General features: G+C 43.9%; 14 protein-coding genes, 1 non-coding gene and 2 pseudogenes across 25 annotated transcripts; 9 read left to right on the top strand and 8 right to left on the bottom strand.

Annotated features, from left to right (window-relative positions):
• Positions 1 to 876: 876 nt before the first annotated feature.
• LOC127764833 (small nucleolar RNA Z247) lies at positions 877 to 1,015 on the bottom strand. Its single transcript, XR_008015976.1, has one exon. It is a non-coding gene; the product is annotated as a small nucleolar RNA Z247 (small nucleolar RNA).
• Positions 1,016 to 2,907: 1,892 nt separating this feature from the next.
• On the top strand, positions 2,908 to 11,461 carry LOC127761392 (ABC transporter A family member 7-like; annotated as a pseudogene).
• A 1,583-nt stretch (positions 11,462 to 13,044) lies between these two features.
• Positions 13,045 to 14,690, top strand: LOC127764771 (uncharacterized). The gene is made up of 3 exons (XM_052289685.1): positions 13,045 to 13,242; positions 13,628 to 13,723; positions 14,040 to 14,690. The coding sequence occupies exons 1-3, from the start codon at positions 13,065 to 13,067 to the stop codon at positions 14,300 to 14,302; spliced, it is 537 nt and encodes a 178-aa protein (XP_052145645.1). The 5' UTR covers positions 13,045 to 13,064; the 3' UTR covers positions 14,303 to 14,690.
• A 1,664-nt stretch (positions 14,691 to 16,354) lies between these two features.
• On the bottom strand, positions 16,355 to 20,412 carry LOC127761383 (probable LRR receptor-like serine/threonine-protein kinase At3g47570). Its single transcript, XM_052285671.1, has 2 exons — positions 17,412 to 20,412; positions 16,355 to 17,280 (listed from the first exon to the last, which is right to left on the bottom strand). The coding sequence occupies exons 1-2, from the start codon at positions 20,410 to 20,412 to the stop codon at positions 16,910 to 16,912; spliced, it is 3,372 nt and encodes a 1,123-aa protein (XP_052141631.1). The 3' UTR covers positions 16,355 to 16,909.
• Positions 20,413 to 26,725: 6,313 nt separating this feature from the next.
• On the top strand, positions 26,726 to 28,392 carry LOC127762811 (uncharacterized). Its single transcript, XM_052287306.1, has 2 exons — positions 26,726 to 26,927; positions 27,024 to 28,392. Exon 2 carries the CDS (start codon positions 27,029 to 27,031, stop codon positions 28,175 to 28,177), a length of 1,149 nt encoding a protein of 382 aa, XP_052143266.1. The 5' UTR covers positions 26,726 to 26,927; positions 27,024 to 27,028; the 3' UTR covers positions 28,178 to 28,392.
• Positions 28,393 to 35,473: 7,081 nt separating this feature from the next.
• Positions 35,474 to 40,493, bottom strand: LOC127762813 (diphosphomevalonate decarboxylase 2-like). 4 transcript variants are annotated; one of them, XM_052287311.1, is made up of 9 exons: positions 40,338 to 40,493; positions 40,023 to 40,258; positions 39,377 to 39,575; positions 39,133 to 39,196; positions 38,976 to 39,039; positions 38,798 to 38,878; positions 38,513 to 38,599; positions 38,198 to 38,441; positions 35,474 to 36,402 (listed from the first exon to the last, which is right to left on the bottom strand). In XM_052287311.1, exons 2-8 carry the CDS (start codon positions 40,239 to 40,241, stop codon positions 38,433 to 38,435), a joined length of 723 nt encoding a protein of 240 aa, XP_052143271.1. In that variant the 5' UTR covers positions 40,242 to 40,258; positions 40,338 to 40,493; the 3' UTR covers positions 35,474 to 36,402; positions 38,198 to 38,432. The 4 variants fall into 4 exon arrangements, with proteins under 4 accessions (XP_052143271.1, XP_052143268.1, XP_052143270.1 ...); XM_052287308.1 differs by having other exon boundaries at positions 38,198 to 38,599; XM_052287310.1 differs by lacking the exon at positions 38,198 to 38,441.
• A 497-nt stretch (positions 40,494 to 40,990) lies between these two features.
• Positions 40,991 to 44,215, bottom strand: LOC127762807 (uncharacterized). Of its 2 annotated transcripts, XM_052287302.1 has the most exons (3): positions 44,167 to 44,208; positions 42,949 to 44,094; positions 40,991 to 42,273 (listed from the first exon to the last, which is right to left on the bottom strand). In XM_052287302.1, the coding sequence occupies exons 2-3, from the start codon at positions 43,830 to 43,832 to the stop codon at positions 41,298 to 41,300; spliced, it is 1,860 nt and encodes a 619-aa protein (XP_052143262.1). In that variant the 5' UTR covers positions 43,833 to 44,094; positions 44,167 to 44,208; the 3' UTR covers positions 40,991 to 41,297. The 2 variants fall into 2 exon arrangements, with proteins under 2 accessions (XP_052143262.1, XP_052143261.1); XM_052287301.1 differs by having other exon boundaries at positions 42,949 to 44,215.
• A 506-nt stretch (positions 44,216 to 44,721) lies between these two features.
• Positions 44,722 to 52,753, bottom strand: LOC127762804 (DExH-box ATP-dependent RNA helicase DExH12). The gene is made up of 5 exons (XM_052287295.1): positions 52,611 to 52,753; positions 51,798 to 52,519; positions 49,445 to 51,697; positions 48,303 to 48,692; positions 44,722 to 48,195 (listed from the first exon to the last, which is right to left on the bottom strand). Exons 2-5 carry the CDS (start codon positions 52,515 to 52,517, stop codon positions 45,025 to 45,027), a joined length of 6,534 nt encoding a protein of 2,177 aa, XP_052143255.1. The 5' UTR covers positions 52,518 to 52,519; positions 52,611 to 52,753; the 3' UTR covers positions 44,722 to 45,024.
• Positions 52,754 to 59,990: 7,237 nt separating this feature from the next.
• Positions 59,991 to 62,707, top strand: LOC127762810 (salt tolerance receptor-like cytoplasmic kinase 1). The gene is made up of 2 exons (XM_052287305.1): positions 59,991 to 60,637; positions 61,803 to 62,707. Exons 1-2 carry the CDS (start codon positions 60,106 to 60,108, stop codon positions 62,489 to 62,491), a joined length of 1,221 nt encoding a protein of 406 aa, XP_052143265.1. The 5' UTR covers positions 59,991 to 60,105; the 3' UTR covers positions 62,492 to 62,707.
• Positions 62,708 to 63,547: 840 nt separating this feature from the next.
• LOC127762812 (uncharacterized) lies at positions 63,548 to 68,235 on the bottom strand. The gene is made up of 10 exons (XM_052287307.1): positions 67,994 to 68,235; positions 67,046 to 67,124; positions 66,865 to 66,959; positions 66,218 to 66,322; positions 66,036 to 66,115; positions 65,677 to 65,767; positions 65,471 to 65,578; positions 64,987 to 65,073; positions 64,672 to 64,740; positions 63,548 to 63,937 (listed from the first exon to the last, which is right to left on the bottom strand). Exons 1-10 carry the CDS (start codon positions 68,195 to 68,197, stop codon positions 63,791 to 63,793), a joined length of 1,065 nt encoding a protein of 354 aa, XP_052143267.1. The 5' UTR covers positions 68,198 to 68,235; the 3' UTR covers positions 63,548 to 63,790.
• A 1,357-nt stretch (positions 68,236 to 69,592) lies between these two features.
• On the bottom strand, positions 69,593 to 73,879 carry LOC127762809 (uncharacterized). 4 transcript variants are annotated; one of them, XR_008015585.1, is made up of 8 exons: positions 73,377 to 73,879; positions 73,130 to 73,229; positions 72,125 to 72,921; positions 71,891 to 72,005; positions 71,599 to 71,694; positions 71,428 to 71,518; positions 71,058 to 71,167; positions 69,597 to 70,238 (listed from the first exon to the last, which is right to left on the bottom strand). XR_008015585.1 is itself a non-coding variant. In XM_052287303.1 (7 exons), the coding sequence occupies exons 1-6, from the start codon at positions 73,430 to 73,432 to the stop codon at positions 71,435 to 71,437; spliced, it is 1,248 nt and encodes a 415-aa protein (XP_052143263.1). In that variant the 5' UTR covers positions 73,433 to 73,879; the 3' UTR covers positions 69,593 to 71,164; positions 71,428 to 71,434. The 4 variants fall into 4 exon arrangements, 1 of the variants encoding a protein (XP_052143263.1); XR_008015583.1 differs by having other exon boundaries at positions 69,598 to 70,238; positions 71,058 to 71,164; XR_008015584.1 differs by having other exon boundaries at positions 69,598 to 70,238; positions 71,058 to 71,160.
• Positions 73,880 to 78,478: 4,599 nt separating this feature from the next.
• Positions 78,479 to 79,868, top strand: LOC127762814 (RING-H2 finger protein ATL79-like). Its single transcript, XM_052287312.1, has one exon. It carries the CDS (start codon positions 78,642 to 78,644, stop codon positions 79,206 to 79,208), a length of 567 nt encoding a protein of 188 aa, XP_052143272.1. The 5' UTR covers positions 78,479 to 78,641; the 3' UTR covers positions 79,209 to 79,868.
• Positions 79,869 to 81,387: 1,519 nt separating this feature from the next.
• Positions 81,388 to 87,461, top strand: LOC127762805 (putative pentatricopeptide repeat-containing protein At1g68930). Of its 4 annotated transcripts, none has more exons than XM_052287297.1 (4): positions 81,388 to 83,846; positions 83,948 to 84,131; positions 84,538 to 84,755; positions 85,689 to 87,461. In XM_052287297.1, exon 1 carries the CDS (start codon positions 81,399 to 81,401, stop codon positions 83,652 to 83,654), a length of 2,256 nt encoding a protein of 751 aa, XP_052143257.1. In that variant the 5' UTR covers positions 81,388 to 81,398; the 3' UTR covers positions 83,655 to 83,846; positions 83,948 to 84,131; positions 84,538 to 84,755; positions 85,689 to 87,461. The 4 variants fall into 4 exon arrangements, with proteins under 4 accessions (XP_052143257.1, XP_052143258.1, XP_052143256.1 ...); XM_052287298.1 differs by having other exon boundaries at positions 85,634 to 87,461; XM_052287296.1 differs by lacking the exon at positions 85,689 to 87,461 and having other exon boundaries at positions 84,538 to 85,296.
• A 5,692-nt stretch (positions 87,462 to 93,153) lies between these two features.
• LOC127762806 (sucrose:sucrose 1-fructosyltransferase-like) lies at positions 93,154 to 96,751 on the bottom strand. The gene is made up of 3 exons (XM_052287300.1): positions 96,231 to 96,751; positions 94,974 to 95,845; positions 93,154 to 93,977 (listed from the first exon to the last, which is right to left on the bottom strand). Exons 1-3 carry the CDS (start codon positions 96,655 to 96,657, stop codon positions 93,288 to 93,290), a joined length of 1,989 nt encoding a protein of 662 aa, XP_052143260.1. The 5' UTR covers positions 96,658 to 96,751; the 3' UTR covers positions 93,154 to 93,287.
• Positions 96,752 to 109,052: 12,301 nt separating this feature from the next.
• LOC127762689 (40S ribosomal protein S4) lies at positions 109,053 to 111,474 on the top strand. The gene is made up of 5 exons (XM_052287157.1): positions 109,053 to 109,159; positions 110,001 to 110,078; positions 110,173 to 110,353; positions 110,446 to 110,543; positions 110,791 to 111,474. The coding sequence occupies exons 1-5, from the start codon at positions 109,157 to 109,159 to the stop codon at positions 111,226 to 111,228; spliced, it is 798 nt and encodes a 265-aa protein (XP_052143117.1). The 5' UTR covers positions 109,053 to 109,156; the 3' UTR covers positions 111,229 to 111,474.
• A 113-nt stretch (positions 111,475 to 111,587) lies between these two features.
• Positions 111,588 to 116,573, top strand: LOC127762686 (uncharacterized). The gene is made up of 5 exons (XM_052287155.1): positions 111,588 to 112,039; positions 113,370 to 113,473; positions 114,713 to 115,510; positions 115,596 to 115,748; positions 115,830 to 116,573. The coding sequence occupies exons 1-5, from the start codon at positions 111,892 to 111,894 to the stop codon at positions 116,052 to 116,054; spliced, it is 1,428 nt and encodes a 475-aa protein (XP_052143115.1). The 5' UTR covers positions 111,588 to 111,891; the 3' UTR covers positions 116,055 to 116,573.
• A 1,302-nt stretch (positions 116,574 to 117,875) lies between these two features.
• LOC127761366 (uncharacterized) lies at positions 117,876 to 118,601 on the top strand (annotated as a pseudogene).
• The last annotated feature ends 3,295 nt before the right edge of the window (positions 118,602 to 121,896 follow it).

Raw genomic sequence — 121,896 nt, 5'->3', positions numbered from 1 at the left:
AAAGACTTAGGATAGGGGAGTTGATGACTCTTACCCCTTTGACAAGCATCACACACCTAATTCATTAATATCTCCTAAACATGGGAGATTATTATTGTTCACAACTTTTTGAACGATAGACAAAGATGGATGACCCAAACGACTATGCCACTTCGAAATAGTGGGTTTGATGGCTCCAAAAACTTGCTTGGACGAAGATAGCGACGACTGTGGAATGGGATAGAGACCATTGCGGCAAGGCCCTCTAAGAAGAAGATTCCTCGTGACCTGATCCTTAATGGCAAAGAAACGAGAGTGAACTTCAACAAAGGCATGATTATCAAGGGCTAAACGACGTGCAGAAAGGAGATTTTTCTTGGCCTTAGGAACATGTAAAATATTCTTAAGATATAAATTGCGAGTAGGGGTATGAATAACGGAATGGCCAATATGTTTAATGTCCATACCTGCACCACTTGCCGTGTAGATTTGATCCTTCCCATTGTACTTCTCCCGGGTCGTCAATTTGTCCAACTCTCCAGTTATGTGATCCGTAGCTCCGGTGTCGAACATACCAATTTGTGTCCACACCATAGGAGGCTGCAGCTGCCATCTTATTATCAGAAACAAAGTTCTCATCATACCTATACAAACAGTCAGCGACGACGTGCCCCGTTTTTCCACAGAGCTGACAAACAGGGCACGGTTTGCCGCCACGGCCTCCATTGTTGTTGCCGCGACCACCACCACGCCCGCCATTGTTGCTGTTGCTGCGCCCACCATTGTTGCCGCTGTGTCCGCCGCGGTTGAAGGGGGTGTAGCCGCCCCTTCCACCACCACGTTTGGCGCTGTTGGCGGAGGACTGATGCGCTGCTGCATGGCGAAGTTTCTGCCTTGATTCGAAGCTCAGAAGTTGAGAGTAGAACTCGGAGAAGGAAACTGCATCTGGTCTCCCGACGAGGGAAGACACCACTGGTTCCCAATCATCATCAAGACCGGCAAGGATGTAGGACATCAATTCCTCATCATCCATTGGCTTGCCGGCGGACGTCATCTCGTCGGTGAGGATCTTCATTTTGTTGATGTAGTCTGAGACGCTGAGATCGACCTTCTGGGTCGTCGCTAGCGCCAGGCGCGTGTTCAGAGACCGCGCGCGCGACTGGGAGGACAGCATCTCGTTGATTGCCTTCCAAACTTGAGCCGCAGTTTCCATGTGGATGACTTGAGTCAAAATTTCCTTGGATAGGGTTGAGAGAAGAAACCCCAACACCTGCTGATCTGCCGCAATCCAGGTTTCAAATGCCGGATTGGATTTCTTGACAGTGGCTTCTCCTTCCTTGGCGTCAATCACAGCCGACGGGGCTTGTGTTGTACCTGTGAGGTAACCTTCCAAACGCGCACCGCGGATCACCGGGAGGATTTGCCCTTTCCATAAAAGGAAATTCGTCCTGGTTAGCTTCTTAGGGACGGCATGGCCAGAGAAGGGATTGCCGGCGCTGATGGAGGAACTCGCCATAACAGATGCGATCTGATTCTGGCGATTTCGGGCTCTGATACCATAAAAGGTTTTTAGGAAGCGTTATCACCTCTTGTCGAGGCCGCACGAATATATTGATCTCAGTTGGAAATAGCCTCCAACGTGGCTTACAATCAGGAAACAAAATCTGTTGTGATCCGGTTTTATCTCAACCAAATCAATCTCATTCATATCACATGCACCGGACTCCCTGCATATGCATGCATGCATATCTCTGAACTATCGCTACTTCTAACACCTTCTTCCTTTCAACACCTGGGTGATGAGGCACAAGGAAGAGGCAGAGCAGCGAGAAGCCACGGCGGTCTGGCACCGGGTGAGAGGAAGGGGAGGAGATCCCGTCGTGATCCAGGGTGGGATGGGGGCGATGCGGTCGGTGGGGAGGGGCGGCGTCGGTCTGGAGGCGATCAGCGGGGAGGGGCACCGGTGGCGAAGGCTGGGCGTCAGAATCGACGGCAGCAGCGGCTGCGCTACGGTTGGCGTGGGAGGGATGGAGCAAACAACGGCGGCGCTTGAGACGGCAGGGGCGAGGGGAGGCGGAATCAGCTCGTGACGTCTGACTTCAGCCCTCACGACGGCAGAGAGCAGTCGAGCAGATCCATCCGTCCGCCTAGAAAGCGCACAACCGCGTCGTGAGTCTGGGCTAAGGCCGGCCCAACAAGCCTCGTCCCCCAGCGCCGTCTGTCTCGCTCCTATCCTTTTTAGGAAAAAGTATATTTATCTCCCTTAACCATCCCTTAGGCCCTTCACAGTGCTCCTAGGTAGAGCGTTGCCTTGTTGTGCCAGCTAGGAATTTCGCCGACGTGTCGCGTAGCACCACGTCCTTGTTGAGCCGCTCGCTCCCAAGCAAGGAAACGCGATTCCTCGCTCGCGCGAGGCAGAGGGAACGCCTAGAGCTCGCGCTGTGGAGGGCGTGCCTCCAACTCGTCGTCCCCTCGCGCCCTCTCCAGCGTCGACCTCGTTGCCGTCTCCCGCTCCGCGTCGCCGACCTCGATGTCGCCGGGGAGCTCGTCGCCGCGCCGCTTCGATCCGTGCCGCCGCCACCGTCCTCGTCGGAGAAGCTCGCCGGCTCGATGGGGAAAGCGCGGAGAAGGAGAGGAGCTCGAGGTCGATGCCGCGTCCGACCTCGCCGTCGTCGCCTTGATCCAGTGGGCCTAGGCCGGATCTGGCCGCTCGGCCCAGCGTCGTCGCCGTCGCCGCTCGGGCCGCCGCTCCACCCGGCTTTGAGAGGAAGACAAGGTCGCGTGGCTCCGGTCGACGATGACCGTGCCGCCGCTCGTCGTCCGCGAGGAAGACAAGGTCGCGCGGCGACCTCCGCGAGGAAGACCCCACCGAGAGCCCGTTGCTGCAGAGCGGGGTAGGGGGAGGGAGGCGCCGCCACGCCGGCGTCCATGCCTTCTTGCCCGCCGTCCTCGCCCCGGGGCTTCCCGTCCGCCGCGTCCCCGGCATCGTTCGGCGCCACTGCCACCCTCGCCGGCTTCTTCCGCTTCGGGATTAGGGGAGTCGGCGCCGGCGGAGGGAGGAGGGGACAGCCGGCGCCACTCGGCCCCGAGGACGCCGCCGCCACAGGACCCGCTACCTCGCCATGCGCGCAGCCGTCCCACCGTCGAGGTCACTGCCGTCCGGCCCGACAAGGAGAGGAGGGGGCGGGCGGTTCGCCGTCGTGCGCCGCCGTGGAGCCGAGTGAGGGAGGGCCTCGTCGTCCACGCTCTCCGCTCCGCGTCGCCGACCTCGGTGTCGCCGGGGAGCTCGTTGCCACGCCGCTTCGGTCCGCGCCGCCGCCACTGTCCTTGTCGGAGAAGCTCACCGGCTCGATGGGGAAAGCGCGGAGAAGGAGAGGAGCTTGAGGTTGAGGCCGCGTCCGAGCTCGCCGGCGTCTGTGCCTTCTTGCCCGCCGTCCTCGCCCTTGCCGCTTGCCGTCCTGGTCAGTGGCATGCGAAAAGAATGGATAGAGATAGAGAGGGAGAGATGAATGTGAAAAGAGAGATGGTGGGACCTACTAACATGGGTGGGACCCACAAACATGTATTGTTTAAGACACATGCACTGTGAAGTGTGGTTCTTTACGGCTTTGAGCTCCTCATGTGTGTTACCCGCACTGCTACTGGCCTTAGGGGAAGATGGTGGCCTGGCCCCTGAGTCCGGGAAAAGAGATACTAATGAGGTGGGAGGCAGAGGTCAGGTTGCTCAGCAAATCAACTTGCTGGAACACTCTTCCCAACTCGGTAGTAATATGAGCCCTTTGAAAGAGCAGGAGAAAAAAAGATTGAGGAGAAGTGAAGATGGCGTGATTGCAACAAACAACTCTAATGCACAATCGGCGCTCTCCTTTGAGGAGAGTGACCGGGCACAATGAAAATACTAGCATGGAACTGCGGCGGGCTCGCTAGTGCCCGGGCAGTGCGAGCGCTTCTGGATTTACAGAGGCGTGAGAGACCCGATGTGTTGTTCCTGTCTGAAACACATTTGGGAACAGCTAAGGCAGAAATTTTGAGGAAGAAACTACAATTTGACCATCTCAGCATTTTCGAGAGTGACGGGCGAAGTGGTGGACTGCTTATGTTATGGAGGAAAGAGAGCGATCTATGTGCAAGATGTCTCTGAATATTTCATTGATGTAATTGTTGATGATGGAAGGGAATGGAGACTTACTGGAATTTATGGTGAGTCGCGTTGGGAGCACAAAGGCAAAACATGGGAGGCCTTGAGATATCTTCATGGGATGATGGATAGGCCATGGATGGAGTTAGGAGATTTCAATGAGATTCTTTTCCATCATGAGAAGGAGGGAGGGAGACCGAGAGAACAACGTCTTTTGCAAGCTTTTAGTGATTCTTTGGCTGATTGTGCTCTCTCGGATATGGGCTATAGTGGTGACATTTTTACTTGGAAAAGGGGGAGAATAAGAGAAAGGCTTGATCGAGGTGTCTCAAACGCGCAGTGGAATGCTCTTTTCCCTACTGCACGACTGGAGAATGGTGGTATGCTCAATTCGGACCATAGTCCGCTGATTGTTGAAACTGTTGTGCGGGCAGATTCTGATGCCAATACAAGGCGAGGTCCTAAATGCTTCGAAGCACGTTGGCTCAAGGAAGAGACGGTAGTGCTGCGGCCAGAGGAGATGTGCCAAATTTCTCGCAAAAAACCAAACAAGTACATGAAGAGCTCCACGTCTGGGATAAAAAGGTGTTGAAGGGACCTGTTAATCAAATAAAAAAGCTGCAAAAAAAACTTGAAGAGATTAGAAGGGGGCCCCTCACTGATGATAGCATCGCTGCCCAAAAGGAGTTGTTGATCCGCCTGGAACTCCTAATGGAGCAGGAGGAACTGATTTGGTTACAGCGCGCCCGTGCAAATTGGCTAAAGCATGGTGACCGAAATACCAAATTTTTTCAACAATTTGCCTCTAGTCGAAGGAAAAGAAACATGATTACTGGGTTGGTTGATGAACAGGGGATGAGACAAGAGAATAGCGACACTATGTGTTCTATGGTGCAAAATTATTTTTCCCATCTGTTTCAGTCTGAAATGCAGGAGCTTGATGAATCAGTTTTGGATTCAGTTAAGGTCAAGGTCACGCCTGAAATGAATCGGAGCCTTTTAGCTCCATTTACAGCTGAAGAGGTCAAAAAGGCACTTTTTGATATTGGAGATCTGAAAGCTCCCGGGCCAGACGGTTTGCACGCCATTTTCTTTAAACGGTTTTGGTCAATGCTAGGAGATGATCTGATAAAGGAAGTTTTAACAGCGGTAAATACTGCAACAATTCCTGAGGGCTGGAATGATACCACTATTATTATGATACCAAAGGTGTCTAACCCAGATATGTTGGCTCAATTCCGCCCTATCAGTCTTTGCAATGTGGTGTATAAAGTTATTTCAAAAATGCTCTCTCGCAGGATGAAGAGCATCCTTCCTGAGGTTATAAGTGATCAGTGCTTTTGTTCCAGGTAGATTAATTACGGATAATATTCTGATTGCGTATGAATGTATTCATACTATCAAGAGGAAACAAGGGAAAAGGGGGTTATGTGCGATTAAATTGGATATGCATAAGGCGTATGACAGAGTTGAATGGGTTTTCTTGGAAAAGATTATGTTAAAATTGGGTTTTGATGATAGGTGGGTGTCTCTTATTATGTCCTGTGTGACTTCTGTAAGATATACTGCTCGGTTTAATTCAATGGAAACAGAAACTTTTACACCTACAAGAGGAATCAGGCAAGGGGATCCCCTATCCCCTTACCTATTTCTCTTTGTTGCAGAAGGCCTATCAAGTATGATCCAACAAGTGGAGGAGAATGGAGGATTGGAAGGGATTAGAGTATGCAGAGATGCCCCAATGGTTTCCCATCTTTCATTTGCTGATGACTCCTTAATTCTTATGCATGCTGATAAAAAGAATGCGGACTGCCTGAGGAACTTATTAGACAGATATTGCAGAACTCAGGTCAATTCTTAAGTGCAAGCAAATCTAGTATTTTCTTCTCTAGGAATACAAAGCCGGATATGAAGTTGGAGGTATGTGAATCTTTGAATATTATGACTGAGTCTCTCAATGATAAATACTTGGGTCTGCCTTCTTTAGTGGGAGCAGATAGAAGCGATTGTTTTCGACATCTTATTGATAGAATTGTTCAGAGAGTTAGTGGATGGAAGGAGAAATTGTTAAGCATGGGTGGTAAGGAGGTTTTAATCAAATCCATTGCCCAAGCCGTGCCAACTTATGCGATGATGGTGTTTAAAATCCCGAAAAAAATCTGCAAAGGGATGACAGATGCTATATCACATTATTGGTGGGGTGACGACGATGAAAAAAGAAGGATTCATTGGCAAGCTTGGTGGAAACTCTGTGTACCGAAGGGTAAAGGTGGCATGGGTTTTAGGGACTTCCACAGTTTCAATTTGGCTTTGCTCGCAAAACAAGTTTGGAGACTCTTATGTGAGCTAAATTCTCTCTGCGCAAGGATTTTGAGAGCAAAATACTACCCTGATGGGAAATTGCTCCAGGCCAAGATGAGAAGTGGGAGCTCATTTACATGGCAAAGTGTGTTAGCCGGCTTAGATTGCTTCAAAAAGGGATTTATATGGCGAGTGGGAGATGGCACACAGATAAATATTTGGGACGATAACTGGATCCCAAGCAGCCCCAACATGAAAGTATTGACTCCGAGAGGTAATATTCTAGTTATTAATCTCCAGTTGATGGTCGATGGGATGAAGCTTTGATAAGATCACTTTTCTGGTCTGTGGATGCGAACCGAATCCTCCAAATCCCGATTGCTCCTCAGCGGGAGGATCTGATCGCTTGGCACCTCAACCGAAACGGTTTGTTCTCAGTCAAATCTGCCTATCACTGTCAATGGAGTCACAGCGTTAGGAGCTTTATCCAGCAACCCGGGGCAACTGCCCCCCCTGGCAGCATCAGTATGGAGACAGCTTTGGAGGCTATCGATACCGAGCAAAATCAAAATTTTTGGATGGCGCGTGCTTCATGGTTGCATTCCTTGCTTCGTTACGTTGGCAAACAAGCATATTATGTGCAAAACAGAAGCTGAGGACGTGAGACATGCTTTGTTTGCCTGCTCTCGTGCTAGACAGGTTTGGAGCTCTCTTGGGATTGAGCAGGAGATTGAAGCGCTTCGTGCTTCAAAAAGCCATCAGAATGGGAGGGAGAGCTATGCATTGGAACAATATTGGTCTAGCGGACATTATCTTGACAGGGTGCTGGTATATATGGTGGCAACGAAGACAGAGTGTTCATGGAGAGGAAATTCAGTCACCACCACGATCGGCGTTGTCCATCGTAGCAATCACAACAAATTATAAACTGGTGTCAAAGAAAACCACTGAGATTAACAAGAGGTGGAGGAAACCTCCTGAAGGAATACTGATGATCAATGTCGACGCGGGCTTTGATGAAACTAAAGGAGCTGGTAGCACGGGAGCGGTCATTAGAGACTCTGCGGGTGGGTTTATTGCTGCTTCACATAGTTATATTCCTCATATGGTGGATGCAACCATGGCTAAAGCAGCAGCTTTAAGAGATGGATTATTATTGGCACAACAAATCGGTTGTAGTCGTGTGGAATTCCAATCGGATTGCATGGAAGTTGTCACAACAATGCAAGAGGGAGGTTTTTCTGCCACGGCAGCAGTTGCGATTTATGATGAATGCTCCCAGTACTAGAAAGATTTTCTTTCTATCTCCATTAGTCATTGTATTAGAGATAGTAATGTTGTGGCTCATGAGCTAGCTAGGCAAGCTTTGATAGGCAAAAATTCTTTTGTTTGGATAGATGATCCCCCTGCCTTCATTCCGCAACTTCTTGTTAATGATGTAACTATATTCTCGAATGAATAAAGCTAGCTGTGAGAATTTAAAAAAAAAAAACTACAATACGAGTATGATTCATGACCTCCAACCATAAAACCGGATATATTGACTCCTCCAACTATCAAAACCGGTGCAAAATGTATCCCAGGTGGTTTTGGAAGTGGTTTTGGCTTACGTGGTGCTTACGTGGCAGTGTTGACCCGGTCTCCGTCCTACGTGTCGTTGACATGTCACTTATGTGGCATTTTAGAATAAAAAACAAAAATAAAAATACGTGGGACCAACATGTAATCCACACTAAAAAAAATAGTGGGACCCACCGACATGTGGGCCCCACATGTCATCATCTTCATCCTTTCTCCTTCCTCTCCCCTCTTCTCTCTCCTTTTCCCCTTCATCTTCCTCTTTCTGCGGCCTCCTCGCTCCCCTCGCTCTCCTTTCTCTTGGCCCAAGCGCGCCGCCGCCCACCGCCTGCGCCGCACCTTTTGTTCATCTCAAGGAAGCTGGATTACGCTTTTGGAGCTTTTCCCTGCATTTTCACTGTATCGCATTATCTATGAGTTTGCACAATCTGCATTGCTCGGGAATTATATGAACTCTTCCGGGATGAAGTGGGTTGACTTGAATGATCCCAAAAATGGAATGAGAAGTGTTTTGACCATAATGGTACTAGAATGGTTTCTGTTCCTTTTATTGGCATTCTATTTGGATCACTTCGGTTCCTTCCAAAATGGAATAAGAAAAGCAGCAGTACTATTTCACTCGCGCATTGACAAAAATCGTTTTCAAGCTACTCAGCAGACCATCCAGCTTCAAGAGTTCAAAGCTTCTGCTGACAATGAGAAGACAGATGTTATCAAAGAGGTATGCTCTTTTGCTCTATATATTCCTGTAATTTCTAAAGAAAAAGCTGGATATGAAAAGAAGGATATTCATATTGATGGTATTAAGCAGGGGTAAGTCTCGAACCAAGACCGACTAGCCCACCAACTTGTGGTGCTAGCCGGTAAGACTCCTGGTCTTTCTGACCATTTATGTTAAGCTTTCTAATCATAGGCCAGAAGCAGCTTATATGTCAGTTTATCCTTTATAGTATGGCACGTCAAAAGTTAGCTTGGATACTTGGAGTCTTACTTTATCTTATTTTTACCTTCCTTTTTTCCTTCTACCAAACTTTAATGCTGTATGGAATACAAATACATAAGATAGTTTAGACAAGCATAATATGTTGAAATTAGTCCTGCATGTATGTATTTGCACAGAGCATCATGAGTATTAATTTAGTTATATAATGATTTCTCAGAGAGAAACGGGTTAACAGATCTTACAAGAATCAAAGAATAGCTACTCGGTCATCTGTGACAACCTTAAGAAAGTGTACCATGGAAAAGATGGGAATGCAAAAAAAATTGCTGTCAGAGGGCTATCTCTTTCTATGCCACGTGGGCAATGTTTTGGTGTTCTTGGACCAAATGGCGCAGGAAAAACCACTCTCATTAACATGGTAAGTATGATTTAATTTTAGATCTTAATAATAAAAGAAATAAATAATATATTTAGATAACCATAAATCTCTAGTATGTAAACCATTTTTTGCACAATTCCTCTTCCCAAGTACAGGCCACTTTCAAGGCCAGGAACAGGCATATACATTTCTAAAAATCTGAAACATGTCTAGGTAGTAAGAAATGATCCACATTTTCTGTTTATCACAAATGATCCCTATATAGATCACTTACAAATATAACTGATGTTTCATTTGGTCACATGACATTATTGGATTTAAGGGGGTTAATTCTTATCCTGACAACAGTTGACTGGATTTACTAAACCTACGTCTGGCACGGCGTACATTGAAGGAATGGACATACAATTCGAGATGAACAAGATTTATGCAGGAATCGGTGTTTGTCCACAGCACGAGTAATCTAAGCTCACTCTGATGTTTCTGAATTACAGTTTTGTTTAGTTTAGGACAGCCTTTAAATCAATTTAGTATTGGTGAACTTTAATTAACTTTTCCCCTTCTTTTTTTTTCTTGTTGCAGCTTGCTATGGGAAACACTGACTGGTCGTGAGCATTTGTTGTTCTATGGTAGACTTAAGAATTTGCAGGGTGCACCATTATCTCAGGTAATATGTGACCATTTGATAAATAATCGTACTATCTCTGTATTTAAATATATAATTTTATTGATTTTATCCAGTCTTAGTGCACAACTTTAGCTACTATTTTTCTATTAGAATATAACGATAATATCTAACAAAATTATAATATTGTAAAAGCAATAATAAGTAAAATTCTACCCATATGATTTTTACGTTTTCAAACTAAATATCTTGAGAGCTATTGATAGTCAAAGTTTTAAAAGTTTGACCCAATAAAGTCAATAATGTCGGAGGAAGTAATATATGGTGATTTCTTTTCCATGGATGAACATGATGGATTCGACTTCAAACACTATTTACAAGTGAAAGATGAACTTATCATCTGCATATAAGATCCAAGACACATTATCCTCCAAGGCACTTTAGCACAGATTATTATAATACTAGTTCAACAAACATTTTCCCAGTAGTTATTCTGTTCTTATGTGATTATGATTTCACGAGAAATTATTATAAATACAAGTTCTGAAGCAATCATCTAAGATCTCCTATTTCTTATTTTTTTAGGCCATTGAGAAATCTTTGAAAAATGTGCGCCTGTTTGCTGGTGGCATTGCCGATAAGCTTGTAAGCAAATACAGTGGTGGCATGAAACGTCGTCTCAGCGTTGCAATCTCTCTAATTGGTGACCCTAAGGTACAATTCATATATGTCAAATTCAGGGAAATTTTGAACATTCTTGCATGTATAAATCATGCATTTTGAACATTCTGCAGGTAGTTTATATGGATGAACCAAGCTCAGGGTTGGACCCAGCATCAAGGAAAGACTTATGGAATGCTGTCAAGTCTGCCAAGCAGGACAGGGCCATAATTCTCACAAGTACTGCACTTTGCTTTCAACTCTGATACAACAGTATAACCTTAGTCCAGTTAATCACCATGGAAATCTTTTGCACCACATCATATTATCACATCATACTTTCACCTATTCCAGCGCATTCGATGGAAGAAGCTGAATTTCTATGCGATCGGATAGGAATTATCGCAAACGGTAGCTTGCAATGCATCGGGAACTCTAAAGAGGTACATCTACACATGTAAACTGATCACATTTTTCATATGTGGCCATTGATTCCAAATGCTAACTTAGTAACTTGAACCCCCATAATCTTGCCTTTTCAGCTGAAAGCAAAATATGGAGGCTCATATGTCCTCACAGTAACAACCGCGACGGGCGAGGCGGAGGAGGAGATGAGGAGACTGGTCCAGTCCATCTCCCCTACCATGAACATTGTGTACCACATCTCCGGGACGCAGAAGTTCGAGATGGCGAAGCAGGAGGTGAGGATCTCTCAAGTTTTCTGGGCCATGGAGCATGCAAAGCGCAGGATGAACGTTCTTGCCTGGGGCTTGGCTGACACAACGAACGCTGGAGGATGTCTTCATCAGAGTTGCCAGGGAGAGTGACAATACATCATCCTCGTGGCCTGATCAGTAACCATAAAGAATTGTTCATCTCTTGGTTGGGGAACTTCTTGTTTTATTAACGAACCAGACAACCAGTACTAAATGTCCCAATTTCATTGAATAAAGTAGGAGTAAAAATTTTGTATAAGTAAAAACGAGAACCGCACTAAAAGTAAAACCAAGGATGAGCTATGAGCAGGGGTGGAAAAATGTAATGGCTGGGTTCAAAAAGAGTTAGACTAAAATTTAGGACTCCCTCCGTCCCAAAATATAATAACTTTTAGGTAGATGGGACATATCGTAGTACTATAACATATCCCATCCATCTAAAAATTGCTATATTTTGGGACGGATGGAGTACATTTTTTAGCTAAAAATATTTAAAGGCTGAAGTGGGTTGTGAAAGGACCCATTAACACTACCCCTAATTCTGAGAGACGTTTTGCTCTTGCTAAAGCTCAGGCCTTGACTTCCTCCTTGATTTTTGTCACCGCCGTTATTGTGGAGAGCTTTTTATGTTGGAAGGCTCTTTGGCTCATTTTCTTTTACAAATCCCAAGCTGTGAGGAGGATGAGTTTAAGCAGATTCTTTGTTTGGTATACCTTAGAGCAAATTTAATAGTACAGCTGACTGATGGCTCTAAAAATAACACATAGAGATAGTGCTAAAAATTACTCCCTCCATTCCAAATTGATCTATATATAAATTTTTTTGAGATTATTCCTAAATGATGTACATATTTGTATTCATTTATTAAGTCTATTCGTTATTTGTGTATTGGAGTAAATGGACATTGATGCATGTATGCACATAAGTATTTATAACCCACATGCAATATCTTGATTTGCTATTGGCTAGGAAATAGTGGGATGGTGCATGCATCGAGTTTGTTGCTAGAGTAAATATAGTATAAGAGAGTTATTAGCTTTTCTTGGTCTTGGTGTACCTATGAAATATGTAGATCAATTTGGAATGGAGGAAGTAGTGTATGCAATAAGCTATCTGTACACAGTTTCCAACAACTCTTTTCTTTTCAGTTGGCGATTGAAAAGCTAGCCATCGCTCCGTCCTGCCGTTCGTGTGGACCCCATAACCACTACGTGGGCCAGGAGGAGGAGACCTGTGCCGCTTTGCTCGTCTTGGAGCTGCAGTCGGCGATTAAATAGTTGCCGGCTCACACCCTCTGTCCTCTTGTCCTCTTCAGCTCATCCGTAAATCCAACATGGCACTATTACCGCCGGCTTAAATAGCCTATTGTACCTGCTCTTAGGGAAACTTCAGTCTTCAGGCCTAATCTTTCAGTGGTCAGACGCAGAAGCAGTCCACTTGTTTGTCCTCTCAAAACAAGCATAATATTACTAGTATACATTATAATCAGAACCTGTGGCTGATTGAGCAGGATTTGACACTACAGTTCGAACTGTATACTGCTCTATTGAGTGATGGACTGCTCACTCCTAGCTGGCTAGCAAGTAGAGAAGCTGCATTGTCATAGCAAACCGCGTCGTTGCGTTTATATGTTATATATATATGGGGGCAAAGCCTTGGACGTGAAAACCACAGCCGAGTGCTATCAGCTTCAGATTTCAGAGAACGATTGATCAAGTATAGTAGAGCGAGCTCGATCTGCGGCCATGGGAGCAGCTCGTCGGCTTCGCTTCGGGCTACGAGCGGCGGCGGCGGCCATGGCGCTCCTACTACTGCTGCTGCCGTCGTCGCTTTCGCTCGCGCTCTCGCCGCCGCCGCCTCCGCCGCCCTTCTTCCCACCGCAGTGGGCGCCGCCGGTGCCCGGCGGCGGTGGCCCTTTCGCTGGTGAGGACGCACGCCGGTGGAACATTTCCTCTGATTTGCACTCTGGTTTCAGACGAAGTAATTGGTTTTTAACATTACTAATGGAAGTTTAAAATGGTATATTAGATTATTTTATTGTCTTTCATTTATATTTTACTATAGAAATATGGGAGTTACTTATGAAAGTAGTAGCATTTACGTGACAAGTATAAACTTGAAATAAAAGGTAAAATAGTGTATAGACGTTCTGAAACTACTTGCAATGCATTTCGGATAAGAGGAAATAGTCATATATGAACATATGCTACCTATTGGGTAAAGGAAAAATATAATATATTAATACTCAAAACACAAACATGTTTAAAAGTTTACTGCATAAATTTATTTAAAGTGGTTGATTTTGTAGAAGCTGGAGGTGGATATGGAAGCGGAGGTGGCGGACCTGGGGGGATTCACGAGCCTCCAATCTCTTTCGTGTACAATAACCCGTACATACCTACAGGCAAGTGCATTTCACTTGAAACTTTAGATACTCATAGAAAAAATAGTTTATCCATCAAGAAAATATATCAGAGTTTTCTGTAAAATATGAGACAATTATTTTTGAAAGTAGTAGCATTTTGGAAAGATAACAAACATGGAATGGAAATAGAAAAGGTGTATAAAAGCTGTAAAACTACTTAACTGTACTGCATATTAGAACCAGAGGAAATATCTATATATAACATCGGCTAGCTATTATATAGTTAAGGAAAAATATAACATATTCTAATACGTGAAATTCAACTTGGTTTAAAATTCACATAATTGCTTTGTAGAACATGGAGTTGGATATGGTAGTGGTCCCGACGGGTCTCACAATCCTACAGTCTCGTCCGTGCATGGCAACCAATACATGCCGACAGGTAAGTGTATTCCACCAGAAAATGTAGTTACATGTAGAAAAAAGAAGAGCCTTTTAACCATCTTTCTTTTCAAGTACAACCCTTTAACCATCTTGGGTGCACAAGATATATATAATCCTATATACATATATCTAATACTCCCTCCATTCCAAAATATAAGGCACAACCACCCTTAATCCAAAAACTAAGAAATAATTATTATCATATTGTAGTTTGGATCATCTTAATAAATACTAATGCATGCATCCAATAGGATTAGATAACATGGGAGTAGAGGATTTAAAAAGTAATAATTTAATGGAGAAGATGTCATAGTTAATGGCATGCTTGCATGTATGCCTTATATTATGGAACATCTAAGAAAACTTATATTATGGAATGGAGGGAGTAAGATGTATCAAACTTATTTGTCTAAATATTAATTATAGAACTTTTCCTATGTTATAAATAGTACCATGTCTTGATACTATTTTTAAAGTTGACAATTAAGAAACCTCGAAAAAACATGGTAGGAAAATTGTCCGTTTGTACCCACAAAAGTATCTGTAAATATTCCTTCACTCCCCCCCCCCCCTAAATTTATAGCAGCATTATTATAAACTGAATTGCTTTTGCTACCATAGGTCGACATGGAATGTATCGTTGGCCAGGCCGCAGGACATAGCAAGCCAAGCTAAGTAGGACATAGATCACGTCTATTTTAAATTCTTCTAAAACTTGTTACTGTGTGTCCGTGGGCAAAGACTGGAGATATAATTCATTTTCATTATTAAAAAAATATAGCACATAGCTAGAAATTCATGTCCAAAAGTTTGTATTCAAATCGATGTAAATTTGCTCCAAACGTATCTGAAACTGTTGAACAAAGATGAACTATTTCCTCATACGTATAAAAATATTTGAAACTAGGAAAGACCGATATGTGGTGGTTCAGCTGGTTCAAATCATGCTGCTCATAAATATCACACGACGAAAATGCCTTCAATAAAATTGTAACTATATTAAGAGTGTTTCTTATAGGATGTGTTAAAGCGCACATTCATGCGTATATGCGCATGTGTATGACTTCCTTAAATGAAAAAAAAATGTAATTTAAATAAACGAAATGAAAAAAAATGTTTGGAATTTACATGAGATTTTTTTGAGAGGGAAAAAAAACTTGCTACTCTCTCCGTCCCAAAATATAAGCATTTTTATATCTTGGCACAGTCTTCAAGATGTTACTTTTTTTTTGCGGGGATTCAAGATGTTACTTTAACCAACAATATACTCCCTCCGTTTCTAAATATTTGACACCATTAACTTTTTAGCATATGTTTGACCGTTCGTTTTATTTAAAAACTTTTGTGAAATATGTAAAACTATATGTATACATATAAGTATATTTAACAATGAATCAAATGATAGAAAAATATTAATAATTACTTAATTTTTTTAATAAGACGAACGGTCAAACATATTTAAAAAAGTCAATGGTGTTAAATATTTAGAAACGAAGAGTATATAAAAGTAAAATATTTTAAATAAAAAGAGTTGCATATTAAGATAATTTGTTTAATGATAAAACCAGCAACATCAAATTTACATGATTAATCATTTTTATTTTTTTTGCTATTAGTTGTCAAAGTAAAAAAAATTAATTTAACATTATGTTAAAAATACTTACATATTAGGAGGAGGGAGTAATAAAAAGTTATTAAGAGAGAGAATGGAATAGATCTATGAGGACGGCCTGCGCAGCATTAACAATTTGTCACCCTCCCTCTCTCTCTTTCTCCAACCCTTCGACGGCGTCGAGCCTGTCGCGCCGCCGCGGAGCGGCGGAGGAAGACGAGACGATGGACGGCGCAGGCGCGGTGGAAGATGGCAGGTTTGCCAGGCCGGCGCCGTCGTCTCCGAGGTCAGCGTGCTACTGCTTTTCTGACTTTTTTGCGTATGCCTGTGTGCTCGATTTCGTGTATGGACTTCGAACGCGCGTGGTGTGTTTGTGGAAATGCCTCTGAAAGTAGTAGCGCGCAGCACGCACTAACGCACTTGGGCAGGCGCAGCTGTGTGCCCGTTTTGCTCTATGCGCGTTATTATGCCGTTGTATGATGTGAGTTGTGCCGCTGACTAACTACCGTGGAATTGTAACCATATCTTGGGTGTGTCGACAGCCTGCTAACATTGCATTTGGTGCTGTCCTAATTCCAAAACACATAATAGATTCATGAGGTTATTTATATACAGTGGCGAACACAGAACCGTTTTTTTTTTTTTTTGCGGGGAAACACAGAACAAAATTTTTGGAGGTGTTAGTTAAAAAGACCAATACGAGATTATCATTAAAGTAAATAGTACCATTGTGTTATGAACACTATCGAAGCTTTTGTTGTTGATTTATACTGTCATGAGCTAAGCTAAGAAAAGTTAGCAAAAATGGATGTTAATGGCCAATACTAGCATCAATGGCTGTGTTGACATGTGTCTGCTTGCCTGCCATTAACGAGTGGCTGCAGCCTATACGCAATATCGCACCATGAGACCATGAGATTGGCTTGTATTAGTGTGGACTTGGTTGCTGAATAATGTATGGTTTCCAGGGGGCGTGCCGACAGTAGAGGGTGCCCAAGCCCTCTTTGCCCCCTGCTGCGTCCACCCCTGTTTATATATAGACTTAGTTATGGTAATAGAAGTAGCCTTACACAGTAGTTGCAAAGCAACATAGCTTTGCGCACCACAGGGGAGTGGGCACTCTACCAATTTGGAAAAATAAGAAGAGAGGGCATACTAGCTAGGTTTATTCACACTACTTTTCCTCCACTGGAGAGCTCAAGGAATGCTTGCTTGATGGAGTGTAGTTCAGTGGAAACTTGTGCCATCCCTAACCGGTCTTTTGGTGATGCCATGGAGCACATGAGGGCCACCTTAACCAATGGGAGGAGACAACTTTGCATCAGTTCGGAGTTTCCACCATCCAAATCATTGTGTAGCATGTTGGGGTCTAAAATCTCAGTTACTCTGTGGGGAAATGCAGCATCCACGCGATCGTGGAGGCTCAAACCATCATTGAATTTTTCATCAGTTGGACGCTTTCCAGTTAATATCTCTAACAACAGCACTCCATAGCTGTAGACATCACCCTTTGTTGATATTTGCCCACCCATTCCATACTCTGCATTTTCATTTGAAAACATAAGAAAGGTGAATGGCAGAAAACTACAATCCATGTAACATTGGATAAGTTAATAAGATGGCTGAAGCATACAGGTCAATAAATCAGTATAAGTTTCCAATTTCTCTCACCTGGTGCAATATATCCAATGGATCTTTTTAAGTCAGCCAAACTTGTAGAGTTACCAGGCGCTGCTGTTGAATTAGCACACATAAATCTTGCCAACCCAAAGTCACTGACATATGCAATCATTTCAAGATCCAAAAGAACATTGCTTGGTTTGATGTCACAATGTATTACTGGGGATACACACTGGTTGTGAAGATAATCTAAAGCGTATGCAATGTCCAAGGCTAAGCTAATCCTTTCACCCAAAGTTAGGAATCTCTTTTTACCATGCCCATGGTCCTCTGGATGTAGCCACATTTCTAGACTTCCATTTGGCATATACTGAAAGACAAGTGCTTTAAAATCATAGCCATTTGGATCAATCGTAGAGCATAAAGTAATGATTTTGACAAGATTTCGATGGCGAATATATCTTAATGCCTCACACTCCGCATTGAAGCTTGTGGGTGCTCCGTACTTGTTAAGATCGGAAACCTTAATAGCAACTGGATTGGTCTCAAACGGCAACATGCCATTGTAAACAGCCCCAAAGGATCCCAAACCAACCAAATTTGTGGGAGAGAACCCATCTGTTGCTTTGGCGATATCTTCATATGATATCTTCCTCATGTTCACACTGGATTGCTGCAAACATGGTTTTTGTTTTCTTCTTTCGATAAGAACAGCCATTAAACATAACAATGAAATTACAACAGACACTGCGATTGGAATTACTATTTTCAAAATAGTAGACTTGTGTTTACTTTGTGATCCTGATTCAGGGCAAAGGGGCAGGCTATACCCTGGATCATTCGCACACAATCTGTAGTTTCCGGCCAAGATAACCCTGCTAGCATTACCAAAGACACCATTTGATGGTATTGGCCCTTCAAAATCATTGAATGAAAGGTTGAGTTTCTGCAAAGAACTTAAGAGAGTGAGGAACTCTGGAACTTTTCCTGACAAGCTGTTACAAGAGAGATTCAGCTCCTTGATGCTTTTTAAGTTCATGAAAGATCGTGGAATGCTTCCAGTAAGAAGGTTCCCTTCCATGTGAAGGTATTCCAAAAGCACACACTTCCCTAGAGTTGACGGTATTTCGCCAGTCAAGCGATTGTTTGAAATACTGATGCTTCCAAGATTTATGAGGTTGCCAATTTCTAGTGGTATGGGCCCAGTAAACAAATTGTGGGACAAGTCCAAACTTTGTGACAGGGAAGAGATGTTGAAGACCTCACTTGGCAGGCTTCCACCAAATGAATTGTGGGAGAAATCAAGCTTCTCTAATTGTCTCCACTGCCCTAAGTTTGAAGGTATGCTCCCGTTGAAGTTGTTCCCATCTAGATGAAACTCGGTTAGTTGGGCAAGGTTGCCAATAGAATCAGGAATAAGGCCCGAGAGGTTATTTTGTGCCAAGCTTAGAACCAGTAAGTTGCTAAGATTTCCAATGGTTGGTGGGATGCTCCCACTAAATATATTCTCATCCAAATACAGAACACTGAGACTCTTAAGGTTACCAATCTCTGATGGAATTGTCCCAGAAAGTTTGTTTTGCCTGAGCCACAACCAGTTGAGCTGTGAGGGAAGATTGGCATCCAAGGCCAACTTTTTCAGTTGAGTGCAGTTTGCAAGGGATGAGAGGAAGCTCCAGTCCCCTGCTTCAAGCTGGTTGTATCCAAGATCAAGGTCATGCAAGTTTGGCAAGGATCCAAAAGATGGCACTATACCAGTGAGACCAGCAACAGCAAGATAAACCATTTCTAGCTTGGACATATTGCGAAGAGAAGCTGGGATCGGCCCATTTAACTGTGTTGTTGATAGGATTAAGGCTTCAAGGTTTGGAAGTCTGTTGCCTATATCTGGTGGTAGTTGGCCGATGAGTGAGTTATTGGCCATGCTAAGATATTTCAAAGATGATATGTTGAAAATAGCCTGTGGCATATGACCAGTCAAATTGTTGTATGTGAGAACTAGCCTCTCTAGGGTTGGGATCTTACTTAGGCTCTTAGGGATGCTCCCCACCAAGTTATTTGCTTTTAAAGAAACATGAACCAAGGAAGAAAGGTTGCCCAGTGAGGCTGGTATCCCTCCTGTGAGTTTATTCTGCTCTAAACTAAGGTATTGAATAGGTGCAGCAATTGCTGTAACAGGTGGTATGGAACCAACTAAGTTGTTACGGTCCAGGTAATTGGTTGTCAATGTGGAGCTGTTGAAGAGGGCTGGAGGGATCTCTCCTGTAAGACTATTTTGCGTGAGCCTAAGCACTTGAAGGGATGAGCTATTTACCAAGAACTCTGGGATTCCTCCTGTGAGCTGATTGCCCCCAAGATCAACATATACAAAAGACGGGCTACTGCCCAACAATGGTGGTATGTCACCTCTGAGGGCGTTGTTGGAGAGATCCAAAGTTTTCAGCTCAGGAAGCGTTCCAAATCTGGTGGGTATACTGCCTTCAAGCTTGTTGTTGTATAGTATAACTTGCTGGAGGCGAGTGCATTGGGTTAAGCTTGGTGGTATCTCACCTTCGAAGGAGTTGTTCGATAAGCCGAGTACCTGGAGATTGCTGCATGAGGACAGCTCATCTGGAATACGGCCTTCAAGAGAGTTGATGCTCAAGTTCAGGTAGCTGATTTGTCCCAAGCGTCCGAGCTCACTTGGAATTTTTCCAAGGAATGCGTTTCTTGATAAGTCGAGGCTTGCGATGGAGCTCAGATTGCCGATGCAAGGTGGTATTGAACCACTGAGGCCTTTGGAGCTGACGTTGAGCACCATGACTCGGAGTTGGGTCTGGGTGTTGTTGCATGAAACACCCTGCCAGTTGCAGAAGTTCTGGGAAGTGTTGCTCCATGAGCTTAAGGATCCGTTTGGATCAGAGATTTGAGACTTGAAGCAGAGCAGGGCTTCTCTATCAGTGTCAGTGTCATCGCTGATTGCTAATGGCAGAGAGCATGAGATGATAAAAACAGCCAAGAGTGGAATGAATTTTGGGAATGGAGCAAACAAGCGGATCATCTTGCTGTTCATGCTGTGGCTTTCTCTTGCTTATGGCATTTTAAGTGCAGGCAGGCACACACTTGTCTTATATTCGTATATTCCAATGATTGTGCCTACTGCTTTTTGCCCCAAATGAAAACTGCGTTCTAACTCTGAATCAGCTGCTGCATTGTTTCTTAGCCAGAACCTTTGAGTTGACTTCATTTTCTCAGGTCAATCACATATTATGTGCTTGGTTACTTTATTTTTTTTTAATATTGCTGGGTTACTTTATACTGTCGAGTATTGGTGGAGATGCCTAATGTGATGTCCTCCATCCATTATTGACTGAAGGATTACAATACATATAATTATATATGATTTTAGATGGGAGAGTGGTGCCTAACTTGTATTTCAAAGATAGCCGACAGTGAATATCTTATGTGTGTGATCATTTCACATATGATGGTGCCAGTTGAGTTTGGTGGTGAAAAATGACTGCAAAATTTGCATGCTGATAAATGAGTTGGATGGGTAGACGCACAACACTAAAATAAAATCTACCATTGTTGACTAGAATCCTCTTCTTTCAATATGCTTCTTTCTCACGTAACTGACTTTTCGCATGCTATCTAATATCCAGTCCACAAGGTGTATTGGTTCCATGTAATTTCTGAATATGCCCATGCAGTGATCGACCTATGCTATTTGGCTGCTTTTTTTTTGTTTACTGAATAGCAAGGTAGGGGAAGCTAGAACCATCAGCTAAAGATATGCTCCGGTGCCTTATGTGGTACTCCCTCCGTAAAATTATATGCCTACGTAAAAATATATTTAACAATGAATCAAATGATAGGAAAAGAATTAATAATTACTTAAATTTTTTAAATTTTTTGAATAAGACGAACGGTCAAACATGTGCTAAAAGTCAACGGCGCCAAACATTTCGAAACGGAGGGAGTATTTTTCTTATGCGAGTGTGACTACAACCTGGTTAGTACGGGTATTTTACTTCTGTTGAGTTGGTCATCAGGCTAATCAGAAATATCAGATGGGACCTGATGGCTTTTGAGGCTGTGAGCTCAGAGTCAAAGATAGCACACAAAATCTTCAACCCGGAGCTCAGAGCTCGGTTTCTGTTGCTGTTGGTGCTGTGGCTTGCTTTCGCTCATGGCATTTTTAGTGCTGACAGGAACACACTTGTCTTAGGCCTCCTCCAACAAGGGTGAGTCAGCTAGCTCATAAATCTCCACATCAGTTTTTGTATGACGTGGAAGAGAGAGAAGATAAGGAGAGAGAGTGCACTATCTCTTCTTCAAGAGCTAAGCTCCTAAACAAAATGTGAGAGGGGTTGTGGAAACCAAAGCATTTTGAACAATGTGCTATGAGACAACCTATTAAAAAGATAGACTTTTTGCTATCTCTTGTATGAGGTGGACAAGTATAAGCTAGTGCACTAGCTCAACCATTGAAGGAGGCCTTATACTGCTTCTTGCCCCAATACGAAAGCTGTGTTCTAACTCTGGGAAGGAAAATATGAATTATTGCTGCATTATTTCTTAGTCAGAATTTTTGAGTTGAGTTCATTTTCTCAGGTCGATCATATATTATGTGCTTGACTACTTTTATACCGTCTAATATTTGAGGAAGCGCCTAATGTGATGCCCTCTATGCAGTGCTGAGTGAATTATATGTTGTGCATCTCGCATGTCATGTGTGCAGATGGTAGACATGCGGCCAATTAAACAATAGGCTAACTTGATGTTATAAGTAAAAGTAACCAAAATTAAATATTCATATACTTACTGTAATAAAATGTGTGAAAACAATAAAAAAAGGTGCCATTGCATACGCACTGCCTTGTTTCTTTATTGAGACTTAAGGTTTCTAATAAATGAGAGAAAATTCCAAGCATCATGTTGGGTTTTAGCGAGCACAGCTGGACTTGAGTTCCATGGGTCATGCGTGTTACTACTAACACCCTGTCTCCAGCATCTGCATTAGTTGTAATAAAAAATAGTCATATGTTTCAATCTATTAACATTCTTTGTTGAGTAAATTTCACAAAACTACGTATTTAACTCAGTGTATCACAAAACTACACATTTAACACCAAATTTATCATAAAACTACACATTTAAGATGAAGTGTCACAAAATTACATGTAAATTATCATAAAACTACATGTTTAGAACCAATTTAATCACAAAGTAATAATGTTTATAGCTCCACCATAACAATGGTGCTAGGGATTTAAACTTCAAAAGTTGTAGTTTTTGTGATAAGTTCAATATTAAATATACATTTTTGTGATACTTAACCTAAAATATGCAGTTTTGTGATAAATTTGGTGCTAAATGTGTAGTTTTATGATACAACTTCTTAAATCTGTAGTTTTGTGATAATTTAGTCAAAATACATGTAGTTTTGTGAAAATTACTTTTCTTTGTTTCATACGTAATAGCGATATATTTCAATGTGTATCTTCAATATGTTTCACAAAATTTCTAAAATTAACTGCACTACTCTCTCTCTCTCCACCTCATCCATACATGCATGCATGCATGCATTTTAACAAGTTTCAAAAAAAAATTTCTCCTAAACTAATTATCCGATCTACGATCTGATCACACCGTTGTATTCTTTGTAATTAAATCTTTACAACAAGATATCACATAATTATATTTTGATGAAAGAAAAACATATGTTTCAATCCATTAACATTGGTTGTTTTATATGTAATAGCGATATGTTTCAACGTGTATCTTAATCATGTTTCATAAACTTTTTAAATGTTTCAGTTGCTGATTTTTTTTTCACACTAAATAACTTGATGTTTCACTCGTTAGTTAACTGGGACATTTGTCTGACTGATTTTTTTTGCATGCTGCATACGCAGGTGGTGTGATGACGCGCGGCATCCAATATTTGGTGGAATATCGGATGTCCGACGCGGAGTCTTCTCCCAATTTAAGGGATCATTGACAGCTGGAAAAAGCCAAACAGTTCACGTTACAGGTAGAGGATACTCAACCACGTTTTTTTTTAAGGTACACGGGGGTCGGGGGACTCCCCACCTCAACCACGTTTTACATTATACCATTTGTAACCATCAACTATATTATCGTTCTTCTTCTAACTATCATTTCTTTCTATATACTCCCTCCATTCCTAAGTATTTAAGTATTTGATGCCGTTAACTTTTTTAAATATATTTAACCGTTCGTCTTATTCAAAAAATTTAAGTAATTATTAATTCTTTTCTTATCATTTCATTCATTGTTAAATATACTTTTATGTATACATATAGTTTTACATATTTAACAAAAGTTTTTGAATGAGACTTATGGTCAAACGTGTATAAAAAAGTCAACGATGTCAAATATTTAGAAACAGAGGGAGTGGTTGGTACCCACTATAAGCATTAACTCCTATAAAACAAGCTCCACGTTAAGCCACATCATCAGCGCATTAGAGCCAACGGATCTAGCACATTGGAGCCATTAGATCAATTGCCATGTTGGTTTAACAAGCATATGCATGAATTGTCCAAGGCCTCAAGGGCCATTCATAATCTATATCTATATCTATACTAATATAAAAATGAGGAGTTTACCCCTTTAATCCTATAGGCTAAATCTCTACCGTCCATCCGTAGATCAAGTATAATCCGTACCGTCCACCAATCTCCACCGCATGATCTCATAATCTCCACGCACAAAGACTACGCCTCGCCCTCTCCAGGCGTGACTGGGGGCTCCTTCTCCTCGCTCCTCCTCACATGTACTGTTGCCACCGTCTCGCTCCTCCGCTGCCTTCTCTAGAGCCGACTTCTTCCCCAGCCGCCGTCCCCGGAGCCGAGGTCGTCCCCTTCCGCTGCTGCCACGCACTCCACCTACCCACGCCGGAGCCGCCGTCGTCCCCAGCGGCGGCCGCCGCCGAAGCCCACCGCTACCCTCGCCGGAGCCGACTTCTTCAGTCGCCGTTGGCGCCGTGGTGGTTCCTGACGGCGAGGTCTTCCCACCTCCGCCGCACTACACCGCAGCCTCCCCTCGCCGACGCTGTGGTGGTTACCGCCGGCAAAGTCCTTCCCCGCCGCCACGGCACTCCACTGCCCCCGCTGGCACCGTGGTGGTTCCTGACGGCTAGGTCCTTCCCCGCCGCCGCCGCCGCACTCCACCAGTTGGGTTGATTGCCGATACTCTCTTGCTTCTAGCTACCTCAAATCATGAGAGAGCAGGGAAATAAAGGCATTCGTCCAGCGCTAGCGCCGATAGCCCGCTTGCCTTACCTCCACCGTGTCAATCCCCTCAACGATCCCCTTCGCCCCCATCGTCTCGTCCCGCTGGTGCTCACCTCCTCCTACTCTGCCACACAACTCGGTGCTCTCTCTATTGTCGCATGTTCCCCTCTCGCCTTGCATGGTTAACGCTGAGGAGTACTAATGTTTTGGATGCTATAGATTTTATACCAGAAGTCCAGAACAACATCCATCGGCATGAATATAGTTGTTTCAGGTTGTTGAATTGCTTGTCAATCCCCTTTCGATTTTCCATATGAAATATACTCAGATCTTAGATCCATCCCCTCATGTTGGTTCATGTGTGATTGTCCGTTGCAGAGCATAGCTTCATCAAGCCAAATTTAGGGCCTATTTGGATTGTTACCCTAACAATTTTTTGGTAGTACCAAAATGTAGGCAAGTTTTGGCACTACCAAATCTTTGGTAAGGTAAGATTGCATTGATCATATTTGGTTTGCAACCAATATATAGCTAAAATGTAAAATTGTAGTGAAGAATGTTCTAGATGATACCAAATCTAAATTAGGTATTACCAATGAATAGGCTTCAATCCAAATTAAACACAACTACTATTCAAATTACCAAAATATTGGTAGAACATGTTTTTGGTAGCAATCCAAATAGGCCCTTAATGTTTGATTGGGACCAAACCAAGACCTTCTCCAAGTTCACTTCCATCTCACCACGTCACTTTTGATCCATATAAGACAAGATATAAAGTTCTACACGTTTTGGATTCGGATTCAGACCTCCTGACAGCATCAACTTCAAACGGACCTAACCGCTGATATAGAAGGAATTTCGGGGCCCATGAGTACTTGTTGGAAAGCTTATGCAGTCTACTTTCAGATGATTTTGGTTCCACGTCAAAATTCCTACCGAGCTGCCGGGAATATGCAAAACAAGCCACACACCTCATCCAGTCCGAATCTGATTTTGGTTTTGGGCCTTGTAATTGTGTCATGGGCTTAGGCCAAAGGGGTGTGCGCCCTAGGGCAACCCTAGGACGTTCCTAATCATATTTATTCAGTAGCCATCATCGTTTAGAGTGAGGGTTTTGTTTAGATTAATCTGTCAAGAACAGTTTTGCCGCTATATCGGTTTGTGGAACTCCAAATTTGTGTGCTTAATCATTCATATGCAACTGTGTTGTAATATATCTTGTTCTTGCTTGTGTTCTTCGATTCATATTCAGGGATTAGCCTTCTCGGCAAGGTCAACTGGGTTTCGGCACAGTTGATAACTAGAGGAGACGTGGTGTTGTGATTGTGGGGCTCAGTAGCACGCTCGTTCAGAAGCCGGATCGAGTTGCGTCACGACTCCGCTCAAATCAATTGTTTATCAATACCTATTGATAGATCGGGATCTAACATCCTTATCACCAAGTTCCGCTGGTGATAAATAAAAACCTCGGAGAGAATGATAGCAATGCGCCAAGAGTAATTGTATTTATCCGTGAGATAAATTATAGGGATCCTGGATATACAAATTTATACATATAGACCGATAAAAGTTCTATTTAGATACGATACAAACTTTTGTAAAGATGAAAAAAACATTCATAAATAAAAAACTTACCACCCATGTCATGGTATTATTAACTCCTCAAACTCGATCTCTGTTGTATAAGTCATGTGATACTTCGTTAATTAAATGTACTTAAAAATTCTTACCAAATTTTAGCATTAACAGTTCTAGGCCAAATTTTGTCTAAGGCCCGGTTTAGTTCCTACGTAAAAACTTTTCAAGCTGTCATATCGAATGTTTGAACATATGTATGAAGTATTAAATGTTAAGCCTAATTGCGTCATGGTTTGACAACGTTGTGCTACAGTAAATATTTACTAATGACGAATTAATTAGACTTAATAAATTCATATCGCAGTTTATAGACGAAATCTGTAATTTGTTTTATTATTAGACTATATTTAATAATATTTTTAATATATATTCATATGTACCATGTCTCATGTGACACGCATAAAACTTTTTTCGGCGGACAATGGGCCCAACACAACATCTCGATCTGGTCCGATGAGATAACTGTCCCGTATGGCCGTATATATTGCCCAACAAAAAAAAAAAAGAAAAGAAAAAAAAAGTTGCTCCCCGACCTCCCGTGCCGCCCGCTAGGCCGCTACCGAGATCTCGCCCCGCCGTCCCCGAGATCCCGCCCCGCCGTCGAGATCACGCGCCACCGAGGAGAGGAGATTCGGCGGTCCGCCTATCGCGTGAGGACGAGCGAGACTGCATACTCCAGAAGGTGCGTGATTTCTTCCGGATCGAAGATACTCTTTGTCAAAAGGAAAAAAAAAGGGTATATAGAAAAGAAAAATTTTGAGTAGAAGAATATCAACAGAGACGATGATGCGGCGGTTTGTGAATTTGGTGGTGGACACCGCCGGCGGCGGCGGCGACGCGACGGCGTACAAGCTGTACCGCGTCGCTGCATCGGCCCTCTTTTCATGTCCAGCACGTCGGCAAGCAGCCAAAGTACTAGATCCAGATGACGTGGAGGACGCCGCCGGCGGCCTGCCTCCTCCGGCCATCACCTTCCACCCTTCCTCATTGTCCGGCCCTGGAAACGTCGATTTCTTGTACCTCTACGGCAGTGGCGGCGGCAGCGACGGCGACGACAGCCTTCTCGCCCTCGACGTCGACGGCCGTGGTCTGCTCTACAGCGCCGCCTCCGCCGCCGTCCGCTACATGCCCGACCCGTGCAAGCCCAAGATCGAGCCAATCTCCTTCACCGCCGACGATGGCCGCCTCTACGTCATCGAGAGGGTGCCCTTCTCCGGTAACCCCGGCTGCTTCGAGGCTCTCACCTACGGCTTACTCCCCGACGACGACGACTCACTGTCCTCCAGGATGGGCTGGTACTGGCGGTCTCTTCCGCCGCCTCCTTTCGCCAAGGCTGGCTACGACATCACCGCCTCCGCGGTGGTGCAGTTGAACGAATCGAAGGAGCTCTGGGTGACGGCGGCGCACGGAGCCGGGACCTTCTCGTTCGACACGAATTCCAAGGTTGGGGAGTGGAGGGAGCTTGGCGAAAAGGGGATGCCGTTCATGGGGCGCGGCGAGTACGTGGAGGAGCACGGGCAATGGTTTGGGCTCTCCTCCACGCCGAGGCTGGGGCTGTACCTCTGTTCCTGCGATCTCTCCGATCTCTGCTGTTCCTACGATGCGCAGGTGATGGTCAGGTGCTGGTTGGATGGCCTAGACCGGCTGCCGGCGGCGGCGCCGCCCAAGCGATCGTTACTGATGGAGACCTATGCCGTGCACCTCGGCTCCGGTAGGTTCTGCATCGCCAGGTTCATGGAGGAGGAGGAGCAACACAACATCTCACTTCATCCATTCTTCCGCGTCGCCAGCGAAAAAAGCAAGAACGACAGGTTCTTGCTGCTCACCGGCGTTGATGTGGTGGGCAGTGACGACGCCGTCGTCGTGCACAAGTCTATACGCTACGCATTCCAAAACGGTGATTTCGTTCGTGGTTACTCTCGAGTCTTTTAATTTCATCATCCCCTAATTTACTTATTACACCTCTCTAGTCTCCGGTAAAACTAGCTATATTTTGTTTTCTGACGGAGTGAGTATATCATTTATATATATCCCTTTTCCTTTTCATTTCAAGCGAGATTGCAATAATAATAATGGTACTCCATTCGTTTATATTACCAACAGACAAGGAATTCACAGCCTTATTAAGAGGTTGTCCTCTTATTATATATGCTCCTTCTTCATTCTGGAAAATTTAGCTGCAGCTATTTTGACAATTAAGAAAGCAAAATGTTGTAAAATTTGGGCACAATAAGATGATATATCTTCCTTAGCAGTTAGCAGAGCAACAACATCCCAAAGCTGAAATGTTTTTGACCGGAGTGATGCACCTGCAACAGATATTCCAAATAGATTCGCTCTACAAAATTAAACTATTCAACTAGTTCCATCTCATTGCGCGCCTGCGCCTGCCTGATGTGTTGTTCATTGTATCTCAAAAATCATATTTGCAGCAGAGCAGAAAAAAAATCATTTGCAGCATCAGTAATCCATAGTTATTATTAATTGCTCACATCACATCCGGTGGCTCATGGACGCGAGCAAATGGGTAATAACGCAATATATATAGCTGGATGAGATGATCATGGCATGTTGGCGGCGTGATCGTGATCGATGGCGGCGACGGGGAGGTGAGTGGAGGAGGAGGGCGGCGGCTGGTCGTCGTCCTCGTGGCAGCAGAGGCAGAGCATGCCGCGGAGGAGGTTGCACTTGCCGCCCAGGAAGCCGAGCTGCTTGCAGCAGGCGTTGCACTTGCCTCTTATGAAGCCTGATACTGTGCTGCACTTGCTTTGTTTTCTGCTGGACTGCAACTGCAATCTAAACAGTTTGTTTCAGTCTCCCAGATGATCAGCTTGCAATTGACCAATCATTCAACCAACCGTGTGTGCTGATTCTGGTCATCAGAATATATACTCATATCATATTTGTGCTGCACTAAGTTTCTAATCCTGAAAGATCAACATTCTGTGATCTCTGCAAGACTGCAACCGCAAATCCAAATGGTTTTGTTTCAGTCTCTCAGATGAACAGCTTGCAATTGACCAACCATTCAACCAACCGTGTAAGCTGATGACCGAATGAAATCCAGTCGTTGAGGACACAGCAAGTTGGGGAAGAAACTTTGCAGAATTGGATAAAAGGGCATTGATACTAGTATACCTTTGCTTGATGCAATCAAAGGGTTGACTCAAATCGGGCTGCACCTAACTCTTGACAGCCAGAGGATGGTGCTGACCAAAGATTTCAATGGGCAGAGATGTGCAGGCCATCAAGGGGGCAGCAGGCAGCTGAGCTGGGGATTAGCTGTGAGACCTTCGCACTTTGTCAATTGACAATTGTCACCGCTTCACTGCACAACTGTATCAGCTGTATGTACTCCTAGTTCAACTAATTTGTCCTGGACCCCATGGATGGTAGTAAGATGATGGGCCTGTTCACTTTGATGTCAAAAAAAACCTTAATAAGGTCAAAATTTTAGCAAATTTTGGTAAATTTTGGCATGATTTCTTATATAGTTACCAAAATTTAGCAGCAAACTAAATGTAGCCACTTTTTTGGTAACTTTACCAAAATTTGGTAAGTTTGAAAATGGCATTAAAGTGAACATGCCCGATACTACTACTAGTATTATTTTATGACTAATCTTGCAGCAATCCTGAAGCTGTACTACTGTCTGTGAATATTCTAATCCATCATTATATCCTTTCTGGAAAGGAAAAAAGAATGTGTGCGCTTAGCTGCTGCTGCTCTTGTAGGAAATAGAATCTTCTTTACTTATGTTATCCTTATGATCAAAAGTTGACTCCAGTGGCCAAAGGATTTGTGGTATCAGAACACTAGTGCACGTCCACTATATATATATGTCTCAGAGGGCAATTAGTTTCTTGTTTTTGCTTCTTGACAGGATCATATCAGCAACTGTTCATTCAGCATTTAGAATTGGATTTTGATACAATTACAGCAGTGCATAGTGAATGTGCAAATCCTTGTTTTCTTCCAGCAGATGATCCTCGTGGTCCTGATCAGTAGAGTGATCTGGATGCAGCTGCCTTGAGCAGAATAGAGAAGAAGAACAACACCGCTTTACATCTGAAGACTGTAATGAGCAATGTTCAGTCTCAGCTATTTATGAGCCCTGGAGCCTTATCATCCATCTTTCCTTCCATCACTTGCTGGGGTAGCATTGACGAAGTCATGTGGTAATAACTCATTCATCAACAAAAGTACTGGTGGCCGTGCTGTTTGACCCTTGCACAGTTGCAAGGTCACACAGATACACTACACCGATGTGCCAGCCAAAAAAGCTGATGCACTCCAAATTGCATTCTGAATTAATTTTTTCTGATGGATCGTCCGGTCCAGATTGTCAAGAAATTGGATGTATATGGCTGGAAGGAATAGATTCTCCACAGTTTGTCAAGCAGTAGAAATGACCGGATCAAATCAGGGCCGAAAGCTCCAAGCTTTCCAATTTTCAAGCCAGGAAGGATGAGAAGAATCAGTCAATCCACCCCCCTGTAAATCAGCTCTCTCTCCAAAATCCAATAGGAATCCTGCATCTTCAGAGTCATCTCATCTTGTCGATGTTGATCTCAACTTGTGCATGCAGATTTCACTTGGGTAGATGCTGCAGGAAGGATCAGCAGCTTATGACAATCCATTCACAGAAGAGAGCAATATGACAACTATCTGTATCTTGCAATACTCCATGGGAATGACCCCATTCATGTTACTGGACTCATTTCTATTGTCCATATTGCTACTAGCTAGCGTTAACAAGATAAACAAAACTTATTAATCCCATCAGGGCGCAATCAGAACCCAGGACTGAGTAAATAATTTAGAAAAAAAGAAGACATAATGTCAAAAAAGAAAGAAGACACGATGTACATGTAAATTTGTTCGTGACGAGCACCCGAACGGAGCGCAGCAGAAAGTGAGCGGGTTTATACTGGTGAGATACTGATCGTCTAATGTTCCGGTGGTGCTTACAAATGAAAAGGCGGTAAGAATTGAAAGCAATTCATGCCATGTTTAAAAGCTCAATTTAAGGGATCATTGACAGCTGGAAAAAGCCAAACAGGTCACGTTACAGGTAGAGGATACTCAACCACGTTTTTTTTAAGGGAACACCGGGGGGTCCCACATGTCAGTGACTCAGTGTCACCGAGAATCTCACTGAATCTGCGTCGGGGGGGGGGGGGGGGGGGCCTCCCCACCTCAAACCACGTTCATTTGTAACCATCAGCTACGTTATCGTTCTTCTTCTTCTAACTATCATTTCTTTCTATATACTCCCTTCATTCCTAAATATTTGACGCCGCTAATTTTTTTAAATATGCTTAACCGCTCGTCTTATTCAAAAAATTTAAGTAATTATTAATTCTTTTCTTATCATTTCATTCATTGTTAAATATACTTTTATTTATACATATAGTTTTACATATTTCACAAAAGTTTTTGAATAAGACTTACGGTCAAACGTGTGTAAAAAAATCAACGACGTCAAATATTTAGAAACAGAGGGAGTAGTTGGTACCCACTGTAAGCATTAACTCCAATAAAACAAGCTCCACGTTAGGCCACATCATCTGCGCATTAGAGCCGTTGGATCTAACACATTGGAGCCATTAGATCAATTGCCATGTTGGTTTAACAAGCATATGCATGAATTGTCCAAGGCCTCAAAGGCCATTCATAAACTATATCTATATTTATACTAATATAAAAAGAATGAGTTTACCCCTCTAATCCTATAGGCTAAATCTCTACCGTCCATTCGTAGATCAAGTATAATCCGTACCGTCCACCAATCTCCACCGCATGATCTCATAATCTCCACGCGTGAAGACTACGCCTCACCCTCTCTAGGCGTGACTGGCTCCTTCTGCTCGCTCCTCCTCACATGTACTGTTGCCGCCACCTCGCTCCTCTGCTGCCTTCTCTGGAGCCGACTTCTTCCCTAGTCGCGGTCCCCGGAGCTGAGGTCGTCCTCTTCCACTGCTGCCACGCACTCCACCTGCCCACGCAGGAGCCGCTGTCGTCCCCAACGGTCGCCGCCACCGAAGCCCACTGATGCCCTCGCCGGAGCCGACTTCTTCTCTAACCGCTACTGGCGCCGTGGTGGTTCCCGACAGCGAGGTCTTCCCACCTCCGCCGCACTACACCGCAGCCTCCCCTTGCCGATGCCGTGGTGGTTCCCGCCGGCGAAGTCCTTCCCTGCCGCCGCGCACTCCACTGCCCCCGCTGGCATCGTGGTGGTTCCTGACGGCTAGGTCCTTCCCCGCCGCCGCCGCACTCCACCAGTTGGGTTGATTGCCGATACTCTCTTGCTTCTAGCTGCCTCAAATCATGAGAGAGCAGGGAACCGATAGACGCGCTAGCGCCGATAGCCTGCTTGCCTTACCTCCACCGTGTCAATCCCCTCACTGATCCCCTTCGCCCCCATCGTCTCTTTCCGCTGGCGCTCACCTCCTCCTACTCTGCCACACAACTCGGTGTTCTCTCTATTGTCGCATGTTCCCCTCTCGCCTTGGTTAACGCTGAGGAGTACTAATGTTTTGGATGCTATAGATTTTATACCAGAAGTCCAGAACAACATCCATCGGCATGAAGATGAGTTGTTTCAGGTTGTTGAATTGCTTGTCAATCCCCTTTCGATTTTCCATATGAAATATACTCAGATCTTAGATCCATCCCCTCATGTTGGTTCCTGTGTGATTGTCTGTTGCAGAGCATAGCTTCATCAAGCCAAATTTAATGTTTGATTGGGACCAAACCAAGACTTTCTCCAAGTTCACTTCCATCTCACCACGTCACTTTTGGTCCATATAAGACAAGAGATAAAGTTCTACACGTTTTGGATTCGGATTCGGGCCTCCTGACAGCATCAACTTCAAGTGGACCTAGCCACTGATCTAGAAGGAATTTCGGGGCCCATGAGTACTTGTTGGAAAGCTTATGGAGTCTACTTTCAAATGATTTTGGTTCCACGTCAAAATTCCTACCGAGCTGCCGGGAATCTGCAAAACAAACCACACACCTCATCCAGTCTGAATCTGATTTGGGTTTTGGGCCTTGTAATTGTATCGTGGGCTTAGGCCAAAGAGTGTGTGCCATAGGGCAACCCTAGGACGTTCCTAATCATATTTATTCAGTAGCCGTCATCGTTTAGAGTGTGGGTTTTGCTTAGATTAATCTGTCAAGAACAGTTTCGCCGCTAGATCGGTTTGTGGAACTCCAAATTTGTATGCTTAATCATTCATATGCAATTGTGTTGCAGTCTATCTTGTTCTTGCTTGTGTTATTCGATTTGCATGCAGGGATTAGCCTTATCGGCGAGGTCAACCGAGTTTCGGCACGGTTGATAACTAGAGGAGACGTGGTGCTGCGATTGAGGGGTTGAGTAGCATGCTCGTTCGGAAGCCGGATCGAGTTGTGTCACGACTCTGCCCAAATCGACTGTTTATCAATACCTATCGAAAAATCGGGACCTAACATCTTCATCACCAAGTTCCACCGGTGATAAATAAAAACCTCGGAATGAATGATGGCAATGCGCCAAGAGTAATTGTATTTACCTGTAAGATAAATTATAGGGATCCTGGGTATATATATTTATACACATAGACCTATAAAAGTACTATTTAAACACGATACAAACTTTTGTAAAGATAACAAAAACATTCATAAATACAAAACTTACCAGCCATGTCGTGGTATTCTTTAACTTCTTCTCAAACTCGATCTCTGTTGTATAAGTCATGTGATACTTCGTTAACTAAATGTACTTAAAAATTCTTAGCAAATTTTAGCGTTAACAGTTCTCCATGCCAAATTTTGTCTAAAGCCCTTTTCACGCTGTCACATCGAATGTTTGGTCATATGTATAAAGTATTAAATGTTAAGCTTAATTGCGTCATGATTTGACAACGTTGTATTTACTAATAACTGATTAATTATGCTTAATAAATTCATCTCGCAGTTTATAGCTGGAATCTATAATTTGTTTTATTATTAGACTATATTTAATAATACATATTTTAAATATATATCCGTATGTCGATGTCGCATGTGACACGCATAAAACTTTTTTCGGCGGACGATGGGCCCAACACAACATCTCGATCTGGTCCGATGAGATAACTGCGAGATACTCCAGAAGTACGTGGAGGAGCACGGGCAATGGTTTGGGCTCTCCTCCACTCCGAGGCTGGGGCTGTACCTCTGTTCCTGCGATCTCTCCGATCTCTGCTGTTCCTACGATGCGCAGGTGATGGTCAGGTGCTGGTTGGATGGCCTAGACCGGCTGCCGGCGGCGGCGCCGCCCAAGCGATCGTTACTGATGGAGACCTACGCCGTGCACCTCGGCTCCGGTAGGTTCTGCATCGCCAGGTTCATGGAGGAGGAGGAGCAACACAACATCTCACTTCATCCATTCTTCCGCGTCGCCGGCGAAAAAAGCAAGAACGACAGGTTCTTGCTGCTCACCGGCGTTGATGTGGTGGGCAGTGACGACGCCGTCGTCGTGCACAAGTCTATACGCTACGCATTCCAAAACGGCGATTTCGTTCGTGGTTACTCTCGAGTCTTTTAATTTACTTACACCTCTCTCCGGTAAAACTAGCTATATTTCCCTTTTTCCTTTTCATTTCGAGCGAGATTACAATAATAATCTTCTTCGTTTGTAATAGAGTAATAATCGAAATGCTGTATATGCTCCATTCGGCCATTCGTTTATATTACCAACAGACAAGGAATTCACAGCCTTATTAAGAGGCTGTCCTCTTATTATATATGCTCCTTCATTCTGGAAAATGAAAACTTTTTTTTTTTGCTAGTTCGACCGAAGGATTGACCGACCAAATTTTACTAAGAGAGAAAAGGGGTTATAATTGTTTAACATTAAGCTGTCAAGGCAAAGTGACAACCAAACCAGTCATCACCCGAAAAGAAAAAGGGGAAACAGAACAGGGGCCAACTAATCACATTGTCAAAAAAAGTTCTTGCTTCCTTCTAATAATATGATGATTTCCTCTTACAGTACTACAATTTGGCTGCAGCTATTTTAATAACAATTAAGAAGGCAAAGTGTTGTAAAATTTGGGCATAATAAGATGATATTATCTTCCTTAGCAGTTAGCACAGCAACAACATCCCAAAGATGAAGGGCCCCTTTGAATCAAATGAATTACGAAGGAATTTTATAGGATTGAAATCTTATATGAAATTTTCCTATGTAGCCCTTTGATTCAAAGGATTGAAGTTTTCCAAATCCTACAAAATTCCTATGGAATGGCTTGTTGCATATAGGTTTTGGAGGAAACTTAGCAAGAGGTCCAACCTCTTGATAAAAATCCTTTGAGTCTATCTCTCTTATTTGATTCATGTGTTTTTCCTGTGGTCCAATCAAACAATCATTCCTGTGTTTTTCCTGTGTTTTACAATCCTCTGTTTTACATTTACATTCCTGTCAGAATCCTATGTTTTTTCTATTCCTCCGTTTTTTTATTTCTACGATTCAAAGGGGCCCGAAATGTTTTTGACCGGAGTGATGCACCTGCAACAGATATTCCAAATAGATTCGCTCTACAAAATTAAATTATTCAACTAGTTCCATCTCATTGCGCGCCTGCGCCTGCCTGATGTGTTGTTCATTGTATCTCAAAAATCATATTTGCAGCAGAGCAGAAAAATTATTATTTGCAGCATCAGTAATCCATGGTTATTATTATTATTATTATTATTATTATTATTATTATTATTATTATTATTATTATTATTAATTGCTCACATCACATCCGGTGGCTCATGATCCAGCCAACATATATATGTACTCCAACTATACATGGGAGTAGGAGATGAGATTGGTATCTGCAGTGCATGCAAATAAGCAATATATAGATGGATGAATGATGATCATGGCATGTCGGCGGCGTGATCGTGATCGTGATCGATGGCGGCGACGGGGAGGTGAGTGGAGGAGGGCGGCGGCTGGTCGTCGTCCTCGTGGCAGCAGAGGCAGAGCATGCCGCGGAGGAGGTTGCACTTGCCGCCCAGGAAGCCGAGCTGCTTGCAGCAGGCGTTGCACTTGCCTCTCTTGTAGCACACCCCCTCGCACTTGTAGATTGGGTAGTTGCACGTCTCCGCCTCCGCCGCCCACTGCATCATCGCACCATCTGCATTTCCATTTCCAAATCCCATCTTATTTCTTTTCTTTTCTTTTCATTTTCTAGCTAGCTATAGCTGTTTGCATTTGCAATAATAATAACAAGGAAAAAGTACGTTTTACCCCCTAAACTATTTGGGTCGTTCGAATTACCCCCTTAGACTCTAAAACCAGTTATTTTACACCTCAAAATTTTCAAACCGGCCAAATTACCCCCCTAAGTCAATCCGGGGTGGTTTTGGTTTGACGTGGCGCGCACATGGCACTAGTTTGATTGATGTGGCAGTCCAACATGGAAATAACAATAATAAAAATGGTGGGCCCTACCTGTCAGGCACCTATTCTGATTATACGAGAGAGTGAGAGAGGGCAGAAGGGGTGTGGGCGGCGGAGCTCAAGGCTAGAGGCCATGGAGAGCGGCCGCCGGCGTGGATCTCGTCGCACCGGCCACCGAATCTCTCTCACCTCCTCTCTCTCATCTTCCTCTCTTTCTAACTCTTCCTCTCTCTCTTGCGCGTGGCAGCAGGCGGGCGGTGGGCGGCAGCAGGCGGGCGGCACGGAGGCGACGGTCTCTCCCGCGCCATCGCCACTGCCACCGCCACCGCCACCGCGGCTACGGTCGTACACCACCCGCGCGATGGCTTACTCCAGCTCGGTGCAGAGGAGGTCGCCACCCATGATGAGGCCCATGCCGAGCGCACGGAGGGCGGCTCGTCGGTCGTCGTGCAGCTGCTCCCACGCCATCTCCCTTGCCGCCTCCGGCCGCCGTCCTCGACTCCTCGCCCGCCGCCCGCAGCTGCCTCCGCCCCCTCCGGCCGCAGCTGCCTCCGCCCCCGCGCCACAGCTGCCTCCTCTGCTCACCGAGAGAGAGAGGGAGAGAGAGGCAGAGAAGCGCTACCTCTCGGCGACGCCATAGCCCGCTGCCCGCCGAGCCGTCGTCGGCTCCAGCTCCCCCTCTGCCGCCGCCAACCGCCCGGCCCCGCGCGCCGCCATCCCCCGCACACCACACACACCTGCTCCTGCATCGCCGCCGCCCTTCACCACGGCGTTGTCAGTCGCCCACTCCGCCTCCGCCTTAGCCGCCCGCCACCCGCAGCGGCGCAGCCCGAGAAGCACCGCTTCCGCCGCCAGCCACCCGCTCCGCCTCCGCCTCAGCCTCAGCGGCACGACGCCCGCCGCACAGGGACCTCCGCCTCCACCGTCGGCCGCCCGCTCTGCTTCCACCTCAGCTGCCCACCGCCCACCGCCCGGGGAGCTCCGCCTCCACCGCCCGCTGCTCGGGGAGCTCCGTCTCCGTCGCCGGTCGCCCGCTCTGCCTCAGACGCCCGGCCGCCCGGGGAGCTCCACCTCCGCCGCCGGTCACCCGCTGCCTTGCCCGAGCGCGTGCGTGAGAGAGATGGAATGGTTGAGAGATTGCCAGATTGGTTTGAGGATAGGTATGACAGGTGGGCCATGTTTTTTTTTTATTTTTTTTGCTGGTTAGATTGCCACGTTGGCGCCACGTGTGCGAGGTTAAGTCAAAACCACTCAAAACAGTGTTAAGGGGCCTTATTTGTCCGGTTTCAATAGTTGAGGGTATAGAATGTCTGGTTGTTGAGTTTAAGGGTGTAATTCGGTCGACCGTGATAGTTCAGGGGGGTAAAACGTACTTTTTCCTAATAACAATAATAGTATTTTCCATCTTCTTCTTTTATTGCTGCATGTATATCAGTATATGCATTCATGCTAACTTGATAACTGAAACTAATAGTTAAGCACAGAAACTAGCTACTAGCTAATTAGTAGTAGTAATTAAGATGACTCACGCGAGGCGATGAGGACGGTCACTAGGAACAGCGCCACCACCGGCTTCATCATCTTCACAATCATCCTACTCGTACGCCTCAATGCTCACTCGCTATCTAACTGCCTGCAGGCCTCTTATATACTACTCGTTGCAAGCCTGCAGCGAGACTAGCTTTTGACATGGCAGCCCACAAAATTATGCTCCAGAGTTAATTAATTAACATCGTCTTGCTGGGGGTAGCCAACTGCCCAACTCTACTTCCTCTATGAATCATGAGAAATTTAATCACAAAATTTTAAACAGCCAAAACAAAAGTACAAGTCAAAACAGTCACCTGGGCCCTATATTGCAAAAGGGGACTTGTTTCAACACTGTCTCGCATCCCACTAGTGCTACTTGTTTCCTTCTGCTTTGAACTGACCTATTTTACACAGGGACATTCAATTATTTTGAAGATGTCAGACATGACATAATTAGTAAATGTTGTTAAAAAGCATGATAAAATACTAAGAGTTACTATCTGATTCAAATTTACTGGTTGTGAAGCCACAACACCAGGAGTAGTAATGCTACAACAGATTATACGCAGTAAGAGGTATGTTAAATGCACATCACATACCACTGCTATGATAATAACAAGATCATTCCAGTGTGCCTCATCAGCAAGTTGTACAGCTATGCTGTCACTTCCATCATTATTCTGTAAGTATAGTATAAAATTTATCATTACTCGCTAGAAAGGATATGCGATAAATTTCACCAAGGCTGTTCCTCTGTCATAGCATCAGATAACTCACTTTTCCCATACACCATTTCACGAATCCCCCAAATATACTGCGGCATGCACTTCCAGACCCTTGCCTGCATTTGAATTTGTCAGTTATACCAGAAGGAGAAAAGAAGCAGTTCCATAGCATACTGATCAGTAAAGATGGAGTACTAGCAACAAAATACCTTGCTATGGAAGAAAGTTCACCATAATCTTCTTTCACATTCATTAGATTTCCAAGGGTGAAAACTACAAAAAGCAATCAGGTAATAAATATGTGCTTCCATTCACCTATTTAGATTTTTTTAAAAAAAAATCACCAATAAGATGATTGAACCATTGTCTGATCTTGGGTGGCATTATCAAATTTCAAAATATTTAGACAATAAGTAGGGAAATATCATTGATATCAGAAGTAATAGACTTTACCAAAACAAACCAAGCCAGCAGCCGAAGAGGCCAAACCAGCAGCAGTGGGGAAGTTGTTGTACGATGCTATGTGTACATGTAGCTTCCCCCAGTCCTCTTTCTTGATCCTGATCCCCTTCTTCTCATCCTCGACATCTTGAGCACGCTTCCGGATCTCCCTGAGGCAGCTCTGGAACCTCCCTCCTGACAAGGAGATCTCCTGCACAATTCCAAACCAAAAGCTAGCTTAAGACATAGTGATCATCCCTTAAGGTCTAGCGTGGTGGTAGATCACAGACTTTAAGTTTCACACCGTGTAAATATAGGATTTGACAGTTCGTAGTTAGATAGGATCAGTGACTGTAACAGCAACAAAGCTAGAAACACATACTAGATGCTAGTGCATATGAAATCAGAAATGTGATTCTTATTAAAATAACCAAAAAAAAAACTAGAGCTCCACTGCCTGTAGAATTTGTAGATGGGAAGAACACTGGAACCGAATCCCATTATTCATATCTAAGCAGCAGTTGTCATCAGTTTGATGAACAGAGTCCCATTATTCAGAGGGGACAACAAAGCATAAGCATCAATGCGAAGCAACAACAAAAAAAAAAAAGTAGGAAGCAGCAGAGCAAAGAGATGGAAGAGTAGAGAGGAGGAGGACCTTGCCGTTGAGCCACATCCGGTCGGAGGGGAAGGAAGGGCTGACGGCGACGGTGGTGGTGGCGGAGAGGTGGTCGGGGTCGAGGGTGACGCTGATGCTGTCGTTGACGGGGAGGATGAGCGCCTCGTCCCTCTTCCCCCAGTACTTGATGACGGCGATGTTGGTGGGAGATCGGCCGGTGGCCATGAGCACCCACTGCCCCTCCTCCGCCGCCGCCATTGAAGGAAATCGATCTGCTGCCGCCCAGAAGAGCGAGCAACGCGCGTCAGGGATTCGGACTAGCAACCTCAACTAGTACAGTCCCAGGCAGCTTACCGGAACGGAAGCAACGACGGGGAGCGGGCGCGGGAGCAGTCGCCGGCGGCGGAGGCGGGAGGCGGGAGATCGGTGACGGCGGGGCGGAGACACCGAGGGGGAGGAAGACGAGAGTGAGACCGAATCTTGATGCAAAGCATGGAGTATTGCGACCAACAGATCCTTCGTTCTGAACAAGATGCAAAGCAGTCATACAACATACTACGGGAGATTTACAATAATAACACTGCAAACATTAACCTTTGCTATAATGATACTGGGTCCATATTTTATAGACACAGATGGGCCCATTTGTCATCATACATGCTTACAAGATCGGATTTGGCATTAGAACGAAGAGGCATGTATGCAACGCAGATGTCAGTGTGGCTTCTGTTGAGCTCGCATGTGCATGCTAGGTATGAATTTAGACTGCTGAAGCTTTGTTTTTCCTTTCCCATTTCAGAAAATTACTGAATTTTTGTTATTTGCTCTCAGTATATTGCATCATGTCCTTCTGTATACATACAATATCTGAAGAAGAAAAAATGGCTGTGAATAAGAGCAGACTCTTCAAGTGATGACAAGAGTATCTGTAATTCTTCAATCACCTTGAAACATTGTAATCGAACTATTTGTTCTCTACGTACAACTGAAATTTTGGTAGCATAGGATTCAAGTGCCAAACACATGGTTCATTGGTCATGGTCACGCAACAGCACAATTTACATGGTCCAACACTCATGCAGTCCACAATTTGAATCGAGTTTTTCTTCACAAATCAGAATGAGTAATATTGTGCACCACTTACGTCAAAACAAAAGTGATAACAGAAACGAAAATGATACCAGAAGTGCAAAGCAAAAACAGTGTTAAGAGCCTAAGAAACATTTCAAACATAACCATTCCCAGTTAGCATTCTTGCTATCCTCCCTCATCGTTGCTAGGCCGATCAGGCGATCAGTGCCTATATGGACTCTTTCAGGATGTTGGGTGGGGTAGGGGAAAATCTTCTGCTCTCTTGGTGGTATAGGCAAATAATCTTGCCGGGTCCAGTAAGTGGAGAAGACCTGCCCTCATGAGCTTCAGGTGCAGATCAGGTAGAACCAAGGGATTTTTACCATGGATTAGAAGGTGCAGCTGTTCCCAAGTGTACATGCAAACACCCTTCCTGGCAAAGTCATCCGAATGACAACAAAGCACTCTGTGGGCCCTCAAGAACTCAATACCAGTGGGTACTTTGATTGTACCATCCTTATTCAGCCATTGTTTGTCGCGGAACCACTGTCGCAGGAAGTTGTTCCCGTGCAGAACTTGCGGCCACTCCGTCCTATGAGGCAATTCACAAGAAATCCAAGATGCATATTGGAGGTTCATCCTGTTTGCCAGCAAGTTAAATGCATCAAGTAGAGCCTGCTGCCTCGAGTGGAGGGGTAACAATGATGCATGATAAGGTATGTTCATGCCCTTTGGTTCATATCGGTTTTCCATAGTATTGCAAAGGTGCAGGAAGTCAGGTGGAAGATCGAAATTATGTGGATTTGCGTACGCAAGCATTTGTTTCAGGAGCTTCATAGCTTCAAACCAGGTAGAATTGATGATTGCAGCTCTGCGAGACTCAGCTATAGGCCTCATAAGAATTCCATCTCTCAAATGAACTCTGCCAAGGGCACTGACTACCATATCATCCATGCTAAGAGGTTTGTGAAAACATTTTCCTTGTAGAAGCATCACATAAATCTCCTCAAGATATGACTGCGCAAACACACTTCCCCTGCCTGTGAACATGAGTTGTTCTTTCGGTGAAATCAGCATTTGCCCCTTTGGTAGGTAAGTTTCACCCAGAAGTTGCACGTCCCCTGGAATACTAAAGAACACTGCATGACTCTGCAAATACTCTATCGGGTGCACAAATGGAATAGCAGAACGGGAGGATTGTAGAATGCTATCGTATTTTCTGCAAAATTAATTAACTATTTTCAGTTCAATATAAACAAACTTGCTTTCAAACAGAAACAATAACTTTTTCTCTCTTAATGATCGGAGATGAATACTAGCACACAGAGTAAGCATTGAACATGAAGCAAAGGCAAAGCAGGAAAGAGTCATACAGTAAACTTATACTTCGATTCATCATAAACAAGTACTGAATCTGAAATATTAAGCAAGTCACACTTCAACTATAGAATCTGAAGTATTAACCAAACAACACTTCTACTATAGATACATGTTCCCAACTAACATAAGAAATATCAGCATACATGTAAACATCGAACATGAAGCAAAGGCAAAGCAGGAAAGAGTTCTTATACTTCAGTTCCTCATAAACAAGTACTGAATCTGAAATATTAAGCAAGTAACACTTCTACTATAGATACAGATTCCTAACTATTATGAGGAATACAGTTAAGCATCAAACATGAAGCAAAGTAGGAAAGGGTCATACACTAAGTTATACTCCATTCGCACACAAGTAATGAATATGAAACATTGGCAAGCAAAGCAATACGTGTACTATTCCCAACTAATAAGAAGCATTGAACATGTTGCAGAATTACAGAATGAAGTATTTCACACTGAAAAACTGCACATAAGCAAAAGTGTTAAAGACTGTATAAACATACAAACTTACATCACATCTTCAGGAAGTTCATCCTGTGTTGGTGCATTGCTGCTGCTGCTGCAATACGCCCTGTTCTGGAGCCGCATGGAAGTCATCGATGTAGCCGAGGATCTTGTCCAAGTAGATCGCGGCGATGGTGAGAAGACAGCAAGGGCCCTGTTCGGTGGCAGTGTTAGCGGCCACGACGACGTCCAGGGCAGAGAAGATGCCGAGAGGAGTGAGGCGGGCGAGGTCGCCGCGGACGTCACCGACGAGGAGGAGCTGCCGGCAAGAGTCGCCGCTGTAGAGGGCGCGGTGGTGAAGACGGAGGCGAGGAAGGCGGGAGGAGTCGCCGCCGACGTCACCGACGAGAACGCGTTGGCGGTGAGAGTCGCCGCCGCAGAGAGCGAGTCGGTGACGATGGAGACGAGGGAGGCGCGGGAGGTCGCCGACGGGGAGGCGCGGGAGGTCGCGGAGGCGAGGGAGGTCGCCGCGGACGTCACCGACGAGGAGGAGCTGCCGGCAAGAGTCGCCGCTGTAGAGGGCGCGGTGGTGAAGACGGAGGCGAGGAAGGCGGGAGGAGTCGCCGCCGACGTCACCGACGAGAACGCGTTGGCGGTGAGAGTCGCCGCCGCAGAGAGCGAGTCGGTGACGATGGAGACGAGGGAGGCGCGGGAGGTCGCCGACGGGGAGGCGCGGGAGGTCGCGGAGGCGAGGGAGGTCGCCGCGGACGTCGCCGACGAAGAGGCGCTGGCGGTGAGCGTCGCCGCTGAAGAGGGCGAGGTGTTGACGAAGAAGACGGTGGAAGCAGGAGGAGTTGCCGCGGGCGTCGCCGACGAGGAGGCGCCGGTGAGAATCCGGGCGTGAGGGAGCGAGGAGACCACCAAACGGCGGATCATCTTGAACACCGCCATGACTGCAGCGGCAGCGAGGACGTACGCGGAGACCGGAGAGGGGGCCGATGCTTGCGACCGGTGGTCGGTGGCGTAGGATGTCGCGCTGCTTGGACCGAATGGCGCGCGGAGAAGCCCAACGGCGCGCGGCGAGGACGCGGAGAGGGTGGCGGCGTCGACGCGCCGTAGCGAGCAAGCGATCGTCGGAGAACCCCCTCACCTCTCACCGCCTCGCCCTCACGTTGGCGAGGACGACAAAGCAGCGCGGGACCCACCCACTGCCCTGGCAACCGCAACGAGAATCAAAACTAAATGAAGTACTCTGCAATGCCATGCAGGTGAGAAGATCACATACGGCAGGTGAGATGACGTCATCTGGGAATCTATCCGGGGGATCCTTTTTTTTTCTCCCTGTCAAAAGTTTGAATTCAACATTAAAAATTGATTTTCGAATTGAAAAAGGTTACATTCCGAGCCTTAAAAAAAACAATAGGCTAGATATAAATGCGATTACAAACACATAAAAGTGTGGATATTACAGACAGATAAAGGAGAGTTTTGAGTTTGTATGTATATTGTCTCTCTGACTTGTCCAAAAGCATATTTTAGCAACAGTGGATGTATGAACAAGTGGACCCGGACTCCAAAGGGAGTCATGCAGTAGTGGTTTATTATGACCACCATTATTCACGGACTATATCAAATCTTAAAATCATTTAGCATTATGCAGCACATGTACACTACATCACTACTTGTTTCCAAAACAAACCGGTTCCAAGATTGCTCAACAATAATACGCTGGAGTATCAGGCATTGCCTGGAGAGGCTGGACTGGAGCAATCTATGAGCAGAGTATCATATGAGATGTAACAATTAATACGGGCCAAACCAACGGCATGATAAAATGATATAGATAAGAATCAAAACGTTAGTGACTTGCTTTGATGAAACAGGAAGACAAAAACACAATAAGAAGGATGATCACAAGAAGCACAGCCATAGGCTAGCTAATAAAGATCCCCAAAGATGACCACAGGTAGCAGCAGAGGTGAGCATCAGTTACACTAAGAAAATGGCTAAAGATAAAAACGAGTACAAACACATACAAGTGTGGATAGGACATTAGGAATTGCCACGAGCGTACAAGCAACCACCCAGCTCCATACACACCTGGGGGCTGGGCAAAGCTTTCATCCTCTTTCTGGCCTTGGGATCAATCCCCTCCAGCATCCATGACATCGACGGTGAACTCGTACTCCTGATCGCAGCCCAGATAAGAATCGGACATCAGGTAGATCATGTACTCCTTTCTCCCAGCTTCTGAAGCAGCGGTGAACTCAAGCTTCACTCGAGCCCTCTTCTGAAGTGCAACCCTCTTGATTGCAAGCAACTGATTGGTAGAGCTATCACCAATTACCAGCCACCAGCCTTCTTCCTTGGGCTTTGGGTACCTGGGGGCATGAACTGGCCCCACCTCAGAAGGCAAGTTCGTCATGTCACGCTCCAGGGTCACCTGTACAGTTACATTGTCACCAGCCCTGATATCATCACCCTCGCGAACTTCGTAAGCCATATCGACATTGGGGAAACGCTTGAAGAATTCAATGATATCCTGCAGCTGAGGGTTTGATTGCTGCAACAGATCCCGCATCTCATCGATGCTCATCTCAGCCAGATCAAAGATGCTCTCAATGGGCCTCCCTTCATTCTCCTGACATCTCCGTGCCAACTCCTTGGTGAAATGTGGAAGTTGTAAAAGAACAGAATCACGATCCCACATGCCTTGTGTCACCATTTGACTCAGCTCCATTGCATTAAGAGCAAGCGTAAGCCATCCATTGCTGGAGATAACATCAACCATTGCCTGGAGCAATCTATGAGCAGAAAGGAGTATCTCCCGCTGGTCGGCTGCCAGGTTCCCTAAGATAGTGTGCCTTGAAAAATGAGCTTGCAGCAGTGCGTTAGCCTTGACATGTGGATCACCATACTTGGGCTTCTCGATGGAAAATCTCTGGTGGCGAACAAGCTTCTCAATGAAATCCTCCTCACCAGGGCGACTGGGAAGCTCAGCATATTCTGAAGCAGAGGCTAGAATCTCCAGGAGCCCTTTCATCTTAGTCTTTTGAGTTAGCATTGAACTGAACCTCTCAATAGTTGTGTAGCTAATGTAGTAGTACGAAGCAATCAGACCAAGGTTGAGGGGCTTCAGGTACATATCCTCCTCTATAGCCACACACTTGCTTGATTCTAGGTCATTCAATACAGTCTCAACCAACTCAGATAAATGGTCCGACAAATGCCTGTGGCTCACGCCCTGCAGATTGTAGTAGTTAGGGTTCTTGGTCAGCCGCCTGTACATGAAGGTCCAAGTAAGGTAATCCACAGCATCTTGCTTGTTTTCTATGACACCAACCACCACCTCAGCGTTCATATGATCATGCAAGAAGTGGTGAAGATGGCTCTCAACAGGGAAGGCCTCAAAAAGGAACTTCTTGTAGTATTCCTTGCGAGGCGCATGACACAATATAACACATTTCCCTGAGTTATCTTGAAGAGGCCTGCTAGCATGACCCATCATTTGGAGTAGATCAGTGATTGGATAATCAGTATGAGCATTCTCCCGGCCATCATAATACTGGGTTCCCATCACAACCACCAGATGGGCAGGCAATGATCTTCCCCAGCACACAGTGCTACTCGCAACACACACTTGGATCCTCCCACCGAGAAACAGCTGCGTTACAACTTCCTGTTCCAGATCACTTAAACCTTCATGCAAGTAGCCTACACCACATTTCAGAGTATATTTAAGTGTTTCATCACTGATACCACCAATGAAAGCATCCATCTCATCTTCTGAACCAAGAAGGAAAGGTGTTCCGCCACCCTCAGCACTCGAGTATGCACACAAGTCCAATGCAGTCAACCTTGCATGCTTCCGTGTAGGCACAAACACCAGGGCAGGTTTACCATTCTTTGCATGTTGGGTAATAGCAGTGTATGTCGGCTTCGTCATTGCCTGCATCCTTGCCTCAAAATTTGCTATATCCACACCCTGAATGTGTATTTCTAATGGCACCGGCCGGACAGCTGGAGGAAAGTTGAAAAGGCCATGAGAGGTAGCACCAATCCATTCTCCGAGATCTTTAGCATTTGCAAGTGAAGCTGAAAGAGCCACAATCCGGATGTTACTGCCGATATGACTTGCAATACGCCTCATCCTAGAGACGATGACTTCCAGAACATGTCCCTTTTCAGATCCAATCAGATGAAGCTCATCAACAATGAATAGGCTGACCTGTTGGACTTGTTTCCGCTGTTTCCACCGGCGAGAGAGTGCATCCCACTTCTCAGGAGTACTAATTATAATCTCCCCTTTATCCAGAAGCTTCAAGTCAGCTGCAGTTTCACCTGTTAGCTCAACTACCCGAGCAAATTCTCCAAATTTCTGCTCCCAATCCCTGTACCTTTCTTTTGCAAGGGCTTCAATAGGAGCAATATACACAACTCGCATGTTGCTCTCACCAGATACAGCCTTCTGATGGTTTCTTAGTATAGCAAACTCTGCACAGATGGTCTTTCCACTGCCTGTTGGCGCAGCAACCAAAACACTGTCATCAGTGTTGTACAGAACAGTGAACACTTGAGTCTGGATTGGGTTGAAATGTTTGAAGGCACTATAAAGGCCTTCGTATCGTGCATTTCTCAATGCAGTAACAGGCAGTGGCTGCAGATCAAGCAATTCAGTTGGCGGAGCATATTTTTCTGGAAGAATTAAGTGCCTAAAACAGACAGGAAGAATTGTCTGAGAACCAAGCCACTTATCAGATACAACACGAATAAAGTATTGAGGGGGCAGTGGCTCGTATATTGGCACTGTGAAGTTGAGTGTATGATCTTCATCTACGTATTGTTTCTTAACCATGAAGTACTCATGGTGAAGAATGTTCTCGCCATCGTTGTCCTCAACAATAACCCAGAAAGGCTCCACATATCCATGTACCTTATCATCCCATTGGAAATCAGGAGTTATAGTCAACTCAAAACCCAAAACCGTACGAGTAATTGGCTGAACATGGGCTGAAAGATTCAACTTTGGTAACTGGTGGATGCACTTGTGCAGTTGCCTGCCCATCTTCGGGAACCGAATTAGTTCACCAATTTCCTGAGATGATAGGTCGTAGTACCTCTCCCAAGCCAATTCTTTTTTCTCCAGTTTCATTAGGATTTCCTTCGGAATACCAGGGAATTGGCGCAGGGGAGTTTGGACATTCCACATCTGCTTATCTATCATCTTACAAAGATTCAAAGCCTTCTCTGCTAGTTGGGCCCATCCTCTCTTCAGAACTATCTCAAACAACGCTCGTAAGAGACGGCCAGCACTCTGTGTCATAAAACAGATAATAATAAGCAATCAATTGTCATAAAACAGATAATAATAAGCAATCAATTCAAATTCAGGAAGCTTATTCAGCAGGGAGAACATGTTACCTGTCTGATGTAGACCATATCGGAGCTAAGCGAAAGACCCTCCAATTTCAGCCTAGAAATATATGCTTGCAGCAGAACATTGATCTTTGCACTGGGCTCCTCCAAGCTTTCTTTCACAGGAATAGGCACACGATCCAAAAGCTTAGCCAGCTCCATTTTCTCATCTTGTCTAACACTGACATACTTGAATTCTTCACTGAGTGAAAAGAGCCGACATAGCTCAATATCACCCATTGTAGGCTTCAGGTACTCATTGTAAGTTGAAATAGTCCCGTGGCTAATATAGTAATAACTAGCAATCCTTCCTAGGTCAGTAACCTGGAAGTATCCTGTTTTCCTGTCATACTTTATCAAATTGTTCCTATCGAGCAGATTTGCAGCAGAGTGCACCTGCAGAAGCACAGAAGTACAAGAATCAACAATTGATTGAGCATGGACTAGAAGGGGTAACAAAGCAGTTAAACATCAAGAGAGCATACAGAGAAACCATACAATATGAACAACACAGGCATGAATCAATTGTCAACTAGATGCTTCAGCTATGGAATTCAGCCAACAAAAATAATGAGTTGAAGTTGCGCACTTTTTACGCATTTTTTACATGCTACCTTACCCTGTAGTTCGAGTGCTAAATTGATGCACAATGCTACATCGGTAGTCAAAGATGCGCATACATTTCAATAGAAGAGACTGGCTTGTATCATGTTGCTATTGGACAAAGAGAGCAAATATACAACTATTAAGTGTCCAGCAACAAAATATAAAGCTACACTGCAAAGAGCATTCGGACAAATAAAATCCAAGGCCATTATCCTATTTCTATTATACACTAGTACATGCTAATGAGTCTATGATGCTAGTGATGATTAAAAATACCCTATTCCAGTGTGAGGGAATTAACTTTCTGTAAACAGCATTTCAATACTGAGAATTGAGTACCTCAGTAAATGCTATATTAGATTCATGTAACTCTTGAACACCAATATTCAGATAAGAGTTAAAGAAAACTTGGACAATGAATTAGAGAACATTGTGGCAATTAGTGCATATGTACAAGGATAATATGTGAACAAACGCTAAGGATGAAGGGATAAGTATAACAACTCTATAGAAGATAGAATATAAGTATGGTATCCTCTTACCAAGTCAGCTCTCCTTTCATCTAGTGTTTTATCAGTCTCCATGATATCTGCCGGTAGACCATACAATGTTGGATTCCGGAGCATCCGGATGTAGAGGTAGGTGTAGCCAAGCCATGAGCATGCCTCCCGAGCATTCTGAATAGTCCCAAGAACAATCTCTGCATTTAATTGATCAGCCAATCTGGATATGAACTGACTCTCAATAGGCAGTTGTTGATTCATTAGAGACAGGTAATATTGCAATTCACTGTGGCCAGTTAGGATTATTCCCTCTCCATGTGTATCATACTGTGGCCTGCCAGCACGGCCAAGCATCTGCATGACATCTAGAGGACTCAGCTCTGTCCACGCACCCTTTTCAGGATTGTAAATCTGGGTACCCTTTATTATAACAGTGTGTGCAGGCAAATTGACACCCCATGCAAGGGTGGCTGTTGAGACAAGGACCTGTATATGCTTATCGGCAAAAAGCTCCTCTACAAGCTCACGGTCTACCCTTGCCAACCCAGCATGATGAATAGCAAACCCATAAGGCAAAAGGTCTTTAAGGTCACTGCTTTTTACTAGTTCTGCCTGACTCCCAAGAATCTCTTGGCTTGCACTATCATCCTTCAAGAAGCGGTTTAACGTGTCATTAGCCAATGCAGTATCTCTGATGGCACGGGCAGTTTTCGCTGTCTCCTTCCTCGAGTGCACGAATATAAGCACTTGATGCTTTCCAGCAGATGCCATAACCTTCTCGTAGCAAATCTCATTCATCAGCTGAAACCTCTGTAGTGGCTTCCTCACAGTGATCCCTATGTATTGCTGAGCAAGGGGGCAAGGTCTGTAGCTGTTATCGAAATGGAAGAGGCCATCAGAGCGAACACGCAGGAAAACCGCGACATCTTCATAGTTCGGAAGAGTTGCTGAGAGACCAACTAGACGGATATGTTCTTTGGTCGTCTCAATCTGCCGGACAGTTCTAGAAACAATGCTCTCCAGAACAGGCCCTCTGTTGTCATGAAGTAGATGGATCTCATCAATGATTAGAAGCTTTACCATTTGAGTATAGGTTCTGTCACCTGATTTTCTTGTGACAATGTCCCATTTCTCAGGTGTGGTGACAATTATCTGTGTTTCATCAATCTGCTGTTTGGTCAGGTTCTGGTCTCCACTGAGCTCTCTTACAGTAATACCATACGCACTCAGCCGAGCCGACAAATTTCCAACAACTTCGGCAACCAAAGCTTTCATTGGGGCCACATAGACAATTTTGTACTTGGTATTGTCAAACACTCCATCCTTCATATGCAACCCAATCTGCTGAAGGATTGTGAGCACAGCCACATTGGTTTTCCCAGCACCTGTTGGAGCACAGAGGAGAATATTATCTGGTTTGAAAAGGGCAGTCTCATAAACCTTGCTCTGAACCCTGTTCAGCTGTGTCATCTTAGCAAAAGCTGGTTGAGCCCACTCTGGCATATCAGATATCTTGACAATCTTCTCTCCAGTTTCATATGGCTTAGCTTTTAGCGCCGGCACATGGACTTCCTCATACCCCTTATGAGGGGTTCTGAATGATCCTGGAGGAAGCTCACATTTCTTGTTGGCCATCAAGAGACCACCTTGGTGGAAGGACAGGCTGTCAAGATCAAGCAGCTGCCTCTGGCCTTTCAACCATCCACTCTCCATATCCCGGTCAACTGCCCTACGATCCCTCGCACCATCAATGCCAGTGTTTTCGCTTTTAGTAAGCCTCTTGGCCTCATCCCTGATACTTTTCTCTAGATTCTTCTGCCTCTCCTTTGCAGATGCCCTCGTTGCATGTAGCTGCTCCAATATCGGAGTTAAAGTTGGGTTACCCATCATATCTTCCTCAATCTTCTTCCGCTGTTCCTGATCTTCAGCCCTTGCTAAACGGGTACACCAAACAATCTTGAGTCGGTTGCGTAGTAGCAGTTTAATGAGATCAAACTTTTCATAGTCCAACAGCATGACAAGCCGATTCTCGACATCTCTGTCATCACCCTCAGCAATTATCTTCAAGATCTCCTCAGCAAGCTTCTGACTGTGCTGCGGATCAATATCTTCGTATGCTTGCGAGACCTTCCTCTGAAGCCAGTAAGCATCAATGTCTTGTACATTTATGGTCAGCCCCTCGTTGGAGTTCTGCATATCATCATCATCTAACTCGCCACCCATTTGCATAGCACCAGGGGCATTCGACTCAGGCAAGTCATCATCTTCATCTTCATCCAAATCATCTTGCACCTGACGAGGAGAAATAATGAAGGCCTTGTAAGTAAACACTAGCATAACATGCTTTAGCCATATGCAGGAAAAGAATTGTAAAGAGAAACACCAAATGTACCTGATCGAAATCGCTCTCCTCGTCATCTTCGTTCTCTTCAAATTCAACAGCAACGCCGATGTCATCATCCAGCGCTGTGTCCATGCCATCACCAGATGGCGCAGCAGCTGAATCACCAGCCGAGGCATCATGGAAATCCGTGATGAGCTTCCCTATGGAGACGATCTGGTCGAACATCTGGTTGGAGATAGGGTTGAGGAGCTTCTCGATCTCCTTCTTCTTGTCAGGGCTCTTGATCTTGTCATTCTTGAGGACGGCGAGCACCTCGTCGGCAGCGCCGCCGAGCACGTCGAGCGGCTGTCCGCCGAACTGCTGCTGGATGACGCTGAGCAGGGCCTCGTAGGCGGCGCGCGTCTCCTTGGTCTGGGGCTTGTAGACGACGTCGTCGGTGAGCGAGAGGACGCTGACCTCACGCTGGGCTGCTGCGGCGCGGCGCCTGCGCTTGGCGTCGTGGCGGTGGAGGTCGTCGGGGTCAGCGGCGGCGGCCTTCTTCTTGCGGGACTTGGTGAGCTTCTCCTCGAGCTCGGGGGGCTTGGCCTGGACGGCGCGGTCGCCGAAGCTCCTGGGGTCGATCCTGCCCCAGAGCGTCTCGGGCTCGCCGGTGGGCTCGTGGGTGTCGCGGGGGCGCGAGTCGGTGGTGAGGACGAGGCTGGAGTTGGCGCGGTACTCGTACTGCTTGAAGCGCGCGTGCGCCTCGGCGCCGCCGCCCAGGTTCGCCATGGCTGCAGATCGATAGGGTTTTTCAGTTGGTTTTTTCGTGCGGAAGCGGAAGGAGAAGCAGGAGGGAGGAGGAGAGGGATAGCTGGGGGTTACCTTTTGGCGAGCCGAGGGAGGGTCGGCGCCTCCGGTGATGCCGCCGCCGCCGGAGAAGGGGGAGAAGAGGGGGTTGGATTTGGAGGAAAAGGAAAAGGCGGCGATGGGATGGGAGGGACTGGATTTCTCGCGGAACGAATCGAGGCGAGCCCTAAAAGATGACGACATAAGCTAAGCTCAGGTCTGTTCGTTCGAGAGACGACGGTTTGGGCCCATAAGCCCATCCACAAAATAGTGTACTGGGCTGCTAGATTAATGTCGGTTTCGGCCCATCAAGTTGTAGCCCTGAGGAAAATAATTTGGGCCAGGTGGGCTCAACTACCGCTCAAAAAATTAGGCCCAAATTTCACCCGTTTCTCTGGGCCATATATACTTTGCACAAGCACCCTACTGCTCTCCTCATTCGGTCATTAGAGTCCTGGAAATGTAAAATGGCATATATCAACGAAAATAAAGTTTTGGAGCAAGTATTTTAGTAAGGTTTTTGTTTTAGGGTGCTACTACTGAAAGAAAAAAAATACTATCATTTTCAGGGTGGAGCAGGAATGATCATTCAAAATTGTTACTCCTTTATCGAAGACTGAATGGGGTATTCCTTTCAATGAAAATGTGCGTTGTATTTCATGAACAAGAATTTTCAATACAAAAGAGTTTGAAAAAGAAATTAAAGTCAGTATTCCATTCCTATAGGGAAACTCAAGAAAATTATTCTATTGTTAACAACTGCTAAAAGACAATTGGCTTTACTTTTGGGGATTGCTTCCAATTAATCCCTGAGATATAGTATGATCTTCTAAACCTAACCAACGATTATATTGATTGCTTAGATATACTCCAGGTACAGTAGTAGCTACTCCACACAAATGCCCTCAAAATCTGCTGGATTTAGATATGCAGAATCTTTAGGGGGGTTTTTGTGTGCTTCCAATATTTTGAGCTAGACTAGTAGTAGCGTGCCCGTGCTTTGCAACGGGAAAAAATCACACCGAGTGAAATGATGATAAATAATCATTGTGCAAATCAGCTGTAACAAAATATTTAATATAGAACTAAGAATAATTATGTCACATATTTATAATTTTCACATGTTTATAGTATTCACATGTTAGTACCCCATATAACAAAATTGATTAATGGAACGGCAGATTAAGAACCTACATATTGATACACTTCATATTTTCATGCAATACTTTGGAAAGATTGACTACAGTTTCATCTGCTTCTCATTCCTAATGCATGAAATGATACATAATCCTTTACAAAATTCTACACGATGGTTAAAGTTCTTTACGAAATTCTACACAATGGTTCTCATTCCATAGCAAAACAAATACTAACACAATTCCCATGGAAGATAGGGCTGTTGCGGGCGGAAGAAGTTTGGTGCTTAACACTTGCCTCAACACCCTCATTTCCTTATAGTGCCAGCTCTGCATTTCCATCAACTAACACCTACAGTGACTTAATAAGTCAAAGACTTCATATATTTGTATTTTTTTTCTTCATGCCAATAAACACATCCCAAAAGTTGAGTCCCTGGACAAATAAGACAACTTTGAGCTTAAGGTCTAAAGGTCAAAGTAATGTTCATGCAAAGCAGCTTAGACCGTTAACCTCTTCATTTCTTCAAATTTTAAAAACACAATACTCCATGCAACTAATACCATTGTCGAATAAACAATTTGGTTGTCCCTTAGAGAGTAGTACGAACTGTTCATTTCATATGAGTGTACACATTAATTTTATCAGCCTTAGTCAGAAAATAACCTAACTAATCACTGTGCACCAATCTAAAATTCAGGGATTAGATGCAAGAGTAATCTGCAATATTATGGTAACTTCGACATATATTTTGACAAAATTTATATTAGAGCAAGTACCCATAAGCTATAATAGTCTTCTGAACATTAAATCACAACATGAGGACCTGAACTCATGTGATTTGCAGTCAGGAAAAACCAATTATATGAATTAGTAAAAATACACAAATCTATAGTACTAACATCAAGTAATGTAAATCTTATTTGATCATGGTGGCGGACAAAACTGAAAAACCATGCTTGGAAGGTTTACCTTAGTATAAGTAGAAGGGTGAAGGTCCCCTGCAAATGGTACAAAGTGCAAATTGGACTTCCCCTGCAACTGATTTTTTAGAAGAACTTCCATCCACACTGCAGATGGTACACAAATTCATATATTTTGGAGAGAAAATTTTAAAGTATCTTATTTTGTTTGAGGATTCAACACAAAGGTCTGATCATCCCCAATTTCGTACTATATTTAAAGGGCTGTGAGCATATGATACTTACACGCAAGGATCTTGTATTGCTTAATTAGATCAGTTGTCAACCTGTATCTGCCTCAATAGTTGAATATTCTGAAATGAACAGGTATTAAATAATGTATGCGAGCAAATCGACCATTATAAACAATTATCAACTGAATGTAATAACTGCATTTGAAATAAGTAGAATATTTATCAAAGTTCATTTTAAGATTACTTATGCAACTGTTCTTTATAGTCTGCAAATTGAGAATATCTCACAAATAGAACGGTTTCATTAAATTAAAATTGCAAGGACCGTCAGATGGTAAAAATATATAGACCGTTGGATCACAGGAGATTCATGAATGATAGCGAAATCCATTAGATCAATCATGAAGCTTCTAGACGAAAGACCCTTTGCCAGAGAACTCATACGTTCCTAGACAAAATAGCCTACTCAAATAAAATACATAATTTTTCATAAACATAATACTACTATACAATATATAAATATAGATGGAGAGCACCAGCAGCTCGTCTTAGTGACCCACAACGACAGAACTCCATCCACAGTAGTGCCAATTTAATTACTCCCTTCATCTCAAAATATAGCTACCTTTAATATATAAAAATTTAACGTACTTTACATATTCTTTCATCTGAACCAACTACAACCATTTCTATTTAATTTCTTCATATACTTCTTTATCTCAATCAATCATAACCTTAACACTTTCTATCAAAAACAAAAATAAAACACAACCCTCCCATTTAATTTTATTGCCCTCTCCTTAATCCCTTCAAATAACGTAAAAGTAGCTACTCTCTATCTACAAATATAAGCATTGAAAATGTTTGAAATTTATTAAAAAATATAAGGATTTATAGAATAACTTACCTTCAATCTGACCTCCCATTCAAATTTCTTTTTATCTGACTCTAAACTATTTTCTCAACTCCTATCATTCCTCGGTAAAGGGATATAAAGTTTTATATGATCGAACATAATCTTTGTTAAATAATATGAAAATCCTTATATTTGAAAATAGAGAGAATAATCTCACAAAAATTATACCGTAATTATCAAGATCAGCGAGGTAATTTTGCTTTGGTAAAAATTTAGTTCAGTATCTACCTAAATGAAATGAAACCAAATCAGCGAGAGTTTTAAAAATAAAATACACTGACCTCCTAAATGCAGTAATAAGAGCCACAGCAAAACAAATTTCGTTCAGTTTGGATATTTTCATCAGTAAATTCACAACTCGGACACTGCTGCAATGAGATGGTTTTAATTTTCACAAAATGTTCTCATCTACAATGTAGAGTCGACCTAGTCATATGCACATCAGTAGTAACTTCCCCAAAATTTTAAGACAGAATCATAACAATCTGAACTTACCATTTCTTTGATTGACTTAGTGAAAAAAAATGGAAATAGAAAAACATAAATGATGCCTATATGATTTTTGTTGATTCTCTGGAACGAGCACATACGTTCTGATCAATCCGCTCATCCAATAACAAGAACAAAAGAAGCAGGGATAAAAGACCTAGCTACCACATAAAAGATCAGATAAAATTCAGAATCAAACAGAGAAGAGGAAGGTGGGAGCGGAAGCAATGAAGCAGTACCTGCGGTGGAGTAGGGAGAAGACGACGTCAGCAGTGACCGGTCGGCGTGGAAATCCCTCTGTGGCGCGCCGGAGACCTGCGGGGTAGGGAGACGGCGGACGACGGTGGCGGGAGAGATGGCGGACGACGGTAGAGGGAGAGATCTGCTCGGAGCAGGTCGGCGTCGGCGGTGACCTAGCGACTGGAGGGCTTCCGGCGGCGGGGATCAGTGGCGGCGCCGGTAGTTGGGGGAGGGAAAGGAGCAGAAGGGAAGGAGCGGCGGCGGGGCTGATGAGCCGGTGGCAGCACGTACGAGCCTTGGGTGGGAGAGAAAGGAGGGAGGAGGGCGAAAGTGGAGGATCGATCCGATGCGAGGTGGAGGCGCGGAGGAGATTAGAGAGGGCGGCGGCGATCGCCGATCTGGAGAGGAGGCCGGCGGGCGTGGAGGCGACGAAGGGAGGAGGGCGAAGGACGCGGCGGGGTAGGAGGAGTGGGCGTGGGGAGGAGATCGATTCGAGAGAGAGAGAGGAGCGAGCGCGTGATGGGGAGAGGAGCGATCGCGTGATGGGCCGTTGGATATGGCAATCGGATTGAGATTACGCGTGTTTGTCAGATGCGTCTGCTATGTCAGGAATCAAGACCACCACTACGAATTTTTAAGTAGTATAGATAGATTAGTTTCTTTGTAACAATTTATTATTTGGTTGCATTGCTCTAAAGCAGGTAGGTTTGGAAGAGTGTCACTTTAAATTAGCCGTCCCTTTTTTTCCTTATTAATATCGCTTAAATTTGATGGTGTGATGTTAGCATCAATAAATCAAACAATATCATGAAAGTGAAGGCGAGTAATTAAGCGGTAGAAAACTTGTGCCAGGTTATTGTCGTCTCTGAGTAACCTCCTTTTTCTCTTATCCTACTATTTCAATCGATTAATTAGTTCGGTTAGGTTTTCTCTTTGCTTTATCAAGGACTTGTCTTTCTTTTTGTTTATGCATGATGAAGTATGACTATCGCAATTCTTTCTGTTGGCATTATTACTTGGGTCCTAGAATTTTAGTTGGGCACTGACTTTTTCTCCCCTTTTGAATATATGTGAGGTAATAGCTATGTACTCCCTCCGTTTCGTTTTATTTGACACCGTTGACTTTTTAGCACATGTTTGACCGCTCGTCTTATTCAAAAAAATTAAATAATTATTAATTCTTTTGCTATCATTTGATTCATTGTTAAATATACTTTTATGCATACGTATAGTTTTACATATTTCACAAAAGTTTTTGAATAAGACGAACGGTCAAACATGTGCTAAAAAGTCAACGGTGTCAAATAAAACGAAACGGAGGGAGTACTAACTAGAACAAGAACCTGATGGTGTGTATATTGATCTTGATCTTGATCTTTTTGGAAAGATACAGTGCAGCTGCTATGACAGTGAGAGTAGTAGGAAGTAGGAACGAATCAATCAACTGGTTCTTAATTAATTTCATTTAGCGTTAATTACTCCGTTCCAAATATGAATGACTTATTCAGAATTCAGTCTATTCACCCTGCAGCATAATAACAAATCTACTATCCTTTTTTTTTTCCATCTGTAAGCAGTTTGAGATACCAGAAGGTCCATTGAATCAGCTAGCTGGCTAGTTGTACATGTGAGCAAAATGGATCATCAATTTGTCTGCAGCCTAGCTCGTATTGCTTATGAATGACTTTGTCAGTATGAAACCAAGAAAGCGACGCTTCACCAAAAGTCCATAAAGATCAAGCATGCGATGCGTTTTTTCCCTTGTCCACACGCATGCAGCAATATAATGCAGCTTCTGAACACAGGGGACAGATTTAATCCACAGAAAAAACTGAAGCAGCCAGCCTACAGCTGCTGACAAATCCACAGATAAATCCAACCTAACCTCTTTGCTTGCATTGCATAAGTGCATAACTAACCCAACAATATATATATGGAGTATACACATGATGCAAATTAAACCTTAAATGATTGGCTCCAGCTTTAGTTACGACAAGCTAAAACAGATCAACCTTAATCAATCGTTGGGTTTTCTTAGCTAGCTAGATCGTACCACTAGGTGAAGAGCGACATGAGTTACTTCGAGCTGGATAGATAGAGCTCATCAATGATAGGATGTAGTAATTAGTACTACTCCTGCTTAATTAGCTAGCTAGGCATATCACAGTTGCCTCACTCACACGGCTAAATTAAAATCAAGGCAGTACCACTCTACACTAGCTATACGCCGCTAATAAGTTGGTTTGTGATTCTCTTGTGTTTAATTAGGACTACTAATTAATTGTAATTATCTGGTAGTTCGTTAGATTTGTTTGTTTTCTGTCTCTTGTCACGTTCTATGCCTAGTACACCTCTAGCTTGCGTGCAAGATACTCCCTTTGTTTTCTTACGTATCACATAGGAGTTAAAAAAAAGGAAAGAGGGAGCATGTGTTTAAATTTCACTGAAAAAAAATCGTGTTTAACTAGCTAGCTTGGAAAACCATATCAGTATAAGATAAGATTGTTAGCACTTTCACGAAATGAACACACTAGTATGTTGTACTTTATGAAAATAAAATTTAAATTATGGATATTACACGTGTGTATGGAAATCAAAATGATTCATGACACTGTGTTGGCTGGCAGAAGAACAGTAGTCGCAGGTGAAGAAGTAATTAACACAAGTATTGCACAGTAGATTAACTGCAGGGCATGGGAGAACCCACCACTCATTAACTCATTGGTCGTAAGCTGTCGTCCTCGTGGAGTCCGTTAAACTGATCGACCGTCGCTAAAATAATCCAAAAACAACTCAAAATTTAAATTCGAGATTACTTGCGCTGTCCAAATTAACAACACTGAGTATTTGGAGGAGTGTTTATATATTATAATGCGCCGTCCACGCAAACTGAGTACAAACTGCTGGTACTGACAGGAACAACATTAACTGGAAGCACTGTTCATTCTCGATCGGCAAATTAATCCCAAATTGATTAGTAGTCGCTAACTCGTGGGGATTTGATCCAACCAACTGCGTATACGCGTACGCCGTGCATACGTGTCGGCGTGTATATATCTTTACCACTCCCAAAATTTAAATTTCATATATCTGTATCCGTACATCGTAAGGAGCCCAGAGATTTTCAAAATGTTGTTGTACTGCAAAATTATTTAATGCATCCTACTATCCCTCTCTTTAATTTTCGTGTGATGCTGTTGACTCTATATTCACCGTATGGGAAGGTACTACTCCTACTGTAATAAATAAATAAATTAAAAGAGACAGTGTAATTATTCACATTATGAATTAAAAACAATTTTTAACAGCAACCATGTATATACAGACCAGATGAGACCATGTTGTTAATATAATCATTCGTTGACCAGAATTGAGGGGCTAGCTTAATATTAAATTCCCACAGGGGGAATCAAGATTAGGGATTAATAAATCAAATCAAATCAAATCAAAGCTGTGGTTAAGTAGTAAAACTAAACTGCCACCTGTACATTAATCTGCCCATGCATACTTATTATGAACCCATTTTCTGCTCTGCTCTTGCTTTGCTTTGCATTTCTTTCCCAAACTGAAGAAGCTAAGCTTAGCGCGGCGCCATGGACGTGGCCATGGCGCTCGCCGTCCTCTTCTTCTGCCTCCTCCTCCTCTCCTCCGCCGCCATCACCTTCCTCCTCCTCCGTCACTGCCTCTCCGGGCTCCGGCGCCGCCACCGTGCTGCCGCCGCCGCCGACGTCGACGCCGAGGCCGCAGAAGGCGGGGCGGGAGCACGACAGCTGATGCCGCCGTGTTCTCCTCCTCCTCAGCAAGAGCTGCCGTTGTTGCGGCCGGCGGCGAAGTTGGTGCCGTCGACGAAGGAGGAGGGGGAGCCTTGGAAGCTGACGTGGCGGGAGGTGGAGGCGCTCACCGGCGGCTTCGACGAGGCGGCGGTGGTGGGGCGAGGCGGCTCCAGCACGGTCTACCTGGCAAGCAGCTGCAGGGTCGCCGTCGTCTCGCCGCCCGTGGCGGTGAAGGTGCACCGGTGGTGCGGCGGCGAGCGGTGGCTGCGCGCGTTCCGGCAGGAGCTCGACCTGCTCCGCCGCCTCCGCCACCCCCACATCGTCTCCCTCCTCGCCTACTCCGACGACCACGGTACACGTCACTCTCCTCTCTCCTACTACTCCAACTGCTTGAATTATGTGTGTTTTTTTTCCTTGCACAAATTATTGAAGCTTTGACTCTAAGCTTACGTTACCTCGTCTTGGTGTGGTTAAAAGTCTTAAAAGGGAACATCTTTTTTTTCTCTTCTTCCCTTGTTTTACACTGCATCTGCATGCAACTCTGATGCTAGCTTAGCTTGCTGCTTGTTATAGTTTTTTTTTTCTTATTGTTTTACTTTGCTTAATTTCTTTCTCCTCTTAAGATTTGTTATTAAGTTAGTTCAATATGACTACTAGTATGATGTTACATTTCACCTCACAAATTAAATTTCAAATCGAACGAATAAAACATGTGTAGAGAATGGTATGCGTACGTCGTACGGGGGAAAACAATAAGAAGAAGAAATGGAGATTACCTCCTACCTACCGATCGATTAAGAACAAACGTCACTTCACTGTTGCCTATTTATGTCTAGTACGTTAACGAGTAACGACCTGTTATTTTCGTCCCATTTCGTCGTCCAAAACTTAACTCAACACGATCGCTTTCGATCGTATATATCATTTTAATTCTAATTCTAATTCAATTTTGATCCCCAAACTAATGAAATTGCAAATCCCCCAAAAAAAAAGAAATTGCAAATGATTTTGTACTTCATCTAATTAACCTACGATTCCTCCATCTTTTTTATATTATAAATCATTTTAATTTTTTCTTTGTTAAATTATTTAAGTTTAATTAAGTTATATACAAATATAGTAACATAAAACAAACTTGTTATCAAAATATATTTAATTTTATCTTAATAAAACTAATTTGGTATATTATATATGTCAAATTGATTTATAATATAAAACGATTGTTATTTTTTTTTTGTTAATTTAAGAGATTAACCACACTTGTCTAAGTTGTGGCTTATAAAAAAGTGAGCCACACATTGGCTAGTAAAATTGGATTGTGCCACACTTTATTAAATTGATGACATGTGGGGCCTAAATAAATGAGAAGGAATCTTGCCACAAGTGTGGCTATGAACCAAACAATATGCTAACTTAGTCAAACTTGCCTAACATGAGGTATGGTAACCTTTGGCAAACTTTGGGAGCAAACCAAACAACCCCTAATTAATTAAAAGAAATTTTGTTACTGCGTGCAGAGGAGGGAGGTGCACTGGTCCTGGAGTACCTCTCCGGCGGCACCCTCGCCGAGCGCCTCCACGGCGGCGCATCGCCGCCTCTGCCATGGCGCCACCGCATGCGCGTCGTCCACGACGTGGCCGGCGCGCTGGAGCACCTCCACGACGGCGCGCCTCCGGTGGTGCACGGCGACGTGTCGGCGTCCAACGTGCTCCTCGACGGCCGCGGCCTGGGCGCGCGGCTCTGCGACCTGGGCTCCGCATGCGAGGGCTTCTCCGCCGCCGTCGCGCCCACCAGGGCGGCCGTCGGCTCGCCGGGCTACGTCGACCCCTTCTTCCTCCGCACCGGCATCGTCTCCAAGAAGTCCGACGTCTACAGCTTCGGCGTGCTTCTGCTCGAGGCCATCACCGGCTCGCCGGCCGCCGGGATACCCGGCCCGGACGGCGGCGCCGGCGGGGGCAACCTCACGGCGCGGTTGCTGCCGCGTGTCAGGACGGAGGGGGTGGACGGGCTCGCCGACCGCCGGCTGGGCGACGACTACGACGCGGCGGAGGCCGGCGACGTGGCGAGGATCGCCGTCGAGTGCCTGGCGGCGCAGCCGGGCCTCCGGCCGACGATGGCGCAGGTGCGCGCGGCCATCGCGGAGAAGGCGGCGATGTCCATCTCCATTGCTCATCACGACTTGCACGATGCCTCCGATTCCACATGATGGATATCGGATTGCAGTTTATTTTTATTTTGTAGATGATTTACTTAGTTATTTTTGTGTCTGTGTGTTTTATTATTGGCAAGGTAATTAATTAATTGTAGGAAACGATGAACACTGCTTAGGAAAGGACTGGAATCAATTGATTAGAGTGATGAAATACTGGAATGTAAATACCGATTTCTAAATTAAGAGTGCAGCTTGTGCATTTGGATGCTATGATCTTGAGTTTCAGGTGTGGAACTGACAGACAAAAACTAATCATACAGAAATGAGATGGGCTCAATGATTCAATCATGATGGTGCATGTCATTGGATGGATTGCATATGATTAGACACAGTAGTTGAAAGAATTTGAGGTACTAGCACAGAGGCTACCGCAATCAGAGTGATACACAGTAGCGAGCTCCGTTGCCTTTTGCTTTGTCTCAAGCACTGATGATTGGCAGGTCTGCAAACTTGCAAAGGTTTCTTGCTGGACCACAGCATGGAAGATATTGCCAATATGCAAGCTCATAAATGCAGAATGTATTCCCATTAGGTACAACAGTATGTCCAAAACAAAATTCCATTGTCTAAAAAATGGGGAACAAAATGGTTATCACACACTCCTGACTTTTCAACCAACAGGTAAAGGGTTTACAAGCTGCCAATTCTTCTATGTTAGTTCTATGGATTAAAGACCAACCAGAGGTTGTATGAGTTACAACTCTCATGTCCAATCAAACCAAATGATTTCTATTGATGTTTCTCTCATGTCCAATCAAACCAAATGATTTCTATTGATGTTTCTCTATATCACTGGGTGTTCTGCATGGAACCCTTCAAACACAAAGATAGAGGAACACAAATTCTGATGGCACTACATAAAGAAACCTGTGAAACATTCAAACTTTGGACAAGACTCTGAACACGATTCTAATGCCACTAAATAGAGCCACAGAAGCATTGATATGGTCTGAGCTGTGGACTGTTCATTTTCAGCATGTTACTAGCTCTCTGCAATTAGAGCCACGGAATCTACTGACTACTGACATAATACATTATTGGTCTCTGCAATTTTAGGCAAGCGCTGTTAGCACATACAAATCACATAAATTTAGCGTTCCCATCTGTGGTAAAGTTAACACAGTGTTTTTAATCGTGCATTGACCGTAGAATATGAACTTCAATGTGAAACAATTACCAAAACACAAAATCATGGGCAGCCAAAACAGTTTATGGATTAAGGGATTTACAAGAGAGATGGTGTGTCAGCATTCGCTGTTTCCAAGCATGGAGTCACCATTATGGGTCACTGTGTCAATTTTGGTGTTGGCGACTGAGATCCTGCCTGCTCTTTGCTCTTTTCATTTTTGCTTTGAACCTCAATTTTAACATCAAAGTCTCCATCGTGTTGACAAAGTTGCCGACTGCCATTACCACCAGCAAGATCCCACAAACTACAACCTGGCAAGTGAAAAATGGCAGCGTTATAAATTATCAGTTGAGGACAATCAGCATCTCAAGGATGCTTTGGGATTTGTTTAGTTTATAGCTTCATCGGCACATTACATTTTCTAAAAAGTTTTTTTTTCCTTTCAAATATTACGGAAATGCATTTTATGCAGATGACTGAGCAAAAAGGCCAAACAGCAGTAAATTTGAGCAAGGAAGCAATCTAAGGCTGCATTTGTTTCTGCTGGTTGGAAACGTTCCCCTCCGGCACGGAAAACGGAGCAGTTCATTAGTAAGTGATTAATTAAGTATTAGCTAAAAAAACGTGAAAAATGGATTAATTTGATTTTTAAAGCAACTTTCCTATAGTTTTTTTTGTAAAACACACACTTTAATAGTTTGAAAAGCATGCACGAGGAAAACGAGGGGAGTTGGGAACTCTAAGAAACAAACTCAGCCTAAGGGCCTGTTTGGCACAGCTCTAGCTCCAGCTCCACCCCTCCTGGAGCTGGAGCTCAGCCAAACAGTTTCAGCTCCACCAAAACTGGGACTGGAATTGGGTGGAGCTCTCTCACAAAATGTACTAGAGTTGTGAAGCTGGGTTTTGGCAGCTCCACAACTCCACTCCAGACTCAACTCCTGGAGTTATATTTAGGAGTTGGAGCTGTACCAAACAGGCCCTAATAAGTCTCATGAAGATCTGATTAACTATCAACTGCAAAAACTACATAGTTGATAATTCTTGCCTGCCATTCTGATGCAAGCCCGTGCAAAGCCGTCTTAAGAAGTAATACTCCAACATATCCTTCGAAAACCTGACAACACATAGCATCCAAGATGAAGCGCATTAGTGCAGAATATGAAAGATATATATAATGGTTAATTAATCATCTTTGTGCTAACATCCAGAAATCGGAAGCAAACTTCAGCAAGGAAAAGAAACAAGTGACTAAAATATCAAGAACCAACAACATGAGACAACATATTCTGGATGGGGGGCTACAATTACTAACAACTTGGATCTGCCATGCTTTCAGCTCACAAGACACATTTACACATACCTGTAATGTGAAAAGGACCGGATAAAGTAGCAAGAGCTGCCCTTCCACACCAGCTGTTTCTCCAGCAACAACATCCATTCTTTTAGCCTGCATGCAATTAAATATGAAACAGTAAATAACAACACCGATAGAACTTGAGAAAGGTACATAGATGATACAATATACAGCATCATTTCAACAGTCTATTGAGCTGTATGAACGACCATTGCCCATAAGACTTAGTTTGATTAAAAGACCAGAGCATCTTCTCTAAATTAGTTTCAGTGATATTCTGAACTCTTAGCTGATATGCAAATATCAATAAACATCAAGCAAATAGTGCATTAAATTGCTTTTGATAAGCATTTGCATTGTATACATATCATTTGAAAATGATACTCATTTGAATCTTATTCTTGAAACAAGCTGTACACCTTCACTTGGCACTAAAAGAATATGTTATTGAGTACTGTCTTGAAGCAAGACATGAACCACAGAAACTTACCTTTCCTAGAGCTATCCGGGTGCGCAATCTTTGACGTTGGTACCTATTCTGTAGATGCATTGCAATTCCTTGCATGATAGCCCACCGCAGGAAAAGTTGTACCCCCCTCTGAAAAAAAAAATCATAGTGTCTGAGTTCAGTGTTCCAAAATTTGAAGGTTTGATGCCAAAGTGAGCGCTAGTTTCCTCGGAAAAATGATCATTTACCTGCTTGCTGGAACAATCAGGCTGTCCCTTTATCTCCCATGTAAGGCTAACGAGAGCCATTAGCATTGCTAAATAGTGGTGGTATATCCACCTGAAAAGATGATAATGCATTCTAAGATAAGTGCTTTGGAAAGGAATTGATTTTGCTAGATTAAGTGAACAAACGAAACATTGGGTTTTACGAATATCATTAAAAGATGTTTTGATATAAGATATTTCCCATACCAGCAATTATAACTCGCATATAGTAAAAAATCAAGCACTTTTGTCTGTCCGTGCATTAAAAATGGGTATTTGCCATAAAATTGTTGAGTGCTGCAGTTGACAGTTTCTGTAAGCAATGAAATTCAGACACATACCAAGGACGAATATCACTTCCATTTACAATCAACACATTCTCCCGCAGAGCAAAACTTGTGTAAAGGAATAGTAGCCAAGCCTGTTAAGTGGAACAAATAAACTTTAGATCGTTTCTGCTGGACAGCAAAGTCATACATAGAGAGAATATATTCAGGGTCAATCACTGCATGGCACTAAATACCTGGTACATCTGAACTGCCAAGGCTGGAAGGCATCCATCCCATATCCACCATCTAAGTAGGAGGAGAATGGATGGGAACAATAGAAACATATAGGCAGCCCTATCCTGCAAATAAATGAAACCATCAATACTGTCAGGCATGACATAAAAATTTATAGTAGCGAAAATTATACCAAGTATACTCTACCAGTTAAGCCACTATGTTCAATTTAGAAAGGACTGCTTGAATTCGACATGAAAAGGAACACTTACATAACCTTTCAACATGATTTCTAGAGTATTAGTCCAGAATTGCATGTTTCCCGTATTTACTAATTAAACCATATGACATACAAAACAGGTTCGAGGTTTTATCAGCATGCTGTCTGAGATTGAATACACACCATACTTGTTGACCTTGATAATCTGAAATTTACTTAGATTTTTGTAGAAAATGGTAGTACTTCTCTTCAATAGTGATTCTTATCACAGATCAAAATTTAAAGAATACACCAATTGGAGTAATTGGAAATTTAGAATGCTTAAGTCATCAAAATAAAAGTAATAAAAAGTACAGATAGCTTTATTAAATTGGTCCAAGAAATCATATCCAAAGTAAATGCATAAGCTTTCTAAAAAAAATTATCGAAGAAGCATCTAAAGTCTACCCTGTAGTTGTTGTACTCGTCCTTCACTCTGAGCTTATCTTCTTTTCTCGCCACCCGCACATTTACAGGGCCAACAAAGGTCTTGAGGAACTTCCCTAAATTTCAAGGAGAAGTGAATTCCATAAATAACAGTTATATTTCCCCGAGACAGGCATGGGGGGTGAGATAAATCATAGCATACCATTCCGCTTGCTTGGGAGAAATGCAGCCACGTCACTATCTGAGATTGTTACCCTGGCACGCTCCAGTTCCTCCTCAACCTATATAGATAAATGGCAGAATGAGACAATTCTCACAGATGACACAACAGAAGTACAGAAGAAAACTATATATTAGAAAAGAGGTACAAAAGGTAAGTAGAAAATCTAAAAAGGAGTGTGATAAACTTGGACATGCGGACGGAGACTCTTATATCAATTTAGAAACAGGTCAAATTTTATCACTTGTGCGTGCTAAAGAAATGCATGGGAGACAGTGGAGATTAAATCTAGATAGGTTGTAATAATTCTCTAGGTTGAGATTAACCCTTTTGGCTTAGCAACGACGGAGCCGTGGACAATGTTTCTCAATCCAGGTACTGAGCAACCTAGTGGATGCATTACAAATTTGCACAAGCATGAGGGAGAGCGAATATTCCAAGGATCTCTAAACGGAGCAGTAAAGGATGGGGACAGATTTCTGACGGAATCTATAGTTTGCCTAAACTGCCTCGAGATTTCAATACAAAAAACAACAATAATAATCGTTGGCCATGGCCAGCATCCAGCTCGATGCACACGCCTCAGATTCCTAACTTTGAAAACCAATATGAAGCATGTAAATTGGAGACATCTCCAGGGAGGTGGCGCAACAAATCCAGTGTTTGACGAGCACCAGATCGCGGGCGTGCAAACTTTACATCTCAATCCTCCAGACGAAGGCGTGAAGCGCGTAAGCGTTCTGCTTTGCGAGATAATCACGAAACGAATCACGATCTAACGTACTAGCAGCTCGTAGGTTTCAATTCCAAGCCGCCGAAACCCGTACGAGGCGACGCGTGAGTGAGAGAGTGAGATCGAATTGGAAGCAAGCGCGGGGAGAGGAAGAGGAAGAGGGAGATGAGTAGAAGAGAAGAACGGGATGCAGTCACCTTGTCGAGCGTGGTGGGGGCGAGGGTGGAGAGGGAGGCCTGGAGGCGGCGGAGGTCGGCGTCGAGCGCCGTGGCGCGGCGGCGGAGCGCGTCCTCGTCGGCGGAGCGGCAGGCGACGAGGGACGCGGCGGCCTCGCGCAGCTCCCGCGCCGCCTCGGCCGCCGCCGCCGCCTGGGACTCGAGGGCGTCGCCGTCGGTCGCCATTGCCTTTTTGGGTTTCGCTCGCGGTGGAGACGAGCGGTGGTGGCGTGGTCGTCTTCTTTCTCTCTTCTCTTGTAAAGAGAAGACAAGAAGCTCCCGTGAGGATGACGCGTGGGCCCATGTCTCCTTAATATCCTACTGACCAACGGGGCCCACAGAGATAAGCCACGGTAGCCTCTCTTTTTCGTGATTCTGTCATCACCTGCTATCTCAACATAAAACATTATTGTCCCTCATTATTTGTTTCAAATTATATATTTTCTAAAAAAAATATTGATTGCTTAAATTCATTGATATGTCTTTTTCGTGATTCTGTCGTCATCTACCATCTCAAAATAAAACATTATTATTGCTGATTGTTTGTTTTAAGTCTTTAAAATTATATACTTTCTACAAAAAAATCTATCGATTGCTTAGATTTATTGATTTAAGCTATTTGTTAAGTTTATTTATTATAATAGTTAATTTATGTATATAATCGTGTAGATAATTTAGTATAAATAATCTGATCAAATGATCTGTTTCAAACTGCTCAATGAAAGGAAGAACAATATTACATAGTGCTAAATTGCTGGTAAATAGAGTACACTGCTGTCTCCACTACCACGGTTTGAGTAGTTAACTACCGCTGTCACCAATAATTAATCAGTAACTATCCTCGTCAGGGATTTAATTTCAACGGCTACATTATGCCTGCCTACAGGAAGAGTTGGACGTGCAACTAAATTGCTCTTCTTCTCAAAGCAGGAAACTACTAGTAAAAGCTTTATATTTACACGCGTGTGCTCGGCTCCTTAAATTCGATCGAAATTCCAAAGATAGAATATGGTCGTTTTAGTACAGAACCATATAATTTTCAGAGATTTTCTGTGTACCACACAGCATGGATAAAGCTCTAATAATGCTAAGGATATCTTCATAAAAAAAATGAATGAAGCTGACAGGGTCTTTAAAAATGAGAAAGAACGCTGAGTAGTGCCGTGGTCTAGAGAGTGCGGCGGATCCTGTTCGTTTGTGGAGGCTGGTCTAAAGAGTGCAAACTATTTTCTTCTCAATTAAATATGTTTACCTCTTAATCTAATGACACAAGTAACTGAACTTATGCTGGGACGCTACAAAGACAGCTAGCTTAAAATTATACCAAATCCCAGTTCCATACCAGATATGACATGGTCAATCGAATTGGGCTTAGCAGCCAGAGTCATTTGCTGGCACTCATTTACTTTCTGCCAAGTGAAATGCTGAACTAATGTGAATTACTCCCTCCGTCCCTAAAAAAACGAATCTAAAATTAGATGTGACGTATTCTAGTACAATAAATCTGGACAGAGATATATCTAGATTCATAATACTAGAATGTGTCACATCCAGTATTAGGTTAATTTTTTGTGGGACGAAGGGAGTGGACTTCAAAATGGATCTGAATTTTGTCAGCACTTCTGCATGACAGCATGTACCACTGTCAAAATATTATATATCGGCTATCTGGACTGTTCATCCATTACAGTGAAAACTGTTTTACTAGTAGTTTACAAAGGCAAGAAAACTATACTAACAATGACAGCAACAAAATACTATACTAACAATGACAGTTGTTAGTATTAGTGGAAATTGCATGATCTCCCAACGTATTTCAGACAGGGAAAATGAGACCTCAAGGGAGAGGGAAAAAGGAAGATCAAAGGTAGACTGCAAATTGTAAGCACCGAAGATGAAAAGGCGCCGAGAGAACATATGCAGAATGGAATATTACCAAAGTCACGTTCAGATATTCTGTTTCACATAATAAAAGAGCTACTATCTGCCAAGGAATATTTACCAAGGCGGCATACATTCTAACAGAAATGACAACTACAGATCTTGTCAAGGTTCAGATGACCTGACCAGTTTCAGACAATCTATTGGGACCGATCACCTCTCGATCTGCTATTGGAATCTGATCTTGTAACTAAATGCAACCCCAGTGTTCAGAATCAGATGCATTATGAAAGTCGCCCACTTCAGTTGAACTGGTTGTGACTTGTGAGGGTCTCCAAGAAGGCATCTATAAAATAAAGGCAAACACTCTATGCAGATCAATTCACAACTTCAGATAGTACATGGTAATTCACAGAATAAGATGCAAGAGCTATGCACTGGAATAAGCAATCTGAAGACAGTCAGCCTACTTCACATATCATGTAAGCAGCAGCAATCCTGCCAAAGCATTTCTACGTAAACTGCATCTATACCACAGTAAACAGTTCCAGAATTGGCATAGTAAGGTTCATGGTAAACGCATAATGCTCATGTAGTCAGTTTTGCCAGCTTCAACTACCAGAACCATACAGTATATAGATCCATGAACAACCAGGATGCAGTAAGGAATATTCAACAATAAAGTTAAGAAGTTATACATAGACATGTAATAATACTGACATGAATGTCAGTTGAATGCACATAAAAGTAAAGAATAATGTAAATAGAGGTGAAGGATTGTAATAACAATATGTGCTTACCAATTATCTTCTTAAAGTTCATTGATTCTCATATTTATACTCCTACTTCTTAGATTTGCTGAAATACTGTATCAAAATTGTTCTAATGTTGCTGATTTTCTAATATTTTCACCATGCTACTTGAATAGATAAATTAATTTATATAATCCTAGAATACAAGAAAGAAACCAATGGAACTAAAAAAGAGAGAACAACCATAGATGGAACAAAACTCTAAAGGAAATAATATACATAAAGCTAAAAAAATAATAAGACTTTAAGGGCATCAATGCTCAGTGTCCGGATAATGTTTAAATAAGTAGGAGCAAAGCAAAAGGAAATTATTGGACTTCTCTATAGAGACAAGCATGACAGGCCATACATACATTATAAAACCCAACGCAGAGCTCAGCAGTCAGCAATGCATCAATGGTCCATGTTTCTCCAAGCAGGGAAGAGCATCCCAAGCCTTGTAGTCTATGTATTCCCCTGTCTCCTCCATTTAACAAATGTTTGCATAATTAGATAAAGACAATTGAGACGACCAATGTTGAATGTCAATAAGTAGGCCAAAATTACTAATTCGTATGAAGCAACAAAATACAGGTATGTAAATCCATTGTTATTTTGCATAAACTTTTCATCAAGTACATCATTGATTATCTTTTGACTTTTCATATACATGAGCGAGCAAACTGTATCATTTTCCTCTATTAGCATGTGACAAAGTAAGACACGATTACTCATTGTACGCACCAGCATTCTAGAACCTGACCAGGATACTATCAATAGTTTTCAGCTGCTCCATTTCTTCTGAACTAGCAATTCCAGGATCCACATAGCACAACTGAAAAATCGAAGGCATATCAGAATTGTATGAACTGCACAACCCTTTCAAAGTTCATAAATTTGGGTGATTTGATGTACCTGATACTGTGGCTTCCTAAGAGTGTGGACACCTCTTTTCACTAGACGCTGCCATCCTGTCTTGCTTCGAAGAGCCCTCTCCAAATCTGACGTTCTCTGTAAACCATTAGAGCAAAGTTTATATCTTAATTTGGCAGAGAAATGTAGAACAAATTTTCTGGATGTTTACAGAAGATTGAATAATAAAAAATATGCACAATTGAACAAAAATTAATGATATACTACAGAATGAATTATAACAAATTTCTTTTTCCTTTTTCTTTTAAAAAAATGAATAGTAGCGACAGCTTACATGGCCAGGGTCCAAAATCAAAAGGGTAAATCGATCTTGATTCCCACGTTGAACATTTTGCTTTTGGATCCCAACTATGGTTCTGGAATGACCTTGATGTTGGAAATACAATGGGCTGCGAATAACACACATTAGTCAGTGTACAACATTCTTAAGCGTAGTGTTAACATGCACTTACGAAAGCTGCAAGCATTTCAGATGGTGAGATTGAACATTTCTGAGAACATCCCTTACGTTTTATCACTCACAAGCACACGCCTTGAACTGTCTGAGTTATCAGAATGCCTGCTAGCAAAGTAGTTCCAGATCCAGTCGACAAGAACCTGTTGGCCTCTCATGTTTTCAGCATCTTCTCGACAAAGTTCAGAAGATGTAGATGTTGGAGAAACATTCTTTATCAAGAACTTGTCCATTGGCCCTTGTACTCTTTTTGGTGCATGTTTTCCGTTCTTACTGTGAGGACCTGATGATTCCGTGCTATCAAAATCTACAACCCTTGCACGCAAACCAAAAGAGCGGAGAAGGGCAGCACATTCCGTGGTCCCTATCCACTTCTTGGCGCCATAAACTTTGTTATGAAAATGGCTTGAGCCAAGGGTATCAAATTTCTTATCCCAAGCAATCTCAAGCCACCTCTGAAGTGAAGGGATGTCAGGAACAAATCCAGAACCACCAAATAAAGCCTCCCTTGCTTCCGGCCTTTGCTTCAGCAAATGAGAGCTCAGCATCTGGATATTTCTCCACCCACATCCCCACCCCTTATCTTCTGATGAAAGACTCTGATAGTGATCAACATGTCCTGATATCATACTTGTCGATGAACCAGCTTCTGATTCCAGGCAGGCTCTCAACAAGTTCATAACACCTCCTTGTATTTCCTGAACATTGCTTCGGAGTTGCGCTTGGAGCAAGCAAGATACTTGCTCATCCAAAACACTTCCCTGAAGTGATGAGCTTCCGGCGATGCTTGAGGAGGCTTCTTGAGCATGAGGATCACCAGCGAACAGATTGTTACATTCTTGATGAGTGTCCTGCAAAAGAGGACAGCTACATGGGAATTTTTTTCACTCCTTATAGGAGAAACAGATGAAGTAGTAGGACAATGACAGCAATATTTAGCTAGTTGCATAATAGGCGGGACAGGAGTGTAATTGTTACTAGGAAATGTTTGCAGCATAGGTTAAACTTAAGAATGAGAAGGCGAGCAGCAGAATAAGAGTAGTGGGGAGGAGTACAGACCAGCAGCAGGGGATTGGGCGTGGATTGAGTGAGGGCGATTTGGTGGGCCAATTCCATGTCGGTTTGGAGTTGATCATCGTCAAAATGGGCATTCGCATGCCTAGCAAAAGATGAAAAGAATCAGTTTGGTGAAGCACAGACCACAATGGAGGTAAGTAAAATCGCAGCAGTAGCATAGCATACTGTACGTTATGTAGAGAGAGACTAGAGAGGAGAAGAAGAAATCAAGAAAGAGGAAGAGCTATACCATTGGAGCTCAGCCGTAAGAACCTGGACGTTGCAGATGGGGCAAGATGAGATCATCTCCTCTCCCTCTCCTCTCAACGGGCGGGCGGCCGAATTGCTGCAGGCTGGACGTACTGCAGCAGATCGAGCAGCTCCGGCCCGGTCGGCGACGAGAGGCGGGCGACCTGGTTGGTAATCGGAGACGTACGCACGGGGGAGGGGAGGGGAGAGCAACAAACAATAATAGACGATACTATTGGAGTGAGTCCCTCCTTCTCCTCCGATCCGTATCTATGGCGGAGAGGGGAGGAGGCGGCGGCGAGGTGACGGCGGCGGACGGTCGGAGTCGGAAGGGAGGGGGAGGGGGGGGAGGCCTTGTCGATCGTGTCATGGGCCTCATGGGGGACATTAGGTGGGCTTCCATGTTAGGCCCATCTTCTCTTCTGGAGTGAGAAGCCCATTTAACTGAGGCCCACAGAACAATCTTGTTAGGCCCATATTTATCCAACTAGCAGAAAGAGCTGGCAGTAAATAAGCAGCAGCACGCATGTATATTGTAACTCTGTTCGTCCCGATACATGACATCCAAAATTGTAGGTCAAATCCGATACTGAGTTGTTGTAACCTGGGAATGGGATGGATGTACTGGTTTTTTTAGCAGGTGAAGCGGGATCGGCATAACTGCAGGAACATACCATACCATAACCATGTACAATTAGCAGCAAAGGATGCATGGCATAGAGGTAGATAGCTGCCTGCATCGATCAGCTGCAGATGATCGATATATAGATTTGCTGGTCCATCATACATTCGTACATACAGATACAGATACAGCAGTTACAGTAGTGGATGGATGGATCGGGTAACAGCTAACAGTGCCAAGCAATCAATCAGTCTATCTATATGTATCATTTTCCTGAAATGCATGCTTCCCTCATCCATACGGCAACCAACCCAACCAAACTAACCAACGCCCATGCATCATATTCATTCATATCTATCTATCAGCGATCGATGAGCGATAGATACGAGTAGATTGCAGCAGCAGCAGCAGTGCAATCAGCTGCTATCAGTTTTGAGTGGCGTAGCCCAACCTTCTCTTCTCTTTGGTTTTCTCCTCCTCCGGGCCGGGCACTCCATTCAATACACCCACACCCAGGCCGCCCCCCTTGCTTGCATATAGGCCGATTGCTTCCATGCCTGCAGTAGTCCAACCGTCGATCATGATAATGAGTGGTTTTCTAATTCGCAGTTATCGACTTTCTCTAATAATTAGTTGTAGTTTTTTTTAATCCAAGGCCAGAATAAATTTTATTATCTAACGCAAGCAAGTTTATAAAATAAAAAAATGGTAAGATTTATCCGTTTATCATGGGAAAGATAACCCTTTACCCGTCTGTAAGAGAAAGCTTGTACTCGACTATGCACATTCAGTTTTATTTTTTTGAAAAGAAAACCTTGGCCCTATCATGTACTGATCTATTTGTTTTATGTTGTAAGGTTGCGTTCGATACTATGGTTAGAACTTGTTACTTTCTCGTTTATCATAAACATGCTTTTCGAATTGACAAATATTGTGTTTCGTGCAAAACGAAAATAATTATATAATTCTCTTTAAAGAAATAAAAAAACCCATTATCAAGTTTTTAAATAGTTAAACCTTAATCAATTATACACTAATCACCCACACTTTGCTTTCTATGCAATAGACTAGCCAAGCCAAAATCAATATTTTCTGATTTTGATCGAGTTTTATAGAATAATATACCAGCATCTACAATATCAATTTAGTTTCACTAAAATCACCTAGAAGTGTGTCTTGATAGTATATTTATTTGTTATCACACATGTTGATGTATACGCTTGATCAAATTGTTAAAGAGGTTTGATTTCAGAAAAAACTTAAATAACTTACAATACGAAAGAAATGAAGTACTATCTCCGTTTCACAACAAAAAACATTATAGCATTTTCTATATATCTATATAGATTCATTAACATCAATGTAAATGTGGAAAATGTTAAAATGATTTATATTGTGAAACGGAAGAAATATTATATATATGGAGTACATCATAGTTTTGCTAATATATATTTGTACTAGTTTATGATGAAAAGAATTGTATTACTCCAAGAAAGAAAAACCGCTTGGGCAGAATCTGTGGTCGCCGCGAAATAGCTATAGATAGAAGATAGGTGTGTCGTTAGTTGGAACAATGAATGGATGGCCCCGGCAGGTGTGGCCTCCTCGATGCATGCATCGATCGTCTATACTCTCACTCATGTCTATCTTTGACGATTCGATGATTGCTTTTGTGAGCTTCTCAGTTTGCTGCTGGAATGGCACTCCATGCCCATCATGCATGTACACTTCTACAGTTCTACTCGATCACTTCTGTAGGTTAAAAATATACTTGTTCTGTTTTGTTAGATTAATTTTTTGACAGTTACTCTGTTACAAAAGTAGTACAATACTTTTGAATATGAGTATAATAAATTTAATCATTTTATAAAAGTTATATCCTAATAGAGCAATTTTGTTAGTCAAAGAGACAATTAGACTGACATGCTCCCTTGTTAGTGATTACAGTACTACTTGCTTGATTCATTTCGTTCCTTCCAGCGGCCTGATCGATCTAGCTAGAACAATCGATCGGGCAATCAATCTCGTTCATCAGCTAGCTAAGCTAGCCATGTTGCCATCAGGGTGTACGGCGTCTTCGTCGTCCTTGTTCCAGTACGATCGACCAGCGCAAAAATGAAAAACAAATCATAAAGGGAATGTTGATTGATCGAGTAATTGGGCGATTTAAGTCCGGACTACATACGCAACCAAATCACACGCTAATGAAAACGTACGATTCCTTCTTAATTTTGTTCGCCCATTGGAACGATTTTGCTGCCTGGTAGGACTTTACTATCATATTATCATACAAAATATATAGGGTCCACTCCCGATACCCTCTTATTTTAGGTAGGCCCCCTTTAAATTAAAGAAAAATCTAGAAATTTTAGAGGTTCTTTTTTCCTATATAACCATTTGAATCAAATAAATGAACACTATATGATCATAGAAAATAACTCATTTCATATAAGTTTTAGAGGAAATTTAACATGAGGTACAAACCCATAGAAATATTCTTTTGAGTCTATTATCTCTCCTCAAATTATCTTGTTTTTTTTATGGTCCAACAAAAATATTATTACTATGTTTTTTCTTTATTTTACAATTCTCTATTTTATATTTACATTTTTGTCAAATTCCCGTGTTTTCCTTACCCCCCTCCATTTTCCCAATTGAAAGGGTCCCTTATTCTCTCTTAATTTCTTGTCCTGTTCTTTTATCTCTCTATCTTTCTTTTTCCCAAATGCTGTATAGTCTCCTTGTTTCATTACAAGTAATAAATATCTTATACTCCATTAACCTTACATGTAACTCAGACAAGACAAGTAGCTCTAGTTGATCATGTATATGAATTATATTCCGTATAAAATCCTCCATCATCAGGTACCATAACGTCGACGCATCATTTTTCTCAAAAAGAAATGTGAAATGCAGGACATCAAAAAGCAGTAGGCCCCAATGTTTCTCTGTAGCAGTCAGTCTAGTGTCCCCCATCTGAAAGGAACAGATCTAATAAAAAGGTGCATATATATACATGTGTGTGTTTGTGGGTTAGGCAGCTTTACCCATTTGGAACCTTTCTTTCTATCCCAAGAACAATTAATCTAGCATTTATATTTTTCGTTCCATTTTTCTCTATTTTTCATCATCAGGGTATCTCATATTCTGATATTCAGGTATACGTGGGTGTACTGTAGCTGTAGCCGACAACAGAATAGAAGAGAGCACAAAGGATACTTACAAGCGGCCTGATAGCTACAGCGTTGCATTGCGCCATATCGGCCGTGAACTTAGCTGATAATGATATAGATCTCAGATGATACTCTTTCAGAAAAAAGCAAACATTCAGCTGTCCATCCTTGGGTTCAGAGTTCAGACCAGCAGGGCTGCATGCATGCATTTTGCCACTTGCTGAATGCGTGAGAATATCATCTAGCTACACCAAATGTACTACTCCTAGCTCCTTAATGCATCCTTAATTAACTGTATACTCCAAATGAATGTCTTATCATCTATCTGATTGAGAAATCAGAATTTCAGATCACCAAGAGCTTAATTACTGTATGTCCTTCCTGACCTTATCTGAGCGATCGAGCTGACTGACGACCAACCGGCAGCTTATACAGAAACAGTGAGAGCCTGAAAACTGTAGTAATACAGTTCTAGTAGCTAAAAGGACTTGATTTTTCTTAATTAACCAGTATATGTATATGTTTTCGGATGTATACAAATTCTCCTCATGCCTGCCAGATCGATCGATGCACAGTTTGAAGATAGATAGGGGATGTATAGGACAAGAGAGAACACATGCATTGAAGTGACAAAATTAAAAGGAGGGACGCAGCAATCATCAGATGATACTACAAGCAAAGGAACACTCCACATGTAAAAAGGCTGCATGCCACATCACCCCCTCTGCCTGCTCTTGGCTCTTGCTGCATCCGCATGCCTCCAAAATCAACCGGTTTATTAATAACATTCACCAAGCATGAACAGAAATTTACTAATGGATCGAACCAGTGCTTGATTTTTATGAAAATGGATTTAAATCCGGCCACTACATTTGAACCGGAATGTACGTGGCCAAAGGATTTGTGCTCAGGGTTTTAAATTTCGAAACTTGGTTTTCTGCCGGAGGTGAGCGAAAGAACCGAAATTCAGATTTTTTTTCGTACGAAATTATTTGAAATTTTGACTGATTTTGAATGAATTTGAATAAAGTTTGACCAAATTCACAAAAAATTGCAAAAAACTGAAAGTTTCGGGCGAGATGTGAGCATTTCGGTGGGGGGCGAGAAATTTCAAACCCTGTTTGTGCTTCACGTTCTTTACAATCAAGTTAATAATATTGTAATAAGTAACAGCTAAAATAGAGGTTGGGATTTTCATTGCATTATCAAAAAAATGTATATATATATTCGACGAATATTTCCACCGGTTTCACCTCACAACATAAGCTATAGCTATCTATCTTCATCAGCAGCAGAGGCAGAGCTGAGCTGAGCACAACACATCTCCCCTTGAGTAGTTGAGTACTGCACTTGAGTGATATAAAGCTTAGCTAGTATACTGACTGCACTAAGCTTAAACCTCACTCGACTACTACCACAAAAGTGAAATATTCTTGGCTAGTCTAGTCTACTCGAGAACGCCACCATCACCATGGCGATGTCGCCGCACGACCAGCACGAGCACGAGCCGGACCACGCCCACCGCTCGCCGTCCAACGGCACGGCAGCGACCAGCACCATCGCCACCAACAGATGGGGTCCCTACTCCGGCGCCGGCGACTTCGCCAGCAACATGGCCGTCATCCTCGCCGCCCTGCTCGCCGCGCTCGCCCTCGCCCTCGCGCTCAACGCCGCCGTCAGGTACCTGCTCCGCCGCCACCGCCGGGCCAGGCAACAACCAGCCGCCGCCGCCGCCGCCGCCGAGGACCCGGAGAAGCCGCCTGTGCAGGAGGCCGACCCGCCGCCGCCGCCCCCGGCTCTGGTGTACTCCGCGGCGGGCACCAAGCTGGCCGGCGCAGCGGAGTGCGCCATCTGCCTCGCCGAGTTCGTCGACGGGGACACCGTGCGCGTCATGCCGGTGTGCGGCCACGGCTTCCACGCGCGCTGCATCGAGCGATGGCTCGCCGGAGGCCGGCGCTCGTCGTGCCCGACCTGCCGCGCGCCGGCTGCGACGCCGCCCGGCGCCACCGCTACCGAGCCCGCGGCGGTGGCGCCTTGATGCATGCATGCGGCCAACTGATTTGGCCCTTGTTCTTGGCAAGCTCTCCTCTCTCGCTCTCTCTCTCTCTCTCTCTTTCTTCGCTTCTTTCTTTCTTGCTTGCTTTCATGTGTAAATATTCGTCAAGATCGAGATGATGGATTTGATCCAACTGGATGGATCATTTGGTGTCTCTCTCTGTTTTGTTTGGCTGTTCAAGGAGATGTATGAACTTGAGAGTTTTAGATTAGGCTGAAAAAGTGAAAATGATTCATTACTCTCCTGTTCGATTATCACAACATCTGTTCAGTTATTGGCTTCTTTTTTCCCATGTGAACTAGTGTTGGTGCCAAGAAATTCCTCTGGAATCTGGGCTCAGATTTGCACAGATAAAGGTTTATCAGACAGGGCCTTTCAATGTAGAGGCTGCAAATTTGCTTCCAACTCCGGGAATTTGCACAACCTGCAGATTTGTTTACAGGGGAGTGGTGAAACATCTTCATTTTTTTATATGGAGACTGGAGAGACATCCTAGCTTGTTTTGTGAAGGGAAAGAAAAACACAAACAGTTAGGTGATCATTCAATCTCGAGTATTCAATATGGTGTTTATATCGTTGGTTTGTGGTCACTCAATGTGTGGTGTGCCTCTTGAATGACTGAAATCGGGAATTCAGTTTGCATGTCTGCTTGCTTAATTCTGACGGAAAGGCAAGTGCCACTAGTACTCTAGTACTCGTTTCGAAATATTTAACGCCGTTGACTTTTTAACATAAGTTTGACCGTTCGTCTTATTAAAAAATTAAGTAATTATTAATTCTTTTCCTATCATTTAATTCATTGTTAAATATATTTTTATGTAGACATATAATTTTACATATTTCACAAAAGTTTTTGAATAAGACGAACAGTATATGTTAAAAAGTCAACGGTGTCAAACATTTTGAAACGGAGGGAGTAGTATATAAAGTTGCATGATTCTGGCAAACTTTGGTATTATCTAGATTGGCAAATGCATGATAATCAGTGTTACTTTACTATTACTACGCTGGATAATTATACAGAAGCTTAGGTTGTGCTTAGCCTACGCCTAATTTGGCAAAGTGGATAATGCACATCAATCTATCCTGTTGTTACTATCCGACAGTGAGTTGTCCTGTATTTCTACTCACATCGATTGATTCAGAGTGTGGCTGCCTTTGATGCCTTCAGTCATTCAGATAGACGATAGTTACTGACTCTGTGTTCAACGTGGTTAGTTCTCCACCCAAACGACAATGCTTCCGGTTCCAGACCATTTCATCGCGTGAAAAGGTTAGCACTAATTAGTGGTGGTGTTGTGCATGAAGATGCCTGACCAAAATTATGGATAGTCAAACAGTAGTCAAATTGATGCGTCCTCCCGGGTGTTGGATAGGAGTACATTGCTCTTTTTTCCTTTTTTGTGTGTGTATGTGTGAATGGAGGAGTATAATCAAGTGTTTACCGCAAACCCGCTCTGGCCTATACAGAAAGGCAGCCCGCAAAATATGGGCTTCCCACGCGGCCTATTGCTTCTTCCCGCTTCCTCCAATAGGCCTACAGTGGGCTGACGATCAATATGGGCCTAAATCTTAGGGATCGTAGCTGGCCCGGCCTTTTGTCTGATGGGCCTGAATTAAATCAGGCCCAGTAGTAACACATCCATAGTACTTGCAGGGGAAGCGCGCGAATCATAAAATTCCCCAAGATCGGTACGGTTCCTTTTTCCCTGTTTTTTTGAAAATTTTCCCTCCTCTTGATTTAGTGTCGTGTCAATTTGCTAGTGGCCAGGTTGTTTATTCTATATTTGTGTGTCACAAAGATGTTTGCCCAATTTGATGCTTGTTTGCATATGCATTCTTTTGTGCTTCCCCGAATTGTTAACTACTGTCAAGTACAATCCCAACTTTTATTTATTGATGTGAAGGCCTTTAATAGTACTCCCTCCATCCTAAAACGTTCGACGCTATTGACTTTTTCTAAAAAAAAATATTTGACCGTTCGTCTTATTAAAAGAATTTAAGTAATTATTAATTATTTTTATATTATTTAATTTATTGTTAAATATATTTATATATATTTATATATAGTTTTACATATTTTATAAAAGTTTTTGAATAAAATGAACTATCGAAAACTTATCTGCTAACCGCGCGGGCACTTCTAGTCTAGTAAGCGAAAGCCCACGCGCGATGACCCACGCCGCCCACGCGCTATGCAACCGCTACGCCGCCATCCTCTCCTCCGCCGCTGGCGACGGCGGCCGGACCGGGGTTCGCGTGGCCGGCGCTGTGCACTGCCTCATTCTCAAGACGTTTCTCCAGGCTCCCCCAACCTTCCTCCTCAACCACCTCCTCACCGCCTACGCCAAGTCCGGCCGCCTCGCCCGAGCCCGCCGCGTGTTCGACGAAATGCCCGACCCCAACCTCTTTACCCGCAACGCCCTCCTCTCGGCGCTCGCCCACTCAAGGCTCGTCCCGGACATGGAGCGCCTCTTCGCCTCGATGCCCGAGCGGGACGCCGTGTCCTACAACGCGCTCATCACCGGCTTCTCCAGCACCGGCTCTCCTGCCCGGTCGGTCCAGCTGTACCGCGCGCTGCTCCGGGAGGAGAGCGTCAGGCCAACCCGGATTACTCTGTCGGCGATGATCATGGTCGCTTCGGCTCTCTCCGACCGCGCGCTTGGCCACTCGGTGCATTGCCAGGTACTGCGGCTTGGGTTCGGGGCATATGCTTTCGTTGGGAGCCCGTTGGTCGATATGTATGCCAAGATGGGCCTCATTAGGGATGCCAGGCGGGTGTTTCAAGAAATGGAGGCCAAGACTGTGGTCATGTACAATACCTTGATCACAGGGCTGCTCCGCTGCAAGATGATCGAGGATGCAAAGGGTTTGTTTCAGCTGATGGTGGACAGGGATTCCATTACTTGGACTACGATGGTTACAGGACTGACTCAGAACGGTTTGCAGTTGGAGGCTCTTGATGTTTTCAGGAGAATGAGGGCAGAGGGTGTTGGCATTGATCAGTACACTTTCGGAAGCATTCTTACAGCCTGCGGTGCCCTTGCTGCCTTGGAAGAAGGGAAGCAGATACATGCCTACATAACTCGGACTTGGTATGAAGATAATGTCTTTGTCGGGAGTGCGCTTGTTGACATGTACTCCAAGTGCAGGAGCATCAGATTGGCAGAGGCTGTTTTCAGGAGGATGACATGCAGAAACATCATATCGTGGACTGCGATGATTGTTGGATATGGACAGAATGCTTGCAGTGAGGAGGCTGTCCGGGCATTCTCAGAGATGCAAATGGATGGCATTAAGCCTGATGATTTCACTCTAGGCAGTGTTATAAGTTCTTGTGCTAATTTAGCAAGTCTGGAAGAGGGTGCACAGTTCCACTGCCTAGCACTTGTCTCAGGGTTGATGCGGTACATTACAGTGTCCAATGCACTAGTTACCTTGTATGGGAAGTGTGGCAGCATTGAGGATGCACACCGCTTATTTGATGAGATGTCCTTCCACGATCAAGTCTCCTGGACTGCTCTTGTGACAGGGTATGCTCAATTTGGGAAGGCAAAAGAAACTATAGATTTGTTTGAGAAGATGTTGGCAAATGGCTTGAAGCCTGATGGGGTAACATTTATCGGTGTCCTTTCTGCTTGTAGCCGTGCAGGACTTGTAGAGAAAGGGTGCGACTACTTTGATTCCATGCAGAAGGACCACGGTATTGTTCCTATAGATGATCACTACACTTGTATGATTGACTTGTACAGTAGATCAGGGAGGTTCAAAGAGGCTGAGGAATTCATAAAGCAGATGCCACACAGTCCTGATGCCTTTGGATGGGCAACATTGCTGAGCTCGTGTAGGCTGCGTGGGAACATGGAGATTGGCAAGTGGGCAGCTGAGAATCTCTTGGAAACTGACCCACAAAACCCTGCCAGCTATGTGTTGTTGTGTAGCATGCATGCTGCTAAAGGTCAATGGACTGAAGTCGCTCATCTTAGACGTGGAATGAGGGACAGGCAGGTGAAGAAGGAACCAGGCTGCAGTTGGATCAAGTACAAGAACAAAGTTCACATATTTTCAGCCGATGACCAATCCCACCCCTTCTCCAGTAGAATATACGAAAAGCTAGAGTGGCTCAACTCAAAGATGGCTGAAGAAGGATACAAGCCTGATGTCAGCTCGGTGCTGCATGATGTGGCAGATGCTGATAAGGTTCACATGATTAGCCATCACAGCGAGAAGCTAGCAATTGCCTTTGGCTTAATCTTTGTTCCACAAGAAATGCCAATTCGGATTGTCAAGAATCTACGGGTATGTGTGGATTGTCACAATGCTACCAAGTTCATTTCTAAGATAACTGGCCGTGATATTCTTGTGAGGGATGCTGTCAGATTTCACAAGTTTAGTGATGGCACGTGCTCGTGCGGAGACTTCTGGTAGTCATCCTGTCAATCCAGCTGACAGCCCACATTCTTCTAGTACGAAATACGAACCAGAGTTTTCAGCCTACTTGAAGAAAGGAAAAGGGTTAATCAAGGTCAAATTTAGATCAAATTCTTTGGCTTTCCTGAAATGGGAGAAGGGATCGCTGCGAGCTCCTCTGGTCAGAGCCATTGGCTTTGAGCCATCCAGGTCCTCTCACTTTGCAAGCTCAATAGCTGATATCCATTCTCTAATTGAGTTTTTCTGTGTGTTGTTTTTTTGCACTGACATTTTTCTGTAAATTTCTTCAGTTCAATCCAAGTATATAGATCATAATATCTCCAAGGAAGAATTTTTTTCTTGCTTGGATCCGTTAGTGCAGTCAGTAGATGAAGTAGGGAGGGAAGCTACTGCTGCATTTCCTAGCTCACTCTGTAGTTCATAAAGCAGAAAATGTCACTGGTAAAAGGGAAGTATCACCTCCTGAGAAGAAAGGTCAGCATCTCGTTGATTCCTTCTATGATCCAATGTAATGCCTGTCATAGAAATATCCTCTTAAAAATGTAAATAAGATGAGAGCTTTTTACTAAATTGGCTATAAAATTGCTCAAAGAGGACATGTTCCTTGAAATCCTACTCAACTCAGATTTGCCTAGCAAAACCGGTTGATATCATTTTGAATTATTTTGCAAAAAAAAAGAGGCTTTGAATCCATATGCTTCTTTGCTTGACAGTGTTTATGTCAGAATCAGTCAGATATTTACGACAAATATTAAGGACTGCATTATGACTGGTTCCATGTATCTGAATAGTACTAAATATACTGTACCTTTATTGTCTATCCACACACACCTGCCTCATGATATATTTGCTAATTTACTGAACAAGTTTTTTATCTCAGGGTAATCTTGTGTATCTCACCTTCAAAGAAGGCTTTCGAGGGAGGAGTTCAAGGAGGTCGCTATCCATACTCAAAGACATTGGCTAGGCTGCAAGGACTAAAACCTGCAAATTATGAACGATACACCACACTCGCAGCAGCAGCCTAGGTAGTCGAATTCTAGAAAAACTCAACCGCATATGTACATGGATGCAAAATAGTTGGTACACACAATTGCGGTTAGTGCATATATTTCTTCCTTTTTAGTTTTAAATTATTGTTAGGTACTCAGGTGCTACATTTATGTCAATGTCTTATTAATTTCTTATCCATAAGCTTAATCACACCACCCATGAGATAAAAAAATAGTGTTACTACTCAATGAAAAGAGTAGGTCTCAAGCTGTTATTTTTTATTTTATTTTTTTGCTTTTATGGTAGGATCATATTGTATAGAAGCACCAACGGGATAAAGTAATTTGAGGCTTCCAGCACCTATCAATATCAATTTTGTCATTTATATGCTGATTTCTTTCATATGACCTTGGGCATTGATTTCTGCAGAAATACATAAAGATATAGCTATTTACTGCTGTCACTAATATGCTTTCCTTTGCAATAAACTAATATGCTTTCTTGGATGATTTCCCTAAAAAACGAATCTTAGAAACTTTAGTTTCCAAGTAAATTGGCTGCTTTTTAAGCATAAGCCCTTTTTTGTTATTTATTATCTTCTGAAAAACCACAGGACACTAGAACCGTCATTAAATCTTATTGCTACGCCGTTTTGATGAACTTATGCAACTTGCGCACTACATGTGGCCATGAGTATGGTCTCAAATAGACATCTTGGCAATTGTTCTTTTAACATCTTGGCAATTCTTATTTGAGCCAACAACCTTAAGTCTTCTCTTTCTTTAGAATTCATGACTTCTATTATAATACATGCATTATGTTTTGCTCTTCAAGACAGAGGTTTACAAGGGCACTTGTATTTGGGCATCTAGATTGATAGCAAACATGAGAACTATTGTGACAAAAACTGAAAGTTCTAGCCCTATAACTAATCCTTCTTGCCTCATTTGCAAGTTTATCAGCAACTTCATTTGCCCTTGTAGGAATCCATTTGACCTGCAATTGCTGATCCTGCAAATTTTGTTGAAATTTTGATAGGAGCGGCCTCAAGCTCCAATATCATAGATTCTCCTGAAAATTATTTTGCTTGAAGATAGTAGCAATTTTGTGTTATCAGTGAGAAGATCACATTCACCAAGCTGAGAAGACTGCAGATTTTTAAGGCTACCCAGAGATCTGTAAGCTCAGCCTGCAAGGGGAAGTAGAATTCACACTAATAGCTTTTAGCCAGATGGCAGCCTGGGATAACTGGATCATGTACAAAAAGATCAATTCCTGTTTTGTTATCCACACACAAATCAATCAACGTAGCACCAAATATACCTGCAGGGATGGGAGATAAGTTTGTGACTTCTACTTGCTGTTGTTCCTTGTTGGCAGTATTACCTGTTTCTTCCAAAGTTGCTTCTTTCTCATATGCATAAATCATTGCCTGAGCTGCATGGCATACCTGCAGAGGTTCCCAATTTTTTGGATTTGAAATTCAAATCGTTCCTAGCGTTCCAGATTTGCCGTGATATTCTTGTGAGGGATGCTGTCAGATTTCACAAGTTTAACAATGGCACGTGCTCTTGCGGAGACTTCTGGTAATCATCCTGTCAATCCAGCTAACACCCCCACATTCTTCTAGTATGAAATATGAACCAGAGTTTTCAGCCTACTTGAAGAAAGGAAAAGGGTTAATCAAGGTCAAATTTAGATCAGATTCTTTGGCTTTCCTGAAAGTCTGCATCTGAAAGTAAGAATTCTCATGTTCCCTGCAGGTGCAGGGTTGAAAAGAGGTGTGTTTATGAAATCATAATTCTGTGTTTCAGGAAGGTAGTTCTGATTAGCCGTTGCTAAATTAGTTACATGGTGGTTGCCTGGTTGGGAGGCAAGTTTTGACAGCACAGCAGAAGTGCCAATCCACATTTTCTAGCATTAATTTGACATGAAGAAAAGTATGGTGGTCGCTGCCTCATGCTCAAATCCCTGCTGAGAGAGAGACGAAGGAGAATGGCAAACCAAATAATTGAAAAATTCGTGTACTACCTAGAAAACTGGACACATTGACATGCAGATGCAGCACTGCCCTTTTGCTTTATAGCAGTTTGTGTTGGCGGTCATGTCTTCTTGATATAAAGATGGAAGTTTGTGCTGAACCACCTCACAAAGTCACAATGCAGTTATATGACAGTAAGATCACGCAATTGAAAATAAGTACAATATCTCATAAAATGCCAGAGAGGACAAAAACATACACCATTGAGATGAAGATATCTTGTGACTTGTGAAGTGACCTTGTCAGAAATAGCCTCTCTTTTTTTTGAGACCATGGTGCTAGTCCCAAATCCTTCATTTTTATGGTGAAGTGGTGATAACCCAGGATATGTGTTATCTTTTCTTTGGATCACCGGTGGATGGTAAAGAGCATTTCTCTGGTTGAAAGCTGCGAATCTCCAGAGGGCTTGGTACATCTCTGTCTCTGGCCTTGTTCCGCTAAACGGCTGCTTCATGATAGAAGTAAAAGAATCGTTGGCTACTTAAATTCAATGAATTGTTTTCGCTTCATCATTATTTTTGTGAGCAACATGCTGCTTACCTTTTTGCTGCCTATGCCTCTTTAGAATATTCCAGTTCAGGCAATCTTGATTGAAATTGGAACTGCAAAAACTCATTTAGAATGTATATTATGTGTGTGCATTTTTTTAAAAAAGGCAAATGGGCCATGTGTAGTTATGAACACACCACACTCTGATATGGTCAGATAAGTGATTGCGATTCAAGTGGACCAGTTTCAAATTTCATTTATTCCCAGTGGTTGCAGTAGTTCCTGTGGGGCTTGCATATTGATCTTGACAGCAGATGCAAAGTACTGATAAGCTGATCATTTTTCGTTTCTTAGTGCAAATCATTGATATATCTATATGAACATTTGAGGTTGGTTACGAATTGTAAAAATGCGCAGGATATATGTGGTTATCCGATTGAACAGGCTCTCCACTTAAGAATTTGAGATCTTCCTTGAGTTTGTTGAACGAAGATGCCAATGAGAACAGTGTGCTTCAGCTAACAAAGTGATTCAAATCATTGATCTAACATCTGCAGAGTTACTATTGGTTTGACTCCTTCCAATGGCTCGATGATATCTGGAAATTACTCGGCACCAGTCTTGGCAGGGAATTGATCCATGCTTTGTTCTGTTGTCAGATAGTGCTACCTGATAATGTTTGTACGTCTCTGATGAGGTGCTTTCATCTGATTTCTTTGTCATCTGATTCTTTAAGAAAAACTAATTGCAGCTGGAAATTCTTACAGTTACAGTGTATTGTAACGTCCCGCCTCTCCCAGGCCAGGCCCGCTTACATCTGATAGCTTTCATAGGTCATGACAAACCAACACATGTCTTTTCTACACACTTTGTGCTCACTCGGTCACCCATCCCAAATTGCTCTAGGCCAAGCACGCTTAACCTTGAAGTTCTTTGGAGATTGGCTTTCGGAAAAGAAGTTGCAACTTGTTGATATGAGTATTCTATTAATCCCATTAAGCCCTAGGCCGGGATGTTACACCCCGAACTAGCCCTGAACAGAACTAGCCCGTGACGCTCCAAATTAACCTGTTAATCGATACCAGTCCCAGGAAACAGTGCTGGTATCACAGGAAGACAGAATATCACAGCAACAGAGGTCTCTTTGTTACAGAGTAGGAGTACAGTCATGTTGGGCTGCGGACAGATCCCGAGCTCACAACTACATTACAAAAGGGAAAGCGGAAGCCAAGACTTGGACCAAACATCACAAGCGCGTCTTGGGAACTAGGCCGAAACCCTAAAACTCATCGTAACCGACTTGCTCCTGGAAGAACTCCTCGTCAGCGGGATCCACATCATCTTCTTCAGCAACTGGGGGGGGGGTTATTTATATAGAGCAAGGGTGAGTACAGGAGTACTCAGCAAGCCATGGGAATTTAAGTGTTTAATGCAGGTTTCAAAGGAAAGGCTGTTGTTTTTGCAATTGATTTTATTTAAACTCCTTTTTGAAACGACTAAGTGAGTGCTTCTCAAACGACACGGATGAGGCAGTGCGTCTCGTCCGGTCGGAGTATGTGCAATGTATCAGTCTTTGAATTGATTCAAGGTTGGCACCCGGCCAACAACCTTAAAACGGCCACCCGGGCTTGGCTGATCCCATCAGCCGCAGATTTACCAAACATCGAACCCATTCCACAGCAGCAATTTCACAAAGCAGTAGTCAAACAAAACTACGCTAGGAATCACCTCACATCCGCCCATGACCGTGGGCACGGTTGTTCGAACAGTTTAATAACCTCTGCAGAGGGGGTACACTTTACCCATACGACATTACTAACCCGGATCATCCAGCCTGTGCAGAACGGCCACGTCTAGAGACCTTAAGGCTTTCATGACAAGGCATTTCGAAAGCCGACACAGGTTCACCATATGCCAACGAGAGGGGTCCCAGACCAACACCAGATTAGGTCCCAGACCATACTGTGCCAGGAAACCCGGGGGTTCTCCCCGGCACCACCCCGTTGAATCCACATGTCTCTTGGCATCATGTCTCCCCCGATTAGCTAGTTACTCAGCCAGGGGTGTCCCATTCCACCCATGTGGTCGCACTTGTCTTATGTTCGGATGTAATTCCAAGGAAACAGTCCTTAAGTGCAAGAGCGGGAAACCGTACTCCCGGTACGTTCCCCGGTCCGCGATTTTGGAAATTCATTTAGTTCACAAGCTCCGACCTAGGTGTCGGGTTTTCCAAGTCTTTTGCAAAACCCAAGTTTTACCCATCGTTGGATATTTTAAATTTTGAGGGGGGGGGGTGTTCCGATGTGCGTGTCCGAAGGCCCGTGCATCGAAGCACAACGGTCGACAAAAGGAGGTTTAAGTGTTCAATAATTCAAGGAGGGTAATTGCAGCAATTAGGATTGGGGGCCGGTAGGCTATCTCGCAAGCCGCAGCCGAATTACTTGTGTAAATCCTATTCATGCAATATTTGCGAAAAATAAATACTTAGATTTAAATTATAGGTGCAAGATGATCAAAGGTGACTTGCCTTGCTCGAGACATTGAGCTTGATCCTCGAAATCCTCGCACTGCGGGTCTTCGGGCTCCGAAACTACACGCGAAACGGGACAACTCAACAAACAGCGAAAATAAAGCCCTATTATTGACCTCTAAGCATGCCATTAGATAGATCTCGAGATTTGAGGAATTTTGGAAGTTGAACGGAGTCAAACGGACTTACGGTTGGGAAGATATTGAATTTCTAAGATTATTGGATTTTTGATCTAAAGGAAAAAGGATTTAATTAAACCCTTTTGAAAAAGAAAAGAAAGAGGGAGTAGGAACGGTTCGCGGGCGGCTTGAGCGCGGCCTGAGAGGGGTTGGCGCGGCCCGGCCTTGCCATTGGGCCGGCTGGCCAGAGGGGCGGCCCAAGGGGGCTCGCGGGGAGGGGAGGAGAGAGGGAGCCGGTGGGCCGGGTCCACCTTGCGTGGTCCTGGGTGGGACCCGCTTGTCGGCGGCTCGGCTCACCGTGAGCGAGGTGCACGCGGGGCGTGCTAGGGTTTGGGAAGGGGAGGCGCGGTGCACGCGCGGCTCGCGGTGGGCGCGGATGCGGCGGGCCCACGCGCAGCCTCACGGCTCGCGGTGGACCGCGCGTGCGAGCGGGGCCAAGGGGAGTGGCTGACCGGGGTTGGCTTGACCCGGTCTTGGCCGAGCTGGCACCGACGTGGCGCCTACGTGGCTGCCACGCGGGCCGGCTGGAGGAAGACGACGACGCCGGCCAGAACGGATGGCGGACGGCGACGGCGAGCGACGGGGTGATCTACGGCGAGGCAGGCGAAGGCGAGCACACCGGGAGGTTGCACGGAACGAGGGGAGACAAGCCAACGGCTCGGATTCGCCGGAGGGAGTTCGACGGCGGCGGATTGCGGCAGCGACCACCGGCGGCGAGAGAAGAGGGAAACGGCGACGAGACGACTAGGGTTCGATTCATTTACACTAGAGCATCTACGAGGTCTCCGGAGTTTGATTCTAGCGCCGGATTGGGCGGAGCTACGCCGAGCGAGGCCGGCGACGAGAGGCGCTATCGAGCTCGGGCGGCGACGGCGGCGAGCACACAGCGAGCGGCGGCAAGGGTTGGGGCGGCGCCAGCTGGCTACCGGGGGGGGGGGCTACTCGTGCTACTACTTGAGTCTAAGGGGGGAGATAGAGAGAGGAGGGAGAACGGGGAGATGCACTACCGTGCGGGCGGGCGCAGTGACGATGGCCGACGGCGCGGGGCGTGATCGCTCCGGCCTCGGGCCGGGGAAGAGGAGGGAGACGTGCGCCCGGAGTCCCCTTCACGCATCCTTCGCACGCTCCGGCTCTCCCGGTGCTTTGGCGACGAACGGCGGAGGCGAGACAGAGGGGGGCGGCAATGGCGCGGTGGAGCGAGGGCGAAAGGGAGAGGGAAAGGAAGAGGGGGCGCCTTGGATTTATAGGGGCAACAATGTCGGTTTGGGAGGGAGGAACCGACATTGGGTGGTCAAGCCAGCGAGCTGGCGCTCTGTTCTAGCGGCCAAAACGGCGACAGGGAGGATGACGCCGGCGGAGGAAGAGAAAAAGGAAAAAGAAGAAAGAAAGGGGAGCTTGCCCCTTGCTACTTTGGGAAAAGGAGGATGGAGAGAGAGGACAACGGGGCAGTGGGAGGAGGGGCTCTGCCTCCATCCCTTGGAAGCTTGCACGGAGGTGGCGGGGCCGGGTCGTGACGACGGCGATGACGGCGGGGGCGGTGTGGAGCGGAGCGGCGACACGGGCGGTAGGCGTGGCAGATGCTGACAGCGGTGGCGACCAGGCGGTCGGCCACCACGGTGCGCGCGCGCGGGAAGCAACGGCGCGCGGCGATTTGAGCGGCGCGGCTTGGGCACGCGTGCTGGCTCGCGGGGCCGAGCGGCTGCGCGGCTACAGGCGCGGCAGGGCAGCGGGGCCGGGCGACGCAGACGGCGCAGGTGCGGCACGGGCGGCGACCACGCGGGCGCGCGCGCGAAGCAACAGCGCGCGGGGGCCGATTTCGCGGGCGGGGAGCTCGCCGGGGATGGAGGCGGGGAGAGGGAGAGCGAGGGGGAGGCGCTCGGCGCGGCTCTCGCGCACGCGCACGCGCGGGCAGAGCGAGGGAGAGAGGGAGAGAGAGAGGGAGAGAGAGAGAGAGGGGGGGAGAGAGAGAAAGAGAAAGATGGGCCGAGAGGGAATCGGCCCACCGAACCAAGGGAGGCAAAATAGACTTTTGCGAAGGAATTCGATTTGGGAAGGAATTGGATTCGGGATTTGAATTCGACGATGGATTGGGGATTTAAGATCTGGAATTGGCACGGAGACTGACTACAAGCAAAGAAACAATTTTCGCAATTAGGGTTTTTAGAATTTAAATTTTTCCGCTAGACGCCACGACGGAACGGGCGCTACATGTATCCAAGGGATCCCCAAACCCTGGACTTTGCATGTTGTAAAACTTTGTTTTCCCCCTACTTAATTGAAATTGGCAGAACTCCTGACCTTCCCCTCGAAAAAAAAAATCTTACAGTTGGTTCTCATCTAATTTGGTCATCATCTGATCCTTACAGAAAATGAAAGAAAGGATGCACGTATGATGAGCGTGTTCAATGGGTTTAATTCAAAATCGGTTATGAAGTTGCAATTTGACTTTCCCTTATTCCCTTTGTAAGCATGCGCAGTGTCAGGCTGAGCTGTTGTTCATTGAAGGTATGTGTCCACAGTGCATTGAAATGTATTTCTCTGAGATACTACTGATGATACTCATGCTGAGCTGCTAACCAATCTAGCTAGCTGCCTCCCCAGTTCCCTTAATATGCTGCAAATAGCAGCTTTTGGCATTTAACAGTTCCAGCGGCAGTTTGTTTGTATTTTGGCTCGTCAAGAACATGATATATTAAACTCAACACGATGTAGAAAAAACATAAAGCAGAAGACAAAAATCTGATCTATGCATGTATTGTTTGTAGCTGTATAAGCATGTACTGTGCTACATTTGCCACGTCCCAGGCTTTGCATCCATGTGAGAATAATAAGCATGTGCATTTCTGTATTTCTTTTTGCGGGCTGAAAACAAATATAAAGAAATCAGGGAAAAAGAAAAAGGCAAACAACCCAGGCCAGCAAGATGTAAGAAGCATCAGTCTATCACGGGCCGCGAAACTCTTTTGTGCGTGTCTCTATCTTGGTGCAAATTAAGAGAGGATTCTTCACTTGGATACTTTTTGTTTGCAAAGAGGGAGGGAGAGAGAGACATATATATTATAACTCTGCATAAATCTTGACTCATGTGAAACATTTACAGAAGTATTGCTTGACCATGGCATCTTCTTCCCCTAGGTACAGTTGGATCGAAGGGAGCGATCCATCCATGATCCATCATCCATGCATTTCTTCATGGAGATATAGTAATTAATCGATCGGTCGAGATCGATCGAGATACAAAATTAAAGCAGAGACAAAAAAAAAGAAGCAAAGAGATAAAATTCTGAAGGCCAGGCCAGCAGCTAGCAGCAGGCGGCGGCGTCAAAAATGATTTACAAGTAAGCAGCAATAATGTAATAATGTAATAATGGAGAAGAAGAAGAAGAAGAAGAGAGGGTCTAGGCCATGTAGGCTTGGTTGTAGGAGGAGTCCATCTCGTGGACGACGAGCTTCTTGGCCGTGACGCGCGCGCTGGTGGCGTTGTTGAAGAGGAAGACGCCGGCGTTGGCGTAGATGGCCTCCGTGGGGTACACCCGCGACGTCGCCGTGGACCTCCCCCCCTGCGCGAAGCTCTCGACGATGGAGTGATCGACGAGCACCCGGAGGGAGAAGGTCTCGCCGTCGAGCACCGGGACGACGTTGCCGACGACCCTCTTGACGATGTCGTCGGCGTGCGACGACCTCGACTCGTCCTGGCAGAAGTGCGTCGTGACGCCGCCGTCGCTCCCCTTGGCCACGTAGAAGTACACGGCTGTCTGCTCCCCATCCCCGCGGTGGCGCTTGTCGGCGAGCACCAGCAGCCCGAAGGGGCCCAGGGCGCCCCGGCCGGCCGCGCCGCCGCTGGTGCTGCAGTTGTAGCCGACGTCGGCCTCGAGGACGGCGTCGACGGCGAGCGGGTCGAGCTGGAACTCGGCGAGGATGTCGAGCTGCGTGGCGCGGTGGAGGTTGAGCGGGAAGACGGAGGCGTAGTCGACGGTGATGCCGCCGAAGTCGGTGGAGTTGGTGCGCAGCGTCTCTACCTCCTCCACCGGCCATTGCAGCAGGTTGCTCCCCGTCTTGGTGTCCAGCTCCACCGTCCGAGGAATCGACTGCATGCCAATTTTTTTATTTTTACTAATTAGCTACTACTCCAGTAATTTAATTACACATGTTAATCATAATTATTATTACTATAGCTTGCTTCACATGAACCAAGCGATTTTGCATTATCTATCAGTACTGTGACAGCAAAGAAAATGAGAGCGGTGGAATTATATTGAAAAGCAAGCAAAAAAGACAGCCCTTTTTCTGGTGAAAAGAAAAGGTTGCAATCTATGAATCCCAGTTAAGTTGGGTGTGCAAATGATTTCAGTTAGGCAAAGCATCAGCAAAGACAAGCAGAATGCAGCTACAGCACATGGTTGCACATGAGTTATGGGCAAGGACAGCTATTCCTACTAGTAGTAACAGTTGCTAGGAGGACTAGAGCTTGGACACAAGCAATTCCATCCATCAACCAATAATAATACGATCTGTTTATTATGTCAATTATTGCAAAAAAGGGTATCTCAACAGTTGCTCCGGTCGGTAGCTGAGCAGTGGGGCCCCAACAGGATATCCGCATTCATTCCTGGATGAAGCTAAGCGACATTTTGACAACCAACATGACAAGCTTTTTGTTTGTTCGCGTCATCTCTCTCGCTCTTCACAAGTGGCTGCCATTATTTGATTGCTACGCCACACTCCGGCAGGCATATGCATATGTACGTGTTGTTCGTCGATCCAACGTGTCAATGGAGCCCAGTAAAAGTGCACATATGCATGCCAATGATGCCTAGCTAATCATGCATGCTAGCTAATTACTAGTAGTAGCTGGATTAATTAATATATACTCCCTCAAAACGAGTTATAAGTTGTTTTTAATTTTAGTCAAATTCCTGCTTTAAATTTAACTAAGTTTATAGAAAAAGTAGTAAAATTTTCACCCAAAACAAATATATTATAAAAATATATTTAATTATTGATTTGATGAAACTAATTTAATATATGTTTGTCCATAAATTTAGTTAAACTTAAAATAGTTTAGGGAGGTAATGAAGCTGTACCTGGAGGGAAGACCAACCCTTGGCGACGTCGGCGCGCTCGGAGTCGGTCTCGCCGACCCAACCCCAGAGGACGCGGCGGCGCTTGGCCGGATCGTAGAAGGTCTTGGAGGCATAGAACTTGCCCCAGTCGTAGCGGAGGCCGATGCCGACGTCGGCGGCGGCGTCCAGCGGCGTCCACGCGTTCCTCGCCGGGTCGTACCTCCCCAGCGCGTAGTAGTCATGGCGGTCGTCGTCCATGCTCGCCTTCATCACGTGCACCACCCCCTTGTTCCTCGCGTACATCGCCTCCGTCATGTCCACCCCCTCGCCGCCGGCCACCGGGTAGAAGTCGATGCACTCCCACATCCCCGTGGCCTCGACGCGGTGGAGGAGGCCCGGGAGGAGGTCGTAGGTGACGAAGTCGGCGGTGCGGTAGACGACGGCGATGCCGGCGTGGTGCTCGTCCTTGGAGCCGATGACGATCCGCCAGTCGCCGTCGGAGGGGTCGCGCCAGGCGGTGGTGGGGTCGCGGAAGTCGCGGTCGCCGATGGTGCGGGGAGGGTAGAGGACGGGGTTGGCGTGGTACTTGGTCCAGTTGGTGAGGAGGGGGTCGTCGGGGTCGGAGGGGACGGCGAGGCACTGGACCTGGACGGAGGCGTTGGTGGAGCCGGTGTAGAGCATGGCGAGGCGGCCGTCGGGGAGGGTGGTGGCGGAGCCGGTCCAGACGCCGTTGACGTCGTACCACTGGTCGGGAACCATGGCGAGGGGGAGGTGGCGCCAGTGGACGAGGTCGCGGGACACCGCGTGCCCCCACGCGATCTTGTTGCCCCACACCGCCCCATCCGGGTTGTACTGGTAGAACAGGTGGTACCAACCCTTGTAGTACACCGGACCTGCATTGCATTTCCAATGTTAATTTGATTATATATTGTAATTTGAATTTTATCTATCTAAAAATTAATGCAATTCGAATTCTACATGCATGCAGCATGCCTGGTCGGTTGGTGCGGTTGGAATCTTAAGGGTATCTCGGTTTTCCTTTTTTATTTTTAAATCTTTTCTCAAAAATAAATAAAAAAAGGAAAATGGGGCTGGAAGAATCTTAACCATAAAACGTTCCTCCAAAATGGGAATTTATTTAATAGCATTTGAATGTTGTCAGATCTAGAAGAACGAACGAACAGAGCGGAAGGAATGAACGAATTGAGATGAGAAAACAATCAATCGATCGATCGAAGAAGGAAAATAAAAGAAAAAAAATGCAAAGAAATTAAGTACCGTTGGGATCGTTCATCCAGTTCCTCTCGGGCTGGAAATGGAATCCTGTGCGCTGCCATTGCAGCATCGCGTTGCTCCACGGGAACGCCTCCCCACCCGCCGCGCCGCCCATCAGCCTCACCATCTCCTCCGCCCCCGACGTCTTCTCCGACACGCCGAACTCCGGCCCCCTGCTCGCCATCTCCATCTCCACCACCCCCGGGACGACCATCGTCGTCGTCGCGGGGCGCCCGGCGAGCCTGACGCCGGAGAGGACCGACACGGCGAGGATCACCGCGGCGGAGGCGAGGAACAGGGCGACGCATAGCGGGCGCCTCCGGGAACGGCGGGCGGCGGCGAGGTCGGCGGAGGCGGCGTCCCCGGCGGGGAGCGGCGAGTAGGAGTAGGGAAGCGCCGAGGCGTCGGCGACGTCGTCCCGGGTCTCCATGATCGTCGCGTCGCCGCGAGATGGATATAATATTAGTACAAGAAAGAAAAAGGGAGGAGAGGAGAAGAGGAGATTAGTTTGCGTTTGCGTTGTGTGCGGGATTGGCGAGGGGTCGGAGGATGTATTTATAGTGCCTCCGATCCAATTGCTATTTCTATTTCTTGTATTGCTAATACTAGTATTAGAGTTCGGATCCATCACTAATTTATTTGTTTATTTTATTTAGTTATTATTATTATGTGGTGGATTGATGCTGGATGCACGTGGCGCGGGCCCATTGGTTGTTCGCCTATTTGGCCCAGTTGCCAGCCTCCGTTAATCGATCATCGATAGGCTGTTAATTTGACGAGAGAAGAGTAGGTGAATCTTACGAGAGGAGATTCCTCGCCTATCTCACCGGAGTCCCGCGTCACACACTGCATGCTTCACTGCCCGGGCCACATAGAAATTTCATGGTGTTTTTTCTTGTTTTGTTAGAAATACAAGTTAATGTTAGATGTTTTGTCGGTATAGTTGTATATAAACGCTAGCTAGTCATATTTGTAGAAATAGAAATCATTGTTATATGTCAAATATCGTTTTTAATTTTAGAATTTAGCGTGTAATTTTAAATTACGCAGGAAAACCCGCTACTTCATTATTATAAATAAAAATAAGTACGTGCTCTAACTTATTGTGATTCATAGTTGCTAACCTAATTCATTCCGTAAGTATTGGAAGGCGGAGGGGGGATTTCTAGCGGTGGCTCCTCGATTCTCCCACTACAGTAACTAGTGGTGGATCGATCAGTTAGAGTTTAGGGTCTAAGGGGGCTAGCTAGGAAAGTTCGCTAGGGTTAGAGGGAATGTTTGGTGGCTGTAGAGCAGGAGGATGACGAGGCAACGTCCACACCATCTAAGCCACGGATTAGTGGCAGGGTGACAGATAGGGCTGACAGTGGGGGTGAGAGATCTTAATCAGTTATTAGGCGGGTGACGATGTAGGAGCTGTTGGAGACGAGGAAGACAACGGGGTGACACCCCGCTCACGGAGAAGGAGAGGAGGTTGATCTAGTAGGCTTTTTTGGCGCCTGCGAAGCGGCGACAGATGGATCTATCTTAGAGGATTGAGAAGCTCAATGTCGAAAATAGCGTGCACTCAAACAGAGTTAGCGGTGAAGAGAGAGAAGGACATAGCAGTACAGATCTATAGTGATCTAACGGTTTAGAATTCACATGATTTTAGGGTATTTATTTCTGTCAAGAGATGGCCGGTTAGGCAGTCCTTTCTATAATTACATGCGGCGTCGACGGCATGCTATGATTAGTGTTGTGTTGATAGATGCACTAGTTTGAGCTAGCTAAAGCAGGAGCACATGTACGCAGCTACCCCACCATGGATGGAGGTGACGCTGTCTAAGCTAGCTAGCTAGTTTAATACTGTACTAATTAATAGTGTTTGATTAAACGCGCAGAGAAAAATAAGTAACGCATAATTAATTCGAGCGAGTATATATAGTCCATATATATGCATCGATGGATCTACAGCTGGCTGACATGTGGGCTGGCTTTGGATGCCCCCACCATATATTTCATCACACTACCGTGACAGATATACACAGTTCATGCATCGATCAAACTCAGCTGTGAAATCTGTATAATAATTATACTAATTAATATATATTAAATTTCTTCTCTGCATGCTGTTCATGTACACATACTACCTGAATGAGAGTTTCAATGCCTTGCCAAATTATAACATGCACACCATTATACCATGGCAAGTGTCAGGCATGTTTTGGTTTGCATCTCCAACAGAGAATCGGTCATGTGATGTATGTATATACTATGGCTTATTATATATTGCAGTTAGCAGGTATGTGTATATGCAGAGACAAGAATGCATGGTTAACCTGTGCAACTCAGCAACATGCGTGTGTAATATAATTATATAACATGCGCTTTGTCCGGATCTAGCTTCGATATTTATATATCGATCCCTTCCAAAATCCTGGTTCAATCTATTGCAATTTGCAAGTTCTAATATGCTACTACTAATATATATATGCATGATATATTGTTATTCTTTAATTTTATTAGCCAGCTGCTCTGGTCGGCGGCGCTACCAAACTTTATTGGAGTAACATAGACAGAAGGCCAGCAAAAGCACGAATTGGTTACCTATATAGTGGCTTGCTTAATGAAGAGGAAAAAGGCTAGCTGCTTACTCAACATTAGTAGAAGACTAATTAAAAGTCAATTTCATAAAACCTACCTTGCACATTACAATCTAAGTTACACAAACATATGGCATATAACTCTGAGTATTATAGGTTGACCTTCAATTAATATTTAGACATACACCATGTATCCAAATTTAAAAAGCAGATGCAACACTTATATGATAGATAAAAAACTTATAAATTTAACATGTGATTGTAGAAAAAAAATGTATGCATGGTAAATCAAAGTCAAAATTGTTGATAGTGTAGTTTGTAAAACTTTACGACCATAATATATACTTGCACTACTATATAAAGACATACAAGTCGGCACTATAGGTGCTGGAAATGATATAACCGGCACCTATAGTATTTATTTCCCGCCCACGTGTTAAAACCATTGTGGTTTTGTGTAATTTAGACTATAATATATGAAGTTTTATTGAATTTACTCATTAATTAATTAGCATCACAAGGAACACAATGTTATATATAAAGTCAAACTCTAAATTTTGATCAATTAGCCAAACTAGCTACAGGTATATTTATTTAGTGCATAAAGTTATACCAACAGATTCATCTTTCAAAAAGCTTTCATAAAACATTGGTTCCATAAATATTATAAATATACTTATGCACAACGAATAGTTAAAGAATGATACCTTTTTCCAAATAAACATGCTCTATAATTTTCTACGGAGGGAGTATCACGTTTACTCTACGCCTTGCATCAACCGCTCGTCACACCTTGAACCAATTGGTTCCTTTGCGTCCATCGGTGAATCGGCCGGAATCCTTATTAGCTACTAGCTATGAGATGTTGATGAGTCAGGACGTACTAGCAGTAACTCAATTCAGTCCCCATCAAATTTAGGTACTGATCTAGCCTATCAATTATTTTTCAGTAAAAAATATGACGCCATAAATATAACTACTCCTTTATTATTATCATAGATATGATTTCCATACTTCTAAACGGTATGTTTTTTTTAAAAAAAATTACTCATCAGTTCTTAGCTAGAGAACTTTATACGCTATGAAAAAGAACCTTTAAAATCGACCTATTAACTTTCTACTTCTTCCATTTTATACTATTGGTCGTTTTATTTTTTTCTGGTCAAACTTTGTTAAGTTTGATTAAGTTTATAGATAGATTTAGCAATATTTAAAGCACTGATTAGTTTTATTTAATCTAACATGAATTATGTTTTAATGAAATGTTTGTTTTTTCTTAAAAAACTATTATATTTTTCTATAAACTGGTCAAACTTAAAAAAAAATTAACTTAAGAAAAAAATCAAAATAACTTATACTATGAAATGGAGGGAGTAATATTTGACACATTCATTTAAAAGCAGGAGATCCGCAATTTCATTACTGCATTCATTTAAATCCTCGAATTAATAACTATCATGAACTCAGTTCTATCCCTCACCAATCCCTTAAATCATCCAAAACAATTCAATCGGTGGCCAATGCGTAGATGATGGATGTAAGGGCAGACCAGCCACGTGGAGGGAAGGTGACACTTAATGGTGGTGAAGTTTTGAGCTCTTCTCCCCCCTGAATTTCGCACCACGTCACAGCTATTGGATTCTCTCTTCACTCTCTGTCTCTGTCCCCTCTCTGAAAGAGAAGAGGAAGAAGAGATGGACAAGAGAAAGAAAGTGAATTATTGTTGTCGAGATGCACCAATGATTCCATGGCCCACAAATAATTTATCGGCGTTTTCTTAACTTGCGAATCGACGATGGCTGCCAATTAAGTCTATCTTGTGCTCTTCTGTCGATCGCTTGCTGCTGGTCCAGTAGTCAAGCAAACCCTCCATTTCCTCTTTCTTTCTTTCTTAATTTCTTTTTCTTTCTCTCAGTCTCTCTTGATTTCGTTGCCTTGCATGGCTAGCTTGTTCATTTCAGCAAGCAAATGAAATGATCGAAAGGCTACAAGCAAAACACACATTGGTGAAATTGGACAAAATGTGGCCTGATCCTGCCTACATGCTCTCACGTTAGAGACCGAAAACAACACAACAGAAAATAGTACAGACTAATAAAGGGCAACGACTACCATCTATTTCCAGCCACTATTTTTATATATATCCATTACCTAAGAAAAAAGAAACTAGTAATTAATAGTAATTGCCAACTTCGTACTCAGCTAACTTGAGAAAGCGATGGATTGATTGATGACCATATACTCCGTTTCCTGTATGGGCAGTGTATAAGCCATGGCCATGGATATATGATGATTTATCTCTGCATCATATCGTTGTTGTTATGCCAAGTGGCACTAGCTATATAGCTAGCATTATTGATTTGCTGTTTCGTCGTCAGTTAGCTAGCTAGCTCTGAGACTGATAGCAGACAGAATCCTCGTTCGGTGATCGCATCGCCATACATGTGCCTTCAGCCGACTGGATCGATCGATCGAAGATGCGATGCAGCTGCAGCGATCGATCTCTACCACTAGCAGCAGCAGCGAGCAGATGTCATGTCTGTTTCATTCGTTAATCTGCACATTCTGGATACATCGATCAAATGTCCACCTGTGATAACCCAAACCACAGGTGCTGCATGCTAGCTGCTGTGCTAGCATGGAGTAGATTAACCTGTGACTTTCATACACACAATCTTCAGACAAACATATTCAGAAAAAGAACTGTACGTATTGCTGCCTGCTGATCGAATATGTATGTATCATCAGTAACATAGTCTACAAATTATATATGCGTTATCTCACCTTACTATCGAGTTCATTGCATTGGTCACAATGCCAGTAATGATATCTATAGTTACCTTCGCATGTATAATGCCTCACACGGCACAAATATAATAAGTTCAGTTGATAGAATGATTTGATTCATTTCTATGACGGGGGAAGCGGCGGCTTGGAATGTTAATTTAGCTAGCGGACGTGTGATATGGATATGAAATGGCATTAAATCAACCAAGTACAATAATGCAACGCGTACGATTGGAAGAGAGGACTACTGAATGTATATATTGGAGCCATCAAAACGCATATGCTATGGACCACACGTACGTCCACGACGATGGTGGAGTGAAAACTCGTGACTGTGCTTCACTCCACAGTATAATTACCACAGGAAACACAATGATTTATACAACAGCCATATGTGTATAAGCCATTTTTACTCTCTTTATGTAATAACTAAGGACAAGAACAATAATGAGATAACGAAAAGTAACATGTGAATAAAACTTTTATAAACGTGTTCTTAGTGATCTAAAAGCAAAGGCCGAAAAATAGATTTTGATGAAAAAACCTCAAAATCAGCCTCAAATTTAAGGTTAAAAATTAAAATTTTGTCTGATAAGCATAAGCATAAATGAAAAGATGAGATCCGTAAGTTGTCTCTTCGCTAGGTCAGCTGAGCAAAGTTCAGCCCTTTATTAATTTTCTTTTCAGCTAATTTGTCAAATTATTGTCATGAATTATTTGCACCAAGCCTCTGAAAAGATTTCTACTGCATTATTTACACCACTTGTTCTAAGCTACAATTTATTTGGTTTGTTTCTCAAAATATTTAATTTACCCCATAATCAAGTATGTAATCCACGGCAATTATCTGTTGAATGTTTATTGTTTTATTTTATTTATCAATAAAGTAATCCTTTGCCTTTCTCTTTATAAAAAGTAGTAGTGGTAAATCATCAACCAGTCTAGTAGCTGGCCAATCCAAAACAAATTAGCTGGTGGCTTGAAATTAAGAGTAGACCAGATCAACCACGTGGTGGAATAGTTCTCCGGCCTGAAATTTGTGCCAAGTCACTAGCTATATTATCGGATTATCTCTTACACAACCACACTGCACGGTCTCTTTCTCCCTCTTTTCACTCGGTATGAAAATGAATTTGCTTTTGTTCAGATGATTCAGTGGCCCACAAACAATGCATGTGTAGTATCTGGTGTTAATTGTTTCTGAATTGATGGCGATGGTTTCCAACAGATTAATCGGGCCGCACAAGCAAATTAATTAGTAAAACGTTTACATTTTCTTCCTTCCTTATTTCTTTCTTTCTTCCACCACCTTTTGTATTCGCAAGAAAAATGAAAAGCTTTCTTTCGTTGCAGTAATGATTTGGCCACAAATTTCAAAATCGACCAATGTTGACTAGTAAGGAATGCCTGCTAGCCTATCAACGACAAAGAGCGAAAACACCACAAACACAAATTAACCATAAGTTCTTAAATTTGTGACAAAATTTTAGTGATGCGGAATTGGTTGTTAGCTTCACTGATGCGGATTATACAAATACGTCCAAGTATAATCTTCACCTAAGATTTTTGTGATCCTCTCAAAATAATCATCATATAATAGGGGTCTCTCTTCGTCTATTTGTGAAAGAGTGAATGGGCATCGTTGAATGCGCTACACATGCTGCCACCGTATGTATGCAGCTATCCAAGATTAATTTCTGATGGTGCAACTCCATCCAATATTTAAAGTATGATGCAAAATCCGCGGGGCACGGTGATAGAGCACTTTGATCGATGAGAATTAATTTTAAATCTATAGAGATTTTATTGTCTTTGGTTTTCGCGTCTTTTATTTAGCTAATGATGATAGAGGGAGTAAATTGCCATTAATTAGTTCAAGCAAGTTGGAGTAGAACAAAACAAAATGTATATGATTAGATGTAGTATATATATGTGTGCGCTTACGTAGGATGGGAATTATATACTATGGTGTTAACGAGCATCAACATTTGCCTGTGTTCTTTTCTCCAACAAAAGTTGGTTAAAGATTAAGATTTTTGTGACATACTTTTCAAACTGCTAAACAGTGCGTTTCATACGAAAACTTTCTATATGAAAGTTACTCTAAAATATCATATTAATCTATTTTTTAAGTTTATAATAATTAAAACTTAATCTACCATATGTTAATATCATCTCATTTTACGGAAAAAAAAAATTAATCTTCATCTTCATCTTCAGAAGAAAAGAACACCACCATATAAGAGAGATGTGAGAAATGACTTCAATCGATATCTTGTAGTATTGTTATTTTATTTGCAGATAGGTAGGAGTAATTGTTGAGGAAGAATTGATACCAGAAGCCATTCATGCCTCCTACTACAAGGCAAAGGTTTTGCCTTTTCTTTATTTCTTTTTTTTTTTAAAAAAGAAGGCATTCATGCATCATCCAATTGATGATTGATGGGGGAAGTGGAAAATGGTGGCTGTGATTGCTTCCGGACATTTAGGCAGGCGGGCTGCTGCCACGTCGTCGTGAGCGTGGGAGCCACACATTAATTAGGCGATCGATTCCAACGCGACACGTGTGTGTGCTTTGGTCGATGCTGACTAGGCAGATTGGTAGGCAAGCCATCCGATACGACACCGACTGGTAATTGGCGTGCGCTACAAACTTCCAATGTAATCAACCCATCTTGTCGTCGCCCATAATACACACTATATTAGACTTCTTTTTGTTACTATTTCAAGATATAATCCTTTTTAAGATGCAGCCACACCGGTTTTTATATATAAAAGAGTTTGAAACCGAGTTTTTATAAGATTTGTTTGTATCTGTATCATTATATTTTCATGAAAGAAACCAGGCTGGAAATAAAACGAAACATGGTACATATAAGCATGGTAGAAATGCACGTGTAAACACAAAGACTTACCGGAATTTGTCATGTGAATGAAGTTTGGAGGGAAAAGCAGAGAAATATATATGGACTAGTGTTAGGCAGTTAGGCTAACAGTACATTGAATTGGATCAGTTTGATAATCCGTACGTGCATCTTGAGGCCAATAGCTAGACAGGAGAACATGGATGCATGGTGCTTCGCCGTAGGAGAACATGCGCTCAATCTGCCATAGGCCCTGTTTAGCTCACGAAATGAAAATTTTTTATTATCATATCGGATGTTTAACCAGATATTGGAAAGGGTTTTCGAACACAAATGAAAAAACTAATTTTATAACTTGCCTGGAAACCGCGAGATGAATGTTTTGAGCCTAATTAAGCAGTCATTAGCACATGTGGGTTACTGTAGCACTTTATGACTAATCATGGACTAATTAGCTAGGCTTAAAAGATTCGTCTCACGATTTCTATGCAAACTGTGCAATTAGTTTTTATTTTTATCTATATTTAATGCTCCATGCATGTGTCCAAATATTTGATACGATGTTTTTGTGAACAAAATTTTGGGAACTAAACCAAGCCTATGTCGTTCAGTTTTGTTACAGGTCACTCTGTTCAGTTAATTTTCCAGTACTACATGCATACATGTAATCATGTAGTAATCACTATCACTGCTCCTATATATATGTAGAACGTGTTTTCCTATATTGGAGTTATTAGTGCATATAGTATATATTAGAGCATCCCCAACAGATACTCCATCTAGTCCTTTATCCACAAAATAGAGGTTGGGAGAAGAAAAATGAGCTCCAGCAGATACTCCATCCTAGCATCCAAATTCAGCTATCCTCCATCCGGGGAGAGAGAAACGTCAAATTTGAAGTTTCTCTCTCCTCACGCCATCCTAACCGCCAGCGTTGCCCGGCCCCATCCGGAGTCCGGATCGACCTCCCCTCCGCCTTGACCTCCCCAATGTCGTCGTCGTCGCCGTCCGGATGTGCATTTTTCACTATGGAGTGAGGGTGGAGAGGGAGAGACATACCGTCCGTCACGCCGCCGCGCCTCTGCCCCATCGGCTGCCGCGCCTCCGCGCCCGTAGCGCCGCTGCGCTGCAGCCCCCGTCGGGCTGCCGCCCCCGTTGCGCCGCCGCGCCGTAGCCCCTGTCGGCCGCCGCGCCCCGTCGCGCCGCAGCGCCCCCGCTCCCGTCGCGCCGCCGCGGCCGCCAGCCTCCGCCTCCATGCTGGGGAGAAAAGGAGAGAAGAAGAAGAGGAATAGAAGAGGAGAGAAGAAGAGGAATCGGAAAGAGGAAAGAAAACGAGTAGAGAGGAGGAGAAAAAAAAGGTCCGGACCATTAAAAATATATTCATTAAAATAAACTCATTTAAATTATCGGGATAAATAACACTGTTAAAATTTAAAAATTAGTTGTTTAAAATATAGTCTTTAAAAAATAATACAAATGTATGATTAGTTGAAAAATATTAGTAAAATATAGAAGGGTGTGATATGGAAGATGCAATATAGATGATCTGTTGGAGTGAGAAGAAATATGGATGAGGAATCTTTTTAGATGGTCATCCATATGAGCATATGAAGGATCAAATTTGAATGAGCTGCTGGGATGCTCTTAGCAGACATCCATGTTACTAGCTAGTATGTATAGTAGCAGTTGATGTTGTTACTTGTGACAGCAATTCGATGCATATAAAGCTGATGAGATGAAGGTAAAGTGCTGGCATATGGCATGGGTGCTGACAGTTACATATACGCGCCTAACTAACGGACGTCGTGTTGCAATAATGCAAACTTCGGTCTCGACGTGGCATCAAAAAACACGATTCATTCATTCTATTAACTGGAGTTGTAGCCTGCCAATTAGTCATTTAATTAATATGAATGTGATTATGATGAGCGATATATCAGCTGGCTCATGGGTCGCCGATTGCAGCTAGACATCACATCTCATCAGCCCCTCATCTTCTCCAAACTCGTGGCTATATGTTACCTTCAGACCTGTTGAAAATTTTGCTGCATTATTCAAAACACACGTGGATTAGTATAATAATAATAATAATGTTAAAGAGTGAGATTCACGCGTGCATCTTGGCAGGTAGAACGTATACGATTTATTCCACCCATTCCAATGGTCTCTTCTCAAATTAAATAAGGATGTCCTCTTGTGTGATGAAAGCGTCGTCGTTGCTTTTTACTCCACGTGGATGGTTCGTTCTTTTTTTTTTCCTTCAAGAAATTGTGGCCTCTCGCATGACAAGAAGCAACCCTAGCCAGTAGACCAACAGTGAATGCCGCCAATAGATCGAGCTAGGCAATTCAGAACTAGTAGCATTATTGAGCTAGCTAAGCTGCTGGATCTTCTGGTTCATGAACATTATTGCAAAACAGCACTGCCATTGATAGAGCTAGAATAGCAATACAGCACATCAGCAATCTATCCTCATCACATGTTGAGTTTGAGGCTGATCTGAAGTTGGCGCCATATATTGTACTGTATTTGTAGATGCCATGTCAGCTAGCCATGGTGGGGTGGGGGCCAAAAGTGACACTGTAGGCCCCAAGGAAATAATTCTATCTGGTGGCTGTGCTCAGCCCCACCACTCATGGAGATCCGGAATCTCCTCCTCTCATCTAACCTCATCCCATCACAAGCTCACTCTCTCATGGTCATGGTCATGGAGTTTAGCTAGCTAGCACACTGATTTGAGCTAGTAGCAGCTTTGAGTTCTTGGCATAGCCTAATGATTGGCACATGCTGTTGCCAGGTGCCAGCTAGTAGCCCAAATGGACTAATCAATTTCTTAATTAGCTCGAGCAAACTGATTGTCACTAGCTTGATGAAGCAGCTGAGGGCAAGGAAGTTAAGTTGAGTGTCTGTCCGAGTCATCAGAGAGAGAGAGAGTCGAGATGCTGCTGGATGTTTCTGTTTGACACTTGTTGTGCATTGTCAGCAGCTTAGCTATGAGTGTGTATCTCCAATAATTCTGTTTCTTTAAGTATCGGATATACAGATTCTCCGAGAAATGGGTCCCAAATAATTGATCCCAATAATGCAATTGTTTAAAGAACGATCGATCGATACCTGTGTGCCCGGTCGATCGATCTTAAGTGTAAGATAACATAACATGCAATGATTGCAGAAAACAACAAGGAACACCAACGTCTCGATTTTCAGGGCACATGCAGTCGTGTTGTGACCTGGAGGGCAAGAAATCGACCAAGAACAATGTCTTTCGGCTCAATATCCTTCAACGCAACCCCTACTGCCAGTCTGTAGTTGCTCAAAATCAGCTCCAGAAATTGCACTGAATTTTGAGCTGACAATAGTGTTGCCCCAGCTGTTAAGAGGGCCACCAGGAAATTTTGGGCTGTGGCCACATTAGTCGCTGCAGATCAGCTTTAGAAACAGAGCTGCTAGCTTGCAGAGATGGAATTAGCCCTGGCCCTCCAATGGACTCTGCTGCCCATCGTCGTTGAATCCGATTGCCAAGAAGCAATCCAGCTGATCAAGTCAGTGAATAAGGTATTGTGTGCTGATGCGTGCGTAGTCAACGAGGTGATTGAACTTATTTTTCGCAAAAAGACCAGCCCCGGTACCGTAGGACTGTAGCAAAAATCCGACGTGGCACGTCCCAGCGTCCGCCCCTTCTTCCCCCCTTAATCTTCCCCGATGGCTGGAACAAGGGTGATTGCACTTAATAAAGTGCACAGGACTCAGAATAGCATTAATCATTTCTTAGCAAATAAAGGCCGAAGTGAATCCTTAACTTACTTCTGGCCGGATGACTCTTGTATTGCTATCTCACAATTGCTTTGTGAGAACTCCTATTCTGAGTAATATATCCTTGTTTCCCCGCAAAAAAAAAAAGTTATAACAAAACCTATACGGACCTACCTAGTTGAACCGCCTGAATCAAAGGTGAACCAACTGTTGTAAATAACTAGAGATATGCAGGTTGCAATGTCATTTTTAGATGGCATGAAAAACGACTTTGTTATACAAGTCAAAGTGTGAGTTTGTTATACTCACAACTCACGACGGCATGTAGCTCCTTTCAAAAATTAAAATCAAAAGTGTGATGTATTTGTAGAAGAGACAACAACTACTTTGGAGAGTTGAGAGATTTCAGAAACTGCTCTCTTTGGTTGAGGTCTGGGCCTTTGTGCTGCTCTGTAAAATTCAGGCTTGTAATCTTATCTTAAGGAAAAAGTACACCGAAAGAACAAGCTGCAACCCTGCACTTCGGCCCATGCTCTTAATCGTGTTACATGGGCCCATTTATTGGATAAAATCTGTCACTTCACCTAAGCTGCAAGAATACAGCCCACGATGCATCACAGCCATGTAAGAGTCTAATGGGCCGAGAAGCAAACCGGGACCAAACTAGGCCCGATCTAACTACTTGGGCCATGAATTCAGCCATGAGGGTCTTAAAACGGGCCGTAATTTCTGGAATAAATCGTGGAAGCCCATGAGGGGAGCGGGAGGGCAAACTCGTAAATCCGGTGAACTAAAACCCTACACCAACTAGTATATATAGCCTCTCCAACCCTCGCTCTCCCACTCTTGTCATCTCGGCGGCGGCGCGGCGCGGAGCAGAGGAGGACGAAGCAGCAGGCGGCGGCGGCGGAGCACGGCGGCCTAGCCCGACCTCGCAACCATGGTGACCCCCCTCCCCCCTCTCCTCCGTCCTATGCTTCTCCCCCCCGCGCGCTCTCTCGCGTCTACGGATCTGGCTGATCTGTGGCATCCTTCTCGTTCGTAGCTTCGGTGGGATTAGTTCCATTCCCCGCTCTCCCTGAGTGGGAGTTCGTGTGCGGCGCGTGGCCTGCTAGGATGTAGTAGCTTAGTAGTCGGCTTGGTTATTTTGCTCTTGGTCCGTGAGATTTCTTTGTGATGTGTAGGATTCGTATGTTGAGTAGATAGTTTTGTACCACGCTACAGCCTGTTAGGATTTAAACGCATGTTATGTTGAATTTGTACTCGCTGGCTGGCTTCAGATTGTGGATCAGTTCCTAGTGGTCATGTTTCAGCGTTGCGCGAGAATGAACAGCTATGCACAATGTTGGGCTTCTAGTAGTAGAGTCTAGGATTGGACATTGCATCCTTGGCTGTCGCCCATTTGTGGGATCTTAGACAGCTCGTTATTTTCAGTATGCTTTGTATAATTGTTCTGTCAATGCTAGTTTGAGGGTTTAGCTCGTGCTGTTTGCTGCGTTATTGTTCTACTACTACAATGATATTCCTCTACATTTCTGTTACGTGCCAAGGTTCAACTTGTATATCTGCCTGGCTTCAAGGATTATAGGTTCTGGTGTCTAGATTCCTTTTTGTTAAGAATTAACAAAGATTACTTCGAAACCATGCCGCACCATTGCCATGAGCGATGTTAGGGCTGTTCATAACCTTGTGATTTCATTGTGTCATTGTATTCATGTCGTGCTACTCTGCAGTTATGTTGTTATTTGTGCTGATCATTTCCTTTTCCCTTACCGTAATACCAGGCAAGGGGTTTGAAGAAGCATCTGAAGAGGCTCAATGCGCCCAAGCATTGGATGCTCGACAAGCTTGGTGGAGCTTTTGTAAGTTTGTTGTTCTGGTTTACACTTACCTATCTTATCTTTTTTCTTGTTACCTGATGAAGCAGCTTATATTTCTAATTACCTTTTACCATAGGCCCCCAAGCCATCTTCTGGTCCTCACAAGTCCAGGGAGTGCCTGCCTCTGATCCTCATTATCAGGAACAGGCTCAAGTATGCTCTGACATACCGTGAGGTTATTTCTATCCTCATGCAGCGCCATGTCTTGGTTGATGGCAAGGTCAGGACTGACAAGACCTACCCAGCTGGTTTCATGGGTATGCTCAATTGTTATTGCAATCAATATATGTTTCAGTGTATGATGTAAAAACACTTGGTGCTTTGTGCTAAACATATTCTTTTTTGGCAGATGTCATTTCCATCCCCAAGACTGGTGAGAACTACAGGCTTCTGTACGACACCAAGGGACGTTTCCGCCTTCAGTCTGTCAAGGATGAGGATGCTAAGGTTAGGACATATTAATTTTTGGTACTGTTCTTGCTGAACACACTCTTGTTATATGAAGGTATTCTGTTTGAAATAATGAAATTTATGTTGTGCTGAGAAAGATATTTTGCTTTGATTGAACTGTTAGAGAATTGCTTCTTTAGTTTACTTCTAGAGAAGAACTGATTGTAGCATTGTGCATTCCGTTACTTTTGAGTGTATTAATTCAAGTTAGAATGCTGGCTGATTCTAATTTTTCTGTGCACAGTTCAAGCTTTGCAAGGTTCGGTCTGTGCAGTTTGGCCAGAAGGGCATCCCCTACCTGAACACCTATGATGGTCGCACCATCCGCTACCCTGACCCGATCATCAAGGCAAACGACACAATCAAGATCGATCTGGAGACCAACAAGATTGTCGACTTCATCAAGTTTGATGTTGGCAATGTTGTCATGGTGACTGGAGGAAGGAACACAGGCCGTGTTGGTGTGATCAAGAACAGGGAGAAGCATAAAGGCAGCTTCGAGACCATCCACGTTGAGGATGCCCTGGGCCACCAATTCGCCACCCGTCTGGGCAATGTGTTCACCATTGGCAAGGGCAACAAGCCTTGGGTGAGCCTGCCCAAGGGCAAGGGCATCAAGCTCAGCATCATCGAGGAGCAAAGGAAGCGGGATGCTGCCGCCCAGGCTGCTGCCAACGCTTAAAATCTGCTGCTGCGTCTGCCTGGAGTTTTGCTATAGCGAGTTGTTTGCAAGGATATAGAACTATCTGCCCCAGACTATCCTTTTTTGAGCTCTTTTGCCTGATGTTATGTTGATCAATTCGCGAACTCATGTTTGCTGCTAGCTGTAATGCGACTGTTTACCTTATTTAAGGCGCCTTTTAAGAACCTCCAAACCAAATTGTCTTTGCCTGTTGCTGAGATGGTATGGTTTTGAGCATTCAGCCTATGGCCTTTTTGTTCATAGTCGCGTTGCTTCTGATCTGTTTGCCCGTTGCATCATTGTTCTGTTAGTCTCTATTCGAAGCTCGTATACTCGAGCTTAATTACTGGGTGTCAGTTGTTCGCCATTGAGGATGGATGGAGTAGCATGCTGTTTGTCTCCGTGAAGTCATGGTACCATCTCTAGCGATTCTGCATCGTGTCTAGGGGTGCAAGTGGGGTGGGCTTTTTTTGGGCCCGCAGTCCCTCCCCCACAAAAATGCCCGCGAATTGCAAAATTTTTTGGCCCATTAGGGCACGATTGCACTAGACGGGGAGACGTCGCTGGGCAGCGAGACGGCAACGCAGCCGCCGCTACTCTCGTCACCGACGCCGACTTACTCGTCGCCCATCCATCCAGCAGCGAACGCCGTCCATCGCTGCGATGCTGCCCATGCTGCTGCCTCCAGCTCTAAGGGCTCCATCGGCGTGGGAGCAGGCAACTACTTCGAGCTCCATTGGCAGATCTGCCATGGAAGAGGGTTGCAGTTCCAATTGGCCGGCCACACCTTGTGCAGCAGCGACGACGGCCGGTCAGTTCTTTTTCCTTCTTCTTCTTCGGTTCGTGTTCAAGATTTGTTTGATGTGCCACTCTACTCCTGCGATTTGTTTGATGTGTGCAATCAAATATGCTGTGTATTGACCGATCAATTTATACTTTAGCGCAGGGAATCGAATTTAAACCATACTACGAAGAGTGAGATTGAGAATTTTCTAATCATGATATTACACAAAGTTGAGCAATGTCGATCTGTGTTAGGATTTAGCTGTTTGATGTAGTTTTCAAGAAAGATTGTAGCTGTTTGATGTTGTTAATCACTTGACATGTCATTTAGCAATATTAGTGCTTGTGGCTCTGCTGAATCTATGAGTTCTCTTGCATGTTCTTGAGCTAGTAGCTTTCAATCTGTTTCCTATTCACTGCTCTCTTGTTTTTTTTTTTTTGTTTTTGCAATTTTGTATTTTCTTCCCTCTCTTGGTAGGTTTCCCTCTCTTGTTCCTAGTTTGATTTGGGACAGGGAGTACTCATGTGCTTGTGTAAATATTTTCACGTGAAATAATCCAGTCTTGTTGCTGGTTGATGAACCTAATTAAACGAATGTCTGCACATTGCGGGCTGTCCTACGACGCCCGTCGGGCTGAACCTAATTAATCGTGCCCAATCCATCGTGCTGTAGTAGTAGTTTCTATTTGAATATTTGTTTTTTTAAGTCGTTAAGGACTCTGCTGTAGCAGTAGTTTCTATTTGAGACTCATAAAATTGTTTTTTATTACTAATAATCCGTTTTGACATATAGTAAAGTCCAGCTCCAATCGAATAAAAAACGAGTTGGAGAGGAAACCAGAAACAGAACTCTCATACTAGAAGAGCTATATAGATAGGTAGGAGAGTCTGAGATCCAAGGGCCAAGGGGGGAGAGAGAGTTATCGTCGTCCTGAATGCCATCTGCCATGTCCTCCGTGGCCGTGCAACGCCAGCAGCGGTGGCAAAACCTAGCCCTAGCCCCAGCCCTGCCCATGAGTAAGCCTCAACTCCCTTTGCCTCCCAGCCCTGTCTCTGGTTCGTCTCACCCGGATCAGTTCTTGTTCGCTAATCGGTTCATGTTGACTAATGTTAGATGGATACCGAATTATAATTTGCACAACATTCAACTGTTGCTGCTTTGCTAGGTTAGGTCACCGATTCAGCTCCTTTTAACCCCATAATATCTGCATTTATTCGTTGAAAAATTCTTGATCTTTTTATCCCAATAAACCATTGGTCAGTAGCCCCCTACGTTGTTTCTCTCTCTCTCTCTCTCTCTCTCTAATGTGTTCTTGTCAGTCTGATGGGCTATTATAATTATAATCGTGCTGGTTCAGCTGCAGATAAATCGAATTGTACAGTGGGTAGCACTAATAACTCCCCCTCTGAACAAGTTGGCCATGGCGATTCACTGATTTATTCACTCCCGTACCTTCCTGAGGTATGCTAACAGCACGGTAAAATTCTGACGCAAGCTTAGATTGTAAGCTTTAACTGCTTTAATCATGCTAATTCACCCCACTGCGCTAGTTGATTATTATTTATAGTCACAAAATATATATGCAATCGAACATTGTCCTAAACTCCTAGTGAATTATTATTTATGGTCATTGTTCAAAGGCTGGTAATATCTTCATTGCGTTCTTATTATCCGTATGCATTCCATTCTTTTCTCACTTGTCCTCCAGGCCAGAGCCTGAGCATATCTACTGATAATGAGACATGACTGTTGATTCTTTCATGGTACTCCTGATAAAAATATATAGTATAATCATACACCCTAGGATCTCTCACTTGTGGGCTGTCTATTTGACTGATGTTACTAGCCTTTGCAGATGAACCATTATTGTAGCAGCTGTGTCTAAGTCTTTCAGGAAGCAGTAATATAATATAACGCTTGTTCTTAAACATATTGAAACGGCTTTCATCTTTTCCCATCAGTATGTCTTTAAACACATCTTTAACCACAGAATATGTCAAAATATTGTCAGCTACCTCTGTATCGCTGCACTTACCATACATTTAGGACTATTTCTAGCTCTCTTAGAAGGTCCAGCCTAATAAGATGCGTAGTTGCTTTGTTTTTTTTTTTTTAATGTTGGGCAATGGCCATAAGGCGTGGCATGCATCAGTAGTTGCATTTTCCTCTTAAGTCCAACAACTGTAACATGTGCTCCCTCCTGATATAAGCAATTGGGAGCCATGCCTAAGTATGAATGATTTCATTATAAGTTTGAGCAGGCCTAATCATGTCAATCATGCATATTCATTTAAGACGAATATGAAAAATATCCAGTTTTGATTACTTACATAGGCATATGATGCTTTACTGCAGTGATGATACTGAAATGTTGCTGTATCCAAGTTCTTAGAAGCATTAATTGACATATTCAGCCTATAAAAATAGTGATCCCTATTTCTTTTGGCTTCACTATTCATGCTAGGCATTGATGCTATTGCACAATAAACTAATCATCGATGTGCATTTTGGTTGACACAAATGCACATAAACTTATATCATGGATTACAATCAATTGCACCATCCTGCACCTTGTGCAATCATATAGAGAGCAACCTGGGGCAGAGATACTCCATGTGGTTCTCCTGTTCTTTTTTTTTTCTCTTGTTGAAATTCCATTTGGCCTTAATTTTAGATTTTATCCCATGCTTATGGATGCAGGACATCTGGCGTCACATACATTCCTTAATGCCGATGAGTGCTGCTGCTCGTGCTGCTTGCCTTTCTCATTCCTTTCTGAATTCCTGGAGATTTCATCCCAACCTCAGCTTGAATTTCAAAACACTTTGCCCGAGGACATCTAGGGGAAATTTCAAGTGCAAAATTGACAGCATTCTGAGAAACCACTTGGGCACTGCGAAGTTATTGAAGCTTAATGTAGCTGATGAGGACAGTACATATCCTTACATTGATAGATGGCTTGAGGTTGCTGTTACACCAGGGATTGAAGAGCTCACTCTTACGCTACATAAAAAGTACATCTTTGCATGCTCACTTTTATCTGATGGGGTTCGAGACTCAATTCGATGTCTTCAGCCTACCTTCTGTGCCTTCCATCCCATGGCTGAATTTGGCCCCTTGAGAAGCCTAACAAAACTGCATCTGTGTGGTGTGCATATTACAGGTGACGAGTTAGAGTCCCTTCTTTTGAACTCCCTTGTTTTGGAGCAGTTGAGACTTAATGTATGCAACAAGATAAGTTTCCTGAAGATACCGTGTGTGCTGCAGCATCTCAGCTGCCTGAGTGTTATGGCATGCCGCAGGATGCAAGTGATTGTGTGTGAAGCTCCGAATTTGTCCAGTATTTCCCTTAGTGGAGGGATCAAGTTCTCACTTGGAGAAACACTGACAATGAAGGTCTTGTCCATGATCCGACCGAATGTCGTGTGCTATGCTCGTGCTCAGCTTCCATCCATTATGCCAAATCTTGAGAGTATGGTATTAAGTTCAGACTCTGAGGTATGTTCTAAGATTTTATGCGCTGCACAGTAGCTATAGATGACAGTAGAAATAATCTGCACGTGACAATGTATTTCTTGTGCAGGCAGTCAATATACCAATGCTGCCTACCAAATTCCTCTGCCTCAAGCACCTGACCATTCAGATTGCGCGAGGGACCTTTTCCCCATCCTATGATTATTTCTTTCTGGTTTCTTTCCTTCACGCGTCTCCTTCCTTGGAGACTTTATACTTGGATGTAAGGGCCACCCTGTTCACCATCCTGCATATATATATCTGCTGGGCCATTGATTCATATTCTTTAATTGTTCACCTCCAGGTTTTTCAGGAAGATATGAGGCATGAATCGATTGTTGAAGATTCTTCCGCACATTTGAGGCAGCTGCCCGAGCTCAGCCATGAATGCCTGAAGAGTGTGGAGATCATAGGGTTCAACTCCGCGAAGAGCTTGGTTGAGCTAACATGTTGCATTGTCAAAGCCGCTGCCTCACTTGAGCGTCTTGTGTTGGACACACTTAGAGGTGGTGATAGGTGTTCTGGGTAAAGTAATGGCAAGATTTGCTGGCCTGTTAGCAACGCTGTGCTCAAGGAATCCGCAAGAGCTGCCATTGCTGTACGAAGGTACATCGAGGATAAAGTTGCACCTACAACAACTCTGACTCTTGTGGGGACTTGCACACGCTGTCATTCCCTTGCCTTTGGATGATCCCTATGCTGCTGGAAGGTGGAAGATGTCATAACTTATCTTAGTTGTGATATGTATTTCAATAAATGATAGTATATGTTAGTCATAAGATCTTTGTAGTTTCATCTCTAACTATCCCTTATTATTTTCTTAAGACTATGCGATAAGCTATCTGAAATGCACAATGTTGTCGCTTTAATCAAATTATAGATAAACCATGCTTTGTTTCTTGGATTATTTGGACCTGTTCGTTTGCTGAGGAATTGAAAACTGAGTTTTCAGTTTAAGTTTCCAGCTCCCAGTTGGGAGTCATGTCGTCGTTGGTGCGTTCTTAAATCGCAAGTGGGAACTGCTTTTACTATATACTCCGTATGTCATGGTTTCAGTGCAATGTTTTCTTGCTTAGTTTTATGTGCATAAAATTTATATAGGGCGAAGACGCATCTTCATATATACATTTGAGAGCTACTTCCTCCGTCCTAAAATAGAAAGGCTTTTGATTGTATGAGATATATCATAATATTATGATTTTGATTGGATGATATATATCCTAATATTATGATTCTACACAGGAAGTTAGAATGTGTCTCATTCAACTAAAATCTCTTACATTTTAGGATGGAAGTTAGAATGTGTCTCATTCAACTAAAATCTCTTACATTTTAGGACGGAGGGAGTAGCAATGAGCTTAGCTTCTTGATCCAAGCTCAAGCTCGGCTAGGCTTTTGACACAGACACTAGTAGAACAATATTCTTCGACTTTTACACTGATAGAACAATATGAATAAATGAATTTGTTGGTCGAATATACCAATAAATTGTTCCCTTGTCGAATATACCGATGAACTCAAATTCTCTGGTCTTTCAGGGAAGCCTGCTCGTAGCCCTTGTTTAACGTCAGAGCAGAGCAGAGCAGCATGCTATGATAAGGCCAACACAAAAAATCTGAAGATACATGTTGTAGCCACACTGCCCATAGTGGTACTAGTTGCCATGGCCCAAGTAACCTCAATGGTAAAAGGCCCTGCGCACATGCCTATCCCTCCTTGAGACGTCTGAAATTTCAGTCAAGCATCATCATAAATTCGACAATGGTGTAAAATTGCAACAAGGAGTAGTACTTACTCCTACTACGTAGGAGTATTCAACACACAGGTCCATCATCATTCAACAAATCACATGAAACCAGATCAGGACAGCACACCAGCAAAAGTTGTGATCTGGACCCTGACAAATGCAACATGATCACCCGTACATTCTCTTCAAATGCAACTGAACCCTGACAAAACTCCATGCAAATGCAACATGTTAAAATTTAAGTACTACTACTCCACAAGTGATTCAACAGCACAACCAACCATCCATCTAAGTACAGTAAATAGGAGTAACTTCTAAGCTGTACCCCAGAAATCATGCAGCCAACAAGATCACACTTATATTATGCTCACAAAAGATAAACTGACACAAACTCATAAAACAATCCAACCATATTATATGGAACCACCAAGGTATACTAGATTGGGTCTTGTTAAGCATGAAAACTTGATATTTCCTTAACCAAAACAGAGTGGCCAAATTAAGTGACAGTCAGAAATTCAGGACAATGAGCGAAACTCTCTCTTCGGGAAGCTTTGGAGCGACTATCCAAAGAGGAGATACTCTCCATGTCCATGGCGATAAATGGCCTACGACACAGCCTCCTCCCTACTACTACCTCCCTTTCTGCAAGTATTGTGCACAGCATCAACAACATTTCCGTATCCTTCGATTGTGTCAGCATCAACTAGTATTTGAAACTCTGAGCTTACCAATGCGACCAATATTCATCCCAGACCGAGCAAGAGCAAGAGCCCTGAAAGCAGATTGAGCATCAGGTCCAGGTGTGTTTGTCTTGTTGCCTCCAGCCGCACAGAGCATAATGAGACAGAATTCCAGAAAACAGTCACCCAAGATCTGTCCATTTGTCCTATACTCCACGCAAGAACAATGTCTGCATACAAACCTTGCAACACAGTGCAACATCTTGAGAAACAAGCATAGCTGCATATGGGGATGACTCATCACAATCAGCTTTGATCTTCATGCCACCTCCCACCTGCAATAATTCAGAGGATGATCAATTTCAGCTAGAGAACCAACCAAAATAATCTAGAAGTACACATTAATGCCATCCTGACAAGTCAGTGAATAGGTGGTTAGACTGGAGACTGCAGGAATTAGTACTAGTAGCTGGCCAAAACAGTAGTTAAAATGAATGTGTCATTTGAAGGATGCGAAGATATGAGCAACTCCAAACATGCACGTAGTATAGTACTCTCCTTCACGGTCAGTGGGTCGAAGAGTATTATTCCCCACCTTAGGCTCCCTGGACTTCCTCTTGAGTATTTTACTATAGCTATTAAGTGAGGAAAAATTGACTATAGCTACTACTCCCTCCGTCCCAAAAAAAACCCAATCCTGGGTTTGAACCTGGACAGTTTGAACCTGGACATGTCCAGGTTCAAACCCAGGATTGGGTTTTTTTTGGGACGGAGGGAGTACACAACAATTACAAGTTGTGTCAAAATCAATTTCATGCCAAAACATCCCATGCAACTGCCCAGTAGGAAAACTGAACACGTTACCAATCCACATCCCAACCAGCAAAATGTAAGAAATGTTCCTGCTCCTCATCAAGTAAACACAAATAAACCTTCCTACATCATCGATCGAGAGCGTGCTAAACATGAAACCGTGAATCAAAAGGCACATCTATCATGTGTTTAGAGCTCTCTTCAAACAGCAGAAGTAATTGTCACCTTTTCATCCTCATTATAATCAAAACATACGGCAATCAAGACATACTAGTGGTGAAACTTGTATATGAGCAAAACAAATTGTTCTCAACGTACGGCAAGGCAATATGTTAGTTCAAACTCAACAGAATTCCAAAAATAGGTAACCCAAGATATGTCCGTTTGTCCTACGCAAGAACAATGCCTGCATACAAATCTTGAAACAACAGTACAACATAGTATTGAGAAGCAAGAATAGCAGCATACGGGGATGGTTCGTCACAATCAGATTTGATATTCATGCCACCTCCCACCTGCAATGATTCAGAGGATGATCAATTTTACTATAGTAACTGCAGCTAGAGAACCATCTGACATAATCTACACAGTAATGCAACCAAGTGTTTCCCTTCCAGACAAGCAAGCAAATGAAGTAGGTGGTTAGACTGAAGACTGCAGGATATGTATTAACTAGCAGAAACAATACTAAAGTCCACAACCCAAACAGCAATCTCATTAAGTAAAACACAGAGAAAAACTTGCTAAATACTAGTATGAAACTGTGAATCGGGAGGGAGGCAAACAGCAGAAGTAATTGTCACCTTTCTCATTCTCATTATAATCTGGCACAAGGCAATCAAAACATATTCCACTTACTAGGTGTTGTGGCACATGGCAGATCGGGTTGCCGGGGAAGGACTTGGAACTGCATCTCTACCGCTCCAAAGCCCCTGCCAGGAAGAGGGCGGGGGACGCCTACATCGGAGGAACGAGCAAAAAACCGGAGGAAATCAGAATCGATGTGTGCGAGAAAAAAACCATCAAGGTAGGAGAAAGGATTTACTACCACAAGCTAGCAGAGAGCACGGTGGCCAGCAGACTAATCCTGCAAGAAACTGAAACACAATCGACCAGACGATTCTATACAGACAGAAACATCTAAAAATTTGGGTGAAAAGACGCGAACCAGATCTGTGTACACAAACCGGACAGAACAGAAGCTAGGGGAAAAGAAGATTCAGAAGACGGACGATTTGCCACCACCAGGATTCAGAAAAAACAATTTCACAGCAAGATTCAGAAAACAACTTCACAAGAAGATTCAGAAGAGAGATGACTTGCCACCAACGAACTGAAACCAAGCAGGCAACACGATTGAGAACAAATTCAAACCAACTTATGGCGGTTCCATATATTTCACACTTGTCTATACTGTGGTTGTGGGGGTACATCCTCATATACTTGTGTTGCTGTGCTGTACTGTACTACTAGTGACATTACTCGCTGCTACTTGCTCCTTCAAACAGGATTAACATGCTGATTCGACTACTTGACTACTGCTACTACTGTAACTACCATCAGATCAGATGAACAACTAGGTACGATCGGGACCTCCTCACATGAACTTTCCGCTTGCCTTCATGGAACCAGGTCATCTTGGCGCAGCGTGCAGGTCTGGTGCAGAAGGTCATCGAGTTGGGCGATGAGCTCGTTGATGTGGTCCTGGAGCTCCTCGCGGGTAGAGACGGGAGGATCAGCGATGATGCGGTCGTTGTAGTCGCGCAGGAGGTTGCAGAACTCGACGGCGAGGACGCGGAAGGAGCCACCGGAGAAAGTAGCCCGGGTCCTGATTTTATGCTCCATGTCGCGGAGGAAGTCGGAGGCGTGGTAGGGGTCGTCGATGAGGCCTGGGAGAACCGCTTCCACCATCTTGAGCAGGTTGTAGGTGCGCCCCATCCTCCTGAGCCGCTCCCTGTTGACGAATTCCCAGGACGCATCGACACCGAGCTGGATCGCCATTAACTCGTCGATGACAGCAGCGTCGCCTGCCTGGATGTCGGAGATGACGACGACGCGGCGGGTGTTGAGATGTGATCCAAATTCATTTGCACTTAATAAAGGCCAGCTTCTACCGTAGTGAAGCGGGTTCCACTATATATATACCTCTTATAAGTCATCGTGCGGCGATGTAACCTCATCTCAGATATAATGAAGATATTTTGCTGGCTGGCGCCCGTGGTTTTTTCTCTCCTGTTTTAGAAGGGTTTTCCACGTTAAATCTCGTATCTTTTGTGATTGATTTATTGTTTTTTATTGTTTGTTCGCCTCTCCTTTCCTAACAGCGGGGGGCCGGGGCGACGCCGACCTCGCGCACGACTTCGGCGAGACCGCTCAGCTGGAGAGCCATTTCTCTCTCTCTCTCTCTCTCGATCGAATTGGGGGCGATTGATTCCCTACTTGTGCCGGGTATTTATACTAGAAATTGGGCTGAATAGTTTGAACCGGGGAGCGGGAAATCTGAAAATGAATTTGAGACAGCGAACGAATCCGTGGCGCAGCAATAGTTCAGATTGCTCGGATCAACGCGCGATCCGTGGCTCAACAATCCAACGGTCGTTGTGCGATGGGACTGGGAGGAGGCGCTATCCGTGTCGAAGACTCTGGAAGTCCGGAAGTTTCTGGAAGAGTGGATGCATGGGCCTCGTGGTCTGGTAGTATATGGGGCCGAAGTAAGGGAGCAGGCCGGGTAGAATCCACGCCAGCCCGCCCCGGATTTCAAGAAATGGTATAAGTTCATCTGAGGTCCCTTTATTTTACAACGAATCCGATTTTCATCCTTTGAACCTTAGTAAAAAAGCCGGACCGATGGATGACCCGGACGAACTCTCGTTTCAGCGGTCCACTGGTCCGACCGGTGAGCCGGGCGGTCCAACCGCCATTCACAATCTACATGTATACTACATACTCCCTCCTATCCACATGCTGTTGGTGCACTAGTTGTGAATTTTTTTTATTTTTTTATTTTTAATTTTATTTATTGAAATATTTACAAAAATGTTGATAGAAAACACGTGGCCTAGGAGATCTGCTTAACTCCAGTGCAGGTCCAAAGCTCGCCTTTAAGTGTGTTAGCGTGCCAGTTGATT

The sequence above is a fragment of the Oryza glaberrima genome, chromosome 2 (assembly GCF_000147395.1).
Source record: "Oryza glaberrima chromosome 2, OglaRS2, whole genome shotgun sequence".
NCBI lineage: Eukaryota > Viridiplantae > Streptophyta > Magnoliopsida > Poales > Poaceae > Oryza > Oryza glaberrima.
Note: the sequence above shows the minus strand (reverse complement) of the source record. Positions and strands in the feature narration are given on the sequence as shown.

Coding starts and splice junctions, on each gene's coding strand:
- LOC127764771 (XM_052289685.1), top strand. CDS start 13,065: ATGGGAGCAGCTCGTCGGCTTCGCTTCGGGCTACGAGCGGCGGCGGCG. Junction 13,243..13,627: donor CGGCGGTGGCCCTTTCGCTG/GTGAGGACGCAC, acceptor TTGATTTTGTAG/AAGCTGGAGGTGGATATGGA. Junction 13,724..14,039: donor TAACCCGTACATACCTACAG/GCAAGTGCATTT, acceptor ATTGCTTTGTAG/AACATGGAGTTGGATATGGT.
- LOC127761383 (XM_052285671.1), bottom strand. CDS start 20,412: ATGAACAGCAAGATGATCCGCTTGTTTGCTCCATTCCCAAAATTCATT. Junction 17,281..17,411: donor CATTGGATATATTGCACCAG/GTGAGAGAAATT, acceptor ATGAAAATGCAG/AGTATGGAATGGGTGGGCAA.
- LOC127762811 (XM_052287306.1), top strand. CDS start 27,029: ATGATGCGGCGGTTTGTGAATTTGGTGGTGGACACCGCCGGCGGCGGC.
- LOC127762813 (XM_052287308.1), bottom strand. CDS start 40,241: ATGGCGGCGGCGGAGGAGGGGCAGTGGGTGCTCATGGCCACCGGCCGA. Junction 39,197..39,376: donor TGCTGGCTTGGTTTGTTTTG/GTAAAGTCTATT, acceptor TGCTTTTTGTAG/TTTTCACCCTTGGAAATCTA. Junction 38,879..38,975: donor TGAAATGGTGTATGGGAAAA/GTGAGTTATCTG, acceptor CTATACTTACAG/AATAATGATGGAAGTGACAG.
- LOC127762807 (XM_052287301.1), bottom strand. CDS start 43,832: ATGGCGGTGTTCAAGATGATCCGCCGTTTGGTGGTCTCCTCGCTCCCT. Junction 42,274..42,948: donor GAACTTCCTGAAGATGTGAT/GTAAGTTTGTAT, acceptor TTAATTTTGCAG/AAAATACGATAGCATTCTAC.
- LOC127762804 (XM_052287295.1), bottom strand. CDS start 52,517: ATGGCGAACCTGGGCGGCGGCGCCGAGGCGCACGCGCGCTTCAAGCAG. Junction 48,693..49,444: donor ATGAAAGGAGAGCTGACTTG/GTAAGAGGATAC, acceptor GTGCTTCTGCAG/GTGCACTCTGCTGCAAATCT. Junction 48,196..48,302: donor ATATGGTCTACATCAGACAG/GTAACATGTTCT, acceptor TTTATGACACAG/AGTGCTGGCCGTCTCTTACG.
- LOC127762810 (XM_052287305.1), top strand. CDS start 60,106: ATGGACGTGGCCATGGCGCTCGCCGTCCTCTTCTTCTGCCTCCTCCTC. Junction 60,638..61,802: donor CGCCTACTCCGACGACCACG/GTACACGTCACT, acceptor TACTGCGTGCAG/AGGAGGGAGGTGCACTGGTC.
- LOC127762812 (XM_052287307.1), bottom strand. CDS start 68,197: ATGGCGACCGACGGCGACGCCCTCGAGTCCCAGGCGGCGGCGGCGGCC. Junction 67,125..67,993: donor CCCCCACCACGCTCGACAAG/GTGACTGCATCC, acceptor TTATCTATATAG/GTTGAGGAGGAACTGGAGCG. Junction 66,323..66,864: donor ACGAGTACAACAACTACAGG/GTAGACTTTAGA, acceptor ATTTATTTGCAG/GATAGGGCTGCCTATATGTT.
- LOC127762809 (XM_052287303.1), bottom strand. CDS start 73,432: ATGATCTCATCTTGCCCCATCTGCAACGTCCAGGTTCTTACGGCTGAG. Junction 73,230..73,376: donor CTTACGGCTGAGCTCCAATG/GTATAGCTCTTC, acceptor ATCTTTTGCTAG/GCATGCGAATGCCCATTTTG. Junction 71,695..71,890: donor TGATTTTGGACCCTGGCCAT/GTAAGCTGTCGC, acceptor AATGGTTTACAG/AGAACGTCAGATTTGGAGAG.
- LOC127762814 (XM_052287312.1), top strand. CDS start 78,642: ATGGCGATGTCGCCGCACGACCAGCACGAGCACGAGCCGGACCACGCC.
- LOC127762805 (XM_052287297.1), top strand. CDS start 81,399: ATGACCCACGCCGCCCACGCGCTATGCAACCGCTACGCCGCCATCCTC.
- LOC127762806 (XM_052287300.1), bottom strand. CDS start 96,657: ATGGAGACCCGGGACGACGTCGCCGACGCCTCGGCGCTTCCCTACTCC. Junction 95,846..96,230: donor CTGGATGAACGATCCCAACG/GTACTTAATTTC, acceptor AATGCAATGCAG/GTCCGGTGTACTACAAGGGT. Junction 93,978..94,973: donor AGGGTTGGTCTTCCCTCCAG/GTACAGCTTCAT, acceptor ATTGGCATGCAG/TCGATTCCTCGGACGGTGGA.
- LOC127762689 (XM_052287157.1), top strand. Junction 110,354..110,445: donor CTACCCAGCTGGTTTCATGG/GTATGCTCAATT, acceptor CTTTTTTGGCAG/ATGTCATTTCCATCCCCAAG. Junction 110,544..110,790: donor TCAAGGATGAGGATGCTAAG/GTTAGGACATAT, acceptor TTCTGTGCACAG/TTCAAGCTTTGCAAGGTTCG.
- LOC127762686 (XM_052287155.1), top strand. CDS start 111,892: ATGCTGCCCATGCTGCTGCCTCCAGCTCTAAGGGCTCCATCGGCGTGG. Junction 112,040..113,369: donor TGCAGCAGCGACGACGGCCG/GTCAGTTCTTTT, acceptor GTGCTGGTTCAG/CTGCAGATAAATCGAATTGT. Junction 115,511..115,595: donor TATTAAGTTCAGACTCTGAG/GTATGTTCTAAG, acceptor TTTCTTGTGCAG/GCAGTCAATATACCAATGCT.